The sequence below is a fragment of the Rattus norvegicus genome, chromosome 1 (assembly GCF_036323735.1).
Source record: "Rattus norvegicus strain BN/NHsdMcwi chromosome 1, GRCr8, whole genome shotgun sequence".
Taxonomy (NCBI): domain Eukaryota; kingdom Metazoa; phylum Chordata; class Mammalia; order Rodentia; family Muridae; genus Rattus; species Rattus norvegicus.
In genome coordinates this window covers 5,802,554-5,946,732 of record NC_086019.1, presented here as the reverse complement: position 1 = coordinate 5,946,732, position 144,179 = coordinate 5,802,554, and the positions used below count along the sequence as shown (strand labels likewise).

General features: G+C 42.0%; 1 protein-coding gene, 2 long non-coding RNA genes and 1 pseudogene across 3 annotated transcripts; 2 read left to right on the top strand and 2 right to left on the bottom strand.

Annotated features, from left to right (window-relative positions):
* Positions 1-31,621: 31,621 nt before the first annotated feature.
* On the bottom strand, positions 31,622-34,421 carry LOC120098775 (uncharacterized). The gene is made up of 2 exons (XR_005497180.2): positions 33,100-34,421; positions 31,622-31,888 (listed from the first exon to the last, which is right to left on the bottom strand). It is a non-coding gene; the product is annotated as an uncharacterized LOC120098775 (long non-coding RNA).
* Positions 34,422-35,579: 1,158 nt separating this feature from the next.
* On the top strand, positions 35,580-84,940 carry Samd5 (sterile alpha motif domain containing 5). Its single transcript, NM_001108901.1, has 2 exons — positions 35,580-36,326; positions 83,198-84,940. Exons 1-2 carry the CDS (start codon positions 35,868-35,870, stop codon positions 83,258-83,260), a joined length of 522 nt encoding a protein of 173 aa, NP_001102371.1. The 5' UTR covers positions 35,580-35,867; the 3' UTR covers positions 83,261-84,940.
* A 9,409-nt stretch (positions 84,941-94,349) lies between these two features.
* Positions 94,350-122,505, bottom strand: LOC134482575 (uncharacterized). The gene is made up of 2 exons (XR_010058825.1): positions 113,396-122,505; positions 94,350-95,712 (listed from the first exon to the last, which is right to left on the bottom strand). It is a non-coding gene; the product is annotated as an uncharacterized LOC134482575 (long non-coding RNA).
* A 1,889-nt stretch (positions 122,506-124,394) lies between these two features.
* Cycs-ps7 (cytochrome c, somatic, pseudogene 7) lies at positions 124,395-124,881 on the top strand (annotated as a pseudogene).
* The last annotated feature ends 19,298 nt before the right edge of the window (positions 124,882-144,179 follow it).

Below are 144,179 nucleotides of genomic sequence, written 5' to 3'. Positions count from 1 at the left end.
GGGGTGTAGTGTTTTATTCCAACCGTACGACATTCTGGAAGCAGCAGGGGCTGTCAGAGGATGAGGAAAGCAGAAATGAACGGGAGGAGTGTGGGAAATTCTTCTCATGATACTGAACGGGGGCTACATGCTAGATATTTGTTCAAACTTACAGAATGGGTACAGCCAAGCATGCACCTTAGTGTGAACTGTGGGCTTTGGTGGTAATGGTGTATCAATATCGGTTCATCTGTTGTAACAAATGTTCCACTCTGAGGGTTGTCAGAGCATTGACCCCAGGGGAAGTGATGTGTGTATACCGTGGCGGGGGCAGAGAGAAAATGTTTGGTTTTTGTTTGTTTGTTTGTTTGTTTGTTTGCTTGCTTGTTCGTTTTGATTTTGTTCTGGACCAGTAACTACCCATAAAAAAACGGAGTCTACTGTTAACACAATGGTAATAATCAGATTGCAGGCAGACCAATCCTGTTCAGAGCCTCCCACTGTCCTCCATTTTCTCTCTCACATCTTTAGTTACCTGACTTGTGTCAGGCTCAGTTTGAATGTGTTTCAAGAAGACATGGGTTTGTGTCTGCCAGCACGTTGGGGAAAGTGTTAAACCCATAGCCAGCTAGAACTAAGGTCTTGGGCATGTGTTTGCTCTTTTGTTTTCCTTATTGCTACACATTTCCCTCAATGCCGATTTCTTAGTAGGACACCTGGCAAGGACAATTGTGTTTCTTCTTGCCACTCAGAGCCATATCTTTTTACCCTGAGTCATGGCTTGGCTCCTATAGGCTCATGTGTTTGCATATGCCTTTTCCCATTGATCTGGTTGCCTGGGGAGATCATGGAACCTTTAGGGGATAGGGCTCAGCTTGCAGAAGTAGGTTATCTGGGTCCAGACTTTGAGATTTACACCCAGCCTCTGGCTCTGACCTTTTGGTCTGCTTCCTGATTCACCGTGAGGAGAATAGCTTTACCCTTGCTCCATCCCCATGCTCTGAGCCTCTGTGCCATGTCCCCCCCACCAGGATTCACTGAGACCTTCCAAACTGTGAGCCACAGTGTTTTCTCTGTAATGATTTTCTATCACGTTGAGTGACCACAGGGACACAATAATTACTACATCCCATTTCTGAGGTCATAGTATTTTGTTAGTTTCAGTTTGTGTGAGGGGAAACTTTAAAAAGGTCCATTCTGGTTACGTTTGTTATAGGTAGTCTTTAGATGAAGCTCGATGGATTCCAGAGATTGGCAGAAATCACAGACAACTCCTTCACATCCCCAGGATGTTCCCTTTTGCATTTATAAGACTAATTTTGTCCTCAGCAGTTCAACTATATATCATAACCAACTTCCTATTATCTTAAGCAATTCTTTCTTTTAAATAGCATTACCTGATATGAAATTAAATGAATATCTCTTTACTACCTCACAGTGAAATGAGAAGACTCTGGATTTGATACAGCATGACCTTTGGTGAGTCTGACCTTTGGTGAGTCTTTCGTTCGCTCCCTTCCTTTTTAAACGTTAGCTTTGAAGAATAAGAGGAAACTAGATGATCCCTACAGAGGATGTTTCAGCTACACAGCCTGCTGTGAGGTCAGGGCAGTCTGGTTCTCAGTCTCTCGGACACCCAGACGCTGAGAATGGAGTCGGGGTGGGCAGGCTGCTAGATCTAGCCCAGGGCCTGGGGAGTTGGGGGGAAAGGAGAAGGAGGGAGCTCCAACTGGTCCCTTAGGGAGATTCCTTGGCTTGAAGGCAGCTTGAGCTTGGCTTAGCGGTCATGGCTGGGAGCACAGAGTCCTTCTATGGGAGACTAGAGGGCTCTATAGGTAAAGACCTTCTCCATGACTCCCCACAGTGGATCCTGACAAAAAGAGGCCATCCATGGTTTTAAGGCACTTATTGTCATGATGGAAAGTGGATGTGTAAAGCCATACCCTACTTCTCAGGGTGGGCCTGATATTAAATACTTTTTGCGGGGAGGAATGTCTGGGAAGGACAGATTGTTGGCTAAGCCCTCCAGGCCTTTAGGTTCCTCATTAAGATGGAGACCACAGGCCATGTCTTCTTCCTGTGGAGGGGCTTGGACCATAGCCCTTACATGACTGATCACCACAATCTTTAGGAGACTGCGGCTAGTGACAGGGGCCTGGTGCCCGGGAGCAGGCAAACCTCCTACTGTCCCTTCAGGGTCACTGGATCTTCTAGCCTTAGTTCAACCAGGGACCATGCTACCTTTTCTGGTTCTACAGGTGCAGGGATTCCTAACTGCTGGATCCTCAACTGGAATGGATCGTTTCCTAAGATGTTATTTTAACATTTTCCTACCTCGTGCTGTCACTCTGTGAACACCCGCAGACATCTCTAAACCTTCTAAGTGCAAGGATGAAACGATTCTACTCCAAAACATAGGTTTTCTCTGACCTGCATGGCTTGTTCATTTTCCCTGAGAAAGTAAGAGTTCTGATACCTGGGTGGGGTGTGCATTTGATTGTTGACCATTTAAATTCTACTGTAAAATACCGTAAAAGTAAAAACACCTATATAAGTGAGATAAGGTACATAACTCTGCTTATATAAGCAGCTATTGCTATAAAACTGAGAATTTTTGTAGGGTTTGGTGGTGTTGTTCTCCTTGTTCTGATTCTAACAGAGTCCAGAGGTAAAACAACAGTTTTGGATTTAAAAGTACTTTATACTTTTTGTTCATTTGTCTTAAGACACCATTTGGATTTCTTCAAAAGGATAGTTTTGTAGATCATAGACCATAGAACGCTATCTAAAACTCTGATGTGTGTGTGCTGTGTGTGTGCGTGTGTTGTGTGTTGTGTGTGCTGTGTGTGTGTTTTGTGTGTGTGTGTTGTGTGTGTGTTGTGTGTGTGTGTTGTGTGTGTTGTGTGTGTTGTGTGTGTGTTGTGTGTGTGTTGTGTGTGTGTGTCTTGTGTGTGTGTATGTTGTGTGTGTGTGTTGTGTGTGTGTGTTGTGTGTGTTGTGTGTGTGTTGTGTGTGTTGTGTGTGTGTTGTGTGTGTTGTGTGTGTTGTGTGTGTTTTGTGTGTGTGTGGTGTGTGGTGTGTGTGTGTGTGTGTGTGTGTGTGTGTGTGTGTGTGTGTGTGTGTATTAGCATATTCAACACTTTTAAAGCCCTTCAAAATCAAACCATAAGCCAGTCTGGAGCATCAGAAGGGGAAAACTTTCCTGAAGGAAATGCTGTTTATTGCTGAGAAGCTTGAAGTGAGAAAAACTGTAACCCAAGTGTTTCTCTTCTGCTGATTGAAGACGCAGGAGCAAGACGTAGCCTTGAAGTAATAGAACACACAGAGATGAGAATGCAGGAAATACATTATTCAGTTTCTTTGCTACTAATGTGATTTAAATTGTTTTCATTCCATTATCCTGGGCTACTGGGCACTTAAGATGAGGCAGATTTATGAGCATTTCCTAATTAACAAGCAGTTCCTCCTCTCTGACAAAGGAAGTAGCTCGACTGGGGGGCAGCCCTTTTGTTCTCAGTCCTCGCTGTCTTTCTCCTTGGCACCTTCCTTTCCACCAGTCTATGGCTCCATTAACTTTAAAAAACAAATTAGACTCTACCCCTTTTAACTGTTCTCACTCTGCTAAAATCAAAAAGGCACTTAATTAGCCTGCCTCTAGGATATATTACTGCAACTACAGGATCTTTATAAACAATATAAAATGATGGTCTAAGACTGTCTGAATATTAAAAAAAAAAATTTTATTACCTGAGTTGTGCTCAATACCTAAAGGACATTCTGGAAAAGTCTGCGAATTCATCCAACAGACTCTCCTGAAAATAGAACCCTAAAAGACCTACTTTGCTTTGCCAGGAGATCTTGAGTATTCTGAGAAAAATAAAAGTTTGCTTTTTCATTCCAAGGTTGTGCTAAAACCTTAGCAGAACACGTTCATTATATATATATATATATATATATATATATATATATATATATATATATATATATATATGAGAGAGGCTATGGGAGGAAAGATGCTGAGGACCTCTTGCTGGCAGGGCTCTGCATAGACATCTCTTGATAATGTTAGATGTATTGGATCAATGCAAAGAGGAGTGCTGCCTACAGATAAGTATACAGTACAGACAGAAGACACATATGTGAGTAAAAAGTCCCTTTTTCTGTATCTACCATTTTCTACCATTTCTGTATCTACCATTTCAAGACAAAGATACTCATTTCAGAACCTAGGTTTTTCACTCTGGACATAGAAAATGGATCCACAGGCCATCTTCATTATGCTTGTAAGAGATTTTCTTGTATTACTAGCAGATATACAAACATTTTATGTGAATGGATAATGTACTCAAATGACATATAAACATTTACAGACATTATGTTAGGCCTATAAATTAATATGAATTAAAATACCTTGCTGTGATGATCTAAGCCCAAGGACAAAATATTTAAGAAAACAATTCTTTAAACAGTTTAGGTATTACATTTTCTAGATTGTTTAGCTTAAAACTCGTAATTAAAATCTAATCAGGTTGTTATAAAAAAAAAACCAGATGCTTAGAATACAAATGAGTAATTTATCCTTGGGTGTAATCGATTTATGTGGCTCTACTTTGAAACACTGGAAATAAACTCTGTTCTCCTTCCATATGTATTCTAAGACTTCATTCCTATTACAAATGGTTTCACAGCACAATATTAAATTTAATTTAATTTTCATGACTATCTTCTAGAACAGTTTGTCCACTGAAATATTAAAAGAGTGAACTGCTTTCTTGTGGTATATGACTTAACCACCACAGTAGGATATGCTTATTTATTTTTTATAAGATATTAATTTTCTTGTACTTTTAAAAATTCACAAGATGTTTATTCATGAAATATGTCTCCATCATATAAGAACTATCTTCGTTTTTAAAATTTTTGCTTGTGTCTGAATTTATAATTGGGGGTCCAATATTTCCCCGAGCATTGACCTTCGGTAGGGTAGCCAAAAAGCAATCAAATACCTTTTTAATGTAAAACAAATTCTGAAATATTTTTGCCAGACTGCTATAAAGAAACAGTGTGGTGGGTGGTGATGTTACCAGGAGAGTTTGAAAATGGAATACCAGGAGGGTCCCCTTTCATTTTAAACTTCTTGTACCTTTTACAACAAGACTATCCCTTTTGTCTAGGCAAAGTTCTTCAACCCAGTAGAAGTCCGTCGTCCACCATGGCTTCATGGATACACCAACAGCACTTGGAGAGTTTCCTCTGCTTTTACAATCTCTCCATTCTTCCTTTATGTTGACCTGAATTCACTAATGGGGCTGGCAAGATGGTGTAGCAGGTTAACAGAGCTTGCTACCAAATCTTAATACTTGAGTTCCACCAGGACCCGCATGGTGGAAGGAAAGAACAGACTCCTTCAAGCTGTCCTCTGATTTCTACATGGGTGTTTCTCGACACTCACACCCTCCCCAATAATTAAATATATAGATATAATTTTAAAAGACATAGCTAACATTTGTTAATTTATTTTGACAATGGTCTTTGGCTTTTCTTTCTGCTTCTCATCCGTTTCCTTTGCTCAAAAGCATTATGGGAGGGCTTCTGTTAGCATTTTGTTTAAGCTCTGCCCTACAGTTACCTGGCATCAGCAGTAGTGCCTGACTCACTATAAAAGGGGCTGCTTGCCCCCTTCTCTCTCTCTCTCTTGCTCTCTTCTCTTGACTTCTTGCTCTCCCTCTGTCCTTTTGTCCCTTCCCCCTCTCTCTCTATCCCCTTCTTCCCCCTCTCTCCACTTGCTCAAGGCCAATCTCTACTTCTCTGTTCTCTCTCTCTCTCTCTCTCTCTCTCTCTCTCTCTCTCTCTCTCTCTCTCTCTCTCTCTCTCTCTCTCTCACCATCCCTCTCTCTACACCCCTCTCTACTCCCCTGCCCATGCCCTTAACAAACCCTATTGGGATGCCTCAGCGTGGGCCAATGGAGGGACCGTCTTCCCCCATACCCGACTACTTTATATTCCTTCTCTCCTTATCTTTTTATAAAAACACAGCAACTCCCATTTAGAGGCATTTGTTGTCCTTTCCTATATACCTAAGCCCTTGGAATGTTTTACAAACTCCGTTTGTTTCAAGTGGACTAATAGTTTTTGATCAAGAACCAATTAGCGTGTTAACTCAACACGGCTGGAACAGTACTGAATTTAGAGCCATGGAAAACAGGCTGCTCCATTGCACGTTATGAGTACACGGCCACAGGTGATTGGCAGCTCTTCTGAGCCGTGGTTTCCATGTCTTGAAAGGGAGAGGAAAAAAAATGCTTATTTCAGAGCGTCGAGTGAATGAGGCTCACGAAAGATAAAGTTCTCTCTAAAGCGCTTTGTACTGTGAAATACTCATACTCTTATTATTTTAAGACTTAATGTTTCTTTGTCTTCCTTTCCTCCCGCTGTCTCGGAGGGCTTCCCCATCTATAATTGAATCTGCTATTTTGTCTTTGTTAATATTCTAAGTTTATGCCGAAGCTTTAATATAACCATCCTCGGGAGCCCACACGGCAGCGCCTCATTCTTCGCCAGTTTATCTAGAGGGCCCAGGCGCGGTGCTAGGCAGAAGAGTGTGAAATGTGGGATGCTAAACCGGGGATGAAGAAATGACAGAGATAAATTAGAATAACGAGACAAAGAGTTAGGAAGAACGACACCACTTCTCATGGTGTCGCGCAGTTCTCTGAGGCTTGCTGGAATCGTTCCGTTGTAAATCTGTAAACATGAGAGGCACTGAGTGTTGAAAATAAAAGCAAAATAAATCTGTAGCACAGACCAAGAGGACAGAATAGCTCAAATAAAGCCCTGTGAAAATTCTAGTAAGTGTTTTTTTAAAGTTATGTTTATATGGATTTCGAAATAATTGACTTATGTTGCTATTCGTACACTTAACAGAGTCTTTCCTTTACAAAAAAAAAAAATGCCAAAGTTGTGCAAACTCTTTAGCGTAAACTTGGTACACCTAGAAATATTTTGAAATCTCTCTGCCAAACATGTCACTACGGCTCATTAAAAACAAAAGCAATAGACAAAGTGAAATGAGCAAAAAAGTACTGATAAGTGTGGTATGGACATACCTAAAATCCTGGCACTTGCCTGGCTGAGGCAAGATTAGGAGTTCAAAGCCACCTTGTTCTCTATAACAAGACTATCTCTCAAACTGACAAAACACTCCAAAATAAATCCATTATTGCTTGTTATACCTTCATTTGCTCCCAAACTATCCATGAAACGCTGATCAAGTCTCAGTGTTCAAGGCTACATTTATACAATAGCACACAAAATAGCCATTTTCTCACCGTAGCGCCCCCCAAATCTCCACTTACTTCCAGAAAGTGTTAAGTCCAGTGACGATAAGTTCTAGGGAGAAAAATTAACGTCGAGAAGCAAATACAATTTACATATTTTTATTTGTTTAACAAAGTAATTAGGTTGGCAAGGGGGAAAAAATGAAGAAAAGGTTTGAAGGCAGAAATCTCCAGGGATAGCTGAGGGAAGAACATTCTAGAAAAGGGGGTAGCAAGTGCAATGGCTGGGAGGAGTGTGTGCATGCCTCTGGTCGTCGAACATCTGCCGGGAGATGCTCCATGAGTCCTTCAGGGGAGTAGGGAAGCTGGAAAGCTGCTGGGCTCGTGGACTCAATGAAATCCAGTCAGATCCAAAAGTTCACACTGGTTTCTACAAAGGTGAGGGAAAAACCAGAGGATACTGAACAGAGGGGAGACGGGCTTACGCGTGGCAACAAAATCACCCCTGTTAGGGGACACGGATCAATATGGAAGTAACAAGGCAGTTAGTTTGGTCATTGGATGGAAGATCCACCCAGCATTGTGGCATTGATATCACTAGAAAGTCTGAGAAGCAGCGTTGGGGGTGCCGGTCTCAGGACCACTCAAGGAGACAGACAGAGATGAGGTAAGAGGCATGGGATTGCAGCTCAGAATTGCCTGTGGGTCTAAGATAGAAGGAGAAGGAGAAATCTGCAAAGAGACTGAACTGTTCCAAAGATACAGGGAAGCCAGGTCTCTGGCTGACCTCCCGCAGCAGGCAGAAAAGATGGCTGCTCTCCCCACTCACATTTAACCGTATACTGACTGGGTGGAGATTCTGTCCCTGAACAATCACGCCAGAAAAGGGAATTCAGAGATTTTTAAAGTCTTGTTCAGTTGTAGACAGCAAAAGCACCCACATAAAAGTTCTGGGAAACCCATATAAAAATATGTAAACTTCTTGAACTATTAAGTGAGTTTAGCAGGGTCACAGCCTAGCAAGTTAATTTATTTTATTATTATTATTATTATTATTATTATTATTATTAGTAGTAGTAGTAGTAGTAGTAGTAGTAGTAGTAATTTTACTTATTCACTTTATGCTCCACTCACTGCCCCTCCTGCTCACCCCCTCCCAAAATTCTTTCCCCATCCTCCTCCCCTTTGCTGCTGAGTGGTGAGGCCCCCTAGTTATCCCCCGACCCTGGCACATCAAGTCTCTGTGAGGCTAGGTGCATTCTCCACCACTGAGGAGGCCAGACATGGTAGCCCAGTTAGAACAGCTTTTGGTATAGCCCCGGTTCCAGTTGTTCACGACCCACGTGAAGACCAAACTGCGCATCTATTACATATGTATGGGAAGGCTTAGGTCCAGCCCTGTATGTTCTTAGCTAGTTAACTTTGATAATGATTCTCTTCTTTAAATTATAAAAAAAAAAAAAAGATTGTGAACTAGAAACAAAACACTATAACAACACTAACATGAAACATTTAGAAATAAGTTTATAAGAGATTTTAAAACGTGCGCGTCAAAAACTGTAAACATGTTTGTTAGTATTCTGTCTAAGCTCCACCCCCACAGCTACCTGGGAACAATCAGGTAAGCTCCGCCCCACAGTTGCCTGGCAACAGCCAGCTGTGCCTCAGTATAAAGGGGGCTGCTTGCCCACTCCTCTCCCTCTTGGTCTCTCTTTGCTCTTTGTTCTTCCCTGCTCTTCCCCTCTCCTCTGTCCCTTCTCTCTGTGCCCACCCACTTCCTCCACATGCCCACGGCCGGCCTCCTTTCCTCTCCTCTCCTCTTCTTCGCTCATTAAACCTCTCCACGTGGTACTGGGTTGGCTTGGTGTGCTTTGTCCCACACCAGCCAAGAGATAAACCCTAACAAGGTTGACAACGAAAATTCAAGAAAATCCAAATAAATGGCGATGTTTATCTTTACAAGGACATGTATTCGGCATTTGTAGGTATCTGTGTGCATGTAAAAGTAGCTTAATTAAACGAGATGGCCAAAAAGTCAGCGTTTTACCAAATAGATTCAAGCACAGGAAAATACAGGCAATATCATTAAAAATACACTAGGGAGATACAGTGAGTTATTAGCACGTCTAGCTTTAAACACATTCAGCTAAACGTAAAGGGACTGTGACAAATACTATGGAGGAGACAGCTGTGTGGGATAGCATTGCATTGCTGTGTCCAGTTCCAAGGGGAAGCTAAGGAAACAGAATTTATTCTGGACCTAAGCTATAGAGCTTTCAGTCTACAGGTAGTTACCTGGCTTCATTTTTTGAGGCAGAACATCAGGGTAGGGAACATAAAGCGGAATAAACTGGATCTCTGTATGGCATACGTAGTCAGAGAGTAAGAGGGGGAGAGCCCTGGAATGAGATATAACCTTCACAGGCATGCCCCTGTAGTGGTTTAAATGCGAATGTTCCCAGAGGCTAGTGTTTTTGAACACTTAGTCCCCATTTGGTGGCAATGCTTCAGGAAGTGAAAGAAGGAATGGCTGACCAAGCCATCTCAGTCAGTCAACAGGTTCTCCAGGGCAGGAAAGAGGATCAAGAAGAAAAAAAGACAGTTAGACAAAAGTATAACATGACTCCAGCCAGTTCTTTTCCAATCTGCTTTTATACCACTTTAATGACTCGCAGAATAATAAGATCGGTTCTGGGTCAAGGAACAAGCAGGGCTCCGGTAAACACCTTTCTAGGGTGTAGTCAGGATGGCCAAGACACGTGCTTCCTGAGCCTGCCCTGAGTGTTGCATTAACTCAAAAGTCAATGTTCTTAATCAGGGACCATTTCCTGAGCCCGAGCCCAAAGCCAGATTCCTGCATTGGGCTTATTTCTTTTGTCCTGATAATGTCAGATTCCTGCCAAGTGTCTAGAAGCAAGTGGCCCCAAAAGGCGCTCTAAAGAGAGCAGAGTTGGAGGAGGTATTTCAGAGTGGTAGGCTTTGACAGTTTAAAGAGCCTCGACATTTCAAGGTTTTTCTCTCTGCTTTATGCTTGCAACTCAAGATAATGAGCTGTCAGCTTTCTTCTGCTCTAGGTGCGGTGCCTGCCCCTGCTGCCTAACTCTCTCCACCACCATGGATTCTAACCCCTTAGAACCAGGAGCCAAATATACTCATTCTTCTATAAATTGCCTTGGTCATGGTGTTTTATCAAAGGGATAGTGTATTAGTCAGAGTTCTCTGGAGTCACAGAACTTATGGAATGTCTCGATATAATAAGGGAATTTGTTGTGATGACTTACAGTCCGTAGTCCAACTACCCCAACAATGGACAGCTGTGAATGGGAAGTCGAAGAATCAGTCCCATGAGGCTAGTTGTTTCAGCTGGTCTTCTGTAGAAGTAGACTCCAACAGATGTGCTGGCAAGTAAGTGCAAGCAGGTGAAGAGGAGAGAATCTTCCTTCTTCCAATGTCCTTTTGTATGTCTCTAGCACAAGGTGTGGCCCAGATTAAAGATGTATACCACCTGGACTGAATCTGGGACTTGTTTTGTCCCAGGCTGACCTTGAACTCAGAGATCTCTTTGCCTAAGTCTCCTGTGATTAAAGGCATGTACTACCTTGCCTGGGCCTAAGCATTTCATGGCCACTATACTTTAAGAACTTCATGCCAAGATCCAGGTCAGAAACTTGTGTCTTCTAGCCTCGTGATCTGGATTACAGGTGAGCCCTCCAATTCTGGATTGTAGTTCATTCCAGATATAGTCAAGGAATATAACCAGACAACCAGACCAGCCATTACAGACAGAAAGCTGCTGTTAGCTTCAGCAGTCAATTTGGCACTAGACGAATCACTTGGGAAGAGGGAGCCACAGTAATGAATTTTCTAGTTCAGATTGGCCTGCGGCCATGTCTATAAGACATTTTCTTAATTCATAATTGATGTATGAGGACACACTCCTCTGTGGCTAGTTCTATCTGTGGGTACATGGGCCTAGGGTATCTAAAAAGAGGTAGCTAAGCAAGTCAGAGGGAATAAGCTGGTAGGTAGCATTGCTTCATGTTTTGACTCTGGTTCCTGCTCCAGGTTACTGCCTTGGCTTCCTTTGGTGACGAACTATAACCTATAAACTAAAATACTCCCCTTTTTTTCCCACATTGCTCTGTAGTTTTTTCCCCTCCAAGTTGCTTTCTCCGAGTGGTTTTGGAAGTGATATTTATTATAGCAATAGAAAGCAAACCTGAAACTACCCCACCCCCACCCCGACCTCCTTCTTCCAAGTAGGTTCTTTCACCTAATTGTCCATTCACCTTTGAATGTATCCATTGTTGAATTTAGAACTTTTTTTTTGCTATACTTACCTCTCAGTAGCATTACCAGCTCAGGACCAAGCCTTTCATACACGGGCTTGTATTTCATTCAGCATAGAGTATTAAACTCTTCTACTCACTGACCAAATGCAAATTATTAGATCCCCTTAAACTTATTTCAGGGGTTTATTATGGAGGTCCTATACACATCATCCCACTCCTAGGAGTTACCTTAAAAAATAAAAATGTAAAACATAGCATAAGACTGCAGAGATTCGAATTCAGATGTTCATTAAGGCCAAGAATAAAAGACCCAAATTTCCATTAGCTCTTGACCAATAGTCATAGTGTAGTCTTACAGTTAAATACCCCCACCCAATTCATAGATATTCATTGCAAATCCCTATAACATGAATGAATTGTCAATGGATTTCACTCTAGGTAGCAAGGCATAACAGGCTCCATATTTTAGGATAGATAGATAGATAGATAGATAGATAGATAGATAGATAATAGATAGATAGATAATAGATAGATAGATGATAGATAGATAGATAATAGATAGATAATAGATAGATAGATGATAGATAGATAGATAGATAGATAGATAGATAGATAGATAGATAGATAGATAGATTGATTGATTTAGGTCCTCTGATCACCACCTATATATTTTAAGACAGTCTCAGGTTAGACCAGTTTGGTCTTGAACTCATCCCATTGACGAGTCTAGCTTTGGGCTTCAGATCCTCCTCTTTTACCTTCCAAGTGCTAGAGTTGAAGACACTCACCTGACTCAGCATGTTAGTCAGCATTTTTTCCTGATAGAGAAAAGAACAGGAGCCAGAAATGACCGATGCTAGCTGAGTCAGCTCAAACCAGCTTCTGTGACTTCCTGGCTAAGGAGCATGTACACAGTATTGTTACCTTTTCCCCTACTGAACTCTTCAGCATCAGGGGGTACTCAAGTCCCTCAGCATAGTCTATCTTCTCTTGTATTTCTGTATCAAGCATTGACTTTTGAGTAACTTGGGCTTCCAGAAGCACACCCCTTCCCTGGAATGCCCATACTTGGGAAGAAAGAAAACAAGAGAATACAGAGAGAAGAAATGGAAGCCCCTTGGAATGCATAGCTCATAGCTCCTACCTAAAGAATTCATTCTGGCTTCTTTACTTATTCCAGTTAAACTCTTTACAGTTTTTTTATTTTATGTACATGAGTCTTTTGTTTGCACGTGTGTCTGTGAGCCATGCACATGCACTGTGCTGATGGAGGAGGCTAGGAGATTATTCGAAGTGGAGTTAGAGACATGTTGTGGGAATCGAACCTGGAGGTGGAATGAGAGAGGTAGAATGTCCTCACAAGGTTGAGTGGACACCCACCACACACACATGCATACACATACACACACATGCACACACACACTTTTAAACACACACACACTTGCACACACATACACACACATGTGCACACACACACACATGCATACACATATACACGCACACTAAGAGACAGAGAGAGACAGTGACAGAGACAGAAACAGAGAGACAGAGAGACAGGCAGAGGGGGTGACAGAAGAAGAGAGGGGGTCCTATTCCAGGCACACACACATGCACTCAAATAAATAAATACATTTTCAAATAATCACATAAAACGTCAAGAGTAGGAATACTTCACTGACTCCTCCATCTCGGCAGTCCCTTTGCTAGCTCACCACAGCGTCCCAGGTGGGTTATCCTTGGGGAACATGAGGACCGAGTCTGCTGCTGAGGATGAGACAGGAGAAAACAAGAGCCAATAACCAGAGGAAACCTCCCTGGAAGACATCATACCAGAGAGCATGAACATTGAGCATCTGTTTACGGGGTTGTTTATGGCAGCAGGCACAGATATGGTCATTGTAAACAAGAAATTAAAATTCACTCATTAGCTTGCCATCCAAAGTGAATGCTGTTAACATTTTTGTTACCGTCTCTCTAGGTGAGTTTGATCATCAGGGAAAAAAATATCAAAAAAAATAACAACACAGATTTATTTTCTGCAACTTTGGTATATATACTTTTCAATGAAATAGTGGCCTGTTGTCATTTTATCCTCTTATTTTAAAACATCTATATTTATTTGTATGCATATGTATTCCTGATGTGTGAGTGTGTGTGTGTGTGTGTGTGTGTGTGTGTGTGTGTGTGAACTTTGTGGGGACAGTTGCCTTGTTCTACCTTTATGTAGGTTCTGGGGATTGCACCATGGTTACCAGGCTTTCTGGCAAATCCCCTTTACCCCCTGAGCCATCTTGCTATCCCTCGTTGTTATTTTAAAACTTTAAACATGAAAAGCCAACATTTTGAGCCAAAATTTCTTCCCGGTTTTAGTGCTGGTTCCAAAATATTCTGTAGTTTGAAACGTGGTGTTGGGGTTTGACTATGAGGAGCTCCATAGGCTCATATATTTGAACACTTAGTCACCAAGGAGTAGCACTACTTGAAAGGATAAGAAGGATTAAGAGGTATAGCCTCCTTGAAGAGAGTGAGTCACTGGGGGAAGGGCTTTAAGACTTCAAAAGTCTATGCCAAACCCTGAGTCTCTCTTTGCCAGGAGATCAGTAGCTCTGAGCTGCTTCTCTAACACCATTCCTGCCAGTGTGTCACCCATACTCCCTACCATAACAATAATGGATTAAACTCTGAACTCTGAAGAAAGAAGACTCCAATTAAATGCTTTCTAAGAGTTGCCTTGATCATGATGTCTCTTCACATCAATAGGACATTGAGTAAGACATGGCACATCATAGAAACTGTCCTTGTTAGGGTTTTTTTGTTTTGTTTTGTTTTGTTTTTTGTTTTTTGCTCCTTTTTTGTGTGTATGTTTGTTTATTTTTTGTTTTGTTTTGTAATTGTGACACAGGCTAGAGCCCTTTGAGAAGAGGATCCTCAACTAAAAAAAAACTACCCCCATCAGATTGCCTGTAGGAGAGTCTCTAGAGCATGTCCTTGGTAAATAGTTGGTATGGAAGGGCCCAACCCACTGGGGTGGTACTGACTCCAGACAAGTGATTTGAGCTGGAATATATATATATATATATATATATATATATATATATATATATATATATATATATATATATATATATATATATTGCAAGCAAAGGAGAGCAAGCCCATAAGCAGCATTCCTCCATGAGTTCTGCCCAGTTCCTCCATCATCTAGGTTCCTGCTATGCTCCAGTTCCTGTTGGCTTTCCTCAAGGATAGACTCTCACTGGGACACATAGGCCTACTTGTTCTATGGCCTTCCTATGTTCACCAAGCTGCTTTTGGCTATGGGGATGAATTATCATAGCAATAGAAAGCAGACTAAGAAACCAATGCGCCTTTAAGAAATTTGCCATTCTGCATTCTTTACTAGAGCGGTGTTCTTTTTGCCACACCCACTTTCATAAAGACAGTGCTGTACTGTAAACTTGGCTGCTCATGGACTCTAGAAGAGCTGAATCACAGAAAGGACAACAGCAGTCACTGTACCCAGAAAACAGTCTTCATGGAAATTGCGTTCCCTTACGACTTTTCTCTTTCAAGGACTTGAAGAACCAGTCATGTTCAAAGGGAGGATCACGTGTGAAAAGTCTTAAGGCTTGTCAGCGATGCCTCTAAAGACAGACAGAGTGCCCTCTGCTTAAGCCTCTGGTTCTCATCTTTTTAAATCCGTTACTAGTTTACCTCAATTTATTTTATGAACACCACTTAACAGCAAAGAGGAAAACAAATCCTGTCTCCCGCCTTGTTTGCCCCTAGTCTCTTTCACCCACCACAGTTTCACTACATTCCATTTGGGGGTTACTAACCCTCACACCAAAGAAGTCAGTTATAAAATGAAAGGAATCAGCGTTCTCATAAAGCAAAGTGGCTATTGTTGTGTGTAGCTTTGCTAGCCCACCTACGCTCCAGAACGGCAGCGCTACCCACTCCCACCCAGGTTCCCTTGAATCCATGGATAAAAGACACAGACACACACAGTTGTTCAATTTCAACTTGCCTTTTGATACAATTGTTGAGCGCTACTTATCTCCCACTGGAGAAGCGTGCCCTTATCAAAACTCTTAGCTCCACACCTCTCCACCCGCCCTCAACTTTAGTTGCTCGATTACATCTAGTCCCAGCTAAACATCCCGGACTGCCTGCCTGCCTGTAGGAGCCACTCTGTTCAAAATCCCACATGGCTGGTCACCTTTTTCCCTCAGAAACATGGTAAACTCTGTTTCTCCTCCCCCTGTCTGCTTGCCTCGAGGGGCCTAGAAGTCCTGCCTATCCCTTCTGCCCAGCAATTGGCTCATGGCTTCTTTACTGACAGATTGGGGAACCAATTGGGGAACAAGACCACCCGGACGGGAGATCACCCTGGGTTTTCGGAAGGAAATTCTCAAATATACAATGATCACGAAAGACTCTGATTCTCATCATGGTCCCCAGTAAATTTTATTCTATCTTATCCCAAGAAGACTGGCTTTGGATTTTTAAACATCAGACATGCTTCACTATATTTGCATAAAGACTTTTAGGTGCGGCTCACAATATATGTGAGCTGAGCACGTCAATATGTTTCTATAGAACACAGAGCCTGAAACATTTACTATTTGACTGTTTCCAAAAAAATCACCTACTTTCTTTTTTTTTTTTTTTTTTTTTTTTGTTGGTTTTTTTTTTTTTTTTTTTTTTTTATTAACTTGAGTATTTCTTATATACATTTCGAGTGTTATTCCCTTTCCCGGTTTCCGGGCAAACATCCCCCTCCCCCCTCCCCTTCCTTATGGGTGTTCCCCTCCCAACCCTCCCCCCATTGCCGCCCTCCCCCCATAGACTAGTTCACTGTGGGTTCAGTCTTAGCAGGACCCAGGGCTTCCCCTTCCACTGGTGCTCTTACTAGGATATTCATTGCTACCTATGGGGTCAGAGTCCAGGGTCAGTCCATGTATAGTCTTTAGGTAGTGGCTTAGTCCCTGGAAGCTCTGGTTGCTTGGCATTGTTGTACTTTTGGGGTCTCGAGCCCCTTCAAGCTCTTCCAGTTCTTTCTCTGATTCCTTCAATAGGGGACCTATTCTCAGTTCAGTGGTTTGCTGCTGGCATTCGCCTCTATATTTGCTGTATTCTGGCTGTGTCTCTCAGGAGCGATCTACATCCGGCTCCTGTCGGTCTGCACTTCTTTGCTTCATCCATCTTGTCTAATTGGGTGGCTGTATATGTATGGGCCACATGTGGGGCAGGCTCTGAATGGGTGTTCCTTCAGTCTCTGTTTTAATCTTTGCCTCTCCCTTCCCTGCCAAGGGTATTCTTTTTCCTCATTTAAAGAAGGAGTGAAGCATTCACATTTTGATCATCCGTCTTGAGTTTCGTTTGTTCTAGGGATCTAGGGTAATTCAAGCATTTGGGCTAATAGCTACTTATCAATGAGTGCATACCATGTATGTCTTTCTGTGATTGGGTTAGCTCACTCAGGATGATATTTTCCAGTTCCAACCATTTGCCTACGAATTTCATAAACTCGTTGTTTTTGATAGCTGAGTAATATTCCATTGTGTAGATGTACCACATTTTCTGTATCCATTCCTCTGTTGAAGGGCATCTGGGTTCTTTCCAGCTTCTGGCTATTATAAATAAGGCTGCGATGAACATAGTGGAGCACGTGTCTCTTTTATATGTTGAGGCATCTTTTGGGTATATGCCCAAGAGAGGTATAGCTGGATCATCAGGCAGTTCAATGTCCAATTTTCTGAGGAACCTCCAGACTGATTTCCAGAATGGTTTTACCAGTCTGCAATCCCACCAACAATGGAGGAGTGTTCCTCTTTCTCCACATCCTCGCCAGCATCTGCTGTCACCTGAGTTTTTGATCTTAGCCAATCGCACTGGTGTGAGGTGAAATCTCAGGGTTGTTTTGATTTGCATTTCCCTTATGACTAAAGATGTTGAACATTTCTTTAGGTGTAAAAAATCACCTACTTTCAATCTATATCTTTATATTGGTTCTATTTGTGTGCAATAGTTATATGTATAGAGTATTTTGTGATATTTAAGTATATTATAAAATAGAAAAATCCAAACATAGTTATATCATAATCTATTAAAATTTCTATTTGTAAAGAAATAATAAATATTTGAGATAATGGACATACCTATAATTTTGCCCTAATCATTATATATCCATCTTATATACACACATTAAAATATCACGCTGTATCCTACAAATATATATTTATGGTGTGTCAATTAAATATTTTAAATTGATGATTAACATGGTAGTATAGGCATTGGAATTAATTTTTAAAATTATTGTATTCCTGACTTTTAAAGTGATCAAGTTATACCCATTGCTTAAAACATTAGAGAGTAGAGATAACATAAGGGTTAGTGCATGGGCCAAAAAGTTAATGATTATAAAATGGCATATGATCCATAATATGACTTTTTATTAAGGCTTCATTTGTTCTACAACTGATCTACAGTGTGTGTGTGTGTGTGTGTGTGTGTGTGTGTGTGTGTGTGTGTGTGTGTGTTTGTGTAGTGGGGGAAAGCACCATCCACAAAAACATGTTATCTTTATCAGCAGATGCTAGGTGGTCTTGCCTTATTACTTGAAGTAAAAGCAATACAAGTCTAGTTCATGTCACAAGATGCTTAATAACAAATATTCATTGATATTTATGAAGCTGTGGGTTTTAATCTAACTATCTGTCATTCTGCTAACAGGCATGCGAAGCGCCCTACTACAGGCATCGACTCACTTTAGAGAGCAAATCCCCTGGCTTGGAAGATTCAATAACTTGCCCTGGGCCATACAACTACAGAGATTCAGAGTAATCAAGCTAGAGAGTGTCACTAAGAAATCCAATACTCAGAGCATTTTGAACATCTCCCCAAGCCTCCGATTCTGTATGGTGGGTGCACGGTTAGGCTGACGGATACATACTGATACATTGTGAGCAAGGTAGATACTAGACAGGTCTTCTCCAAGAACTGAGTTTATAGTGATAAACAGGAATTTCATGGTCATAGTGAGATGAGACATGACCACCTGTCCAAGTGATTTTCAGCTGCAGATAGAGATCTTTGATCTGAAGCCTTGCCTTGCTCTGGTTTCTTAACAACTCTTCAAGATAAAGGGTAAATTGGAAGCATAACAGTTTCTATCTCTCCGCTCATTTGTCTTAAGCACAAACTAGCATGACTAGAGATGCCAAGCTAACTCATTCTTCTCTTTCTCCTGCACCATCGACTCTGGAAAGGAGGGACCAAGCTCCCAATTCCTTGTTTTGTATGCTCTGAGCGCACTGTTAACAACTGTATACTGTTTCATACTATGCCCCTGCCATGATTTTAATTGTCTGTTCTTCCAAGTCTGAAGGATGGGTGCTTTCCAAGGTCCCATCATTGTAAGTGACATGACAGTGAGCATCTTTACACCCTTTCGGATGAATTTTGAAAGGATGTATATGCTGTGGTAGAATTGTTAAACCCGTTTAGCAAGTCTTGATGTCATATCCATCACTAGTGATTCATGCGGTCTTCTCTTTACTGATGTACATACGTATATACTTAACACCAATATATAGCACATGTATTATACTCGGAATATCATTATACTTGTTAAAGTAAGTTTACAACATTTTCTTCAACTCATTAATATATCTAGGCTAAAACCACAAGTCAGAACATTCATCACTACATCCAGACTGCAGACTAAACTACTGAGCATGCATTGGCTGGGCACCCATCATCCGTTATTCCTTAGTCACTCATCATCAATCCTTCATTATTATTTTTGTTTGTTTTTGTTTTTTGTTTTTAAGGCAGGGTATCACCGTGTAGTCCTGGTTAGCCAAGAACTCACTATGCACACCAAGCTGGTCTATAATTCATAGAAATGCATCTGTCTTTTCCTCCCAAGTGGTAACATTGAAGGTGTGTGCCATTGTACCCAGTGAATTCTTTATTCTCAATACTAGCTAGGCACATCTGCATTGTGCCAACTTTGGTATTTAGATGTTTGGATTTGCGACTCCTGTCAGGTCACAAGTGATCAGGAGAAGCAAGTGAGCATCTTCACCTTTTCATATTGAGAGAGCAGCTCTCCCTGCACAGCGCAGAAACATTTGGCTCGTGGCTGTTCACTTGAATACATAGAAAACAGAAGACCTAGTTTGGGAGAGAAGCGGATCATAATTTTGGTAGTTGGAGTCAATTGATAGTGAGATGTTCATATTTATTTGCTCCTTAGGAAATCTAGGACTTTGTATTTGAAAACAAAAGAGATATTCTGGGGATAGTGTAGCACTCGAAGCCTTCTCAGAGTCTGTGGGTTGCAAGGGGAAGAAGCATAATGAGAGAACTATGGAAATGGGGAAGATGTTCTACCAGAGAGCACCAAAGGAAGAGGCTCAGGGTAGTAAGGCTCATGTTTGCTGGGGTAGAGAAATCAGTGACTTGTCATCACAGACACTGAGGTGCATAGCAGGAGAAACCAGTGTCCAGTACCACAAGGCAATAGGTCAGAATGAAACCAAACAGCTGGTTGCAGAGTCTGACATCTTTTTACAATGTAGCCTATGCTTGTTATTTACTTTTTACAATGTAGCCTATGTATGTTATTATTGCAAATGTATAAAGTTTTATCTTTTAAATATTGAAAACATCCCATGCTTACCATTTAACATAATTGTATCAAAATACTGGTAGAAGGAGAAAAAATTTACAATACAATAGTTTTAAGAAAAGTAGAATTTATCTGAATCAAATTATATTAAAATATTTGTTTATAGATCCCTCTGTACTGATGAATTTTTAAAAGCCCTGTGTGTGTGGGGGGGGCAGTATACACATGAGTGTGTATGCCCACAGAGAACAGGGAAGTCAGAATCCCCAGAATTGAAGGGAACAGATGGTTGTGATTTGCAATGTGGGTGCAGGAAACCAAACCTTGGTCCCTGAAAAAAAAAATCAGTGGTGGCTGTTAACCACTGCGTCATCTCTCCAGTCCTCTACTGCCCCCCCCCCCCCCCGCCCAGGCTTGCTTTTATTAGCTAATTCCTTTGGCTCACCATGGTTTCTCTGAATAGAGGAGGGCTGTGTGTTTTCTATTTAGAAGCTGCACATATTTTAAAGAGAGGCACAGAATTTCCACCACACACATGCACAGGCACATCATTTGTTTCAAAGAGTCCACCTCCCCCATCTCACAATTCCACAAGGAACCGCAAGACGGATGAACATAAATGCATTCAGGGTTACACAATCTATCACTGAGCTCTTACTTATCATTGAGTGTCCTCCTTCTTGGATTCCCATTTTAATGTACACTCTAAGTTTTCTTTGTCAATAATAATAATAATAATAATAATAATAATAATAATAATAATAATAACCCCTGTCTCCATTAATCTAGTGGTGCCTCTGGTGAGCATGGGTTTTTACAAAGATTCTAAATTTCTCCCTCTTCAGGAAAAGTTCCCCTTTATACGTTTTATATTTTATAAATTCCTCATGGTGATTCTCACACCTTCCTTTTACCAATCAAAAGCACAATCACTTGGATTTTTCTGGAAAGGACAAAAAGAAATTGCCTTAGAGTCATTTTCTATTATTCCCAGGAATAGAATTAAATTAATGCAATAAAGTTTAAGGAAGCCTCCCTTTCAGATTTAGCCTCTGTGCTCGTTTCTCTTCTGTTTCTTTTATACTTGGAAGTTATATCTCTGTGCCCAGCCGGTGACTCATAAAATGTCTTTGCTCATAGACATCACTGATCTTAGACTTGGGGAAAGACTTCTAAGACCTGTAACTTTCACTTTTGCAGCTTTTGTAGGATAGGGGTGGAGGTGCTACCTTTAAGGTAGTTTTTAACTAGATTCTCTAGAATTCCGTCAGGTGTGCTTAACCTGTTCTTGTTTCAGGGTTGGCACTTCCTCCGATATACGGTAACCAGTGTACACAATGCCAAGTGACAAGTTGCCTTCCGCACTACCAAGGTTACCAGTAGGGCTCACTATGTGATTTATCTAAATTAGTCCTATCAAGGGTTAGCGCAGTATATCCTACTTAGGTTTTCGTTGCTGTCATAAAAGACCCATAATAACCAAGGAAATTTGGAAAGAAAAGAGTTTATTTCAGTTTGCAGGTTTCAGTTCCTCACGGAGGGCAGTGAAGGCAGGAATTCAGGACAGGAACCTAGAAGCAGGAACTGAAGCAGAGGCAGTGGAGGAATTCTACTTACCAGCCTGCTCTCCATGATTTGCTCAGCCTGCTCTTCTCCTTATGCAACCTGGAACCGTCGCCCAGGGGAAAGAAACCTGTAGAATTTGCGATGCACTTGTGCTAAAAGGGGGCTGTTAGACTGTTTTTACACGTAAGAGGTCGAGAACCTAGAAAGCCAGTGGTTCTCAGCCTTCCTAAGGGCTGCAATCTTCATTGTTGCAAAATGAGTTTCTTGCTATTTTCTGGCAGTAGCTTTCGCTACTGTCGTGAATCGTGACCTAATAGAAGTATCCGACACCCAGGTTATCTATTATGCGACCTTTGTCGGGGTCGCGACCCACAGGTTGAGAACCACGACAACGCTCAGTACTTAAGTCATTGGCTGCATTAGCGATCTTAACCTGGTGTTGTCAGGCCGGCAAGATTCTCGGAGAGCCACTGGTCTTCAGCTCATTTTGGAAACTCAAAGAAGCTGGGTTCTGATACCAGCTAAGGAACACAGCGGTAGGTTTGGGAGGTGTGGTGGTTGTAAGAGGGTAGGTGCAAACAGTATGGATGAGCATACTAACGGGGTGAATGAATTCACCATTGAGATGTGCAGGAAAGTGGGGGGAGAAGCAATACACCAGAAGGTGTACCATCCATATTTAGGGTGGCTCTTCCCAAGTCGAGTATCTTGATTCAAAAAAACAAAAACAAAAACAAAAACAAAAACCCATATATGCGTTCCCATCAGCTTATCTCTTAGTTGGGTTCAGAGCCAGTGAAATTGACAACCAAGGTTAACCAAGCCGGGATGTAACAACCCATTCGCTGAACTACCCATGCTGAGGATTCCAGAGTCACTCTTGAGTCTTTTCTTTCTCCTTCCAGCAAGTCCTATAAACACACCACAAATTCCATGGGTTTCTTGTTATCTTTACAACTACCGTGTCTGAGTCTAAGTGCCCCTTTTCTTTTCTGGGACTATGAACTCAATTCCTAACTGATCTTACTTCTTTAACTCCTGACCACTGGGTTTCTACTGCTAATGTTGGGTCAGCTCTGATTGCCCCTGTGGCGTGATCTCTAGGAGCTCCAACAACACGTACGTAACAATCTCTAGTACCTTCAGGGACTTGGCCCTATGTCCCCTTCTATTCCAGTCATTGTCCCCTCCCCAGGCTTACCCTGCTCCAGCTCATAGGCTTTCCAAATACACAAAGCTTGGTGATAGTCACTCTGTCTCCCTTCAGCTATTTTGTGAAACATTTTATTACTTTCTCTACTTTGTTTGTTTCATAGTTTTAAAAACTTTACTTACAACGATACATTTATATGCGATACAAAGAGATTCACTTTTCTCTTACATCCCTACCCATAGAGTAGTAACTTGAATAAGGTCAGGCATCAGCATGGAAAGAGTAAGTTAGTCAGTGGCATAAGGTACTTTTTATATTTAATTCTGTTCCTGCCCCACTGGTGTAATAGGCACTGATCTGTTGTTTGGTATAGAGATCTCACATGGTCTACAGGGGCTGATGGGATAACAGATGGGGGGCAGGGCTTAAATATAGATATTTATCTCTTATACTTTGGAGACTGGCAAGTTCATGATCAAGACACCAATGCATTTGGTTCCTGATAAAGGTGGGTCTTCTTCCTACTGTGCTCATGGCTGCCTTCTTGCTGCGTCCTTACATGGTGGAATGGGAAAGTAGGGGGTAGATGGGTAGGTGGAAATGAGATGGATAATGGCTAGACAGACTGACAGATTCTATTTGCTTCTCCTGGTAATGATAATCCTATTGTCCATGCTCCATGACCTCGTCTAAACCTAAGTCCCAAAGGCTCTACCGTTCTTCCTTCAAGGGGAAGGAATACAGCATCTGTGTTAACTCACTTCCCACAAACCCACATCCAAACTTCAAGCAACGTCTCACAAGATGGGGTGAAAATGATGGAAGAGCCACAGGATGGGAAGTGTGTGTAACAACCGCTGTCTTCTGGTCTTGTACCTATACAAAAGGAGAGGACAATTGGATAGAATCTAAGTTTGATTGTCGGCAAGCAGAGGAGGGACATACTCAATACACTGTTCAGAGTGGGGTGGCACATGCAGGCAGGGGCCCTAGACTGCTAACAGGATGCTAGGACCATTGTTCAGGGAAGAGTGGGCATATATAGCATGTGCTGTCATGTGCATTATTAAGAGGAATCAAAGCTGTCAAGTGCATTATTGAAAGAGGGGTTTGTGCATGGCTCAAGCCAAGAGGCGTCCACACTTACTAAATCATCCCCTCTCTTGAAAGAGTGATTATTTTGGATAGCCAGACATGGACCCTTTCCTTCATTGTTTCCTAGTTATAAAACTGTCTGGGTCTGACGTGAAGAATTGTCTTAATATGAACAATTTTCTCTTGCCTAATTGAAGTACTATTAAAGCAACACATGATCTCCTGTTTGATGGATTTTGCTCCATCTCACTCATCTCTCCTTGTTGGTAATCCTTAAATCACATCACTTTGCTGGGTGGGGGCTCATTCAGCTCAGCACCTAGAATTGAGGGTCTCTTTTCACATTCTATATTTAGATGGTGCCTTACTAAGTGGTTCACATTGGTCTAAGACTCTCTGTTGCCCAGGTTGGCCTTGGACTCTTTGTAGATCAGGCTGTCCTTGGACTTTTGATCTACCTTCCTTGGCATCCCCAGTAGCTGGGTTTGGAGTCTTAGGGCAGCAGGCCACACTCACCTTCCTTTGCTTAAACCCTTTGTTATGGGAGCACCTGCATCTCTTCACTTTGCCAAAGAGTTTGTTGCTAAACTTCAGAAAATTTTTATAATTGTTAGGTAACAACCAGTTTGCCTGAACAGGTTGAGTGTGTACTTCTCTATTTTATTGTATTTTAAATTTTATTATATTTATTATTTATCTATTTATTTGAGGGAGTGGGTGTGTACTTATCATGGCTTGTATGTAGAGGTCAGAAATCCCCCTCCCCCATTAGTCAAATTGGTCTATCTGTGACAGGTAGCTGAGGCAAGTTTGTTAGGGATGTCAGGGCAGGCTCTGACCTTAATACTTCTGGTAATACCAACAGGGTAATCAGTCAACCATTCTCAACACACCAGTTAAAGAGATAAGAAATACTGAAATGATCAACGGACTCAATTTGCTAATAAAAAGACATAGACTAGCAGACTGGATATGAAAAGAGGACCCAGCATTTTGCTGCATGCAGGAAACACACCTCAGAGACAAAGACAGACATTACCTCAGAGTGAAAGGCTGGAAAACAACTTTCCAAGAAAATGGTCCGAAGAAACAAGCTGGAGTTGCCATTCTAATATCAAATAAAATTGACTTTCAACCAAAAGTCATCAAAAAGATAAGGAAGGACACTTCATATTCATCAAAGGAAAAATCCACCAAGATGAACTCTCAATGTTAAATATTTATGCTCCAAATGCAAGGACACGTACATTCATAAAAGAAATCTTACTAAAGCTCAAATCACACATTGCACCTCACACAATAATAGTAGGAGATTTCAATACCCCACTCTCATCAATGGACAGATCATGGAAACAGAAATTAAGCAGAGAAATAGAGAAACTACCAGAAGTTATGAACTAAATGGGTTTAACAGATATTTATAGAACATTCCATCCTAAAACAAAAGGATATAATTTCTTCTCAGCACCTCATAGTACCTTCTCCAAAATTGACCACATAATTGGTCACAAAACAGGCCTCAACAGATACAGGAAGTTAGAAATAATCATATGCATCCTATCAGATCACCACGGACTAAGGCTGGTCTTCAATAACAATAATAATAATAATTTCAATAATATCAACAGAAAACCCACATACACTTGGAAATTGAACAAAGCTCTACTTAATAACAACTTTGTCAAGGAAAATATAAAGAAAAAAATTAAAGACTTCTTAGAATTTAAGGAAAATGAAGATACAACATACCCAAACTTATGGGACACAATGAAAGCTGTGCTAAGAGGAAAACTCGTAGCTCTGAGTGCCTGCAAAAAGTAACAGGAGAGAGCATATGTCACCAGCTTGACAACACACCTAAAAGCTCTAGAACAAAAAGAAGCAAATACACCCAAGAGGAGTAGAAGGCAGGACATAACCAAACTCAGGGTTGAAATCAACCAAGTATTAATGAAAAGGACTATACAAAGAATCAACAAAACCAGGAGCTGGTTCTTTGAGAAAATCAACAAGATAAGTAAACCTTTAGCCAGATTAACCAGAGGTCACAGAGAGTGTATCCAAATTAGCAAAATTAGAAATGAAAAGGGAGACATAACAACAGAATCTGAGGAAATTCAAAAAACTCATCAGATCCTACTACAAAAGCCTATATTCAACAAAACTGGAAAATCTGGAGGAAATGGACAATTTTCTAGACAGATACCAGTTACCAAAGTTAAATCAGGAACAAATAAGGCATCTAAACAACCCCATAACTCCTAAAGAGATAGAAGCAGTTATTAAAGTTCTCCCAACCAAAAAGAGCCCAGGTCCAGATGGGTTCAGTGCAGAATTCTATCAGACCTTCATAGAAGACCTCATACCAATACTGTCCAAACTATTCCACAAAATTGAAACAGATGGATCACTACCGAATTCCTTCTATGAAGCCACAATTACTCATACCTAAACCACACAAAGACCCAACAAAGAAAGAGAACTTCAGACCAATTTCCCTTATGAATACCAACACAAAAATACTCCATAAAATTCTTGCAAACCGAATCCATGAACACATCAAAACGATCATCGATCATGATCAAGTAGACTTCATCCCAAGGATGCAGGGATGGTTTAATATATGAAAATCCATCAATGCAATCCACTATATAAACAAACTCAAAGATAAGAACCACACATGATCATTTTCTTGATGCTGAGAGAGCATCTGACAAAATTCAACACCCCTTCATGATAAAAGTCCTAGAAAGATCAGGAATTCAAGGCCCATACCTAAACATAGTAAAAGCCATATACAGCAAACCAGTAGCTAACATCAAAATAAATGGAAGGACACTTGAAGGAATCCCACTAAACCCAGGGACTAGACAAGGCTGCCCACTCTCTCCCTACTTATTCAATATAGTACTCAAAGTCCTAGCCAGAACAATCAGACAATGAAAGGAAGTCAAAGGGATACAAATTGGAAGGGAAGAAGTCAATATATCATTATTTGCAGATGATATGTTAGTATACTTATGTGACACCAAAAGTTCCACCAAAGAACTGCTAAACCTGATAAACAACTTCAGCAAAGTATCTGGGTATAAAATTAACTCTAAAAAATCAGTAGCCTTCCTCTACTTAAAGGATAAACAAGCTGAGAAAGAAATTAGGGAAATGATACCCTTCACAGTAGTCCCAAATAATATAAAATATCTTGGTTTGACTTTAACCAAGGAAGTGAAAGATCTGTATGACAAGAACTTCAAGTCTCTGAAGATAAAAATTGAAGAAGATCTCAGAAGATGGAAAGATTTCCTATGCTCATGGATTGGCAGGATTAATATATTAAAAATGGCCATTTTGCCAAAAGCGATCTATAGATTCAATGCAATCCCCATCAAAATTCTTACTCAATTCTGTATAGAGGTAAGAAGAGCAATTTGCAAATTCATTTGGAATGACAAAAAACCCAGGATAGCGAAAACTATACTCAACAATGAAAGAACTTCTGTGGAATCACCATCCCTGACCGCAAGCAGTATTTCAGAGCAATAGTGATAAAAACTGTATGGTATTGGTACAGAGACAGGCAAGTAGATAATGGAATAGAAGACCAGAAATGAACCCACACACCTATGATCACTTGATCTTTGACAAAGGAGCTAAAACCATCCAATGGAAAAAAGGAGAATTTTCAACAAATGGTGCTGGTTCAACTGGAGGTCAGCTTATAGAAGAATGCAAATCAATCCATTCTTATCACCACGTACAAAACTTAAGTCCAAGTGGATCAAGGACCTTCACATCAAATCAGATACACTCGAACTAATAGAAAAAAAAAGGTGGGGAAGAATCTCAAACACATGGGCATTGGGGAAAATTTCTTGAACAAAACACCAATGGCTTATGCTCTAAGATCAAGAATTGACAAATGGGACCTCATAAAACTGCAAAGCTTCTGTAAGGCAAAGGACACTGTCATTAGGACAAAATGGCAACCAACATATTGGGAAAAGATCTTTACCAATCCTACATCTAATAGAGGGCTAATATCCAAAATATACAAAGACCTCAAGAAGTTAGACTGCAGGAAGACAAAAAACCCTATTAAAAATGGGGTACAGAGCTAAACAAAGAATTCTCAGCTGAGGAATAGTGAATGGCTGAGAAGCACCTAAAGAAATGTTCAACATCCTTAGTCATCAGGGAAATGCAAATCAAAACAACCCTGAGATTTCACCTCACACCAGTGAGAATGGCTAAGATCAAAAACTCAGGTGACAACAGATGCTGGCGAGGATGTGGAGAAAGAGGAACACTCCTCCACTGTTGGTGGGATTGCAGACTGGTACAACCACTGTGGAAATCAGTCTGGAGGTTCCTCAGAAAATTGGACATTGCACTACCTGAGCACCCAGCTACACCACTCCTGGGCATATACCCAAAAGATGCCCCAACATATAACAAAGACACATGCTCCACTATGTTCATAGCAGCCTTATTTATAATAGCCAGAATCTGAAAAGAACCCAGATGCCCTTCAACAGAGGAATGGATTCAAAAAAAGTGGTACATTTACACAATGGAGTACTACTCAGCTATCAAAAACAATGACTTCATGAAATTCATAGGCAAATGGATGGAACTAGACAATATCATCCTGAGTGAGTTACACCAATCACAGAAAAACACGCATGGTATGCACTCATTCATAAGTGGATATTAGCCCAAAAAGCCTAAAAATACCCAAGATGCAATCCACATACCACAGGAAACTGAAGAAGAAGGATGACCGAAATGCAGATGCTTTCACTCCTTCTTAAAAGGGGGAACAAAAATATCCATTGGAGGTGATTGGAAGCAAAGTTTAGAGCAGAGACTGAAGGAACGGCCATTCAGAGCCTGCCCCACATGTGGGGCATGTATATACAGCCATCAAAACTAGATAAGATTGATGAAGCTAAAAAGTGCATCTCCTGAGAGATACAACCAGAGCATGTCAAATACAGAGGTGAATGCTAGCAGCAAACCACTGAACTGAGAAAGGGACCCCGTTTGGGTGAATTAGAGGAAGGATTGAAAGAGCTGAAGGGGCTTGCAACCCCATAAGAACAACAATACCTGTTGTGGTTTGCCCTGAAGTTATCTGTATTTTGATTCCACTGCCCCAAGGACTGCTGCCTAGTCACTTACTCAGAACTCAGGTGACTTCACCAGAACCACCTCCCCATTGAATTTGTAAAGTACAGGTGAGGGGCAGGTACAGGATAGAAGGAGGCCTGTCATTGGAGGAGAAGGAAGGATGGGCGGGAGAGAAGTTTGAAGAAAGAGGAGGAGACTAGAACAGAGAGGAGAGACAGGAGAGAGGAGAGGGGGAGAAGCCATGGCAGGTGATGTTAAGATTCTGCTCTGTGTATCTACAGGTATCAATGTTCCTAAGGGATGGATGGTACTGGGCTTTGTATGTTTAAGTGGGCAATTATATCTTACCAATTGGGTCAAAGATTATTGTGTTGTGTGTTCTTTTATGTGAGGGTTTGAGTGTAGGAAAGTGTGTGGCTGGGATGTGTTTCCGCCAAGATATCTAGCAGGTGTCTTGGGGCACCACGGTGTGGACCCAGCGGGGTAAAAGACAGCTATACTTTTTTTTTATTTTTATATTTTTACAACAACAAATACCAACCAACCAGAGCTTCCAGGGACTAAACCACTACCCAAAGACTATACATGGACTGACCCATGACTCCATCTGCATATGTAGCATAGAATGGCCTTGTTGGGGCACCAGAGGAAGTGAAAGCCCTTGGTCCTGCCAAGGTTGGACCCCTAGTGCAGGGGAATGTGGAGGGGCGTTGGTGGGGAGGGGGAACACCCTCACTGAAGAACAGGAGGGAATGGGATAGGGTGGGCTTATGGCCGGGAAACCGGGAAAGGGAATACCATGTGAAATGTAAATTTAAAAATATCCCCCCACACCCCCCAAAAAATCTGATCCCACTTGTTCTTGTTTCAGGGCTCTCAGTTCAGAGTAGTCTGTCCTGTAGGCTGGCCCAATAGTTGTAAGTAGTTTCTATCTTTTATCGTAAAGATGTTTGTTTATCTGCCCTATTCTTCAAACCCGAGCTGGCTCAAGTGGAAGGTCTAAGGAGTCAAACGCTGAGCCGGAGAAGAAAAGCATGGTGACCAGCGCCCGTGTTCCTCACTCCATACAAGAAGGAATCAAAACATTCTGTCAAATACACAAGATTCCATTGCCTTCAGAAAGAGATCAGCGCACTCCAGTCTTCAGGAACTGAGTATGTTTCGGAAAACAGACGCCCTGGAGTCCGGAAGTCAGGTTTCCTAACCCTGCTTGGAGATAAACCCTCACCTGGGAGCGACTGCTCTGGGCTGAAGTCAAATGGTTTTGTTGCGATTACCTATTTAACCGATTTTCCACTTGCCTCAAAGAGCTTTTACCAGTATCATATTCCTTGGTGGAAGTTACATAACTTTTAAGTGCTAAGTCAACTTTGCTTAGATTGAAAAAGAAAAGAAAAGGAACAAAAAAAAAAAAAAATGAAGAAGGTATTCTCAAGTGTTGCCTGTGCTACCTAACCCCGCACCCGTTATTTTTACCTCGAGAAATTCTGGGTTCATCTTTGGGGTATAGTTCAAATATAGACTGTTTGGAGATAGATAATAGCACAAGAATGTTCTTTCGTGGGTTTCATTTTATTCTCTCTCACAAATATAGCCTCTTGTTCTCCTCTCGGTGACCTCTAAGCCAAAGACTTCCAGAACATTCTTTTCCCCTTTTGTTCCCCTGCTTTAAGAAAGAAAGGCTGTTATAATAGCAAGTCATAATCTAATGGTGTCCCGCTGGTACTCCCCACTGCTCCTTGTCTCTCTCTTCTTCAAATATGTTGTCACACATAAATATAACATCTACCGCCCAGGCCTGTTAACAGAAACCCCCACCCATCCTGCCCCCAATTAAGGTGCCAACACCACACCTCTCTCCCAGCCTCTGAAGAACAGATTGCCTGTTACATCACTCAAGCCCATTATTCCCTTCCTCCCGGTGGCATCCCGCCCTCTTAGATGCTTTCTGCTGGTGGTTTAAGCAGAGGCAAGACATATTTAGCATTTTAAGATTAATATTATATACGCTTGACTTTTACAAGGCTAGATACCCAGGGGACTGACGTTTAATAGATGTTAATGGAATTTAATTTTTACACACATTAGGTATGAACATTTATCTTCTAAGTAAAATAGTATAGAACCTTATGTAACACCAGGAACATTTCAAAACAAATTATTATTATTTTTTTTCATCTGGCAACCTTGAACCTAGTTACTGAGCAGACAAGCTGCTTTTTGGTATTTAGACTTTAAAACCTGAATATAATTATCATTAATTGCACTGAGAATGTCAGTGTTAACTTTGCATGTTCCATAGTTATTATCATTGCTACATAGTTCTGAAATGGTATTTAAATAGAAACTTTCTCCACAACCTATTTTACCAGTAGTGGCTTTCATTTAAAGAGGAGCTGCTGCTGCAAATAAAAACAAAACCAAGTTAAGCCAACGGATCAAACAAAACGAGCCCAATCCTGAATGTATTAAATAATAATCAGCAGAGTTACTTTTTGAATTTCTTTTCTTTAATGAAAAAAAAAAAAACCTCCAAGAAAGCATTATCCATCAAAAATAGCTTGCAAAAGGTAAACATATTTGTCAAGGTTCGTGGGGGTAAATGATCTTGGGGCTTTAAGGCTAAGACTGGGAGTATGACAGTCACTTGAAAAACCAAAGTGTGTGAGAGGCGATCTGAATGTCAAGGTCCAATTTCACACTCTCTGGGTGTGTTTGCTCTTGGAAGCTGATCTGGGTCAGACTCGGTTAGTACCTGGATGGAAAAACACACATACAAAACAACAGGAAACAAAACTTAGCAAAACAAACAAATGTAAAAACCTCCCAGGTAAATTTCTGTATGGTGAGGTCTCTCCAGCTTCCACCAATGAAGAGATCCCCATACGCTTGGCTTGTTGCTTTGGTACTGACTGTCTCCTCAATAAACAGTGATGGATAAATACAATTTTGACAATAGCCACGTCAAAAAAGATAATGCAGTTCAAGCCCCAGAGGAAGAGGTCTGGGCTCTGTCACATATATGAACGTAAGTAAGACACATATGTAAACTTGAGTTTCCTGGATTTCTATTTTCTCTATGCAAATCTGGATGCTGCGGTTGCTATGGAATGGCCTTTTTCGCTCCTGAAGGCTTCCAAATCTTAAAATGACTCATGGTGTGTGTGTGTGTGTGTGTGTGTGTGTGTGTGTGTGTGTGTGTGTACAGGGTGATTGGCTTTGTATACATGTCATATGTGGAGACCGTTAAGTTAGCATCTACAGATCACTTCTAACTTTATTATATGAGAAAGGGTCTCCCAATGAACCTGGACTTTGCTACTTGGCTCTCAAGTATTCCTAGAATCCATCTGTCGATGATACTCCCCATTCCCCCAGCACAAGCATTACAGTCCCTGCACCCAGTCTAACTCCTTTTAGTTAGACGAGGGATATCTGGACTCAGAATCTGAACTCCACACAGCAAATTATACTCTGCCCACCGGACCATGAACTAGCCACCCCTCCCCAACCATTACTTTTGCCTTTTCATTCTGGACTATAGCTGGGTGCCAGCTAGGAAGTAGAGACAGAGACCATAGAAGTTCTGTATTTGTGACTTCAGAAATATATGAAGTCTACTGGGAGCAGCAGTTTTCACACAGAGACTTGATCAAACACGGGAAACGTATGCAAGAGAGGAAAAGGAGAGATCAAAAACAAGGAGATTTTATTTATGACTGATTAACAAATGATTAATTCATAAAAGCTGTCCCCTCCCGGGAGCACAGGATGCTTTGGTTCCTAATTGGATAGTGCCCCGATCATAAATAAGGGAGAATCCCTGTTGCCTACGGCAGAGGAGGGGCATCAACAAGACAGGCTTGTTCTTGTCTCTATCCTGATTTACCATTTGACCTTGGGCAAGCCATTCATCTTCCTCCAATACAGTTTCCCTAATTGTAAAATGGAAATAAAAATACTTACTGGCTTGCTGAAGATTAACGAGACAAAATGAATGTCCTGAAGCTCCTGGAGGGGAAGAGGCTGTGTTTGAGAAAGCAAAGGACTATTAAGTAGCGTGATTGGACTTTTCAAACAAGTTGGGCAAGAATAGCCAGGGCAATAAACTCAAGAGCTCTAAGCCTCCTTTTCTAGAAATCAAACAAACAGCTGAAATAAATAAGAGACTCGGCTTTTATAAGCGGCCCAAGGTTTCCTGCTGGTCCCTCTAGCAACTGCTGGGAAACTAGGACGTCCAGTGGCTGGAAGCCTGGCCCTGGGTTTCTTTCTTCATAGTTATCTGCCCCTTACTCTACAGCGAACTAATGAGGAGGGAATGTTCCACAGATGTATCTTCTTTTTTCTGTAAGATAGAGGATAACACTATCAATAGCCACATATATATTAGACATAAACGGAGATGCCTGGCATACAATATTAAGTTCTGAAGAAGTATTTTCAGAGAACTTCTGTTCCCTTGAAGCGTATTTTTTTTTGAAACTACTGGAAAACCGAAACCCAAAACACCAAAGGTTTTCATGTCAAATCATTGAGATATAAAGCTACACACGAGGACATTGTCTGTACTTTAAGAAGGAGAATAGGAACCACAAAACCCTCTTCCTTCAGCTGAACAAAACAAGTTTGGAACTCGGGCAACGCCTTAAAATTCCAGCACTTGGACACAAGAGGGCACTGTGAGCTTGCTTTGGCCAGGGACGGAGGATTAGTTACCATCTGTCCTAGGTAGGGAAGGTCTGGGGAACCAGAGCATCGCTCCAGGACCAGAACCATAATCTAGGCTCAGGAAATAGACTCCGGCGATCTAGGAATGTGGACATATACAGCTCCACGACGTTGTGTTTGTCCTCTTCCCAAATAGAAGAGATAGCTATTTGCGTTCTTCCTGGTAGCTATTTTTCAATGTGAGACTTTTGGAACCAGGAGCTTGGGACTCAGCACCCGGACCCCAACAACTATAGAAATACAGGAAGCATTTTTGGTGCACCCATATCAGGTATTTTGAGAGAGAGTCCCTGACCTACAACTAAAGATCCTGGAGACAAGGGGGGGACGACTCTAAAACCACTGATGGGTAGTACCATCATCAGTGTCATGACTAGCGAGAGGTATGGCCCCAGGAGGACTCTTTGAGGAAAGGCATGGGCCAAGTCTAGCTCAAAAGTGAAGCTGACTGTTACTTTTGTGAAAGGGGAGAAAATTGTTGCTGCCTGCAAGGTTTCTTAGGGTTCTATCTTCTCCCCCAAAAGATCAGATGCAGGGAAATGCGGCCCAGGAGCTCCGGTTGTCATCCCTCCCCGTCCCCCACCATCCCATCCCCCAAATCCCCAAAGCTGGGCCATGGGCACCAGGGCGGAATCTTAGTTGATTTTGTCACTCCCATCCAGGAGAAAAGTACTAGATGCCCTAGCGTTCTCTTTAACACGAGCTGCAAGGTGGTGTATCGATTAACCCGCGATCCTGGGGCAGAGAGGGGAGAGTCTGCTGTGATCCCTGTCTCAGGAAGAAAACCTCTCTTGTCCCTGGGCATGGAGCCACCCGGGGCAGAAGGGCTATGATGAGAGGTGGAGAGAAAGCAAAAGGCAGGGGAGACTGAAGGGGTCTGACACAAGGCGGTGTGCTTGTGTGGCGGGAAGAAAGGTGGGTGGGCGTGGGAAGGGATGTGGATCAGGTAGGGATGCTCTGACGAAGGAGAAAGTAATAACCCACCCCAAACTTTCGCAGATCAGACTGCCTTGGAAGGAAGGCAGTGGGAGCAGCCGTGCCCCTCCCGACGCCCACCCGGCGTGAGTAGCTGTAGCGAGGGGGAGGGGGCGCTCATCAGGCTGGACGGTCCCCACGTGGCGCCCACCCTGCTGCCAAAACGTAGCTGCTCGGGGCACAGAGCGCAGGACCACAGAGGCAGACACGCCGAGCTGTTGGAGCCTAGCAGCCAGCTCCTTTGAAGGGACATTCTACGTGCATCAGGAAAGGAGAAGGGACACTGGACTCAACAGCTTCGCTCAGCCCAGTGGGGTGACGGGGTCCTACCCTTGCACTCAGGAGAGAGTCACCATTGGCTTGGGAACTGAGCGAAGAGAAATCTAGGGATTTGGAGAAATCGGATTCAAAAGAAATGTCAAAAGATATCCAGGGCAGCCACCGGAGTCCGGAAGCTTAATAGCCACCGGGTCACCGTGACCCCGGGAACGACAGTGACTGACAAGCGCAAAGACCAGGCGCTCGCCATCATCCACGGGTCTGCTGGCTGAAGCCGCCTCCACGGCGTGGGGACCCGGGTGTAGACCTCCACGGAGACGGCCAGAAAGCGACATGCTGCGTGCAGCCTCAGAACTGCCCCAGCTGGGGAACCTTCTGGGCGGCGCGGCGCGACGGTGACCCGCGCGGGTGGGTGCGAGGGGTGTGCCCGGCCCCGCCTGCGCGCCCCTCCCCGCGGTGGCCGCGCATCCAGGGGCGGCGCGGAGCCGAGCCGTTCGCCCAGCCGCCAGTGCCCGCGAGCGCCGCGCCTGCTCGGGGAATCCACTTCGCTGCTAGACGCTCCTCGTTCACGCTCGCTCCCTCCGCGGCTGCTTCCCATGGCTTTGACTCTGCGGCCGGAGCCTAACCACTAACGGAGAAACTTTTCCTGCCGTTTCTTCTCTCCACCCCCTTCCACGAGAGGATTAAAAGTTGCAAGAACTGGTGCGGTCCGTGTCACTTGGGTACTAGCCGGCGAGTTCCGAGTCTCAGCCATGTGCACCAACATAGTTTACGAGTGGCTGAAAGCGTTACAGCTCCCTCAGTACGCGGAGTCCTTCGTGGATAATGGCTACGATGACCTGGAAGTGTGCAAGCAGATCGGAGACCCGGACCTGGACGCCATCGGGGTGCTGGCTCCCGCGCACCGCCGCCGCATCCTGGAGGCTGTGCACCGGCTGCGGGAACAGGACGCTGCCGCTGCCGGCCTCTACTTCACACTCGAACCGCAGCCCGTGTCACCCGCACCGCTGGTGGACGCGGTGCCCCCAAGCCGCCGGGGGGAGCCATGTGGCGGCTCAGCCCAGGGCACTCGCGGGGACCCCCGTGGCCAGCCAAGCGCTCCCCGCAGCAGGGAGCTGGTGAGCTACCCTAAGCTGAAACTGAAGATCATGATCCGGGATAAGCTGGTCCGCGATGGCATTCACCTGAGCAAACCCCCATACTCGCGCAAGGTAAGGAGGCGCGGCCAAGGCGACCTTGGGGACACGGAGGGAGGGGACCAGGCCTGGCGCTTCTGTGGCGGCTCAACAGTCAGCCTAGGTGACATTTGAGAAACCAGAGTGTTTGGGCTGTCTGGTTCTCCAGTTTACTGCGTTTCTATGTATCCCTTCCATCCCGGCGTCACTAATAATAACTGCTCATTCAGATTTTGCAAACTCTTAACTGGGTATACGACACCCTGGCATACATGCTCGACTATCTGGTCCAGGGCAATGGGTGCTTGCTTTTGGTGGCCACCGGGAAATCCAGTGCCTCTAGCAGTGTCTGGCTTGGAAGAACGCCAAAAGGACGGGTCACATCTGTCTTTCAATTTTCAGCCTTCCTCTTTTTCTTTACTTTCCCCCCCACCCTGAGTTTTGAGAAACTTCCAAGAGGAGTGGGAATTCAGGGCCTGCTGGTCTCAATTCCAAGCTATTGAAAAGTGTATCATTAACACGAACCAGAGTGTGTGTGTGTGTGTGTGTGTGTGTGTGTGTGTGTGTGTGTGTGTGTGTGTGTGTGTGTGTGTTGGGGGCAGGGGTGGGAATAAACACAAAACATGTGCCTATTCAAAGGAGAGAGGTTCCTTAAGCTTTAAGTATTCCAGGGTAATGGGGTGCTGATAATTAGGGGTCACTGGTATTACTGGTTCAGTTTACAGATTCAGTTGAAAGGAAGGTGGATTCTTCTCAAAACTCCAAGTAGGTAAGTGTGAGGAAGGACAGGAGGAAATGGCATTTCAGTGCCTAGAAAGGAATTCTCACACTCAAGAGCAGGCTTCAAGTTCTCACAGCTGCCCTGTGAGGCGAGCAGACATGTGGAGTGGGGTTTGAGCAATCAAGTACCAGAAAGTGCGTCTTCACACACCGGAGCACTGTTTCTAGCTTCAAGGGGGTTGCTTTGGCTTAGTGAAGTGAACTGGTCTGGCTTCGTTTCTGGAGCTGTCCTCCTAGAGAGTGCCAATTTGGCAGAGATGCTGACAGCACAGGTAATGTCTGGCATTGCCTGGAACTCACAGGAAAATGAGCATCTCAGCCTGAAAACAAGGGACCTGGAGAAGCCTAGCTGAAAGGCTGTGAGAAGAACTATGCAGCAGGCTAGGAGTGTTAACACAACACCACAGGAGGAAGCGGCTGGTCTAAATGCTGTGTGGGTGGCATTAGCCCCAGAGGTGCTCTATCACCTCAAGTGAAGGTCACAGTGCCTAAAGGAAGCAAATTCAGGGCGAGTGGCGCACAAAGTAGATTTGGTAAAAGGGAATAATGGTTCACTACCATCCTTCTGCTATCTTGCAGGAGGTGTTTGGTGGGGGTGGGCAACAGTGATCACCTGCCTCAGAACGTTTTTCTAAGGAGGCTAGGTTAGAAAGGAGGTTTGCCTCAAGCACGTGTCCCAGCTGCCTGCTACCACAGGACCATGGATGGGTGCTGGGATCAAGACTGGAGGAGCGCAATCCCATGCTGCGCTAGCCTGAAGGAAGTCCAGTGTGGTTAGGAAGGACCACGGTCAGCGGAACAGAAGTTTATTCCAGTACCAAAGGAGCAGGAGGCCAAATGTTTGTTACTAATATACCAGAAAGTAAAGTGAGCCTGCGCCAAGAGGTGTGTAATGGAGGGAGGGCTCCGTTCAAACCCCGAACAAAAAGAAGGCAGCTACTTGTCAGGGCTGGTTTGATCTTCAACTACTGTAGTGCAGCGTCACTAAGAGGATGGGTGAGCGTGTTCGCCCGGCATGAGAGTGGATGGCATTAAAGCCATACATTTTGGTTCCATTCTTACAAGGCAAAACAGGATGAGCCCAAACATCAGATTGACAAGTGGGGAAGCGTCTAAGGGACGAACACAGTGTTTGAGCAGAGGCTTTGGGCTGTGATTCCTGCTTAGATCAATAAGTAACGTGGCAACGCGTTTCCCCGTCTTCCGGTCAGCAGGATCTCTTAAAGCTTAGGAACTCATTGTATAGCTGAGGCTGGACTTGGACTCCAGATTTTTCTGTCTCTGCCTCTTGAGCGCCGGGATCACAGGTGTGACCAGCACACCTAACGGCAACACATTTTTGTAGGTCAGATTTGTATAAAAAAAAATTCAACTTGCATCGACACTGTTTATTTTCCACGTAAAGAGTTACTTCTGTCAACTTTATTTAGTTAATCTGTGCAGCCTAAACTGTCTTCAAACTCTGCCTCTCAAAGTATTAGAACTATAGGCATGTGCCACCAGGCACAGCCTTCCAGTTTACTTTTACCTAAATATCCCATTGCGGTAATGCTTACCAATAAAACTTGTCCACTTTTACTTTGTTGTTATTGTTGCTGCTGATTTTTAAAGACAGGTTCCTTTGTGTAGCACTGGCTATTCCTAGAACTAGCTCTGTATACCAGGTTGGCCTTGAACTCACAGAGATCTGCCTGTATCTACCTCTCTAGTGCTGGGATTAACTGCATATGCCACTACCACCACTGCCCAGTTGATTTTGCTTTCTATGTGGATTTAATTTTCTTTCTTTAACTGATGGAAAAAATCAACTGGGGGCAGTAATAGTCCCATTACCCTCTTCAAGATGCTCCTTCTGAGGAACCAATATATAGATATGGAGAGCTTCATTGTATGAAAGAACACATATTGACGTAGGAATTAAATCATAATTAATGCATATAAAACTGAACACCCAACTATGAAGTAGCAACTCACGTTGTTTCTTTGGAATTTGCTGTTTATATATGATGGCTTCTCAAGTTCTAGATTTCCTATTGCGTGGGATTTTGTTTTCTGATGCAATTATTTCTCCCATGAACAGAGCTGGGACCTTTTCTTTACAATGTAAATTTTCTTCTGTACCTTGGCTCTGTCATGGTCATTATCAGAATGTATACCGCTCATTACATGGAATGAGAATTCAGGTTGGTAGGGTAGACTCACTCTCCCTGGCAGTCACAAGCATGGCCAATCTTTAGGACATTGTACTGCAATGAAAATACTGTGTGGTTTAGAGGTGATCATGCCAAAGGTGTCATGGTGGGGTTGGTGAGCCTTCTGAAGTGAATTGTGAATTGAAGAATTTTTTCAAGAATGACTGGAAAGGACTGTAGGACTTGCATCAGTAAAACACCCCCAGGTTTCCTGGTCAATGAGCTAAACTCTAAGGAAAAGAAAGGTTTTCTTGTTTTTCCTTCACATTGGAAAACCAAGAGTTTGCGGATATCGGGCTTTAAGTCAGAAGACATGGATGAGTCCCTTGGTGCCTCTTTTTAGAGTTTCTCATTACTGTGATCTCTAACTCTACTACGGGTCATGCTTATATGCACAAATATACAAGTATAAATGTATATACTTTTCATGTACACTTTTATACATGTGACTTTTTTTGTGACCAAGCTTCTCTACCCCATACCTTCCTTAGGTTCTAGCTTACTGCGATTGGCAGGATGCAGGCATCCTGTCCTCCAAGATTGTAGGGACTAGCAGGGAAGACATATGATACAATCTACAATAATAATTGTTGCACTGTTTTGGTGGGACGCACAGGATGCCATGAACAGGGCATCAAACTTTTTTACATGAACTAGGAATATGGGGCACGTTAGCAGAGACAAAGGAGGAAGCAGAATTCTGGAAAGCACTAGAAACCATGGTGTTTCAAGGCAGAGAAACTGGAGATTGTAACCAGGTAGGATACTCATGGGGTAGATTTGTAGAGTTCTTTAAAAACTTTTAATTCATTATTGTCATTCTGTATGTGATATGTGTGCATGAGAGAGTGTTGCATATGTCACATTACATGTGTAAAGATCAGAAGACAGCTTTGTGGAATGGATTCACCTCCTCAGCTTTTACTTGGGTTTGAACTTATGTCACCAGGCTTGCTCAGTGAGCTTCCATACCCGCTGAGCCGTCTTCTGGATAGACTTCTACAGCTCTTCCTTAGGAAATGTCTTCTTGTGCCTCCACCAGCGGAAGCAAGTATTTAAATTAGTGTAGCCTTGTTTAATAATGTTGTAGAGATGGTAATCGTCATTCACACATTAGTATAGATTAAATTAACAAGGTAATGGTAAGAAGGCTTCGAGGTGTCCTCAGAGGAGGTAGCCTAAGAGGAAGGAATTTGGAAAGAAAAAGTTGCCACTAAGACTTGTGCGTAGGGCACAGAGTACTAGAAAGGAAGAGATCTTGGCAGAGACATGCTGTGTCCTTTGGAATTTTGCCTGGGGTCTTGGCAGAAGCTGACATGACAATAAATATTGTTCCTCCCAAGAATTCCTTCTGTGTGTGTGACTTTACCAGGACAGACTGGAAGCTGACAAACTTTAGCTTTTCCAGTTCAACTAATATCCCCAAATATCCTCGGTCTAGATCCTTCTAGGCTTTTTCTTTTTCTTTCAGTCCAGTTGGAACACTGTAGAAAGGAGAGATGGGGAGGAAACAAGAGTGGATGTTTTCTTCATGCTCATGACAGTTTATGAGCTGTAGAGTTCGCATATAAGTGGACCCTCTGCTGTCCACTGACATGTGCATTTGTTATATCTTACCCATCTACCCATCCACCCATCCACCCTTCCACCTATCCATCTTTGCCTTCTTTAATCTACCAGCTTGTCTGTTCCTCTATCCATTGACCCATCCACCTATCCATTCTTCTTCCATTTAATCAATATTGAACGTATGACATAGATTGGGCCCTAGCATTAGAATGACAGTTTGCTGCAGACATGATCTTTGCTTGTATTTGCAGTGCTGAGCTCAGTACCTGATACATGGTACTTGGACCCTATCAAAGATCAGTGTTATTTTTATAAACACTAGACATCAGAATATTTGACGCTCGTGTTTATTTCAATGAGAAAAAGAATCAATTGTGGGGGAAAGGAGAGTAAATTAATGATGACATTTAAAAAACAAAAGAGCTTAAGTGATACTGAAGGAGATAAAATGCTGGCCCTGTAGAACACGCAGAGTTATCCAGTGTAGCAAGGATTAGAGGAAATAAGTGGGATTCTCACAGTGTCTGGAAAGGGGGGGGTCCTCCACTAGGATCAAAATCAATTCCTTATGAACTATCAAGTGTAAGTAGACATGCCAAGCATTTGAGCCACCAGGAAGGAGGCTTCTGTCTTCCTTTACATATTATCTGCTCTGAAAGTCATGTGCTGAGAGTAGCATGGACATTCCTCTCCCAAACTTCACCAGTTTTCTGTGAGTTATACGGCTTTTGGAGTTCCCCTGGGGAGAACAGCATTGTACATTTCTATCCCACTGTGGACAATGTAGTGTAATGGTTATGAACTCTGGCTCAGACTAGATGCTCAATGTAAGTCCCAGCTCTCTTCTGCCCTAGGTTACCTGGGCAGCACTGCAGGAGAAGGCAACTCGATTGGCTGCCTCTTGGGGTTGTTAAGTGGGTTTGATGATCTCAGTCTCCTGAACTTATGAGATCAACATCATGTCTGTCTAGAGCTGCTCCAACAAATACCACACACGGGGTATTTGCCGTTTAAGACAATGCAAATGTGTTCTCTGCCAGTTCTGGAGGCTACAAGTTCAAGATTGAGGGAATGGCATGACCTCATTTGAAAAGTCCTAAGGGCTTACAGTGTGATTCACCTAAACAAGGTCTTGCCAAGGGCTCCAAATGGCTTCTCTTTGTCTGCCTTGAGCACTCCAGGCATCATCAGATCTACAGGGTCATATGGCCCAAGTGACTGAGTGACTTAACTCTAGACTGGACCTGCTGGAGACCTTCTGTTGTTTGGGGGCTTCTAACTAGCAGCTTCTCCGGTTTCGTACTAACAGGCTGGAGTAGCCTACCCAAACGTAGCCTCTCAAGTGCAGAGAAGCACTTGGGGCTTTGCATACTGCGCCTCTTTTTCGGTTGTGGGAGGGTGGAAGCTGCTACAACTTAGCCTCCTTGTACTTCACCGTGCACCATCCCAAACTGTAGGACGTCTGAAGATTTCCTGAGGCGGAAGCCTTCTGCATCTTTGTCAGACTTGTCTCATACCTTTCTGATCTGCAAATGTATTACCAGGAGGTTTGGAGTAACTGTTTCCATCTTTCTCGAATTGCCCAAGCCATCAAGGTCCAGGAACACGGTGAGGTAATATGGAGGAGATACGTGACCAAGATCTCTGTTGAATAAAATGTGATATATAGATGGAGGTGGGTGTGTGTGTGTGTGTGTGTGTGTGTGTGTGTGTGTGTATGGTGTGTGTGTGTGGTGTGTGTGTATGGTGTGTGTGTGTGTGTGGTGTGTGTGGTGTGTGTGTATGGTGTGTGTGTGTGTGGTGTGTGTGTGTGTGGTGTGTGTGTATGGTGTGTGTGTGTGTGTGTGGTGTGTGTGTATGGTGTGTGTGTGTGTGTGTGTGGTGTGTGTGTATGGTGTGTGTGTGTGTGTGTGTGGTGTGTGTGTGTATGGTGTGTGTGTGTGGTGTGTGTGTATGGTGTGTGTGTGTGTATGGTGTGTGTGTGTGTGTGGTGTGTGTGTGTATGGTGTGTGTGTGGGGGGGGTATGTGTGTATGGTGTGTGTGTGTTTGAGAGATAGAGGCAGATTTTTAATAAGAGGAATAATAATAATAAAATAATAAACAAACAGACAAACATTAGCTTCTGCATAGAATCCTTGAACAGGAAAGGGAATTCCATGGATGATAAATGCATGTGTCGCTTTACTTAATAAAAACCTTATGTTTGAAAAGTGGTTCCTTTAAATGTCCAATTCACAAATGACTCAAAGGCATCTAAACCTCAGGCCCGTCATGGCTCGGTGCTCCCGATTCCCCTTCAGCAGCAGCTGGTTGTCCTCTTTTCCCATGACTATTCTGATTACCAAATTAAATGAAGTAGGGTGCTGAGTCTGGCTGTGGGACTCTGGCCTTAGGACCCCTGTTCTGATCAAGGTGTAGGTCTATAGTCCCCAGCTAAGCTTACTGCTTGTCTGAGACTTTGGTAGCAAACCACCCGTCAGGTTTCACACTCAAGGCTGTGGTAATTGGGAAGTCCAGGTGACTCAGCGTAGCTGTGGCCTCCTTTTTGTTGTCTGGTAAAGCTTAAAACAAGTGATCTTAGGGCTGGTGCCTCACTTCAGGAACTCAGTGCTCCACGCCTTAATCATGATACACTTTTCCTTTTGAAGAATGGTTTAAGTTCTTTAAAACTTGTTAAACGAACACGCCAAGTGTATACATTGGCATTGCGCAAACAGGAAAATTAAATCATAAAATTTGATCTATTTTTAATTTTTAGTTTTTTTTTTTCTCCAAAAGTGATATTCTGTAGCTCAAGCCAGCATAGAACTCAGAGAATCTGCCTTCCTCCATGTCTTGGGTGCTGGGATTACAGGCATGAACTTCCACATCTGGCTAGAGGAGACTGCCTGCCTAGAGGTCAGGCGGTGAAGGTGCACTGATGTCATTGCTAGCTGATATCAAAATGCTTCTGGTGGGCCGTATTAACAGACTCCAGGAAGAGCATTTGGCAGATGAACAGCGTGGCTTATGGTGAGTGCTTGGCTTAGTCATCCCCAGCTGCTCTTCTTTCAGGGTTCTCTCAGGTACCTCAACTTCTTCTGGCGTGTAATACACACAGAGAGCTCTATGCCACTGAACTCAGAGGCTCTGTGCATGGCATGGCCTCCTGACACCAGAAGTAGGGATTTGGTAATGCCCATGTACTTGGTAGTAAACCCAAGGTAGAAGTTTCATCCTCTACCATTTCTAGTCAGTTCCACCGGTCAGATTGTAGTGGAAGTCATTTCTTAAAAACTAAACTATTCAAAATTAGGTCTTCAAAGTGCCCACTTAGAAGATTATAGTATTGCCGGATATCCGGAGCATTTCTTGAACTCCACAGGCACGGACATGCTTTTGGAGGGTCTTTTATGGCAGTGAGCTCCGACTCTTCTCAGGTAGGACTGACTTGGGGGTAAGCATCTACTGTCATTGGAACCAAACAAGGCAATTAAGAGGGTGGCGTTTGGGGTTGGGGATTTGGCTCAGTGGCAGAGCGCTTGCCTAGGAAGCGCAAGGCCCTGGGTTCGGTCCCCAGCTCCGAAAAAAAGAACCAAAAAAAAAAAAAAAAAAAAAAAGAGGGTGGCGTTTAACCAACTGTGAGATGGAGACAGAACCTGTCAGCGAAACAACGTAATTTTGCTGTAATGTATAGAGGGGCTTTTAGAATGTATGGCATTTATAAACCTTTTTGTATTTTTATGACAAAAACAAAAAAACAACAACAACAAAAAAACAAACCAAGCCCTTAGTGTGAATTCATGTTTGCCAATATGGAAACTTTCCCGGAAGGATTCGTAACCTACAACAAATGGTTCTATGGTATTTTCAAATAAGAAAACCACCAGTACCAATTGCTGCCAAAAGGTAATTATGGTAAAGGTGTCAGTGGTGCACTGGGGTGGACTGAGGCGGAATGCAGAGAAATCCATTTTCTGTGCTGCACTTGATAGATTACTCAGGATTCAGACGGTGCTATGGTTTCCTTAGGGCTTGGCATTTGCTTATTTTTATGTTCTTGCAAATTCCTTCCTGATGCTTCCAAGTCAAGCCATAACAGCATTTCAACTTGCTTTTCCTCCACTTGAGGTGGGGGGGGTGGGGTGGGAAATGATGTTAGAGATAAAGGGTGCCCTGTCACAAGACCAGACTGGTGTCTGCTCTTACATGGAAAGGCGTGCCAGGAAGTGACTTTTTTTCCCTTAAGTTCTGTCACAAGATGAAGACTGAGGCTGGCTCTTAAGATAGCAAGTGGTAGCCAGGGATACTTGGAAGAGCATTTACTGAGGTGAAGGGTGGTGCATTAGGGACTGCTTGTAGCTTCGTGAGCTCATAGTCAGGATAATGGTCAAGGTGACATGTATCCCCTGGCTGAAGCAGACTTCTTATTACCACTCCTGGTATTGGGGTGAATGGATTTTATCAGTTCTTTCCTACATTTTATGAAATGTTGCTATTTAAATTGACCACTGATTCGGGCTTGGGAAGAAATAGGAGAGGAAATAAGACGATATTTGTTTTCAGTCAATATAAAAACTATTAAAGACCAGTGAGTGTGGAACATGCCAAGAGGCATTAAGCATACGATTTGTCTTCCATAAAGACTAAGTGACATCTAATGGTTTAAAGAGATCTTATTACCACTTCTAATTGAAATAAATGGTCTGAGGAGCTCTAAAAATCTTACTGTTAAATTTACATAATGTTACAAACATAAACAAAATGAGATCTACTTCATTCTGAACAGGTCAGAAAGACAAGAAAAACAATTCGTAGGTATTCACTACTAACAGAACCCATAATGAACAGAGAGGACAAGTTCTAAGATTTTTTTTTCCTCTAAGAACACAGACTAAAGATGCACCTACCATACTTGACACAAGTAAATCATAATTCAATATTTTATCTTTATTTGACAAATTATTTTAAGTGAGTCATGCAATAATTCACTATTATGTTATCTATTCCTTGCTGTTAAAACAATTAATAATTAAATGAGATAAAGTGTTCAAACTTCAGGGAAGTGTGCCATCTAATTGAATAGAATTTTCACTCAGCTATTTCTGCTTGCATACTATATTCTGGTTTACTCATTAAAAATTTTAATACATAAACTCCAAGTGGCCACATAGGACTAATAGAGTTGAAGTAACTCACGTGTTATTGTTTTGCTTTTATATATCCTGATACTACTGCTCTTGTTTTGGGTTGATCGGTTTTCTTGGGAATATTTGGTACTACGACGCAGGTGTGACACCCCAAGTTTACTCTCCTTGAAGGACTCTTGGAGCCATTCCGTGGGTGTGGAGTCAACTGTGTAATGGGATGTCTGCACTATCTTAATCCATGTAAACCAGAAAGGCATGGGCTAGGAGCTATGAACTTGATGAGTTTTGCAGACCCCTGAAGCTCCACGTGTGTTCCCTCAGTCTTGCCCAGAAGAAATATCTTATCAATGATACTGATGAGGATTATGGATAGGGCATGTGTTTTTTCATGTAGGGGTATATGTTTGTGGGCGTGGTATAGCTCTGTGATGTAAACATAGATGTGTGTGTCTATGAAAACCAGAGGAGGTAATACGGGTGTCTTGCTTTACCTCTCTCTACTCCCTTTGAGACAGAGCTTTCTACTGACCCCACAGCTAGATTGGAGGCAAACGCTCTCCAGTGATCTTTCTTTTTCTGTCCTCCCCAGGGTGGGGGTATATATGTGTGTGTGGGGGGCATGCTTGGCTTTCCTCATGATTGCTGGAGATCAGGCCCTCATTCTTGTGTAATAAGCTCTGTTATCCATGGAGCCACCTCTTGGTTCCCATTAGGAAGTCATTTTGACACCTACAGGCAGCAATTGGGATACATGTCTCCATGTTAGTGTGAAGTATAAAATCCTGATGGTTTAAAAAAAAAGTATTTCTGCTGAAAATGATGCCCATATCCATCTCATAGACTTGCAGCATTGACTCAACGATATAATATATGTGAGGCTACTCTGTAAATATTGATGAGCCCCGCAGATTTAAGGTGTTCTTATTGGCAGTGTAAATCACAATGCTTATAGGAAATTATTTTTAAATGTTGAAGAGTAGAGACACGGCACTGAGGAAATTTGGAGAACAATGAGGTGGATGGATCAAGAGAAACTGTAAATAGCCTGTATTAACATTTCTAGCATGATACTGCACGAAAATTTAAAATTTCATGTTTAGAACCATGTATGTTTATCTTAGGGTTTCTTTTGCTATGATGAAACATCAGGACCAAAAAGCAAGTTGGGAAAGAAAAGGGTTATTCAGCTCACACTTCCGCAGTGATGATCATCCCAGAAGGAAGTCAGGACAGGACCTCAAACAGGGCTAGAACTTGGAGGCAGGAGTTGATGCGGAGGCCATGGAGGGTGCCGCTTACTGGCTCGCTCCCCTGGGTCAGCCTGCTTTCTAACAGAACCCAGGATCACTGGCCCAGGATTGGCACCACCCACAGTGAGCTGCCCCTCCCCCCAACTGATCACTAATTGAGAAAAATGCCTTACAGCTGAATGTCAGAGGCATTTTCTCAAGTGAGGCTCCTTCCTCTCTGATGATTCTAACTTGTGTCAAGTTGACCCACAAGACCAGCCAATACAATGTGTAAGAATGTCGGGTTTGTATAAAATAGAAAGAACTGGTCAGCAGGTATCATGTGAAAACTAGTTTTATTTAGCATTGTGAAGATACTGTTGATGAAATTGGATGTATTTACAGTGTGCCGTGTGGTATTTTTTATATATGAGCTCATTGTGAAATGATTCTATTAGTCAAGTAAGTTTTCTCATCACCCTCCTTATTTATTATGTCTTTGTGACAAAATACATTGAAGATCTAATCTCCTAGCAATTATGACACTACAAAACATTAATATTAACTCAAATTACTGTACTGCATAGTAGATCTCCACATTTATCCTAATTGAAACTTCATACCTTTTAACCAACATGTTCCCAGTTATGCCCTACTTCAAAAGTGATTTTAATACCAAGATATATTATGCCTCAAGTTGGTCATACTTGACTTTGGCATTGTCTCTCTTATTGTTCTGACACCTGTGGGTATTGCTACTGATTTTTATAATCTTTGTTACTTGGTAATGTCATTTTTCTACTCTCTAAGTTGCGTTTCTTCAATTACAGATTATGTCCCTTTATATTTGTGGATTTTCTCAAATTGCAATTATGTATTTCATATTTAAAACACCCTTTTCCTCTTTTTTTTCCTCTTCTGATTATTTTTCTGGTGCTTTCTATATATTAAGGATGTTATTAATGCTTTAATAGAAGTTGCAAACATTTTTTCCAAATGTAAGAATGTGGAATGTGTTCAGTTTACAATTTTATAGATTTTTCTATATCATAGATTTAAATTTCTTATGCGTTATACTTTATTAGTAATTTTAAGCTATTTTTCTAAACTGGAAGAATACAGGAAGCATATAATCAAATATTTTATTTATTATTTATTCAGAGGTGTTGTTTCATTCTACTGAACCCTATTCATAAAATGGCTATCATCTCACTCACTTATTAAGCTTCTGTAATGAGTGAATGAAATATATTAGGTGAGAAGGGCCTTATAAGATAACCTAGCATAGTGGTCATTCAAAACAACTGGCTAGCATTTTATTGTTATACATAATTTAATGGTTGTAAATTGTTCTTAATCTGAAGGTCATATTTTCAGTTATTTACCTCTTTGCCATTTTGTTGATAAGACATCATTCCTTCATAGTTAAAATTAAATTAATTTTTTAAAATTCTAACAAGAACAACTCGTTGACTATGATGATCAGCGTTCAGGAGTCTTCCATAGGGCGAGTACAGGCTCAAGTTCAGTGTGAGCTGCATAGGTCGTTCCAAGCTGGCCTCAGAATCACAATAAGACCAGTCTCAACTCAAAGTGCCTGCCTGTGGTCCAGTTGGGGAATTGAAAGCAGGAAGGATCAAGAGTTCAAATTCAGTCTATCCACATAGAAGATTTTAGGCCATTATGGGTACATAGACTCTGTCTCAAACAAAAGAAAAGAAAACAAAGAACTCAAAGAAATATTTCCCAAAACCCAACCCAACCCAAACCAAAAATCAAGGCAACCAAACAAGAAGTTTTGAACCTATTGTAACTTTTGAAACTATTGCCTTACTCGATTTTCATTCGCCTTACGTACTTTCCTCTGCATGGGTAAAGAGAACCAACCTTGATTTTTGTGATTGTTTTCATCCTTACAAAACTGGCGCTCAAGTCCATTGTCAGTGAACACACATATAGATTCCGTTTTTGATTTCCTTGAAACCGTCTAATTTGTCTGAATTTTATTTTGGTGCATGATATAATGTAATATGCTAGTGTGATTTATAATTATGCTAGGCACATCATTTTCTCACCTACTTATTGACATTATATTTCTCACTTCTTTTTCTGGTGTTATTGCATTGGCCTCAGTTTATCAAGCATACACACACACACACACACACACACACACACACACACACTAATAAATGTAGAAAATAAATTAAAAAGCTTTCTTTTTAATGGAGCTCCATGTTGAGGAAGTATTCAGCTGACAAACTTCCCCACACAAAAGCACTCTTACATATCTTTATGAGTAATGATGAAGGGTCTTTAAAAGCAACCAGGGTGAGATAAAGAATTAATAAGAATCTTGTTATCCAGTCTTTATCACATTTTTTTCCTATGGTATCTTTCTTTTGTCAGTAATGCTACTCTTTGTCTCCTGTGCTCTGCCCTTTTCTGTTCCCAGCTAACTCCCATGCCTTTTAGTGGAAGATACAGGCTGGGACTTCTTGCCAGATGCTATGTTAAATTGAAAACCCTTATAAGGAAAATGGAAGGGGCATTCATTTTCATTTAAATATTTGGCTTTGCATAGCAGTCAGAGCTCAATGTGTAACAAAGGTAGAACTGGAAAACTCTCCAAGGAATACCAATTTAACACACCTCCATTTCTATTTAAACTTTCACTGAAAGGTCAAATGGATAGATATGTTTTATAGAAAAGAAAAAAAAAAGTCAGTGAAGCATGGACTAAAAAAATGGAGCCTAGAAATAGTATGTTTGTGGAGAAGATGTGTAAATCAGGTGCTGAAGTCAGCTGAGTTTGCAAAAATGGATACGCCCAACACTCCCCACGCTAGCCATCAATCATGTGATAAAGATATAGCCACTTTAAAGGACCCATGTATCAACACGGCGGAATGCAGCCCTGCTGCGTTATGAAGCACTCCTCTGGGAAGCGCTTGATTGACAAAAATAGTACTGCTTTAAGTGGTAGCAATATTTTCATGGCCAGAAAGTAATAAAGCTATACATGAGCTCCGTGAAAAGAAAATATTTGACATAAAACCCCCCAGAGCAGTGCTTGGGACGTGCTTCCTACAGGATTAGGTTAAGGTGTGAAGTAGTTCCAGCTAATGGGGAAGCTGATAATTTGATAAGTCGTTAATTACATCCAAGACCCTGTCATCTGTAGGCATCTGAAGAGAGAATGGGATTAGTCGCCACCTGGGATGACAGACCGCACTGCATCGCTGCTTGCTTAGGTTTGGGCACCAAGGAAACAGGTCAGGAGATGCTTCTGGAATCCATTATACGTTCGAACGGAGCCAGAGGGTATGCAAAGTAATTTACTCTTAGAGACCCACTTCATTACAGAGAGGTGGTGGGGAGTTGCAGTTAGATCGGCCCATGTTCACGCTCGGTTTTATTGCCCTGTCATTTTAAATCAAGAGTTTTTACTGCTGCTTTTGGCATAGCAATTTGGGCCAGAGCTAGATCTCTGTTAATGGGATCCTCGAATGGATACGCTTACCCTGGAAATGCGTTGAATTAAATCTTGTATCTTCTGATGACTTATTAAAGCGTGGTGGCTAGGACACCCCTGAACTGCTGAGTCATGCTAGGCTGGCTTTCTGACAAGAAGGGTTGTCTAACCAGGCTTGGAGACGTAGCTCAGTCGGTTGGTTTGATACCTAACATCTTGTGGTCGTGGGCGCCTATTGTTCAATACTGGGGAGGTAGAGACAGGAGAATCAGGAGTTCACCATTATCCTTAGTTAGGTAAGAGCTTCCGGGCTGGTTTGGGATATAGGAACCCTCCATCCAAAAATCAAGCAGCAACAGTCATAATGTTCTTAGTCACCCCCCCCCCCCCAAGAAAGCTGGTTTGGGAACCATGTGTTAAATTATACTAAAAGAGATTTTAGAAGGAAGGGAGAGGATGATGGTGGTATTTGTAGGCAGGCATACTGAAAAGCAAGAGCTCTCCAGTGACCTGAAGGTGTTCTCTGAAGCTGTTTGCATTGGGCTTTGATATTAATAGTGGTCTTCATCTGACCATGTTAATTGGTTATGAATATATTTGCTTTTCCTCCTTGTATCTAGAGGGAAGGTCTGTAGCCCTTTCCTCTCTTACCTCATGAATTTAGAAGGCCAAAATGCTATTTTCAGGACCCACCTTGATCTTCCTTGTAAGTCAGCCTTGTACAACTGAGACAGTGGACTGGTTTATGCCAGGGCATAACTGTACTGTGATTGTAGCTGGTGTTCTTTAGGGAAGAACTGTAGGGCATTGTTTGACTCAAATATCATGACAAGCCTCTGAGGCAGGAGCTTATTTCGGTTGTTTTTATTGTATGGATGAACAAAACGAAGCTTAAAGAGTTCGAGTGAAATGTGCAAAAGGCATACAATTACCAAAGTTCACCTGAAAGCCATGTACTGACGTCAGAGCCCATGGCTACAACTCTGTCTGAAAACATTGCATTGTGGGATTTGACAGTGCTTTCTGCCTATTGAGGGGTGGGGAAGGAAGTGGATATAGTTTTTAATGTTTTATGAGAGTTTTGTAGTATACTACGGAAAATTCTAGGATACAATAGAATGAGTCCATATTTTATATTTGACATAGCATATAATTCTTTTATTGACTCAAAGTGTGTTTTAAATAGGATAGACAACAGGAAAAACAGTGATGAGTAAGTCAAACCATAGCAACTTGGTAATGAAATTTCCTATTAAACTTGGGTTTTCATAGTCTTGTTCCATGTTCTCTCAGAGCATGAAGAGATTGTCTTCACTACCTATATATGGTTGTGACTGTGTCACATGAAGAGCAAAACATTATCTTCCTTAGCAAAGGTCTAACCATGCCAGAGACTGCTAAAGCCAGGCTTTTATATATTAGTTGATCATTCACCCCTAGGATCGAAGTCTTTCCATCCTTTTGATAATGTATAAAATAATATGGAGGCAGCAGCCATTTAATCAAAGGATGATTTTTGTAGGTCAATCCTAGACATTAATTGGGCTGCGGTTATAACACATGCTACAGTTTTGAGTATCCAGAATGGCTGTTTGGTAACTGGGGTAAAATTTGAAAACCCTTGATAGTCATTATGGTAGAAAAATTAGCTGGTGGGTAGTTTCCTTATAAGATCTAAATCCCAGCAATTAAGTAAACAGTAAAATAAAAGCCAGCTGCAAATGATCTAGTATGGGTTTATGAGGAGTAGACATCTACAAGGGAATTATCCTTCTGTCTTGATCCTGTGAGTAAACTTTACTGTTGACATAAGTAAGGTCTCTAAGCAATAATTACTTTGAAAGAATGCATTTTGGCATATACTTTATTTATCTGCTTTGAAATATACTGAAAAATGTTCCAATAAGCATCTAATTTATACAGTCATGCATTTGAATACTCATGAGAGTAAGCATTTGAAATTCCATTAGCATCTCTTAGGAACTTGGGCTCCCTCCTTGACTCTGTGTAAGGGAGATGTAAGCTGAACCAAACTCCTAGTTGTTATATTAAATAGCTCTGATGAGACTTGGACTGACTTTTATCTGTGAAATCATGTGAAAATAAATTTAGGCTACCATCAACGCTTTGACTGAGGACCCTCTGTTGGGGACTCTTAGTAACCACATTGGTCTCAAACTCTAGTAGATGATTTTCACTATCCTTTCTGTCCTTCATTAGGATCTTGGTACTGTAGAAACCTACTTAAAGTTGTCCCTCCTCCCACCCTACCTCCATTTGTTGGAGGCTCTACCTCTTGGTAAAGATGCAGGGTCCCACTAACCCTTTTATCTCCATTTCTCCAGACATGATTTGCAGCTTATTTTCAGGAGCCCCACCTCCCAATATCCCATTCCCTGGGGTCCTCTCTTTTTAATATGAACCAGATTTCCCTAATTCTTTCCAATAGTCTTATTTCTCTTAGCTTTCTCTAGTGTTCTCTGTCCCATATTGACCTGCAGAAGCACTCTCGATAGCTGTCACACTTGGCTATGATCAGCAACCAAAGAACTGGATACTCACCTAAGAAAGACAAGAGTAGTTGTCAACAGCTAGAAACATGTCCATCGTGTTAACTCCAGATACCTAGACCCCAAGGCAAAAAATACAACCATGAAGAGCCAAGACAATATCCCTACATCAGAACCCAATACTCTAACTCCAGTAAGCCTAGAGAGATACAACACAACCAAAGCACAGGACAAGGACTTCAAAATAGCAATTCTGAGTATTTTCAAAAACCCTGAAGAGAATATGAGCAATTCCAAATTGCCATGACATGTAATAATCACAATAGTAAAGATACAGAAAAAAAGAAAAGATATTAAAAGCTGTAAGGGAGAAAGACCAAATAACATATAAAGGCAGGACTATTAGAATAACATTTAAAATTTATTCTCAGTAGAGACTCTGGAAGTCAGAGGGGCCTGGATGGATATTCTACAAACTCTGAGAGACCACAGTTGTCAGCCCAGATTGCTATACCCAGCAAAACTATCCATCACAATTGATAAAGAAAGAAAAGCTTCTAAAATAAAACCAACCAAGCAATATCTATCTGTTAGTTTATGTGCCAGAGGCTATCCATGGAGACCTCTGGTCCGGCCTGGTAGGAGGGTTCAAGTGAATGGGAAATGTCATGAGCAGGGAGGGGAAGTGCCACTGCTGTTGCTCTGGTGTTGCTGCCCTGGGCATCCATGGTTGTTCTGAGATGCTGCAGTTGCTGAGCTGAGCATAGCTGAGCCGAGCCAGCACTCAGGGGTGAGGGGTGGGAGGTGCTGGTAAGTGATCAGAGTGTAAGGGAATTTCTGGTGGTGAAAGCTTCAGGACAGCATTCTCTTCGCAGGCAGTGTTACAGCTCTTGTGACAGTTGCTCTCAGATGACAGAGTAATTCTCACACACCTTTATTCTTTCTGGATAGGATCTTATGTACAGTTCTGGTGTGGGTTGGGTCTGACAGCAGGTGCTTCCTTATTGGCTTGGCCTGAGATGCCTCATCTACATGAGGAAGGACTTGTAGGTGCTGTCCCACAAGACTGATGGCCACCATTCTCTTTATAGGTGTGCTGTGGCTACATGACAGGGGTCTGGAGTCAGAAGCAGGCAAAGCTCCTACCACCACTTCTGGGTTTCTAGGGCTTCAGGCCCTAGCTTGAACTGGATTTAAGCTAGCACACTGAATTAAAGAATAGCATCCATCTTTCTGCTGTTTCCATGAAATATGTCTCACCACCAAAGACAGGAATCATATCAGGATAAAAGGAAAGGTAGAGAGGGTATTCTGAGCAAATGAACCCAAGAAGAAATAAGGTGTAGCCATTTTAAGATCTGACAAAATAGACTTTAAATATAAAATTAATCAAAAGAGATATGTAAGGATGTTCTATACTTATCAATGAAAAACTCCACAAGAGGATATTAACAATTCTAAACATTTTTACACCAAACACAAACGTATCTAATTTCTTAAAAGAAATATTACTACAGCTAAAAATCACATACTGGCCCTTGCACAGTGAATGTGGGTGATTTCAATACCCAACTCTTGCCAATAGACAGATCACCCAGGCAAAAACTAAACAGATAAATGCTGGAGTTAAATAATATCATAAATCAAATGGACCTAGGAGGTATTTACAGACCACTGTACCCGAATACAAAAGAATTTTCTTTCTTCTTAGCAGCTCATGGAATTTTCCACAAAATCAAAGTAAAGCAAGTCTCAACAGATTTGCCCTATATCCTGTCTGACAACCATGGATTAAACCTGGATATTAACAAAAGAAAGTATGCGAACTCGTAGAGACTCAACAACTCACTACTGAATGTAACGAGGATGATCTTGAATTTCTGCTCCTCCTGCCACATTCCCCCATGTGCTGGGATTGCAGGCAAGCTCCAACAGGCCTCATCTACATGGATCTGCGGATTAGTCCATGGATGTTATGTATGCTAGATAAACGTTCTACTAACATAGATGTATCACGTGCCTTTCCACCACTCTTTGTATGTGATCATTTGGCCACATTCTGAATAAAACACCCCCTACCCCCAATGATAGCCAGCAAAAGAAATAGGCATTTTAAGAAATAGGTGTAGCATATATTAGGCTTGCTTAGCATTTTCATAAAATGTTTTGCATTCAATCAAAAATTGTGATAGAAAACAAGAAGAAAATGGTCAACATAACTAGACATGGAAGTGGTTGAGAAGTTGGGGTTATAGATACAAATTTTAAAATGGCAGCTAAATATAAGAATAGAAGATACTAGTTTAGGATGCCAACCATTTTGGAGGATAACGTGGGGGCTTTCGTACAAAGTTGAGCACAAATTTCTCAAATAACCAAGCATTCTTAGCCATTTACTCTTTCTTCCACTGAAATCCTTCTTTCCAAGTTCACTTCCAACTTTCATATATGTGAGAGAGACTCACAGAGTTTAAGTAGAGTTGCCTGCATGGGCACTTTTACTTAGCCATCAAGACAGAGGCCTTTAGAACCCCATACGTGAATATGTACAACAGCTTTACTTAAAATTCCTACAAAGTGGAAGCCACACCAATGTTCATGTACTTGGAATAAACTCAGTAGTATAAAGAACCATATTGCCTGATGCTTCTGACAACATAGATAAACCCTACAGTCACAGCATCAAATGAAGTAAGCCACACACAAACGATTGCAGATGAAACTGTACTGAACGCAGCTCAGTGACTGCTCTGGACCAGGTTGGAAGGAAGGGGCTGACTACAAAGGGGCCCAAGGCAAATGTCTGAGATGACAGTGATGTATATCTTGACTATTCTGATGGTAATATGACCACATGAATTTGTTCAAATTCACTTTAAAAAAATAAATAATCACACATAGGTTATTTTTTAAAAGTCTGTACAAAGACCTATTAAGCTGTAAAAGAACATAAAGATACCATCATAAAATCCCTAATTAAAATGAAATTTAAAAGCTATTAATAATCTGTTTATAACGATGCTGTGCTGTCTAGTAGCATTGAACATTGAACATTTTCTGAGTACCCTTGCTTTTTTATATATAAAAATACTAATTGGAATGGAGTACCTAAAAATGGCTAGGACACAGCAAGCATTCAATGTATCTGTGATGTTGAAGTTGCTTTAATTTTTCTGTTTGACAGGAGACAGGGTTGTTATATCACTATGTGTTATGGAGGCCCCGTGGAAAGACTTTGGAGAATGTTAAAATTGGATTTTTAAACTGATGTTTATGTCGTTGAGTGGTCTCATTTCTGCCTTCATCCAAAAGTTTTTGTTAACATTCTTTCTAGTTATGTTATGATGTGATAGAGTTACTGTAAAGTTGAAGTTTCAGCCTACACCCTCATAGATTCACTGAGGAAATGGACAACTTCATAGGCACTACATAGGTACTTACTGTGATAAGTCCTATGGTATAGCTACTGTTAATTTGCCCAAGCTTCAGTAAATAACCTCCCATCCATGCCCATGCAAGCAACTCTACTTAAATTCTGTGAGTCTCTCTCACATATATGAAAGTTGGAAGTGAACTTGGAAAGAAGGATTTCAGTGGAAGAAAGAGTAGAGGGTAGATGAGACAGGATAATAGGGAAAAAGTACACACACCACACACACACACACACACACACACACACACAAGCACCTGCATGTGCATGTGTGCATGTGTGTGTTTCAAACTATCAAAGGAAAAAAAAGACAACACTAATACACAGGGGGAAACTTGTATGGAATCAGTATATTGATAGCCAGAGAACACAAAGAGTGTGATTCTGGCTTTTTCCCATTTGTGTCTTGGCATTGCGGAAGGTTGAGTGTAAACCGCAGCCTTCTAAAGAGAGTACTGTAGATTTTAATTAAGGCATAAACCATATGGTTGGTTACTGTGTGATCGATACTGGCAATGTCTATATTACAGTCTAATGAAGAAGCTGGAGGAAAACACTCTTTGTAGCAGTCGTGATATGTTAATCTTCTCTAATCCCCGCTGTGGTGGCTGCATGAGTTCCTCACTGCCCACCCAAATGCTCTGGATACTTGAATGAAAGACACACACACACACACACACACACAGCCTTATATTTAATATGCCTTAGTCAGTTCAACAGCTGGGGCACTACCAAACTTCCGTGTTGCTAACACCTCCCCTCCGATACTCCTGAATAACAATTCTAAAATCGATATTCCATCTTTTCTACCCTAGACCCAATGTTGGAGTTGGGGGAGGGCTGGGGCCACTCTTCCCCGGCTCTCATATGATTTGTAATCTGTCTTTGGCAGCTCTCAAGCCTGCATCCTAGACCTATTCCGGCATGGCCATTCTAAATCCTTCTCCTTCGGTCCCCTTGCCCATGCATCTAAACGTCACGCCTCTGTCTTCCTTCCCAGCCATTGGCTGCCAGCAACTTTGTTTACGGATGAAAAGCAACTGGGAGCAGGGACCCTCAGTGTCTTACAGGCAGATGTGTGGTTCCCTTGTAATTTTGGGAGTCTAATTGACAAAAGTAGTATTAGAACCACTGCACAACAACCGTTCACTGTCCACGAACCCTGACTGTACTTGACAGATTCTCCCTCTTGAGCAGGATTGGTCTGTTGGCCAACGTGAAGGTAGAAAAACACCTCTGAGGAAGCCAACCCGTGTCCTGAAAAGGGAGATGTTTTTATGGTGGTTGGAAGACACCATCTCTAAAGCAGTCTTAAGTTCTCAAAGCAGGGACAGATCCACATGACTGAAAATACCACAGAGACAAAACCTAGCAGCTTCTTGGTACTTCATCAGTGCAACTCACAGACCTTGTTCCAATGGACTGCCGGAAATTAATCCCTCGGACAGAACTTGGGTAGTGAACTTGGTGGCTGTTCAGTTAAATTGCATGGACATGTACAGAGGCTGCGGGAACAAGTGTGATCCGGGGTAGCATTGTGTGAGTCTGGTGTTCTTCAACCACCCTTAAGTAGTTATCTGGTTATTGTTCATATTGATAATTACATTCAGTACACATATGCATATTTATTATTTTCCATTATGCAAAGTACTGTTAGGTGTTTTGTTGGCTGTGGTATAATTCTTCCCTAAGAGAATTTATAATCTGGAGGAAGATATGCTTGCATAGATATGCACATGTATTAAAATCCATCCATATATAAACATACCATTTTACTGTGATGTGAATGCCAAGAAGAAATATAAACAGAGCTCTATGGGAGTGCCAGGACAGACTTGTTCATTTTGGCTGTGATTTGAAGATTCTTTGGATAAACACTGTAAAAGACAGAAGAGGTAACAGATCTCACTAGAGGAGCTGTAGTGTGGCCTAAGCTCTAGAAACTGTAGGTAAGCCTGTGGATTATACACAGATCTTGTCTATTTCATGAGCTCTTATGTGCTGCTCCTTGTGTTTGTTCAGCCCATGGCTGAAGATGTGTGTTGAATGAAAAAGTCTCCAAAAGCAATGGCAAGATTTAGATGAGTGGGTGCCTCCTTTGTGGTGACAGAGAAACATATTAGCTCTATGCCATGAGAAGCAGCACAGATGTGGACTGTGTGCCTGCTGCTTATCACTGGGGCAACATGTTGAGATCAATAATGTAAAGGGAGGGGCAATTGATTTCAGCTCACAGTTTCAGAGATTTCAATCCATGGTTACTTGACCCTGTTGCTTTGGGCATATGGTGAAGTAGATCATCATGGGGGAAGTTCAGAGATCCCTCCTGGGATGAGAAAGGGGGAGCAGAATGAGAAAGGGTTCCAACACACCCACCATGTCTAATTAGTCACATGCCACCAGTGACTAATTCTTCCAGACTATACTTCCTTATGTTTCAATCACCTCCTAATAGCAATGGTTGTTCTAGCTGGAGACCAAACCTTTAACATGAGAATTTGGGAAATACTCTGGGTCCAAAATGTAAGAGAAGTGGGCTGTTGGGAGACTTCTTTGTAGATTTAATGAGTTTAGAATTTATTCTAAGAACTGAGTACCTGTCAGATACACTGATCTGAAAAGTTACCCAAACCTATTTGTTTTATGAAACAAAGTATAACCTATTTGTTTTATGAAACAAAGTATCTCTTTGTCTTGTTCAGACACAGAGCAACTGTATGCCTCTCTTATTTCACTATAGATACCTTTATGGGAAGCCTGGCATAGATTTACCTAAGAGAAGCATATCAGTCGTAGGAAATAGGGAGTGAACTTCTTTAGTTTCTGACTCCGTCTTACTTCAAAGAAAAGGAGGCATTTTACCACTAATGGTTTTCACAGTTACTTTGCTGGTTTAATGCAAGTTTAGGATATTAAAAATCTTCAGGAACAGGGGCAGTGTCTCAGTAAAGAGTATGAGCTGCTCTTAGAGGAGACATGAGTTCAGTTTCTAGCACCCACCTCGGATGGCCCGTAACCAGCAGCTCCTCTAACTCTGATCCCCTTGTCCAGCCTCCAGAAGCACTGGTACATGCGTGTACACACCTACCCACATACCCAGGAATAAAAGCTTCAAAATAGTAAGATGACTTGATGAAATTGGGTTGGGTACTTTGAAATACTTTATAACATACAGCATTTAAAGTGTTAAAATTTCAGACTTTCCTCAAGTTTATACAATGCCATCGAATGTACTTATATAGTACATTGAAAACAGTAAACATAAGTAGCTGGGGAGACGGCTCAGTCCTTACTGCTCTTGTAAAGGACTTGAGTTCAATCTTTAACACTGCTGTCACGAGGTTCACAGTTGCCTGTATGGAACCCCAGCTTTTGGCCCCTACAGGCACCCGTGCCTATGTGCACACGTGTACAAACACATAAATACACCTGAAAAGTGTAAAAGAGTAACGGTAGTAAAAAGGGCTTTTTCTTACTTCAGATCTGGTTTGGGAGAACATTCAAAATATATATACTGTAAATCTTCAGTCACTTTTCTAGAACAAATCATTCTATTTCCTTTGGAATGGCTTGGCCGTTACTGTGTAGCGGGGAATCTAATGTTCCTGGCATCAAGATTATGTTTTCCAGGCTAGCAACAGAACTATCAAATAAATGAATTAGGGTTTTATCTCAGTTAGGAAATTATTGGTATAGGTGATTTCTGCTCAGTAATCATTAACCTTGCATTTCTAACCTTAATTAAAAGCACTATGGACAGGAATCCAAGAAGAAAGGCATTTTGGTGGCTCACGAAAGCACCACCATGCTGTGTTAAGTATGCGTGTATGTCCACAGCACATACCAACACGTGAGCTGCAAGTTCCTGAGCTTATTATTGGAATTTTCCTTGGAGGAGCAAGGTCTGTGCGGAGCCTCCAGGATGCAGGTACAGAGAAGGCTTTTCCCCCTTTAGTGATAGGGCATGTCAGTTCTCATTTCTCCTCAGCTGAGGAGTCAGAAAGAGGCAGCCTGCAGTGCCTTCTGGGGCCAGCCAGCTCCTTCCTTCCCCTGGCATCCCCACTCCCGCTCAACCCCTGCTTCCCTACTCTCAAACAGGCTGCTGTTTTGTTTTGTGTCTTGTAACCCTTATAGAGATCCCTGAAATTAACTTAATAAGCAGAACAGCACTGAAGGGCAGCAAACCTTGCAGATGGGAGAGTTCCTGTAACTGCTAAAAAGACACCAGCTTAAAGGAAGAGAGCAGGCTTGCCAAGCACATGGGAGCATGGGAGTGGAGTTGATGAATTAGTGTGGCCAGGGCAGAGGCTCCCAATGACAGAGCAGGCATATTCTGGGTGCTGAGCCTGAGGCATTTTGCATAATCAGCCTTCTCTGTGGTTCCCATTTGATGTCTTAATGTGTTATTCTGAGAACTGCGAAATCATGAAATGTGGATCCAAGTTAATCCACGTTAACCTCTGAACTTGACCTGGTTTCATTTAGAATTAGCCTTGTTTAAAAACGTAAACTACTGTCTTGACTCCAGCCTATGAAATGATGTCCTGTTTATAAAACTCAGACTGCCTTCTCCCAGATCCCTTCTGGTTTGAGAAGTTTGTATAATAAAGCCAAAATAGCAATGTCATTTATTTCACAACATTTAAACCTTTGAAATAAAAAAATAGTTTCTTTTTCATTTCTGTCAGATTTTAGAGTTAAGAAAAGTTTAGTTAGGCTTCAGAGCGTTGTCAGTTTTTCTTCTGAGTTTTCAGAAGAATGCTGCTTTACGTTTGCTTATGCGAGTCAAGTCCAGTCCACATATGAAATTACACTGAAGCCATAATGATCAGTTGTGATTATGTAAATTGTAGGACAGATCTATCTAGGCATTTAAAATACCCTGCCTGAAATGACAGTGTTTAATTGTAATCTTAGATTATTATCAGGATAATTGTTGTTTTAAGTCTTCTTAGATCCATAAGATGTGAAGGCGGGCTCCTGTGGCTTAGTCATGTTGTCAACTAAATCCAAGCAACAAAGCCTGCTGGGTAACTTGTGTGCGCAGCCTTAAACAAGACGGTCAGTTTTGCTCTTCAAGCTAGTACACACACACACACACACACACACACACACACAAACAAACACCACACACATACAACACACACAACACACATACACACAACACACACAACACACATATACACACAGAACACACACACAGACAAAACACACATACACAAACACCACACACATACAACACACACACAAACACCACACACACAACACACATACACAAACGCCACACACAAACACATATACACACAGAAACACGACACACCCAAACATACATAAACACCCCACACACAAACACACACAACACACACACAAACACCACATATACAACACACATATACAAACACCACACACACAAACACACACAACACATACACACACAAACAACACATACACAGACACATACAAACACATGCACACATGCATGTACACACATACACACAAACCACAGACCACACATACACAAACATCACACACACAAAAAACACACAACACACATACACAAGCACCACACACACACACCACACAACACACATACACAAATGCCATATACTATACACAGACATACACACACAAACACCACAAACACATACATGTACACACACACATATATATACATATATACACATAAACACACATATATATAAATACATGCATCTACACACAGACACATACAAACATATACACATATGCACACATATATATACAAATACATGCATCTACACACAGACACATACAAACATATGCACATGCACACATACAAACACATACACATATACTCACATATACAACACATCACACACATACACAAATACCACATATACACATATACACACACACACACATATATATGTACACATACATACATATACACATACACATATATACACACTACACACATACATACACCAGGACTCATGTTAGGACAGTCATTGTTTTTGACTTCTTAGTTATCAAACTTGAATGAAGGAATGAAACCGAGACCCGGAAGTCAGCACTGCTCTTGGACAAAAAAGGGCCTTGGAGTATGAGAGTTTCAGACATGAAACTTGGACCCAGACTAATCTTGAGTCCATGGAAAACAGGATACTGGGGAGTGACATTTAAAAAACCTTTAGGGAAAAGAAGTAAAGGTTGAATAAAGGTATGGGCAACAGGCCCTGAGCCTTAAACTTCGTGGTGGCTCAGCTTTCTGTCAGTTCAGAAAGCAGGGAGGAAACCAAGCTTAGCGCTTTTCTAGCAGAAAGTTAGATAGCTCTGTATGCTCATGAGTGGTGACAGGAGACAGCTAGAGGAGGGTCCCCACAGCTCTGGCAGGATGACAAACATTGTATTGGATAAACAACCACAGAATGTCTGTGTGCCTCCTCTTAAGCGATTGTGACTGTGATCGAGGGGCCTTGGAGGGTTTTACAGTCTGAAGGATAGACCAGCAGTCTGAGACTCAAGGAAAAGCTGACACAGCAGCGTTGAGTCTGAAGCTGGCCTGGGAGCAGAATCCCCTCTTTCAGGGAGAACTTGAATGTTTTCTCTAAGGCCTTCAATTGATTGGATGAAGCCTGCTTATATTATTATATTCTGCAGGATAATTACTTGACTCAAACGCACTGACTTAGGCTCTCTCTCCTTCCTTCTCGGTGATGGAGATTTAGGACAAAGTCTTATGCATGCTAAGCAAGTATTCTGCCACTGAAAAACTGTTTTGTCAAACTGCAAAAGTGTTAGATTTCCTTCTAGTATTTTTCTGCATTATTAAGGTACTAGAACACATATAGTATGAGGGTAGAAGAGAGAATCCTTCGTCATGAGGGGGTGGAGTGAGGGAGCTGGGAAAGAATAGAGGTGTGGGGGAGTGAGGAGATTATCAGGCAGAGCAACACAGAGAAACAACTAAAATGTACCGTTTGTGTGCTAATCGCACCGACGTTATTTCATAGCGACATGTAGAGGAACAGAATCTACTATTGTGGCCTTGACTGTGCAGAAGTCTTACAGGAGCAAGTCACCTCCTGACATGGTGCGGAGACAGCTTCTGGCATCTGGAATGGAGGGCTGAGTTAGGGCTTGAGATTTCTACTCCGCTTGCTAAGATGTTCTAGTTATCAGTCTGGGGGAGGAGACAGCGTTCTCTCTCAAGCCTGACTTCTCCCACATAAAGTGGGAACATTTTCAGAGACCTAACCTGCCAGAGGCAAATGGACTGATTGTATTGTTATCATTTTCCCTTATGTAACTCCTGTGGGAAAAAATACTGAGAGATCTGACCTTCCCGGACAGTGAGCAGCTGTTTGTTTAAATGTATGTTTGGGATACGCAGCGAAGACAAGCTCCCTTGTGTCGTTGTCTGGTCTGAAAAGATAATGTCCATTTTATACCACACCACTGAACTAATGACTTTCCAAATTACAGAATGATGCAAAACAAGATTGGAAGCAGTGTTCCCCACCTGACTTTATGTATGTATGTATGTATGTATGTATGTATGTATGTATGTATGTATGATGTATGTGTGTATTATGTATGTATGTATGTATTATGTATTATGTATGTATGTATTATGTATGATGTATGTATGTATTATGTATGTATGTATTATGCATGTATGTATTATGTATGTATGTATTATGTATGTATGTATGTATTATGTATGTATGTATGTATTATGTATTATGTATGTATGTATGTATTATGTATGTATGTATTATGTATGTATTATGTATGTATGTATGTATTATGCATGTATGTATGTATGTATGTATTTTATAGAACCTGTAGTTTTGGTCTTGTGTTGGTTTGCTTAAACAGAGATACCCCCCCACCTTCTCACATCTAGAGATATTAATCCAGCTTAAAATGATGTCACGAGGTAATCAAGGCTCCACTTCTGAGGAATACTCTCACGATAGAGAATCAAAATTAGAACTTAGCTGAATTTGTGTTAACGGCGAGACAAGCTTAACGTTCAACGAGTTCACTCTTGAAGTGTCTGGATTGTTCGCATCAGGGCTGGTGCGTCTGAAGTGCAGGAAGGAAAATTGAGCATCATGAGTAGGATTCACAGTATTTAAGTGTAAATAGCTTGAGGAAGGACACACAGTTCTGACATCATACAAGTGACAGAGAAGCATTGAGAATTCTGCACCATTCTCTTCATGACTCCTGACGCCAAGAAGGACCTTTTGGTGAACTAACGGTTGATAAAAACGTAAGGCGGGAATTTGTAGTCTTCAATGCGTGATCTAAGATCGACTTCAGGTGATGAGGTTGAACAGTCTGTGTGATTAGGGACCATCCAAGAAGTGAGAGTAGGGAGGGGGTACACACACTCTGCCAGAGGAGCCATCCTTCCAATGCCTGTTATCATTTTTCTTTTGCTTCATTTGAGTCAGGGTCTCATGTAGTCCAGGGTGGTCATGAACTAAGAATTACTTTGGACATCTAGCCCTTCTGGTTCTGCCTCTCGGGGAGTTAGGATAACAGGTATGCACCACTACGCCTGGCTAGGAAGTTTGAGTCTTTTTTTTTTTTTTTTTTTGGTTCTTTTTTTTTCGGAGCTGGGGACCGAACCCAGGGCCTTGCGCTTCCTAGGTAAGCGCTCTACCACTGAGCTAAATCCCCAGCCCCAGAAGTTTGAGTCTTAATAAGATGAATTGTATTGCGGGATCATCGCATGACAGAAATAATATATGCACATATATTTATGTAAGTACCAGCCCTTAGGGGATATTTATTTATCTGTCTAGAATATATACAAGTAGAACCTCTGCCATCCAAAAGTCAGAAGCCCAAAGCTTCTCCTAAATCTGAAAGATCTTGAGTAACGGCGGAAGCGAAAACTTCCACACGATAAAACTGATTCACGTGAAAAATATTGGGTAAAGTTTCCTTCAGGTGATGTGTGTGAGGTGTGTATATACAAGGCAAATCAACTTCCTGCGTAGTTCAAACTCAGGCACCTGCATCAGGGTATCCATCCTGTATATGCAAATATCCCAAAGCCCCGTCTGAAACCTGGTCCAAAGCAGAAACAGACAGAGTTGTTCAGTTTTGAGGCACCAAGCAGCATTTTCTGCCTGAGCCACCATTCTGCGGAGACAGACTTGTAAAAATTCATCCGCCTCGTGAAACAACTTGGCCCATAGTTATCAAAAATGTTTATCAGAGGGGTATTATGATGCTTTATGAGGCTGTTATTGTTATTAGCCATTAAAATTATATTCGGAGCATGGCTTCCCATCACAATGGCTTCAACATTCACCCTGCGTGCTCATTTATGTGGTTCGCATAAATACGAGAGATGCCATGATGTATCTGTTCCCCTTCTGCAGATTTAGTGCCAAGCCTTCCTTATTTCACAGAGAAGATTAGGATCCTGATATTGCGGGATCTTTCAGAGTTACCTACGATAGGCAAGATGGGTTTGCTGGTAACCTGGGATGCATATAGTATATTCTATTAAACTCTTTAATCCAATTTTATTTTGCACAGAAATATTGGTTTTAGAAATATAAAATCTGGAGTGATTAGGAAGAAGACCTTACGAAGTCCTTTGCTCCAAAATGGACCACCCCCCTCAAATCTTGCAGCCTGAAATGTTCTTACTCATTGCTACAGACCGAGCAAATGCTTTCAAAGTTAATTCTTTAATTTGGCGGAGTTGAAATTCTTTTGGCAACAAAATAATTCTGAATGCTAGTAGGAAATTTATGGATTTCAATTAGAGTTTGTAGTGTATCATAATTCCAGTTTTATATTCCATGCAGTTCAGTGTTTTGGATTCTTAATGGGGCCAGTGCGGTAATAATAAAAATGATTCAAAATGCACCCAGTAATTACAGAGATTTGCTGTTGCCTCTGCATTAAAAATGATGATGATTTATGCCCAGTGAAACCGTGGTCCGTGGCTCTATTTAGGCTATTCTTGCTATTAAGCTCCTTGTTAGCTATGGTCAGTGATTTAAAGCTTAGGAGCTACATTAAAGGGCTGTAAAATTATTTATTTCTTAATAGATAATAGTAAATTTGAAACAGACGTTAGGTTAATTATAGTCTTGTACATTAAGGAATACGTATTAGCCCTTTGTCTCTCCTCAAGTCTTTGGAAACTCATTTCAAGTGAATGGGGAAAGTGGGTGAGAGGACCAGAGAACCTGGTCTGCTGGTTCCTGCCTCCTGCTTTGCGAAGAGTGAATATGTCTTGTGGATGTTCATGACGACAATCTGAACCCTTCACCACAGCTCTTTACCACGCTAAGCAAATGCTTCTTGACACTGTGATATGTTGTACTGCTAGGTTAACAGTCCTTCAAGGAGACTCCTCTGATTGGGGGAGGAAGCAATGGGGATGGAACCATACTTGGGAATAAGTACATTTCTTTGGTTTTTTTCCTGGAGGAAGCTAGTGTCTTTACCCTTAGTAATCATGTGCAGATTTACAGGTTCAAAGCTGTGTTCACAGACATCCACGTGAAAGTGGGATTTATAGGCTTCTCAGAGTTCTGTATAAGAAGTAATTCACTTTAGTTATGAAGATGATACAGAATAGGGGTTTCTGGGACTCACTGTGTTAACAAGGCTGGTATCAAAACTCACAGACATCAATTTGTTTCTGCCTCTTAGTTGTGCTGGAGTTAAAGGTGTGCATCACCATGCTTGGCCTAGAACATACATTTCTTGCAGCGCATTGATGAACTAGATTTGATATATGAGCTCCCGTGTGGTGCTTAAGTATTATACTAAATGAAGAAAGAGATCCAAGGAAGACAGACTCTATCACGCCGTGGAGGACACAGTTGAGGAGATTTATGAGTGCTCAGGATAAGCCAGGCTCCACTTTAATGAGGAAACACCTAGTCCTTCTCCCATCTCTAACTTAAAATGAGAGCATGTCAAATATTCATCTGGGTCTGGACAGAGTCCCAGGCTAGTGTTTGTGAAGGCTTTTTTCCATCTTCTGTCTCTGGAGTCCATGCTCCCTCCCTCTTGTGACTTATCATCTCAACACTGGCTTCTCCAGAAACATTGGACTATGGTGTTTTGTTTTGTTTTGTTTTGTTTTGTTTTGTTTTGTTTTGTTTTAAGAGTAAGGCTGGATGTGACTGGTTATTTCTAACTGCAACCCTTGGACCATAACTCAATTCATGGGTTTCCATCTATGGATAAGTGAGGCTAGAAACTAAAGTAAAGCCTTTCTTTGCAGAGAAAAGGGAGATAAAACACTATCGGATGGACATGGCTTTTTGTGTCTTTCATTATGTAAATGCTTCTTGGAATATCAGCCTATAATCTCATGAATTCACAATGGGGAAAATATCATGCATTTGTGACATCTTTATTTCATGATCTCCCTGCTACTCCCGCCCCACATGCTAATTAATGGAAAGAAAACCAGTTGGATTTACTCCGATTCCTATCACTATAGCCTGGTATATGGTCATTTATCCTGGTCCTTTTTCAAATCTTCCTTTCTCTACAGTCATTGGCTGCATCCCCTAAGTGTACCTTGCTCAGTGGTCTGATGATGTTTCCAATTAGTCTGTCCCACGTTGGGCCCAGCCTCTCCATCACTGACCTCCTTACTCTGTCCCAGGTGAATTCCTTCCTTTCAGGAGAATTAATGGTGCACATTCGAAAGATGGGAAAGAGTCATTATTTAGCTGTTTAACAGAACAGTGAAGTTGATAAATCCAGTTACACGTTGTATTCGTTTTCTATTACTGCATAATTAATTACCACTAACTTAGTGGCTAAAAATAATACCCATTTGTCATCTCATAGCTTTGTAGGTTAAAATACTGAGCAATCCTGAGTTCCCTGCTCAAAGCAAGATTCCAGGGATAGGCTGGATCGGGCTCTCATGGAGACGCTAAAGAGATCTGTTCCTCCAAACTCATTTAGGTCTTCAGGTGAATTCAGTTCCTCATTGCTGTAGATGTGAGCTCTTTATGTTTTGCTGCCTGGTAGCCACAGTCCTCTTTGTATAGAGCAGCTGGCTCCTTTCCTTTCCATGTGGCTCCCACTGTGGTCAAAGTAGCAATGGTAAGCTGACTTTTCGAGCTATCTTTTCATTTTCCAGCAAGAGAAACAATGTTGAAGAATTAACAGGATTAGATTAGGCTAACCCTAGTGATTTTCTTGTTGCCATACACTGTAACCACCTTCTGGGTGAACACCTCCCTGGGCATTCCCAAGTCCTTCTTATACTTAGGAAGGACAGAAGCTCTAAGGGCAAGGTTCAGAGGGTCTGCCTGTAAAGCCTGTCTACCATGCCTTTCCCCAGAACACATTAGGAAGAACAAATGTTTGCTCAGTGGAGCCCTGTGTTTCTGCTCAAGTACAGATTGAAAAGGAAATTCCTCAACACACAGTAGTCATGGGAACATTTCAAGTTGATCAGGAGAAAGGACAAATTTTGGTTTTGGTCCACAGAAAACACCAAAACCGACCCCCACAAAAAAACCACCAAAATCAAGCAAACTAACACTCACCAATTGTTTCTCAAAACAAGAAACAATTAATGGTCATATCAAAAAAAACTTGCGTAGATTTAAAATTACCAACAATATTGACAAAATTTTACTTAATGAGTACAATAAGAAATAGATGTACATATGGAATTTATATATTTGGAAAAATATATACATGCATATATATACATCACACACATATCTGTATATATACATATAACACACACACACACATATGGAATTAAAGGAGGTTGATTTCATGAGGAGCAGAGAGTATAAAAAGAGGCTGAGGGTGATATCACAAGAGTGTAGCAATATCCGCTAGTGTGGAGGATAGTTTCCTAACTAATATTAAAAACCATGTTTAGATTTTACACCCAAGGTTTCATGATTTTCTTCGATGCTGCCATCTCAAAGAAACTGTCTCTTGTGAACTGACACCATCTGTCCCTGTTGCACCACTTCTTAATGATTTTTATAGAACTCGACAAGGGTTCGAAGTGATCTTCGTTGCTAACATGTCTAATTGCTTGTTGTCTACATTTAGACTAGAGTCTAACATGATAAACACTATGTTGGCTGCCACCCGAATCTTGGCAGGGACACAGAGATCCAAGTCCTATCCAGGTTCTGTTTTTTAACTTGCTTCAACATCGTCACTTCATTGGTGACTTCTAAGAGCCCAGCTTGACTAAACAGCTATAGAATATTTAAATTTATACATCGTATTTAAATGAGTTCAGGTACCCCTCTAAGGTATGCCCATGCCTTATTTTCTTATTGGAAACAAAATCTAGAGGGATTTATCTGTTTTCTTTTATAAGGAGTTAATATTTTTAAACATTTGTGTTTTAGAGTCTTTTTTTTTTGTTTTGTTTTTCTTAAACTTCTAAGTTAAAAACAATCCTCTGAGCTCTGTGCTCAAAGAAAACATGATACCAGAAGCAAGCTTCCACGAAGGTCCCAGAATGAATTGTTTTCCTATCCTTTGCTTTCTTCCCCCCAAATGGAGGCACATTTCGTGTGTGTGTGTGTGTGTGTGTGTGTGTGTGTGTGTGTGTGTGTGTGTATGTATGTGTATGTGTGTATGTGTTTGTGTGTATGTATGTGTTTGTTTGTATGTGTTTGTGTGTATTTGTGTGTATATATATGTATATGCATGTGTGCTTGCCCACACATGTCCAGACATCTACATTTTCCTCTAATTTTGCCTGTCTTATATTTTGAGATGGGCCCGGAGATTAAACCTGGTGTTCGGTATTTCAGCTAGATGTGCTTCCAACGAGTCCCCAAGATCTGCCCACCCGCATTGGGTTTACAGACAAGCTCCACATACCCTGCTTTCCATGTAGATGCTGGGCATCCAAACTCAAGCCTTCATGCTTGTCCAGCTAGCTGCTTACCCACTGAGCCTCCTCTCCAATATATACCGTTGTGTTCTACTACTGTGTCCTCAGTATCCCTGAAGGAGGTGGTCAGAGCCCTTGTCTTTTTACCTATGACATGTTTTTGGTCAAAGAAATGATTTGGGTTTATTTTAAGCAGCATCTTCACAAACCTGTGAGAAGGTCACAGTTTCAATCTCTTCCCTTAGTCTCAGTACTGGCTGTACTCCTGATAGAGTTGGTCTGGTCAACTCTGAACCTCAGCAAAGAAAACGGCGCAGAACTGTAGCTGACCCCGAGTAGACTTGGGAGAAATAATAAGAGTGAGAAATAAGCTTTTGTTGCAAACTTTTGAAATGCGGGGTCATTTGTTACTGCAGCATAATTGGACTGCCCTGACTGATACAGATGGCCTGGCTCTGTGTGCATCACTTCAGAAGATCGTGGCCTTAAGTCTTATTCTAGCCACTGCTGAGCAAGCGATTCCACTCCTCCTTCAGCTGACATCACCTAGGTACCAATTGACAGCTCATTGGTTTAGGCCTGTGCTTGCTTGGTGCTTTAGCTCCCACGGAGGCTTCACTCACTCTGTCAAGCACTCCCTACAGGAGCTGACGAAGCACTCACACGGATAAACAGGAAGTGCAAGGAAATTAATACTTAAGAGGATGGCTTTGATAAGAGGGAGATGGGAGCTGGTGGAGACATGGTTCCCTCCTTGCTTTCCTCATGCAGGATTCTGAGACTCAGACTCATTTGCTAATGCTTCTGGGTAATCTCCTGTAATTGGGCAACACAGAGCCAAGTGGCTAATTCCGTCTTGCATCCTGTAGTGGCTTTCTCTTTATTGTTTTGTTCTTTTTTTCCCCTCCTTCCTCCTTTGCTCAGGGATTGTACTTCCAAACTCTTGCCTACAGATCTTTGCCTCAGGCTCTGCTTCCTGGAGGAATAAAACCAGCCGTCTATTAGATTCCACTTCAACGGGACCAACCACCACAGTGATTATTTATGGAGTTCTGTCATGTATGTGATCACACTGTGTGTTTACAGTAGCTTCAAAATAGGACCACTTTGTTAGTCACATTAGAAGTTATTTTTACTCGATTTGTTGGTTCTGGAACAACTCACTCCCCTGCCATAAGCACTTAGTCAGTCATGTGCTTAGTCATGACCCAGCACATTAGTCTTAGTCGGATGGAACCCGTATTTGCTGGTTTGAGATGAGCTTTCTATAATGAACTGGTTGTGTAGCCTAGAATAAATTTGAACTTTAGATTTTCCTTCTTCTGTCTCCCAGATACTGGGGTTACAGTGTGTGTTGCTGTGACCAGTTTTATGCAGTGATGGGGGGGACTGAACCCTGTATTAAGTGCATTCCAGACAAGCATTGTACCGACTCGAATCGATAGATGGAGACTTCTTTTTAACAGAACACTAATAGACAAATCTGAAGTGAAAGCACAATAGGGGTTGTGGTAGCATTGTTATCCTAAAATATTTTATTGTTCTTTACCTCAGAGTTGCCAGTCCACTGTGAGTGCCTTGTAGGACCATGTTTTTCAGGGGATCACAGTAATTACTGTTTTATTTATGGATGGACTTGAGTATATTCCAATAATTCCCTGGCTCTGGCCTTCCTCTGCTTTCTCTTTGATCTGTCCTTGCAAACTTCAAAAATCACAACACAGTAGGACGGAGGATACTTTCAAATCACCCCTTTATTTCATATATCAGAAAATGGGTCCATGGAGGTTAAAAGGATTGGTTGATTTTGTAGGGTAGGAAAGAGAATAAAGAGGGGCATGATCTGAACCATTAGAAGATCCCGTTCCCTTTTTGACATAATTAAATTCTTGATTGTGATGCTCTTAAATGAACCGTGAAATTCTAAGCACTTGCGATGCAAGTGTGATTTCTAACTACAGCTTTTTTTTTTCCTGCCCTCCAATCTGAATGCTAAGGTGGCAGATGCATAACTAATCTTAGCAAAGTCTATATTAAGAAACCTGCAAGGTGTCTTTATTTAACTTGCATGATCTGCGAATGTAACGTAGTGTTAAGTAGCATGATCTCGCACATTAGGTCTGAGAATAAAAGACAGCTTCTTTAATGTGAAAGGTTACTTTATATTTAGTTTCAGCGGGAATGAAAATATAGAAACAAAGCGTTAATACATGTGATCACAGCAGAGGTGTGTGTGTGTGTGTGTGTGTGTGTGTGTGTCCGTGCACACATGCACATTTCTGATAAACAAAAGCCAAAGCTCAGAATTGGGTCCTGTGACCCACAGACAAGGAGATTCTAAAATCCTTTTATCCTACTGTAAATTTTCTGAAATGTATTCACCTTCTGGGCTGTGTTTTTGTGTAGGGATGTTTCCCTGGATCTGCTGTTAGCTCAGGAGATGCGGGTACTTTCTATTTCAGCTCTGGAATCACAGTTTCCAGAGATCAGGGATTACCCGCGGCTCTATTTCATATCTTTGCTGCAGTGGGACAGATTACTGAAGTAGCAAACAATGATATTTCAAGACTCAACTGGGGAAGAATGGGTGGGAGCACGCCAACCACCTTTGCATTAAAAGAAAAAAATGTTAGCGCCTTCAAATCTCGCTGTAGAATATTCCTGTCTGTTATATACTATCCAGTACAAGAATAGAGAGACCACTCATGCCACAATTGAAGTTAAAATTCTGGAACATAGCTTTTACTCATTTAACCATTTTGCCAATTTAAAGAAAAAAAATCTGTATTTCTTTTTTAAGAGTCCACTTTTAGTGGACGGTCATCCATTCAACTAGGAAAGGCGGCAGCGTTAATGCAAGAGATCTCAAACCTGTTTGGTACCAACTTGCTCCATAAATATCATGTTTCACATAAATGTATTCGAAGTTCTTGACTTTCTAGTTACTTGTAAAACAATATTTTTTTCTCAATAAAAAAGACCATAGGGAAGAAATAGACATATGGTTTTGGAATGTGTGTATGTGCGCATGTGCAGGTTTTAGATTGTGTTTATGCGCATGTGTAGGTTTTAGAATGTGTGAATGTGCGCATGTGCAGGTTTTAGAACGTGTGTATATGCGCATGTGCAGGTTTTAGAATGTGTGTATATGTGTGCACATGTGCGTGCGCACACACAGACACATGTACCTGGAGGGGAAGTCTGTGTTTAAAACAATTAAAGAGATCTTTATGCTTCCACAAGCTGAGGACGACGTCTGTGGAAGTTATGTTCTATAGGGCATTGCTTCACGAAGCTAAATGAAGAATTTAAAAGTTAATGGCTAACCCATGCTTAAAGCATGTGCATGACTCACGATCTATTTTAATAACGTTTGCGGGTGACTAACTCAATAATGTTGCTGAATGCTCATTACGGTTCTGTTTGGAAGATGTGCTTGAGAATCAATTATTCCTAGGGTTGGGGATTTAGCTCAGCGGTAGAGCGTTTGCCTGACAAGCTCAAGGCCCTGGGTTCGGTCCCCAGCTCCGGAAAAAAAAAAAAAAAAAAAAGAGAATCAATTATTCCTTAAGGGTGAGTTTACATTCCTAAGTGATTGAACAAAAATGCATAATTTCATGTTTCTGTATAGGGTAGATGCTTAGTTGATGGCTTAAGTTCTGGATAATACTTGCCAAAGCCCTCAGAGATGTGGCACGCCAAGATGTTCGTAGTTGGCAGAGGGAAAGCTGAAGGAGTGGTGAGGCTGGATGGCTGGACACACAGACTTTCATCCAGGAAGTGACAAGCTTGGGGTTGATGACTTCCTCCAGGGGCTTTCAAAGCTGCGCTATAAGGAAAGGATAAGATGGTTCTAGAACTACCTAGAAGCTGACTGGCCACTGAAGCGCACTCTTCCCCCTCCTCTAGCCACTCTGCTTCCACATCCACATTCACTTTGCAGCATCTCGGAATGCTCTGTCTGGAGCTCACTGTGAACACACAGGGACTTGAGCTATCAGGGAAGCTGCCTTTTTCACATTCCGCTCCCACTTCTTCTGGGTACCATCAGAATGTAACCGCAAGTATGCCTGGTTGAGACCTCTGGGGCATGATGAAAGATGGCGCGATTTACGTCTTTGGCTGCCGCAGGTCTCCATTCACGCCTCCTCAGAGTTCATTTAGGTGAGGTCAGCGCTTTGAGGGTGGTTCCGTTGACTTTGTACCTGCTGTTCTTTTACAGGCCCAAGCTTCAAGCCCAAGCTTCGAGTCCATGAGAGTGCGCTACTGTCTAAAGGGTCCCCTTTCCCCTGCCAAAATCAAAGACAAAGGGAGCAGCAGCGGAAAATGCTTCCTTAGGCTGTAGCTAAAAATGCAAATGTGCCCAGGATGGAATTGCTAAAGAGGATTATGATACTTGTCTTGCTTCCCTGCCCATTTCAATTTGGCAGGTGAGGTCAAGGCCTAGCAGAGGTCACGCTTCAGTATTTGGGAGGCTGAGTCTGGATGGTAGGAGAGCATGGGTAATTTTGATAAAGGAGACTGCCTGTGTTCAGAAATACCCATGCCACCTCAAAAGCTCTTGCTATTTTCAAAGCTGGCAGGCTACCCCCCCCCCCCCAGAGAAACATGTGTTTGTGAGTAGACCAGCCATCTTTGCAAATCCTCTCACCAGACAGGAAAGGTCAGCTTACCTTCAAAACAGGAAGGTCCCAGGTCTGTGGGACTAAAGCCGGATGGGAGGCCAGAAGGGTTAGTGTGCAGTGGTTGTACAGGAGGTGCTGTAGTGTGAAAGGCAAATTATAATGTGTTCCAGACTCAGGACTTGGTGTGAGACTTGCTGCGTTTGTGATCCCTCTAGTCTAGGGTGTCTAGAAATGAAATAGAATGGCGGGTCTCAAAGTGTGGTCTGAAGACCCCCCAATGGTTCCCTCCAGGAGACTTTGAGATATAATGTCATGAGATATAATGGCATTATCCACCCTTTCACCACTGTGTCGATGTATATACTGCCAGCAGAGTAATGGTGGGCACAAATGCTGGCACACAAATGCTAGTCTGTCTCTGTACTTTACCCCTAACCTCCACACTGCCACAAACCCTAAGAAACCATTCTCCATCATCAGATCCTCTCTGATGCAAAAGAATTAATAATAACTTCACTTAATCGCAGCTTTGGTGTACTTGTTTTGTTTTCTATTCTGAGTTCTGAGTGACAGAATAGAAGTACATGGTACCCTTTTGTGGGCACTGGAATGAACCTGTGTCCCTGGCAGACATTGATGCTGTCTGTTATTCTGCTTACTGAAGATGCTTTTCCATGGAGCACCATTCTAATTGGTGGGAGCAGCTGTGGTTAAACCATAAGTGTTCACAGTGGGGATATTTAGAAGACTATTTGAAAATAGTATTGAAACTAGTATTTTCCTTTTCTTTTAAAAAATGCTTAAAATTTTTATTTTTGGGGTTGGGGATTTAGCTCAGTGGTAGAGCGCTTGCCTAGGAAGCGCAAGGCCCTGGGTTCGGTCCCCAGCTCCGAAAAAAAGAACCAAAAAAAAAATTTTTTTATTTTTGTGTGTGCATCAGAACTAGCATGTGTATATGTATGTGTGTGTGTGTATGCGAGTGTGTGAGAATGAACACGTGTATGTGAGAATGAGCCTGTGTGTGTATATGTGTCAGGACAAGCATATATGTGTGTGTGCATGTGTACTTGTGTATGTGTATGTATGCAGAATCCTGAAGAGGGTGTCAGATTCCTCGAAGCTGGAGTTACAAGCAATTGTAAGCTGCCATGTGGGTGTAGGTCACTGATGCATCGGCCACAAGAGTAGGAAGTTTTCTTAACTTCTGACTCATCTCTCTAGCTCCGGAACCCATTATTTCAAGAAAGACAACAGATGATATTTATTGTTAATGACAAAGAGCAAATTTTAAGGGGAAAATAGAAATCTAGAAAACTCTGTCTCTTGACAGTTCCTAGTATTTCTTTCTCTTTAATAAGATGTATTTGCATATATATATATGTCGTTGATGTACTCTTATGAATGTGTTCTACATAATTCAAGCAGTTTATATCCTGTATAGAATAGAAAGAGGCCAAAGTTTTCTCTCTATATAATTAGTGTTATAAACTAAATCAAGATAGGCATTTTGTACAATATCTAAATAAACATTTTGAGTAACATTGTATATTCTGAAAATAAAATTCCGGTTCACTAAAAATCACATTTGCACATGCACTTCTAAAAACAACAAAGCAGTTTCAACTATCCCTATCTTCCGTTTACAACTTATGTCTGTTGGTGAGAAAGGTGCTCTAAATTTGTCCCCTAAAGGACGTGGTGACAGCTATCACAGAGCTAGGTGGCTTAAAATGACAGAGCCTCTCCCTCATGCTTCTAGAGGCATGAAGTAAAAGGCCATAGTGTCAGGAGGCATGGATCCCTCTAAAGACTGGGAAGGGAGCATCCTTCCTTGCCTTTCTGGTTTTGCTGGTGGGTCTAGACTCCCTGGATTTAAGGTGGATCTACAGTCCCTGGATTTAAGGTGGATCTACAGTCCCTGGATTTAAGGTGGATCTACAGTCCCTGGATTTAAGGTGGATCTACAGTGTTTCACTCCTATCTCTTCTTCTCCCTTCATGTGGTCCCCTTACTATGTCTCCACTTCCTCTCTCCTTCATATGAGGTCATCAGGCAATGGGATTTCAGGTCCGCCTTAAACCTCCACTGAATTTAACCCAAATCTGTGATAAGTTCCAAATATAAGACACCTGGCTTCCCACTGAGGTTGCACTTTTGGGATGCTTTTCAGCTACTAAGGATGGCAAAGTCGACTGCCCTGAATGCATGCCATTTGCTAAGGTGGAACTTGCCACAGGAAGCTGTTCTGCCCTACATTAGCAGCGTTCCGGAGCAGCACATCTGCATCTCAAAACCTCAGCTTCTTCATTTATTAATTAGGTTCTGGCTCTCTATCAAGCTGGTGTGGGGTGAGGAGGAGAGATTATATGCAAGCACACATTCTTGATGGGAGGCTTCCCTCAGTAAATAGTAATAGTGTATTTCCTATCATGGAGCAGTGGATTATAACCTTCCCAGTATGCATTAGACACCTACAGTAGTGACAGATATATTTGTGATCAGTGGAGTAAGAGAAAACAGACACTAAGGTTAACTGATTTCAAAGATTGTTAATTAATAGTTACAGAGGACATCATTACAAGTAAGAAAATGAGACAGGGGTAGGGAAAGAGGAGTAACAAGGAGAGGGGCCCGGAACACTGTAGAGACCAACGTCACCAGGAGCTTTTTTCATCCACAGAGCACCAAGTAAGGGTGTTTCAAAGAACTTCACTAGAGGGCCAACCACTCTGAACCATGCACCTTGGGATCTCCAGTCTTTGGTATTATACTCCTAGGCTTTGATCATGTTTGGAGATCTGGCATTATAGTGTAGAGAGAAACTCCAAAAGCCCTGGCACAGTGCTGCTTTCTTACGAGAGACCAATGTCCACACTGAAGTGGTCTGGGTGGGTGGACTTCAGTCTTGTTAGCGTCTCCCCACCCCACTACTCATCCTGCAGCCAGCCTTGGCCGGCCACTACTACATAAGGAAGCAGAGCTTCACTCCTGAGCTGCCTCTCCCTGACCCTCAGTTGTGCCAGTATCTGAGCCCTTCTGGTCATTTGTCTCTTGAGTCTTCCTGAGGTGGGGCCCAGCTTCCCTCTAGAATTACTGCCCCACCCCACCCCATGCCCATTATCCCTGTTGACTTCAGCAGTCCTTATCACCTTATTTGCCTGTGTGGACACCATGGGACCCCTCCCCTACCCTGGAACTGTGGCTAAAGCTCGTTGTCTAATCTGAACTCATTTCCGTTTCCCTTCTTCAGCCGTACTATTAAAACTCTGAAAAGAGAGATGACCTAACTAACCTTGGGTTCCTGTTCTGACTGGCTGATAATTATCACAAAACAACAGAAAGCTTCACGCTGAATCCCCCCGCAGTTACATTCCTGAGCCCTTGTTACTGATGGAGGAGCTAGATGAAGCTCTTGACTCCAGGCCTCTAGAAGCTCCTGCAGTACTGACTCTCCCTTAGCTGACCACAGGCCTTCAGGTGGTTCTGTGTGGGGGAAGAGTGCTCAGTGCTGAGGTCTGCAAAGCAGCTTTTGAAGTGGCGAATTTACATAACTGTTCAGTTGGAAAAATTATAACATCAGTTAATGCCCTGAGGATAACATAGACAAAGATGTTTTTGCTTTTTTAACCTCCGAGTGTGTTTCAGAGAGTTTTATGAATAATAAGTGTGTAGGAAAATTCCCAGGCAGCCTCTTTAGGAGAGTTGGCATTTGCTGAAAAGCTGTAGGTAAGTCGGGAAGTGAAGATTAGAAACTCATGTCCAGAGGAGGCATGGAGAGGCAGTTCCTCTAATTCATCTAATTTGCTCCAGAAAGGGAACATTAAGTCAACAAGGTGGGGACAGATTGGATAATCAACAGGACCTGTTCTTCATTTGAAAGAGGACATGTCACATGTTTCTAAAGAAAAAGAAGATGTTCTTTTAGTCCATAGATTCCAAGGAAATCTATTTTGTAAGCTCTCCCTAAAATAGAAGACGGGTGAAGGTGTCATATAATACCAGCTCTTTGTACAGTATGAAGTCACATCTTCTCTCCTGTTGGGACCAGAGGCCTGTCTGAGCATCCCCAAGCAGCAGACTGAAGGGAAAAATCTAAAAATGACCATCAGGACCCATAGGGGCTTAGTGACTCGTGTTACTTCTTCTCTCTGTAAGTGAAGGAAAATAACTTTCTACATTAAAATTCCCCAACAGGAGCTTACTCTGATGAGAATTATATGTAAGAATGATACACTGTAGATAGTTCTGGCGATCTCTACCAATATTATAACCCAAATCTGAGAAATGAGGTGGGGCGGGGGGAAAGAGACACAGTCTAGACCACAAAGAAGCCATGATTTTGTACTTGAAAATCAACATCTTTTGAGATCTTATTTTCCTCCGTTCATTGTTCTGATTTTAAGGCAACTTCAAGTCTGTTGTTCTTTTGAGCTTGTGGTTCTTCTCCTAATTAGAGGCAACCAGAGCTTCATGCAAGCAGACCCATCCTGAGAAGTGAGTTTCTACCTGATAATACTCTAAAGAACAGCGCAGGTGCAAATCTAACAGCCACACAGTCTCCATATTTAGTTTTTCAATTAAAACAAAATGGCCCTCCTGAACGGTTAAGTATCTCTGTACTTTCCTTGTATTTGGGGGTGATATCAGCTGTCTCCCAGAGAAACTTACTAAGGAAAATGCTATTGTCTCCTAGGTGATAAAAGGAGACAACCACAGTTGAAGAACCCTAGGTAGTTGGTGACAGATGTTTTTGTTTTAGCTTCATGACCTACTGAATCTAGGGTTTTTGACATTCAACCATGCCCCATCTCCTGTTATTTTTTTGGACTGAGAAAGGTAGGACTTTGCTTAGGACAGGGGCTCTCAAACTTTAGGTCGTGACCCCCCACGGGATTGCGTACCTGATATCCTGTATATCAGGTATTACATTATGATTCACAACTGTAGCAAAATTACAAAATGATTTTATGGTTGGGGGGCCAGTCTCCACTCTACAGAAATTATTCTGCATTAGCTTCCCAAATACTGAGAATATGGGTGTGTGAAACCACACCCATCAGGAAACTTAGTATTCCTCCTTTGCCCTCTGCCACTCACATTCACCCACTCACCCACTCACTCACTCACTCACTCTCTCACTCTCTCACTCTCTCACTCTCTCACTCTCTCGCTCCTTCCTTCTCTTCTCCCACTCTCTGAGACAAGGTCTCTTGTAGTCTGGCTGATCTCCAACTCACCAGGTAGCTCAGGGTGGCCTTGGGCTTCTGAATGTTCCTTGTCCAATTTCGAGTGCTGGGAGTACAGGCGTTTGCCAAACCCATGTAACTTCATGCCCTTCTTTTAGTCATTCAGCACATCTAGTCCTTAAGCACAGGAAAACTGCAGCTGTTTTAAGGCCTAAGAACAATGCAGCATTCATTCATCCTCGGATTGGATTTGGAGACATTTGAGAGCCCACCAGACACACTGTTACTTTCATGGGTCTTCTTCTCATTTTTCCTCCCTTCCCCGCCGCATCAACCCTTCTTGTGGTACTGAGAACGAAAGGCCAGACCTCTTAAATGTTAGGCGAGCTCTCTACCCACCATGGGGATACATCTTCATCTCACCAAGGAAGAAGACATTAACGACCGTGAATATATTGATACTTTCTTTGTGGAATGGATAGAGACCCATTCTTCTCATATGAGAATGCCATGTAGTTTAGGGGGAAAATGGGCTATTTAAAAAAGAAAAAGTAAGGTGCACGAGCTGTATTGTCAAACGCGTGTTTCACTCTAAGAGGTCTTAATCGTTTGCTTAGCTTGTCAAGATTCTGAGTCTGCTCATTCTTAACTCGCTTGAGTGGGACCTGTGAGGACTAGGCTGTGGGATATCAGTGTGTATCAGCCGTCAGAGCACTGAGAGGATCAGTAACAGGGAGAATTCTTAACATTTCCCAAGTCGTGAGGCAACAACTCAACAGGCTCTTCTAATTACTGCTCTCCCAACTTGAAACTCTTCGTGCCCCAGTTTTGGAAATCCCGTTTGTCTGCCTCCCACCCTCTTCCCTTGGGAATGATAAAAAACAAAAACAAAACAAAAAAACCAAATTGCAAGACTGGGCTTGTTGGATGAATTTGATTTGCTTTTGTGGAACCAAGAACAGGAGAGACTCTGGAGGCTGTTGGATTGTGGCTACGTTTGTGAAGTGAGTTCATGCTTCCAGTCTCCGGATGAGTTTAATGTGAAGGGTGTCAACACTTGAAGCATAATAGACTGTCCAAAGGCATTCATTCTCTCCACATGTCTGTGGAGCATGTGAGGGCATGAAGGCGATTTAGCTGACTTCATTCCGAGTTCTGCCTCACCCAGGAGGGTAGGTGCGTTATGAACATATTCTTTCTCAGCCAAGGTCTTCCTTTTCTCCTCATGACTGCTTACATCCTAACTTGAGGCTCTCTCAACTTGTTTTCTTCCTAATGCTAACAGAAAGTTATCTTATACAACACAGTAAATATGATAGTTGTTGTTAATACCCTTTATCTATTTGTATACTACAGCATTAAAAAAAACGAAGCAACTTTACCTTCTTTGTATTTCAATAATCTCTCCTCTTAGGACTTCACCAAAATCTCCTATCCCCCTCCAGACCATTCCAACAACTCTGCTTGTTAAGGTAGATGAAAGATTGCTTGATCACCGATGGTAACAGGAGGTGATTTTTAACAGAGGCATTGAATTAAGTTAGATTGTTTTAAAGGTGACTTTTGGAATATATTAATTATTAGTGAGGTTTTCTTAAGTGAAAGCCAAATACCAAACCAGAGGACTATAAATAGTTCTCTCTCTGGAAAGGAGAATGATTAAGCTTGGTCAGTAATACTTCCTACCAGCTTAGATTGCCTGATTATGGTGTCTCCCACGCTAAGAGTTAATGGCATATTAGCTATGAGTTGCAGTCAGCAGGCAGCCATTGCAGGAGCAAGGGTGAGAAGGGTGCGTTCTGAGAGGTGTTAGATGAATAAATTAATTCTTTAAAAGAGTCTTTATGGAATCGGCAAAATGCCTTGTGTTTGAGGGGCATTGTTACCTATCAAAGAATAAACCTCAGTATAAGGGTGAACTGAGATAGACTAGGAAACAAAACAAAACCAAAAGCATATTCAACCATTCCCCCAAAGAACCTTTTCTAACAAACAACAGCAAACGCAGAGCAAACACAAACAGACCAAGAACCCCAGACCCCATGTTTAATCCAAGAAACACGGAAGCCAGAGAGAGGCAAGTGTGAGGTGTCTTTGTCTCTTTAACCTCTCCTTTTCCTCCTGCTCCTCTTTGTCTGTCCTGAGCATGTCAGGGGATTCTCTGCATATGGTGGAGTATAACAGACAGCCAGAAAACTATCATCTGTGTCTGTCTTTTAGTTTCAGAGGAGTCAATGTGACAGTAAAGGGGTTAAAGCTGTCAACACCTGTAAGACCTTGGAGATGATCAACGTAACATAAACCCGAGGCTCTGGACACCAATAGCCACACAGCAATGTATTTCTGCTTTCCCAGAAATCCCTATTTGTCTCCTTCCAGCTCACAGTTCTGAAATGCCTGGCAGAAGAAATCATTGTTTATGCATACAAGAGATAATGATTAAAGATGATTGTGAATTGTTTTTATTTTGGAAGATGCATTCCGAATTAGCGCTAGCGGCCACAGTTCCAAGTTGAATACAAAAGTTGCCTTTGCACGTGAGATAGACAGCCATTAACACTTGGGGCTTCTGCAGGATGTCGGCTGTGGCTGGCTCTGCTATTAAAAGCTGCTAACGTGTTATTGAACCATGTGATTGAGAAATCTGAACTGTTGTAAGGTAGATTTGAGGTTTTCGTCTTCTCCTTCTCTAACAAGGGACATACATGAGGGGAGGGAAAAAAAAAGGGAGACCATTTAAAAGTAAACCAAAGGCTTTAGAATATAATGTGTTGTTCTTCATTAGCTTAAACAAGAAAGTGAATCCATAAAAGGCAGAGGCACTGAAAGCCATTTTCAACCGTCATCCGTGATGGACTTGGGGAAGAATGGGCAAAACATAACCTCAGTAACCCAGATATGTTCAAATCCACAGGTCCCCATGGCCGGCATCCTAGAGTACTTAATGAATTGGCCGAAGTCATCACAGAACCGCTAGATATCATTTTTGAAAGCCCGTGTTGGACTGATGAGGTGCCGAAGACTGGAAAGGGGCGTACTTAGAACGTTCTTTCACAAGGGGAACTGGATGGTGACTCTGCAAACACTCATCAGCTTAACTTTTTGCTCGGAAAATTCTGGAATTATCAGCTTAGTCAGCCGAGTAACTCACGTGTAGTAGTCAGGAGAGAGGCAGTGACAGACCACCTATGGAAATATGTTGGATTTGATTTTCAGTGGACACTCCATGTGGAAAGAAGTCTGATACATCTCTTGGAATTTCTCTCCTTTGTTCTTTGAATTTTTTTTCATCATCATAGATGGGGTTGACTAAGACTTGTGGGGAATTACTAATTTTAAGCAAACTACGTAAAATAGGTTTCTTACAATAGCTACTTAATTAGATAGCTTTCAAATTAGCCTCTGTCTCGAGAACAGTAGCCTTCATTTTATTTTTTAGCATACATGTTATTTTACTTCGTACAGGGCCTTGTTTTCGTTAAGTTACAATATTTCATATAATTCTATATAAGCTAGTTTGGGGGAAGGAACTCTTATTTTAGGTACTTTATATAGTGGTTTCACATCTAAGTGTAGCCATAACACTGACAGATTAAGGAAGAAATTATTTTTCTGGGTTTTCAGTTTTAATCTGGTGGAGGGATGACTGTTACATTAGGAGTGCCATAGCCCATACATGTCAGCTCTTCATATTCTTCTTTGTCCTTGCCCACCTTCCCCAGATGCTTTCTCTCAAACTCCCCCATCCCCCTATGCTTCTGATATCAGGTGTTGGGCAGGGAAGTGGGCCTTGGCAGTGGGCAAGAGGAGCCTTGTCCCATCTGTGCACAAGGAGAATAAAGGAAAAGGGAAGGAAACCTGGAGTATTTTTTTTTTACTTCCTCATCATTATTTCCTTTGGGTGTTGCTAGTCCACTTTTCTGCTAAGAAAATACAACCCTGGTGATGGGGTCTAAACCTCGCTGAGGAAGGGCTCCAGGTGATTTGACAATGTTAGCAAGCATCTGACGCTGGCAAGTCTAGAGAGCCCCTCGGATGTACTGTGCTTGTGGAAACATCGTTTCACGACTCAGGAGTAGAGCAAAGATGCAGCTTGTATCACTGCAATTATGGACATGAACAGCAAACTTTCAAAGGCAAGAGACTGACAGTCACTTTGTCTCTAGAAATAGGTAGCCGATTAAGAAGGGATTACATCTCCAGAGGCGTTTCATGCCATAATACTGTTTTTTGTTTTTGTAATCTAAAGTTTAACCACTAGAGCTGCCTTTAGAGATGATTTTAGGCACTGCGCAAAGCCTTTCTTGAGCTTTAAATACAAGTGTAAGGAAATTAAGTTCTAAGAGCACGTGTGTGAGTTGTCCCTTATGAGCCACATACAGTCAATTGCTTGTCACCTTTTCAAATAAGCTGATCTGTAAAATACCTGTTTGATTTTTTTTAAAGAGGTGTGGGTGTCTGCATAGATTACTGATATGATTTATTGTGATAATAAACGGCTTCCTGGTTGAGGCCTCATTTCCAGGTGCCGCATCTGTGGCAGATTTATTTCGCAGATGTACATTTGCATGCATTTGTTGAACTGTGGCTAGCAAGGACCCAATTTCTGAAAAAATCTATTATTTTCCCTGGAGGCAATAGAATAAAATCCTCTACGACCAAAAAAATGGCCCTAGGGTCCTTTCAAGCTTTATTTTCAATTTGAATGATGTCCGACTTCAATTACTTGGCGAAATCTAAATCTTGTCTCCATGCCACTATTGGAATTTGAAATTAACAATAATCTACCTAAGTTATGAGTCACAATTTAGGATGGTGGTATAGCCAGTGGGTCAGAAAGATGTCTAAGGTAAAGCTAGAAGGATAAACTTGGGAAGAGAACCAATGAAAAGAAGCTTGCTAATTCCTTTGTATTGAATCCAGATGAAGTAAGAAGCCATGAAAGGAATTCTGACCTTGAATTGCATCTCTAGGGACTTATCTTCAAGAGTCAATTTCTCATTATGCTTCCCCCCCCCCCCTTTTATCTACATGCTGGTGATTTCCTTAATATCTAACTGTAGAAGATGAAAATATAACAGCAAATCCTGACCGTGGCGATGATTCATAGTTCCCAGAAAATTAAGTCATAAGTGACAGGGTCTTAGTTTATAATATTGAGAGGTTTAGGGAATAATAGCAAAATTTTCTTCATCTTAAATGCAAGTATACGTCACTGATGCTAAATGTTACTTTGCCCAGTATGGTGGCACCCATCCATAATCCCAGCGGAATTCCAAGCTCAAGGCCAGCCTAGGTTACGTAATGAGATTCTATCTCATTAAGCAAATCAGAACAAAACGGAGTAAAATAGGAGGGACTAATGGAGATAGCTTTGTTGGTCAAGTGTGTACCACGCAAGCATTAGGACCAATGTTTTTGAACCCTAGAACCTCCATAAAAAAAGGCCAGGTGTGGTGATATGGGTTATATTGTCAGCACTGGGGAGGAAGAGACAGCAAGTTCCCCATGGCTTGCTGGCTGGCCTCCTAGTCTGTTTGGTGAATTATAAGCAATCAAAACAGAGGAACCACAACAAGGTCTGCCTGCAGAGGAATCTTTGGCCTCCATGTTCTCTCTCTCTCTCTCTCTCTCTCTCTCTCTCTCTCTCTCTCTCACACACACACACACACACACACACACACACACACACACACACACACAATCACACATGCACGCACACAATTACACAATCACATAATCAGGCAGTGATGGTGGAAGGGGGAAGAGAGATGTTTCTAGACACAGAAAATGGCAATTTAAGGGAAGAACAAAGTCAGAAATCTCAGAGAGGGAAAAAAAAAGCCCTGAATTTTTGGCTACAGTGCAGTTTCTCAGTTCAGATCAAGCAGTTTCTTAGATAAGAGAGACCCAACATGGTTGGTAGATGAGCTACAGGATGACAGTGAGCAGTGAGTTTTTCCTTTGAAATTCCACAGATTGTAGTTCAAGTTCTAGAATTACCCCAGGAGTGTTTTCTCGTGGTGACCCTGCTAGGCACCTAAGCTGTACGCAGTACAGCTTGGGGAATCATTGCAAGTAATTCTGAAACTTAAAGCTTCTTTTCTCATGTCCACAAATGGCAAAAATAAGTATCTCCCTCCACTTCTTAAGAGGCTTAAGCGTTCTCCAGTTCACATCTATTCTCAGTCTTTGGCTCAGGCAAGGCATTAGCAGGCGCTCACCGACTCTCCCCAACGCCCTTCCTGAATTTCAGTTATTTCATTCATTTCCTCTTATGTGGAAGAGATTACCTTAAGACTAACTGGAGAACTCAAGCATATATTGACATGTCCTGCTGCTGTCTATTAAATCGGGACTTTTGCTTTCTTTTGAGCTCAAAAAAGCTACCCTTGCGGTCACAATAGGAGTTCCACGAATGATTAGCAGCTGAATGAAGAGAATTTGACTTAACTGTACAATAGGCTGGGGAGGTGGCTCAGTCGGGAAGAGGCTGCCCTTGCAAGCACACAGGGTTGAGTTAGACCCCAGAATCCTCATTTATAAAGGATAACATGGTGGCAAGTACTTGTAATCCAGTGCTAGGGAAGGGGGGATAGTTGGATCCCTGGAGCTAGCCTGGACTACTTTGTTAGCTCCAGATTAGTGAGAGAACCTGTCTTTCTTTCACATACATAAAGTTGATGGCATCTGAAGGACAACATCTGAGGTTGTCCTCTGGCCCACGTGTGTGCGTGCACACACACACACACAAGCACACACACACACACAAGCACACACACATACACACACACAAGCACACACATACACACACACACAAGCACACACACAAGCACACACACATAAACACATACACACACAAGCACACACACATACACACACAAGCACACACACATACACACACAAGCACACACATAACACACACAAGCACACACACATACACACACAAGCACACACACATACACACACACAAGCACACACACATACACACACACACACCACCACCACCACCACCACCCAGCAAAAAGAGTGATCAGGTTCATAAAGCCCAGCATTTTTCTAGTCTGGAGAAATTGTCATATGGGCACACATATAGATATTTTGTTAGTGTTCCTGCTTTTATAACAACATCAGGTATACATTCAGGGAGTGGGTGTGGCAGATGAGTGCAGTCCTGTGTTGCACAAGCTAAGCCAGGGAGTGGCTTCCCTCATCGCTGCATCTACGTCTGTGAGGCATCCTGCCAAGCAAAGGTGAGGGATCAGCTCGCTCTTTTCTAAGCTGTGGAAAGAAACCACTCAGACCAGTGAGCAGGGGCAGAACTGACACCATCGAGTCTGAATATTTTTATCACTGAGTGTCGTAAACCGGTTCTCTTGAGTTGGAGAACAGCAGAAAGAGACATTGAAGAAAATAAAATGTGTGGGAGATGCTTCACTCACATCTACTATGAGTAATGTCTAAGTTGGTGTGAAAGTAACTCGTCCAGGCTGATGAATTATCCCACACTTTCAAAGGATCCAAGGGAATAAAATAGAGTATTAGAGCCAGGGCCACAAAAATGAGAAGAAGACCCAGTCTCCAATGGCCAAAACTTAGTTCCAACCAAGTGGCAGGAATTGGGGAATTTGTACATGAGATAAGCTAGTAACAGAATAAAATCATAGGGGTGTGTGCATAGACGATTTACTAAGCAACAACAGGTTGCTCAGAGCAAACCACATTAGGCTTTGGTTTCTAGAATATTCCGATTCCACTCTCATAATGAGTCTTACCATTATTTACATATTCCTACATCAGATATTCTACAGTGTCAGATTCTCGATTTTAAAATCCTCTAGTGCTATGTATTATTATGTTCTAATGAGATAAAAATCCAGTAACTTCCTGGCACGACCAATCATTACTAGTTTAGATATTTCTATCACATGTAAATGGGGAGGAAAAGGCAGTAAACTGATCAACCTTCTTTCCTCTCTTTACTTATCAAAATAGATATTTTCTTTTTTAAATTGTCTAAGTTCTGAAAATAAAGTTTTGTTTTATTGCTTCTATTAAAGATACTTTTAAGGGAAGGTGAGTGGTTAAATTTCATAATAAGAGCTGTGTGATGTTTTCTTCTTTTTCTCTCCTTTATCTAAAAAGAAAACAAACAAACAAACAAACAAAGGGTGTTTTGTTTTTGTTTTTGTTTTTTTAAAATAGTTTTTCTTAAATTTCTTCCACTGGGCCAAAATCCAATTAGTGAACTTCTGAACATTTAAACCGGACATTTGTAATAGATATATACTGTGTAATATCTTTTATTAGGTGAATTTTTCTTATCCCAAAGATAAAATACTATATACAAAGTCTCAAAAACAAGGTGGAATGTTAAATGAGGCATATGTTAGACAGTCTACCATTCATTATGCTGCCCCGTTGGTTGAGCATGTTATGAGATACAGGTTGGGTTATTAAAGTCATCCATTGAAAAGTTGTGCTTATATAGAGGTTTGTGGGCAGGGCTAAGACGTCAACATGTTCTTTTAAATCAGTGTTTCTGGACCTTCCTAATGCTGCAACCCTTTAATGCAGGTTTTTGTTTTTTTAACATTGTGATGACCCCCAACCATAAAATTATGTTACTTGCTACTTTTCAACCTTAATTTTACTACTGCATAATATAACTCTCTGATATGCCAGGTATCTTATATGCAACTGCTATGAAATGGTCAATCGACACGCAAAGAGGTTGTGACCCACAAGTTGAGATAAGGGGTCAAGCACAGATTTTCTGATTGGAAAAACTACCATCTGGGTTTGTAAACACAATGACAAAGTAACCTTTTCCCCGCTTGGAGGTGCTTCCTCATGAAGGGACTTATATGTGGCTAGTCTGCGAAGAGCCTAACTGAAACATTTAGGCTGTGAACCATATCGTGTATGCATCATTGTGATTTTCAAACCTATGTTTCCCCTTCAATAAATGTCACGATTTTCACAGTGGCTCCATCTTGGCCTCTTTTGTAGTCTTTTCCCATTCTGACGAAGGCAACAATTTGCACATTGTTTAAGCTGGTAATCTGTGAATGTTTATGCTATGATAGCAACATGGTCAGCACAGAGAGCCAGCGTTCCAGCTGCAAAGGGAGTCACCCACAATGCACGTAAAACTACACGTAAGTCCATCACAGGAGCTCGGGTAGATTTGTGGGAAGGTTACATGCGAACAAAGCGACCTTTCTTTATGGGATGCCGAGTGGAGGGGTGTGTTGATTGATAGGAAGGGCCCTGCATCAGTTCCTCTGCGTGTGCATCTGCTGGGGCTCCCGGAACACTGCATCCACTTGAGGACTGTTGCAATTCAACTGTAGATAAGCCATGTCTTACAGACAGCATTAGACTGTGACTCCTGAATCCAAAGCCAAACATAATTGCTTTAGGATTTGAGGATCTTAGAAAAAGCAGGATAATCATTTTATTTGCTTGTCACAGCCCCCCAAACATTAGATTGGATGACAATGCTTTGGGTTATATGTGCCTTGATAATTTCTAGTGATTGTTTTTATCTACATTGAATATGAGATAAAAGTAAATTTAATATAAAGATGTAGTTTGTTTTTTTCCCAAGTGCCCTACTCTTGGTTTTTTTTTGTCCAGTGTAAGGTCTAGTACATATACTTACAGAATGTTATGACGTCCTTTAAAAAGACTCATTTTTCTAGAGCTCACAGAGGTTGATCTTAGACCATTGGTTCATGACTTAGCCTTGGCACTTGTTCATGTAGGCCCAGGCCCCTCCAGGAACCAGGACTAGGCTATAAAACCCAATATTTCACCTCCAAGTTTTCCTTGATTTCATAAGCATATTTAGAAAAGTTCATGATCATGAAACACTTTTTTTTTTCGAGTTAGAAAGCTGTGTGTATGCAGCAACGCTCACCGATGAGAGTTTTATAGAGAATAAATGGTTTATGTCATTAGCAAAAATCAGCTCACATCAGGCAGCTTCTAAAAAGTCTTTCATCTGAATCTGGATAATGAGTGCCCCTAGTTTGATTCCAGGCCATCTGGTGCCCCGCAGAGAATTTTTGTTAATTTAAAAGAGAAATCTTAAACATTTTTAAATGAAGAAGTTACTTGTTGCTCCCTCCTAGACTCACCCCCACCCCCGAAGACAGTAGATTCGTATGATTATGGACACGTTTTTGGCTAGCATCTTCCACTTTAAAATACATTCTTGCACAAAAACAGGATGTCTGTGGAATCTCATCTGCCTCTTGGTTGAGTAATGAACATTGATTGTGAACTCTGTGTTCAGTGAGCGATCTTTCATATCCCTATCAGTTCAATCAATTTAACTCTAACTTCTGCCTGAAAGTTCAGCAATCTCCCCAGGAACATTCACAAAATAACCCCTCGGGAAGAAGAACGAACGTTTAATTTTGTCCTAAATCTTTGTCTGCAACTCAGAGACTCTGAATCCATTCTTGGCTTTCCTGGTGAGTAGAATTGTCTAGGCCACTTCTCCTTCCACCTTCCTCCTCCCGTCTATGAAAGCATTCTGGGAAGAAAAGAGCCAAACACACCCTGGGTAAGGTTTGAGAAACAGATGGTAAGTGAGTAATAGGAGGTCTCTAGGAGGAAATAATGAAGTGACATTGCCTGAGGTCTTTGGTGGCCTTCACCAAGCCAGCAGCATGTCCTTTTAGCCCCAACTAAGCTTGCTCAAATGTGGTGCTTCCTTTCCATTTTGGTACTATGTTGGCTCTTGGAAACGTTACTGAGTGAACTGAAGAATGACTGAATGAATGCTCATGCTGAAAGTAAATGAACTCCGGGGTCAATGAGTTGGTTCTACTAGGATTTTCAAAACCCTGGCAGAACACCGTGTCTTCTGTATTTGCAGGCCATCTTGCCCTTTGTCTTCAGACTGAGTCAACCACATTTCCCATTGTTAGACATTTGCAAGCATGGCTCCACTGTTATTCAGGTTTTCTAGATTTCCAGTTTTCTTTTATATAAAAATCCTAAGTTTCAGTAGTTTACCAATTAAAATTTTATGTTCTCTACCAATTAATAAAATGACACCTGATTGAAATGAAGATTTTATTTTCTTAAATTGTCAGAGGAAGTGTCTTCGACTCCTACAACTTAAACTGAGGATCAGTCTACTCCTGAAATGAAAACTGGTCTCACTGGGGTTGTCGCCTGTTACATGTTAATATATGGTTTCTGTCAGACAAAATAAAGAGATGTGGGTGTTCAAAATAGTATGGTCTCATAGACTAATGTATCTGAATGCTTGACCCATATGAAATAGCACTATTAAGAGATACTGCCTTGTTGGAGTAGGCGTGACCTTGTTGGAGTAAATGTTTCACTGTGTGGGGCAGGCTTTGAGGTCTCATAAGCTCAAGCTATACCCAGTGTAGCTCACAGTCTCCTGCTGCTGCCTGTGGATCAACATGTAGAACTCTTAGCTGCCCCTCCGGCACAAAGTCTGCCTATATGCTGCCATTGTTTCCCTCCATGACAAAAATGGACTAAGCCTCTGAACTGTTAAATTCAACTCCAATTAAACGTTTTCCTTTATAAAGGTTGCTAAGGGCATGGCGTCTCTTTGCAGCAATAGAAACTGTAACTAAGACAAAAGATGTTTTGAAGGATAAGCATTCTCTTAGCATTTTGTACACTCTCTGTTTTAGGTATGATTAATGTTAGTTTGTGTTTCGTAAGTTTGTCCCTTTAAAAGGTTGTTGTCCCCCTAAGGTTACTTACCTCTGCTTCCTACCAGTAGAAAGGTGAGTACTTAGGAATAGTTGTTCAGACCTGACCTTGAACCCTTTAGAGCTTCTGAGAATTATAATGGCTTGACTTCAAAGGGATCGTGGCACTCAGCAGTGATTATATACTAGTTTTCTTTCATCCTTCTTGTAGGCACGGATTACATGCAAGAAAGGGGAAGGCCTCAAGCGTTTAGAATCCCAAATCCCAGGGACCTTATATAAGTCACTAAGTCTGTTCTATCACATGACAGTCAAGTTATGCCCTTAAAACAATGTATAAACCTATTAGCTGAAGATCTTATATTTAGGGAAGATGCAAATAACAGGTAGGCATTGTTGACAGATGGGAGGACGGGGTAGGGATCTAAAAAGGAAAGTCTGTGACTTATGAATTAAAAACTGTTACAAGATATATTAGAGAAGACGCTTGTATTCATAAATCAGTTACAGAACATTAAAAGGACACTTAATATATACCAAGCAACTAAACCCTTGACATAATCTCCACAACAACTATGCAAAGTTTTTTTTCTCTTGTATGAATTATTCCCGTTCTCTAGTTGAAGAAACTTAGATCAATATGAGTTTTTGGTAACTTAATCCAAAGTCACGTATCTAATAACCAAGAATTTGAAATTTAAGTTCCAATAGGGTTACTTTAAGCCTGCCTTCTTAACCTTTTTGTGTCCATGGAACTGAAAATTATTGCCAGAGTCAAATATAAACACTCTTCTATCAAGAAACTAGAGAGCACAGATTGGCAAGAATTACCCGGGAGTGGTGGAGTGGGGTGGGAGAGGGGAGGGGGTTTGTTTCAGGTGTGAGAAGAGCTGAAGATGTTGTTGAGCCCATTTGTGCTGTAAAAGAAAACCCAAGCCTAGGTCATTTATTTTTGCAAGGCTCTGGCAGCTGGGAAGGTTTAATTGCTAGTGAGGGCTGTAACCTCTGTGGGGAAGCTGACGCCATGCTGAGCCATGACCTCACATGGCTGAAGGCAGAATGGAAAGAGAATGAATGAGATGCAGCACCTCTTTTGTGATGGTCTTAATCTCATTTGTAAGAGCTGAGCCCCCTCAGACAGTTTCTTCCAGAAGCTCTCACCTCTTAATACAGTTATGTTGGAAACTGAGAGTTTTGGAGGGACTACATCCAAAGCACTGCTTTCTACTTGTGACTTCTCCAAATCCACTTCAAAGGATATGTAATATATATTCCACCTCAGGAGCTCTCCTAGTCTTAACTCATCCCAAGTCAAAGGCCTAAGTCTGGAGTCCCTTTCATCATTTTAATCAAAGATGAGAGTCAAAGATGGATTTTGTCCTGAAGCTAGTTGCTCCCCAACTGTAAACTTGATGTGAAACATGCGTTTCCAAAATTCAGTGGTAAGACAGGCATAGCAGAGCGTCTCAGTCACTGTTCTTTTGCTTTGAAGAGACACCATGACCAAGGCAACTTATACACCAAAACATTTAATTGAAGACTTGCCTAGAGCCTCAGAGCATTTGCCCATCAACATCGCGATGGGGAACATGGTGGTAGACAGGCATAGCATTGAAGCAGTAACTGAGAGCTCATATCTTGCCTACAAGATAGATAGATAGATAGATAGATAGATAGATAGATAGATAGATAGATAGATAGATAGATACCGACTGACTGACTGCATCTGGCCCATTCCTAGTGACACACCTCTTCCAACAAGGGCGCACTTCTAATCTTTCCTGAACAGTTCAATTGGGAGGCAAACATCTAATTACACGAGGCCATTCGGTCATTTTCATTCGAAGCATTGCAGAATAACATTCCCATTCCTAAAGGAAACAGTCTGAAAGAAAAAAATGAGCCATGGGTTCCCAATAAGGCCAAAACACAGCAAGGTAAGCATTAACTCTTTTTTTTTTTTTTTCTCGGAGCTGAGGACCGAACCCAGGGCCTTGTGCTTGCTAGGCAAGCGCTCTACCGCTGAGCTAAATCCCCAGCCCCAAGCATTAACTCTTAAGGTGATAGAATCATTGCTTTAGACTGTATGTTCTACTGTTTGTACATGCTGGTTCAGGGAACCCAACCCTCATGGAGTCTGTAGTGTAGGTCTGACTTGGAGGTGCTTGTTTCTCTCCTTGACTTATCTCTTTGCATAAATCACTCATAAAAATAAAACTAAGTAAATACACAGTGATTATCCCAATATTTTTGGTAGACAGACACATGTGCATCACTACTGACTCATGCTCATCTGTGACCCTGTTGGCCTCAGAAGTTCTCTGACCCAAAAGTATGCTACCATAGAACACTTACGGGAGTCTGTGCCTCTCGATTTTAGATCCCAACTCTTCTGAGTTTAGATGTCGGAACATTCTTGAGGCTATTCCATGGCTGACTACTGAAGGTTTTCCAACCCATTCTTTCCTCAAATGGCTTTTATATGGCTTGTTTACTGGAGTGGCTTGTGGCTCTGCAGTTGGACTACCAGACATGACAACCACATTATGACATTGTGGACATGCATATGGTAAAGCCATCTTCAAACCAGACTGTGTTGTGCTGCAGACGCAGACTGCCTATGTGAGATTCACAAGACCCTGCCCTTAATCCCCAGAATATTTTAAAAGAAAAGAAAAATGAAATGGACTGAAGTTCTCTATTGTACTTCCTGCATTTAAAAATGTAGAAAATATGTGCATTTGAAGCAATGAGTGATCTATCTGCTAAGTTACAAGGAATTTTGACCAGCTGCTTGAGTTTTTATCTGCTTGACCTTGTCTATGCCAATGGAAATGTATTCATAAGTTTTCCTGGAGCTTAAAATAATAGTTTTTGATTCTGTTTGTAGTTGAGCCTGTGCTAACGATCTCTCCTGTGTTTCAGACATGAATTACCCCATAGAGGTATAATTCGTATTGGTAAAGTTTGGCTTACTGCCATGCTTCTGTGTTTTATGGAGACCCCTGGCTTATAGAGAGTCCTTAAACAATGACTTAAATATCACTTTATAGAACTTAACACCCCCCCCCCATGAAACAATAATAATTTCTTACTTGAATGTTTTTGTTTTTAGTAACAATGCCCAGGGACAGCTGAGCCCTCCAATGCCTGCCCTCTCCAGAGCAGGGATTTGTTCTCACTACTTATTCAGAGTTAGGAACTGTACACATACAGGCACACATTTATATCTGTGTGTGTGTGTGTGTGTGTGTGTGTGTGTGTGTGATTTATGTATGTGTAATAATACACATTATCTCAAGGAGCAACTTCAACTTTACCCGTTGACTTTAAGTATTAGAGCTCTGTTAAAAAATAAATTGTAAAGATTTAAAATGCCGTCAGAGACATCTACTTTTCTGTCTGTGACAGTCAGAATGTGTGGCGGGTAGCAGAGAAGGGGGGAAGGGCCATGAGGCGAGGGAGATGGGCCTTGAATTCTGCATTTGAAGGGGAAGGGAGTCATGCTTTTGTTATTAAGGATGGATTCCACTTAACCCTCTAACAACCCAGGGAAGTATCAGTTCCTGGGCAGGTGAGGCAACGATAGCACAGAGTTTAAGTCGTAATGGGAAGTGACGTCACTCACCTCTTGGTCTTGATAGTCTTTGCATTGATAAGAAACAGCCCAACTGGATTAGCTGAATTCTAGATGAAACACACCAACTCCGACTGGCGACTGAAATGGAATTTTAGTTAATGATGTTGTTCTTAACTGCTCTTCTCCATTCTCTAAGGAATGTTGTTAAAATCTCCGTTTGAAATGGTGCCTTCTTAATTCCAAGAGAAAACTAATTTTTCTTGGAAATTGTAACTTCAGAAAGTAATTTTCTATTATACAAATTAATAAAACACACACACACACACACACACACACACACACACACACAAATGATGAGAAGGGAAGAAGGGAGAGGGAGGGAGGGAAGATCTCATCTCACTGTGTAGCCCTGGGTGGCCTTGAACACCCAGAGGTCTGTATGCCTCTTCTTCCCCAGTGCTGGCATTAAAGCTCTGTACCACCACGTCTGGTAGTAATATTTTGAAGGATGACAAAGCCAACAGAGAGTTTCATCTCATGCTCAAGGTTTTCTACTCTTACAATATGCTCTGTGTAGCCCATGCTGAAGGAAAGTGTGGTTACAGTGACCTGGTGTTTCCAGGGGAGCCATGAATGAGGCAGCTAAGGTCCTGATACTTTTGTGAACCATTAGCCATTCAGCTAGTTCCATAACAAAATGTGACTTCCCATGGTTCTTAACCTCTTCCACCTCAATGCTCATGTTAAAGTACTACTTGAGAGCCATTTATTTCATTGTGCACATCACATTCAGAGCACAGCACCATTACACTTTAGATGTTAATGCACTAATTTAATAAAGTATAATTAAGGCTTAGATTTGTGGAACTTTGAAATTATTGCCTCAAGTTTTTCGCATTCATGCTTGATGTCTTTTTTCCTTCCTTCCTTCCTTCCTCCCTCCCTCCTTCCTTTCTTGTTCTCTTTTTAAACTTTCTTGGAACTAAAGGCGAAATGAATAGAATATATCTCATTTGCCCTATAAACGTTGTTCATCTGCTTTTCTTTGCCATTCTTTAATCTCCTTCCAAGAACAGTTGAAGAATAAGCAAGCCTATAAACACTGGCACATTTCCTGGTGTGGGAGGTATAAAGAAGGGGTTAGCCAAAAAGTAATTCTGAATGAAAAAATTAAGTCTATATTTACATTTAAAATCCACAGAGGGGAAAAAAAAACCGATGTGAACCAAAGTAACCATTTTCAGGACAGGAAGCAGCTGAGCTGTATGTAATTTCGGTCATTGTGTTTTCTGAAAAGCACATAGCAACTGACTGTATATGTAACTTTAATGTATAGCACATTCATAATACAAGCCAGAGTGTAATCTTAACCAATAATTGAAAAAGAGTAAGTTGATGAAAACTATAATCTAGCATCAAGTATGCCATTACAAAGGTCCACTCTATCAAAAATATAGATGTGCTGTTGCAATTTTAGAGCAAAGGGAATTTTCTGATTCTGCCAAACAGGGAGAGTTTGAAATGCATTTCCAAAGCTCACTTGAGAGAGGTATGGATAGATACAGAGGACCTATGCACTTAATGCACTGTTTCTCAGAAGAGAGCGTTCTCTTGTTTTTATAATGTCTTGAAGGTTCTGCCTTTGAATTTGCTTTACCTATATTATTAATTGCTTAATCTTTTATTTGATAGGAAGCCTACCTACTTTTATTGCTATTAGAACAACTCATGCCTCTTCATTGAAAACCTCAATGAAAACCAAAATAGGTTTTTATATTTCTGCATATGCATATGCTTGTATGCATTTGTGACGTATGTGCTCATATCCATTCCTATTTCCTCAAGGAAACAATGCTTGGGCCGCCATAGCAGTTCGTGCTGCGTGATGCTCCTGACTTTACCTTTATAGATCACAATGGGGCTTTGAAGACGGTTTCGATAAGCTTCATTAGAGTATGTCTTTTTAATAAAGGATGTGTGCATATGTGTTTGTGCATGGGTGTGCTCATGTGGAAGTTGATGTCTTCAGCTTGTTAGCATATATATATATATATGTATATATGTGTGTGTATGTGTGTGTGTGTTCTTTAAATTTATTTAATGAGCTGAGGTATCTAAGAAACAAAAAACAAAGTACAACGTTTCATTTAAACCTGACACTTACATGCGTGCAATGCCTTTAACCACTTTGCCGTGCACAATGTTAAAGTAAAATTTAAAATCATAGAAAGTTGAGCACAGCTGCATTTAATCAGATTTTGTAAATCACACACACAAAAAAAACTATTGGGGGAGCTGTTTATATTCAGCGCAGAGTTAGAATAATTGTTTTACTTGCATATGACTTTATTACTTTTTAATTAAGTTTTGTCTTTGGCAATTCGTGCACATATAAAGTGCATCCTGACTCATCTGTCCCCCGGACTTTCTCCTTGCCCTCCCAACCCAATCGACCCCCACTGCTGCTGCTCCCCTTCCCAGATTCTTGACATTTGATTTTGTTTTGTGACCCGTTTATTGTAACAAGGACATTCTGTAGAATGATTAGATTGAAAGTATTCAATGAAGCCCAGTGGGGTCACTAATGTATACAGTACTGAACACAGAGGCCCTGTCCTTCTTTCTGATTCTATTAAAACTAAATAGCTGAACAGTGAAGTGTGGGGCCTCTGGGACTCCCCTCTATCCATGCTTGCTTGACCACCAATGGACCTGTTCTCACACAGGCCCAGTAGAAGCCCTTCACCTTAGTTTTTATGTGTTTGTTTGTTTGTTTGTTATCTATTTACATTTAAAATGTTATCCCCCTTCCCAGGTTCCCCTGCGCAATCCCCCATCCCATCCCTCTTCACCCTACCCCCTGCTTCTATGAGGGTGCTCCACTACCCACCCACCACCATCTCATTGTCCTAGCATTTCCCTATGCTGGGGCTTGGAGCCTTCAGAGAACCAAGGACCTCCCCTCCCATTGATGACAGATAAGGCCGTCCTCTGCTACGTATGCAGTTGGAGCCTAAGTATACCACAATAACATTCATTTCCACATTTATAATCATGCTACTGAGACTGCTTGATGATTAAAAAATAGGACCCGGGAATCAAAAAGGAGACTGGGAAGGACGACCCAGATCCCGTGGTTCCTATCTTACCTTATCTAGGTGGGCGGTTTATGTCCTTATCAATGGTTGTAAGTTTATTGCGTGGGTGTATTGTTCATTGATTATTTAACATATAAACCTGTTGTTGGGTTACAGTTTGTTGATAACCCGGGAGCTGGGATCAGAGCTCCCGTCTGGCCAGGGCTGGCTAAGGCTGGCCAGGGTGACTAGCAATGGGATCTGAGAGTCCGGCTGGGGCTAGAAGATAGCTAGGCTAACCTGACGTGGTGCCTCACTGAAGCCAGTCACCGCTGAGATAAATTAAGGTTAGTTCTATATGGCCCTACGATGCCAGAACTAAAGCCAGGGAGAGACCGCCTGGGTCCAGAGTACCAGGGGTCCAGCATGGAGCGGTGACGCACAGGAACCGGGAACCGGTCAAGCCCTTTTTAAATTGTACTGCAACAAAAAAGTATGTGACCGTGCCTCACTCAGCCTTTAAATTTTTGTGGGATTTCCTTGGGTTTGTTTGTTTGAGGCAGAGTAGACTCTTAGTATGTAACTCTGGCTGTCCTGGAACTTACTACATAGACTAGGCTGGTCTCGAACAGACAGAAATCCACCTAGCTCTGCCTCCCAAGGGCTGGGATTAAATGTATGTGCCAGCGCTGCCCTGCTCAGCTTTGCACTACATTTTATTATTTTATTTTATTTATATGGAAGTCACACTGTGGTACCCACGACAGCACCAAGTTCCTGGGCTCCTCCAACACATTCAAGTTATAGGCACAGAGTTTTAATCATTCCGGCCCATCATATTTCTGTTAGTATACCGTTTTTTAGCTAAGGTGCTTGCTACTAAGCTTTACAGCTCGCATTCAGTTCCTCAGACCCATGTACCAGAAGAACACTGTATTGACTGGTTTTGTGCGTCAACTTGACACACAAGCTGAAGTTATCACAGAAGAAGGAGCCTCAGTTGTGGAAATGCCTCCATGAGACTCAGTTGTAAGGCATTTTCTCAATTAGTGATCAAGGGTGGGAGGACCCAGCCCATTGTGGGTGGTGCTGTCCCTGGACTGGTGGTCTTGGGTTCTATAAAAGAGCAAGCTGAGCAAGCCAGGGGAAGCAAGCCAGTAAGTAACATCCCTCCATGGCCTCTGCATCAGCTCCTGCTTCCTGACCTGCTTGAGCTCCTGTCCTGACTTCCTATGGTGGTGTAAGCTGGATAAACTCTTTCCTCCCCCTGCACCCCCCGCCGATAGGAGCCAAATTCATGCCTAACCCACAGCCATAGAGAAGAACTTTTGAACTGTGCACACTGGAGGGATTATAGTTTAGTCCAAGGAAACAGCAGGGGAATGAAACCTTGAGTGCTATGTATAGGAGATATAACGAGAAGGAGGCGATCTCCATCGGAATGAAATGGTGTTCTTGTCAAAGTTGTGTGTGCTGTGGAAGTAAAGTGGCATATCTTCTAGCTAAAACACTCTCAAATAACAGGGAGAATTTTGATGACCTCAGGTGGGAGTGGTGGGAAGTAAGGAGGGATTCCTCCCAGATGAGGCCCTTTGCCCTTGGTCAGGGGTACACAGTGTTTTGTGTCTGATGGCTCTGAACCAAGGAGGTCTCCGAGAAGATTCAGATTCATAAATACATAGAAAAAGGAAAACTCGAATTTCCAAACTGCCTACTTCCCAACTGCCTACTTCCAAACTGTCGTTAGGTATTATTTGGGAGTTTCTACTCTGCCTTACATCATTTAGTTCCCAAATAAAAGATACGAATCCTTTATATTTGTAATAAGCCATAAAAGCACTGGACAGATATCCACCCTCTGTGCTATTTTGTCTATTTTCCTGTCAATAACCCTCAGATGTGACTTGCCATATTCCTTCTGGCCTGCTCCTTCTCCAACAGGCCAGCCCTCATGACCGTGTGCTCACAGCGCACCTACCCCATGGTGACATGACTTTGTCCTTCTGCCTCTGTCTTCTTCTCTCCTCATGATCCCTTGCTGAGAACCCAAGTCCAGAAGCTTGGCTCCACCCCGTCGCTTCTACCCCGCCCAGGCTGTAGGCATCTTTATTGACCAATCACAGGTAACTTGAGGAGCAAGTTTACACAACAAAAGCTGGTATGTGGGAGGAGCTCCTCATCAACCAGATCTTCGGGTACAGAATTTAGCATTTGGATATAGAGCAATACCAGGCCAACTCACTACACTTATGTTTACAACTGATGACATTTATGGAACCAGTATATTTTTATGCCATAAGTATACTAGGCACCGCCATGCATTAAGAAAAACGATATCTTGCCAGCTTATGGTTGTGGCAGTTTGGTGATGGTTACTACTTTCTCTTCTCCTCTTGACGAGATCTTAGAATGCAAGTTCGAGGTCATCCGGTTATGACAGGGAGATCCTACTGCACAAAAGGGTAAATCATTAACAAACTACCTCCTTAAATATTCTTGGGTGATAACTCTTCTGATTGTGTCATTGCCAGCACTGGGGAGGAATGCAGTATAATTTAGGCATGCAGGAGTGGGTGCTAGCAAAAAGGGTACACTGACTCAATTGAACTCTATGGTGATACTGGCCAGTGGTTGGCTACATTTGCTGAGACCTTCTTTAACTTTGTTGTGAGCTCATCAATTACACCTTAAAGTCCCTAAGTCACCTGCTTCTCTGAAAACTCACCACTGGCTTCCCCTTCTCTCATTGTAACCTGCTTCTCATTTGTTCTAATTGTTCTTCTGATTTCTGTATTGATCCTTGTCTTGACCAGCATTGCCAAGTAGGACTTGGTGCAATGGTCAGAGTGCTGTCCTCTGAACTGTCCATTGGGATTGCCATGTGTGACCACTAAGCACTTTGTGGCTCATCCAGCCTTTAATTTTAGTTGAGTCAAATAGTCCTGTGTTCCATGTATGAGATAACACAGGTCTAGATGTTCATAGAAAGTATGCAATTCAGTGCATATTCTATTTGCTTGACAACCATATGCCTGGTGAATTCTTATATCCAATTATTCTAGTACCTAAAATGCATGAACTTCTTTTCTGCATTGAGCTATGTTTTTTTTTTTTCCCAACAGGGTCTCCCCATGTAATCTGGAAGTTCCTATGTGCACTACCACATCTGGCCTTAAACTGATTTATTTCAAATTCTGTAGTAGATCTAGGAGTGAGATGTGGCTGTACCATGTGCTCTTTGTGAGTTGTAGAGGAGGTTAGGAAGGAGATGCTCTCTTGAGGCTAAATCCCTGCTGTGGGTTTTGGTTATTCTTATTCTCTAACCAAGAGAGATAATAGTTTTCTACTTTTGTTTTCTTCTCCAAATGAACTTCCTGGGCTAAGAACTTCAGAGGGGAGAGGCTCTGGATTTAGATGAACAGACTTGATAAGTGGTGTATTTCTTCCTCACAAGCTCTTGTTTGACCATGATTGTTTAGGTAAGGAAAGAGAAAATAAATACATGACCTGGCACAGGGCACTTCAAGGCAGTGCTCCTTGGTCATAAATTTTGCATGTGAGAACATAGGGGTCATGAACTCATTCTTTTTTAACATGTTGAGTTTTCTGCTTTTTGGAGAGATATGTCTTAAATACCTATATTTCTAGAAAAAGATTCACTGGAGGTACACACTTGTGTCCATGCAAGTGTGTGTGCATGTGTGTTGTGTGTGTTTATAGTGTGTGTGTGCATGTGCGTAGTGGGGAATCCATAGACACAACATTAATTTAAATGACAGGAATGAATAGGCCCTAACGATAGTACTTCTGTGTTGGAGACAGACCAAAAGCAAAATATGGCAGTCATGAAAAATAAAGGGAGATCCAAGACCAAAATAAAGGACAGCCAGCAGTATCACAGGTCCCAGAAGGTCAAGAAACAGGAAGGCAGTAAAGCACTCATTCCATGGAGTTCCATATTATGAAAACTAGAGGCCCTGGGGAGAGCAATTTCAGTGGCTACAGGTGACAGCCTTTCCTGGATGAATGGATCATGAAGAAAGAAAGACCACAGCTGAGAACATCCTGGGATATGCAGGGCAGAGAGCTGGAATGGCCACAGCAGGAAAAACAGTTCCGGGTAATGTGTAGAAATTTGTAGAAGGTTGACTATAGAGTTGAATGTAAGTGATGGTGTCAAGGAGGGGGGCTGAAAGACCAAGGTCGAAGATGCAGGAGTGAGTAGATCAGTAAGGGGTCAACCACTAAAAAAAGAAAGAGCATCCGATTCTGGGTGTCAGATCCCAGATTTAGGCAGAGGGGGCGTGGTCATACAGTTTAAGGTAAAAAAAGCAGCATGACTGCTGCTGTCCATAGCAGTTGAGAAAGATACTATGTGTGCTGGCCTTTATTCAAACTAGCTCTACAACCAGGACTCTCCACCTGACTTTGATATGAATGAATACAAGCATCCTTGTAAAGGGATTTTCCATTCAAGTCATTTGTGCATCTGGTTGGTGGATCCCTACAGCCACCTGTCCAGCATTAGTCTGAAAAGTCTTGGCAACAGTTTGAAGACTCTGCAATAGAACAGAACTTTAGGATTCTTCTTTAACTGAGGCAGAAAGCCAGCACAGCGATTATTTTGTTTTATTTTCAGTTTGGATCACAGGTACACAGCTCCAATTATAGACAAACCTTGTGAAAACATGTCCTTGGGTGTCTAAGGTACTTAGCCCTGGGCACTGAGTGACACTTGTGATTGGCCCAGAACTGTGCTCATAGGCCCAGCCTTCTGCAGTTAAACATCTGCTCTCGTGGAGCTTGCTGTGTGTGACGCTTGCTTGCCATCCTGTGCAGCTGATAGATGACCTTCGCAGGTGCTAGAAAAGACACATTGGCCTCAGGCATGCTCTGTGTGATAGAATGTGTGTGGTAGCAATGTCTGAAGGAGTCTCGTTATGCAAAATGAAAACGTAACTAAACGCTGGAATACTTAATGATTTCTTAAAGTTCCATGCCCTTTCATTAAGCGACAATAGGATGTGCAATATTCATATCTAGCTTTAAAGATACACATTTCATTGCATGAATATTTCTCTAATAGGAAGCCAAGCAGCTGTCTCTCCAGATGCCACATCAGGCTCTGAAGGGAATTGTGGCTAAATCCTAAACCACAGTTAGCTGGATACGGAAGGAAATACTACGACACAATGTATCGGATCTAATCAGTAAGTCTCAGTGAGCTAAAATTTAAACACCCAGCATGGAATTAATGTGGGAACTTGGATTACATTCTAAACAAGGGAAACGTAATTGCTGTGCTTCTGAGCTTGCCACATTGTGATTTTTATTATTTAAAACCTATTAAAGACCCATCACACACACAGAAAGAAAGCCCTCTTTGTTTTTGCTATAATCAGTTGTCATTGTGGCAGCCAATTGTTCGGGGAGTCAAAGTACAACATTATCCTTTATAGAGAAGAGCTGACACACGTGATACATATTCTGAGCTGCCTCCAATGTGCCTGGGCCAGCATATTCAAGTAGAAGTATCCTGTCTGCATGAAGGGCCCTGCAAGTTTCAGGTAGTTCTATTCAGGAGCCTCCTATGCTGAAATGAAAACCAGCTCACCAACCATATCAGAGCAATTTGCCCTTCTGCCCTTCAGCGGCAAAAGGATGGATGGTAGAATGTCTAGGATTCCATTGGTTTAGGATGATACACTTGGAAATCATGCTAAGAATTGAATTTAAAAAATGCATGCATATGCAAAACTGCTTGTCGATTTACCTTAATGGTTTATTGATGAGGATAGAGAGGTGGCTCGTTTGGTAAAGTGCTGGCTGCTCAAAGCATGAGAACCTGGGTTCAGTTGACCAGCACCTAAAATGCAGTTTGTATCTCTACTCTCAGCTCTGGGGAGACAGAGATGGAGGAATCCCTGGCTAAAGTAATGAGCCCCAAACTCAATGAGAGCGCATGCTACAAGGAGAAAGCTGGAAAGCAATCCAGGAAGAGGTTTAGCACTCACTTCCTGCCCTACATGGGTGCACAGGTATACACACACACACACACACACACACACACACACACACACACACACAAGTACAATGCACACACAAATTTTTAGGGAAAAGAGAGCTTGATTTTTGATACACAGCGTAATTCTAGTGACTGTTCCTCTACCTCTAAAATATCCTAAAAAATAATCATTTATATTCCTATGTTTTAGAAAGGCTGAAAGTACTCTTATTTTTAGAGAGTGTTGATTTTATTGTAGAGATCCACAGTTAGAAAATACTGGGAAGTTAAACGTGGCATGTTAGCAATTCTTTTTTTTTTTTTCTGACTGGTACCCTGCAATTTTCTTTTATCATTTTTCCTCCTTTATTATGGAGGGCTGGCATTCCTCAGGTACTCCACGATTACGAAAACAATGCTTCCGTGTTGGATTCATGCGCATTCCTCAACTGTTAAGCTGACTTTTGCTTTCACATGATACTATATTGATAAGGTAAGAAGGGAACTCCTGGACCACTTCCCTGTGGTTCTATCTAGTCTCTAACTCTTCTCCATACATACTCCCTCTCAAGATTCCCTAGCTCTGGAGCCCTGGGCAGTGTCATTTCTGATGTCATCCACCCTCTCCTTCTCCACTTCTACACGTCTTTCCCTTGCCTTGTCTTGAGCCAGCACTCCCTTGATACTACACAATCTTTCATTACTGTGACTTAATTGTTCCATTAAAATTGCGTCCACATTTTGTTGGCCTGGAAAAACTGAATGGGGAGCCTGCATTTCTTTGTAACATGTTTCAAGGAAATAATCGGTATAGCAAGATGTACCCATGTATCATTCTTAGCAGATGTGACACCAGCCATAAAAGCATTATTAGAAACTGTGACTGGGAAGAAGGAAACCATGAAAGGGAAATCATCATGATGTAGCAAAAGCAGTCACTGCTAAAAATAGATGTAACCAACCAATGGTTCTTAATACTTGAGAGTATGTGGATTCTATCGGCTTGGAATGATGTACTTGGAAATCACGCTAAAAGCAGAATTTAAAAATGCATACATATGCAAAAAAAGCTTGGCAATTTACCTTAATGGTTTATTGATGAGGATACTGAGGTGGTGCATTTGGCAAAGCATTGGCTGCTCAAAGTTTGAGAACCTAGGATCAGTTGACTAGCACCTAAAATGCAGTTTGTACCTCTAATCCCACAAGATGGGTTTGAAAGGAGGGAGTGCGTCTAAGACGTGTACCCAGCCCTGTTTGTTATGCTTCTTCTCAATCCCCAAGGTTCCAGGAACTTGAGTAAGACCGTCTGATTCATGAGATGTGTGTGTTGAGGTAGATAACAGTCACAGCTGTGCCTGGATGGAAATGGAGAGGGTGGGGACCAGTGGAGGGGTTTTAAGCTTTGACAGGTCTAAACGTGGAGCTATGGAGATAACCCTGAACGGTCCTGTAAGAATTAGCAGAGGAATCAGAGGTGAGGAATGGTATGGCCAGCAGATGTAGCCTTCAAGCTCTTTCCTGGTGACTGCTAAGTCAGAATATATGCCCCTAATGTCAATAATGAATCTCGCCGAAGAGAGTAATACTTGATCTTCAAAGATGGGCTTCTGGTGAACTTTATGTAACATGCAGGAGCTCATAATGAGTAGCAACCAAGTGTTCTTGCTCAGTAGCTGCACCACTTGCCTCATGCCTCTAGGAATTCACTTAATAAATTGCAACTGTAGCCTAAGAAATCCAATCACTCCTAAAAGGCTCCAAAATATGTTCCCAAGGAGCAGCAATTTATTCTCTTCTTAGCTAGACCAGAGACTTCGTAACATTAAAATTACCATTTCTTCATCAACTATACATGCATTCTCAGTTTGGTTCTTAATTATCTGGGCACTAATAACATTATTTGAGTTTCTAGAGACCCTGGGTTTTCTCAAGTCCTAATGCTATCTGGCCACGAGGCTGAGAAGGTATGTATCCAAATGTATCTGTTCATATAGTGAAGGCTAAACACCACCAGGGAACCAGTAACCATGTAATCAAACGGACTGCAGGAGAAATGAGTTGTGAGTGAAGTCGAAACTTCTTTGTGTCTCCATTCTCAGGAACGTGGTCATGACCGAAAGAGGTGGGTCATAGTAAAGAACGGTAAGGCGAGAGCGAGGGAGAGCTCAGATCTGGGTTAGCTGTTATCCTTAAGTCTGGACATCATATGGCGCCATGATTAATTAAGGCATCTGCCAATCATGTGGCCTGGAATCATTGCTTTGAAAGGGCAGAGAGCCTGGATATTTACAGAGGGATCATCTTCTCATATTCAGCGCGCAGAGTGGCTTCCCCTGGCAGCCTGTGGCTTGTTGGCAAAATGTCTCCAATTATGGGCAAACTGCCTAGTCTCATATCATAACTAACCAATTTGTCAAGAGTGTGTATTTGGAAAGCTGTGGGGGCAGAAATATTTTACTTATTTCAAGTGGGTGTGGAGAAAAATCTATTGTGTGCACACTCAAAAATGCCAAATCTTATGAAACTTCTCCTTTAGGTAAATATTTAATAGAAATGTCAATGCCTTATACAAAGAAAAATTGAAGGAGAAATGGCTGTGCTGTTGTTAATACAAATGAGATATACAGGTTTTAACACAGAATTTCTAAATGGCGAATATAAAATCTACCTACACTCCACATTTAACCCAGAACATAACCATGGGTTCTATTTTATTATTTTATTTTATTTTATTTTATTTTATTCTAATTAAGGTCTCATTCTATAGATCAACCTGGCCCGAAAGATCAGAATCCTCCTGCCTCACCTTCTTGGATTCTAGGATTACAGGCACTTATCACCAAACCCAGCTAAAGCACGATCTTTCTTTAAGTCCAAGTTGCCAAGGATTTTTTTTTTTTCAAAATTATAATCCCTTTCACATTCTGTCATGATCATGGGGTTCAAGCACTGGTGATTAGAATTTATTTATAGATTATATAGAGATGTATAGATTATACAGGAGAGCCTACAAGATGAAAGATAATACTCAGCAAATGCCAGTTAGTGCAGTGAAAGTGAGACTGAAAGACATACGTTAGCATTCGTCCGCTTTTCTAGCTCCTTGTCTGCCTTTCAAGAACAGAACTCAGAACAAGGGGCTACCAAACATTTATTAGCAGATAACTATAGTAACACAGATTCTGTCCCTCTTCCTCTGCAACGGGTATCACTTTGAGCTTTGAAAAGATACCCACTTTCCCACAAAGTCAGTTGTAAAGTCTCTAGCTAAAAGCTGATGCCATTTTCTGTTCAGTTCCACTATGGAGGTTTAGTGTATGCGTTCGTTTCTGTGATCATTTGTTTAACCCGTGTCTTCCTCACTTTATTAAAGACTTTAAGAGACTAAAGTCTATGCCGTCAACATGGCTCTCAGCAAATGTAATCTAAAGGTTGTTAATGACATAGAGTATATAAAATATCTAGTACAGCAAATCTAAAATCTCACAAAATAAGGAGTATAAGATTCCCTGCTCTCATGCACTAATTAGTAGGTCAGAACGTGAATAAGAATGTGATCTCTAGAACGAAGCGGGCTACAGAGTCTGTTTGCCTTTTTCTCCTGCACTATTTTCAAGATCTGAGTCTCAGTCCATTTTGTAACACTGTAACAGAATAGCGGAGGCTGATGACCTAGAGACGGCAGGCTTGCTCAGCTCACGGTTCTGCAAATCTGTCAGCCAACACTGGCATAGCATCTCCTTCTCTTTGGGTGAGACTCTCTCAAGAAAGACCAAGAGGTGATGGTGGGATCTGCTCTCAGGTGCAATGAACCCAGACCTGTTGTATCCGATTCACTCCCAGGAGAACCATTCCAGTCTCAAGAGGCCTGACAGAGTTTCTCCCGTTCGTCTGTCAATGCAGTGCCAGACACAGTGGCACTGAGAATCAAACTTCAGCATGAGTTCTGGTACCACAGGAGCCGATAGAACTCTTATTCTTCTGGGCTTCAGCACTCTCTGATTCAGTGAGTCCTCTGTCCACAGGAGCAATTGCTTATATCTCCCAGGTTTTAACTTAGCCTCTCTCCTCAACTGCACACTGAACTTTGTAAGTGACAGAGCAGGCCTATGAGGACATGTTTATCTGAAGGGTGCACTGTGGTCTCTGGATATTTTTGATGCTAAGTAGCTTTGCAGTTTTCCAACTGAACCAAGGACCTCCTAAGTTAGAACTTAGAGAAAAGACTACTTAGAACGAAAGTTACTTTTTTCCCTCCATGAAATTTACACAACAGGAGGAAAGAAATTAAGAGGAAATTAGCAATAATGGAAGATTATCGAAGACCAGGGGACGAAGTCTAAAACATAAAGAGGTTCTGTGTCTTCTGTGTTCATTCTCAGCAGTAGTCAAATGATAGTAAACGGGGTTGGGGATTTAGCTCAGCGGTAGAGCGCTTGCCTAGGGAGCACAAGGCCCTGGGTTCGGTCCCCAGCTCCGGGAAAAAAAAAAAAAAAGATAATAAACACTCTTGGTGAGAACACAGATATGCATCTAATTTACTTTCAGATAGTTTTATACATGCACACTACGAATCACAGCGCCCACTTTCAGTGACTCATTTCCATTTCCTGAATGAATTTCTTTTCCTATTTCATGATGCCGCATAGAAATAGTGTATGGAAGTCCTAGTACTCCAACAGCCTGGGCATCGATGTAACATTTGAATGATTTAAATGTGGAGAAGCTTGGGTGGGATTGGGCACTCAGTTTCCACACTTTAAGTACTTTGATTCACTCAAGTGTTGGCATGATGTTAGGCTAGAGCTCCCTGACTTAATTCTGCCTTTTTAGTTTGTTTTTTGCCTTGGGGGACTGCTTTCATTCACGAAAGTTTGTATACTCATTTCCACGGTCAGTCTACCCACGGTGTTCAGCTCCCTTCATGGTCCACATAGTTTGAATATCTCTTGACTTATTTCTCTCACACAGCCACAGTGAGACACAAAGGACTGGGAGTCGAGCCAGTCACTTGGGTCCAAATACCAGCTTGGGCATTTGCTGGCTGTGTGACCATGTCTGAGCTATCCACCCTCTCCTATCCCTGTGTCCTCATCTGTCCCTGGCATGGCTGGTGGTTCTTGGAAAGTCAGTGAAGCGAGCCTACACGCCACCGTCCAACTGCGTGAGTAAGAATCCCAGACCCACTCCAACCTCGGGCACTGGAAAATGTCACGTGACTTGGCGAATAGAAAAATTCTTAGACTAAAGCTCAGCACATGGAAATTGCTCAGTAAATGTTAGCTAGTGTTACTGGAACTCCACGGGGATGGGGCAAAATATAGTATAAATACCAGAGCTTATCCTGTTGTTAGCACTCTACAAAAGAGAGCTGAATGTTTACCTGACACATCTCCGAAGGTGTCCCTTCCAAATACTAGCAACGATGTGTACATCAGGAACGTTCTAAGCCAGTGTATGCCTATGTATGTCCATGTGGGATCAGGAATAGAAACTCGGAGCCAACGCTGCTTTCTGTTGTCAGATAGAGTGTTCAGGCTGCCAGACTCCAGCAAAAGATCTAGCAAAGTGCCAGCACATTTCAAATAAGATGAAAATATGAATTTCACTTGTTCTTACAGGGTGTGTATAAAGGCTTTGCTAGATTAGAAACACGGGCAAGGCATGGTTTACTTTTCCAGTTTATTTGAAGTGAGAACCATAATTATGATGGTTTAATGGTGGCGAATATTGTGGACTTTTCAGGAGGAGGGGTATTTATCTTCCAAAGGGCCATTCTGTTTCTCTGGATGACTTGGGATTTACTTTACTAGCAAGAAAAAGGCATATCAAGAAGGTGTAACTACTGTATAGAATGAACTCTTACAGTGGATAGCTGTCTGACTGTCCCAACATTCCTCATGTGTTTCTTGTGAGCTGAACTGAGAGTCTGACCCATACAGGAGAGGTAAACCCAGGCTTGAATTCAGATTTCTGTCTGTCTGTCTGTGTCTCTGACTCTTTCCTTCCCTCCCTCCTTTCTTCCCTCCTTCCTTCCTCCCTTCCCTCCTTTCTGCTGCTTGTTTATTAGAAAGTTTTAGTAATAATCAGCCTCCTTGACAGGTTGTGCGTAACTGTGAACATTTCTTGATCAGCTTGCATTTGAGTACTTGTGCTGTACTCAAAGTACAAGATGGACTTTCAGCCCAGCCGAATATCTGTATAATGTGCCACTCAGTTTTCCACTGAAATGGAAATCGTATTCATTTAAAACTGGGACATTCTCAATAATTTGACTTTTGCTTCGAACAAGAATAGAAGGGTTGCTGTGACAGTTTTGGAAAGTGACTTAAGCTGCAATAAGAAGGTGACTGCCTATGAAGAGATCTCTCCGGTCTTCAGCCAGCACCCGTTCCAGGAGTGTGAAGTTCAGGATCTCTGGACCACCTCTGATTAGGTCTATCGTTTCCTCAAGCAGCAGTTCTGTTGCTAAAAACCGTTATATCAGTCAGAACCAGAACTCCGTGTCTCTCTCTGTCTCTGTCTCTCTGTCTCTCTGTCTCTGTCTCTCTGTCTCTCTGTCTCTGTCTCTCTGTCTCTCTGTCTCTGTCTCTGTCTCTCTGTCTCTGTCTCTCTGTCTCTCTGTCTCTCTGTCTCTGTCTCTGTCTCTCTGTCTCTGTCTCTCTGTCTCTGTCTCTGTCTCTCTCTCTGTCTCTGTCTCTCTCTCTGTCTCTGTCTCTGTCTCTGTCTCTGTCTCTGTCTCTGTCTCTGTCTCTCTGTCTCTGTCTCTGTCTCTCTGTCTCTGTCTCTCTGTCTCTGTCTCTGTCTCTCTGTCTCTGTCTCTCTGTCTCTGTCTCTCTGTCTCTCTGTCTCTCTGTCTCTGTCTCTGTCTCTCTGTCTCTCTGTCTCTCTGTCTCTGTCTCTGTCTCTCTCTCTGTCTCTGTCTCTCTCTCTGTCTCTCTGTCTCTCTGTCTCTCTCTCTCTCTCTCTCTCTCTCTCTCTCTCTCTCTCTCTCTCTCCCCACCCCCTCGGAATGTCTCTCCATTTATATTTACATCACCAAGACTTGCTCTTTTCCCCTGGTTTCTCTTAGGTCTTGGATAAAAAGAGGTCTGTGTTTTCCTTTTGCATATCATAAAGATATATATCTAAGAGGGAGGGAGAAAGGTAGTAAGAATCTACTGTGGGGCCTTGGGAGAAGCAGCTGGCCTCTGATTTGTCTGCAGAATTTAGGAGATGTTCCTCAAGGATGAGGCATAGGAGATAAGTTGCAAGCACGGCCCCAAACAGGGTAATTACTCTGATAGTTTGAAAACTGTAGTCCAGGTAATGAACTCAACCTCTATATTTGTTTCTTACTTGAATCCCGCCCAGCCTCCTACATCTCAGGTCCTCTTGATGTCTGCCTTCCCCTACTTTCTGACTCATAAACGTCTTATGCCCAGTCAGGTCCCTGCCTGCAGCCCTGCACTCTTCTCACAATAAATGGGGGCACACAAATATTCCCTTTTGTTCTCTAAGCTGCCAAAGCTCGGATTGTGAACTAGTGGTGCCCAGTAATAAGATAACAGTGACAATAACTACATTAGCTCTTCTGTGTACCTGCCTGTGTGGCTGCAAGGCAGCCAGTACCAACCATCCTGAAGGGTTGCTTGAAAAATAGGAGAGAATATGAATAAAGTTTCCAGCCTTAGAAGGCATGAAATGGGTCATCATGGATGCTGAAATAGGACAGATGCTGTAATAGATGTTACCTCAGACTGTACCCAGGGTCCATCAGGTCTGTTTACTGCTGAGACCTTGATCTGCCTTCAACCAGGGTTGATTTAAAAGAACAAACTATTTGCTAGAATCCTCAGGTACGGTGGAGGTAACTAAAACTGTGTGCTATTGGGCTTCAGTCTGTGCAGCAAAGGCAGAAATGTTGTATAGGACAATGACTTCAATAGGTCACAACAGAAGTTAGCATCTGGGCCTGAACTCCAGTACTATGCGCTTGTCTGTCTGTCTGTCTATATTATTATTATTATTACTATTACTACTATTATTATTATTATTACTTCAATAGGTCACAACAGAAGTTAGCATCTGGACCTGGACTCCAGTACTATGTGCTCGTCTGTCTGTCTATATTATTATTATTACTATTATTATTATTATTATTATTATTATTATTACTTCAATAGGTCACAACAGAAGTTAGCATCTGGGCCTAAGTACTATGTGCTCATCTGTCTGTCTGTCTATATTATTATTATTATTATTATTATTATTATTATTATTATTCTCTGTCATCTATCAACTGTCATTCTCTCATCAATTCATTCATTTTATTGAACATGTAAAAGCAACATTTACTCCACATCATGCTCTAGGAAAACACTTGGATTTATAGTGCCAAACAAATCAGACTTGGCTTCTAATCTCAACAAAACTGCCAGCTCAGCAGAGAGGCAGAAAACGTACCAAGAAGTCCTCAAATGACTATGTGATCCATATATTAAAGCCAAAGGAGGTGATTAAGCAAGAGGGGTAGGGAATCTACCTTAATTCCAGAGACTAAGAAAAGCTCCTTGCTATTAAAATGATTAATTCAGCAGATCTTCATCTATGCTACGAAACGCTCACTTGATACATTTGGTATGTTCTTTACAACAAATGTGTTCAAAATACCAAGCAGTGCCCTCGAGCTGTGTAAGAGCACCAGCTACCCATCATTTGCGGTTGGTTGAGTATAGCATTTTTCAGGCTGTCTTACCTGAAGGTCTTTCAGAGGCTGACAAAACTCAGACGTGGGTTTCGTAAGAATTAAACCCACAAAAGCGTGCATTCGCATTCCGTATTTGACCACATTCTGCTCTTTTCATCAAGATCTCTGGCGCTCACATTCCACATGTGTCTGTAGGTCGGGGCAAGCATCCATTGCAGGAGGCCTGCTAACTTTCTCCACAAACTCACCCCACGACTATAAAACAAAAAGCAGTAGGAGCGAAGGAGGGAAGTGCCACAAGGAGCACTTTCATTATAACTTAATTAGACTGTGTGTGAATTATCTGCGCTCTCGGGGCCTGTCCCCCTCCCTCCCTCGGCTCTCGTTCATTTCTTTGCTTGTTAGGACTCGATTGGAGGTCAGGAAAGAGCAGAAAGGAGGATGCAGTCGTCCCCCACTCTCTTTATTAGCATGGCTTGCCGTAGGTTTTGGAGGAATATGATATTGAAAGCAAACCGAGATTATAATGAAGTTTACAGATGTCACTTATTTTAATTATGCCGGGTTCTGAGTTCCGAAGCTGAATGGGGTAGAGCTTGTACGACGAGTCCTCATCGAACTGGTTCTGCCACAAAGGTGTACGCTGGCAATATCTGTTTCCACTTTAAGGAGAATTATTGAGCAGACAGTAGATTTATGAAAATACATGAATCTTTCCAGCATTGAGCAGCAGGACTGGGGGATGTAGCTCTCTGGTAGGACACTTGCTGTCTGCTGTGAAGGTCTGGGTTCTGTCCTCAGAACTGCAAACAAAAGAGAAAGAGGAGAATCAGGAAGCAGGGAACAGTGCAGGATCCATCCAAACAACTGGCTTTGGGGAAAGAAAAGTTGGAAGAGTCTTCACTGAGAATTGGCGAAAGTGATCACCAAGTAGCATCTCTACAAACGTTGGTCATATGAAGAAAATCGGGGTCCATTCTGCTAGTTCTTTGGAGACTCCTGAGAGAAGCTGAAGCCATTTCGGTATTGGGTCTTACTCTGTTAAGTATTTTATGCTTATTTTCTTCTGAAGGTGGTGGTTTTCTATAACACTGAGCCTGGACTTGCTTTTCCAGTCCCAGCTCTGAATGTGAAGCTCAGGGAAGCTGTTAATTCTATATGGTAGAATAACTTTCGTAAACCACCTGACACATAGCTGCTGTGCTGGTGAGGACAGCTGTGGACCAGGTCTCCATGGGAACTGAACTAGCAGTGAGACTTGCTCCACCAAGCTGCCCTTTAAAACATTGAAAAATGCTTGCCCCATCTAGGGAATCTATTTTTCAAAGGATGACAGGAACGGGCATTGTAGATTTTAATATTGTCTGGGGGGAAAAAAATCAAATGCCCTTTGCTTCCTCCCTGTAGCAGTCCGAACCTTAAAGTGACTTCCCCAAGAATTAGCAACATTCAGGTTTTAACTTGGGTCACAATCTAGTCTTCATCAACTTGATCTTCTGCCTCCCTCAGAGTTAAGATGTTCAAGACTGGGTTCCCCCACTCACCCATCCACCAGGAGGAGTGACTCAAGTACAAAGTTTTACTCACAGGCAAGCCATCTATGTTCCCTGACCTTCAGTATTTTTACCTGGAAAACAATAATATGCCCTCTCTGTATAGTTTAGAGTTATCTTTAGATGTGTTTGCTTGTTTTTGTAGTGACAGGAATCAAACCCATGGTCTTCTACATGCTAGCCAAGCACCTTACCATTGGGCTGTCCCACCAGCCGCTAGGATCTTGGTATCAAGACACAGGTGTCTTTTAGCAGAGTGTATTATATGATTGCCAAGCTTAGCAAAGAAATCTTATTTGTGTTTATAACCTGCCCAAAAAATGTTGAGGCTCATTCATAGTTAAGTATGCTACTTGCCACCACAGAAAAGTAATTGAAAATTGTCTAGAAAACAAGATTATTTTACCATTTCTTTTATCCTCCTGAACTTTTTGCTCTTGGCAGGGATTCTGATTTTGTTTATATGGTTTTCCCAAATGGGGTTTCTTTTCTTATTTTCATTAACAGTCTCTATAACTTTTATCATGCAATATATCATAGTGTGGACAGATGTGTGGGTGCATCTGTGTCCTTATTCACTGCATATTTACCAGAGTAGCTCTTGTTCAATAGTTAAAAGTCTCAACCTAGTATTATTCAACAATGGATTAGATGTTTGTCTCCAGTTTCAGATGAACTAAACCCATGGTCTGTGATTAGGGTCCTAGCTGATACTCTGGCAAAATTTTCACTTGCATGTTTTATCTGGATCACTGACTCCTGTGTGTTAACTGATTATCAAGAACTAATGTTCACTCTATAAAATGATATTTTCTACCAAAATAGGATTACCTATTTGTTCTGAGTGTCCTTTTCAAAAAATGATTTGAATATTGAGTTACTAAATAAGCTCTCCCTTTCCCTGATCACTAATAAGCTATTATTCAACGCTTTGTGAAGGTTTAAGAATGTTTTGTGTTTTATAAACAGTGTTCTCTATTTTTATTTTAATTTATTACCAGGCGCTCGTGGTCTCTCTCTGTCTCTCTGTCTCTCTGTCTCTCTGTCTCTCTGTCTCTGTCTCTCTGTCTCTCTCTGTCTCTCTCTCTCTCTGTCTCTCTCTGTCTCTCTCTCTCTCTCTCTCTCTCTCTGTGTGTGGGGGGGTGGGGGGCATAGGTGGGATGTGGAGGTCAAATGTTGTGTGCCTTCCTTGATTGGACTCCACCTTATATACTGAAAGCAGGGTCTCTCACTGAGACCCGGAGCTTGAAGATTTAGCTAGCCTAGTTAGCCAGCTACCCTAACATGCTATAACAAGAGACCCCAATGCCACCTGACATTAAAACAAATTCTATGGCTCTGAACGCCATTCCTCCCTCGTGCTCACATGACAGACACTTACCCTCTTGTAAGCACAGAGCCTCGTCCCCAGCAGCATTTCCCATTAAAATAATTTTATATGCTTGACAGTCATGCTCCTTACTTATGTTTGTTTATATCTTTACCACCTGCTAAGCCAGTGCTAGAGAAGAGGCTCTGTGTGTGCTCTGCCTCTGTGTGAGAGGGCCTTGTGGACCCATTGTACAAGCAAAGGGTAACACATCGTTTAACTTGCTTAGAGACTTTATTCAAGGATTCAGTTTTTGGAGTCTCGAACTCTAGATGAATAACATTTGAGAACTCTGTGCTGGGTGTTCATGATGCTGCTTGTCATAATGGGAGGTTAGGGGTCAATGTGAAGGTTCTAGGTCATCATGGCCAGCTAGAACATCCCCTGAGTCATGGCAGCCCCAGTATCCTGGGTTACAAGTGCTGAGTCACAGAGAGTGTTCTAGAAGAACATTCATTTAACAGATGCTGCTTTACAAAAATTGGCATGACTGGTGATTTTTAGGTTGAATTACTAGGATTCTTTATCCAAACAATGAAATTCTCTCCTAAGAGTACAGCTATCTGGTTAATTAACTTATTCATTAATCAGGGGCTTCTCCAGATGTCTTGTGGGATACTGTCCTTTGAGCCCTGCTAAGATCTGCTTTCAGATCATGAGTTAATCCCTTTCACTAAGTCAACTCTGGAGTAAAAAGAGACTATTTATTAAGAGAGCCCTGTTGTGAGTTTGCTGTGAGCAAAAATCTATTTGTAATTATTTCAAGTAATCCTTCCCCTTCACATGTGTGACACACTCCATCATGAATTGATAATGTTTGGTAAGATCTTAATAGCTTCCCAGATGTATCACCTCACTATGCAAGGGTGTGTATGTATAAAATTAAACATTGTAGCTGAAAAGGGAAGAGTCATCCTGTGATAAAATGGGATTTGTTTACTGCAGAAAAACAAAAACATTATAGCAACAGTTTCATTAATACTAAAGTATTAATGAAACGTTAATAGTAAAGTTAACAGCTTCATTAACTTTACAACTTCTCTGTGAGTCATTACTTTCCAGGACAAAACTTTCAGGGGCAGCAGGTTCGGTGGTACATGCTTGTAATCCTAGCATTTAGGAGGCAGAGGCAGGAGGATTACCAGCAGTTGGAGGCCATCCTGGTCCACACGGGAAATTCCAGAGCTACCTGGGGGACTCTGTCTTAGAACACATCAAGAGAAAGCCTACCTTTTTCTGACTCAGGCTCCAAACCTACAGGAGCTGTGGGTCCCCTTGACAGTCCTTCTGTGAATCTCTGGGAATTCCCCAAGGGGTCACTGTCTAGTACCTTCTAGGGTGACTTCCTCTTCTAGACATGACTAAGTTGCCCTGTCCTTTGGTCATTCAGATGCTGCTGATGCTCTTTCCTTTGGACCACTGGTCCTGCTGCCTCCTAGACACCGTTTTGCTTTACCTGGATTGTACCATATGTCTTTCCTTTCCCCTAGATGCAGTCTTACCCTACCACTGCATGTGCTAGCAACCCGCAGGTAATCAAAATTTCTTTTCTAAAGTAAAAGAGAATAATTCTCTCTACAACACTGTGTGTGTGTGTGTGTGTGTGTGTGTGTGTGTGTGTGTACGTGTGCTTGCACACCCATGCCGCACATGTGTGGATATGTTTGTTTATTCACTTGTGCTTGTGAATGTAAGGAGCCTCTTTTGCTCTGTGTTTTGTTTTTCTTAAGATTTATTTATTTATATTAATATATCCAACGTTAAATACCTTACAAGGATGAGGAGACTGACTTTGATGAACAGGTGTGTGGTACTGCATTTGAGGGACTTAATCACAATCCACTCATTTCATTCTACCCTGGAGCCCGTTCACTGAAGAGTTCCCAATACGCTCTTCTGCACATTTGACTGGAGCACCTGTTCCTTTCCTGGTTACTAGACCTACTGTGTCTCTCAAAACTATTTTGATTTATATACCAACAATGTGTCCCAGCTATATCGCCTGAGGGAAAAGGACCAGAAGAGAAAAGATGTCTGTGTGGTAAGTCAAGGAGAGGGATTCTGAATGAATCAGCTCCCAGAATGAATGAGGGAGAGTGAGGAGAATGCCTAAGAACAGTCTATAAGGTTCAAGGCAGTTCAAAGGAGGGAAGAGTACTATCAATCAAGTGCACAGTAAAGGAGATGTGGTCAGCCGAGAAGGTCATCCAGTCATGGGACAGAACCACAGACAGCTATGTGGAAGGGACATGGATGAATTCCAAGGGGATTTTGTCAAATCAAAGTGTCTCTTTGATTGGGCAAGGCCAGGACATTGGTGGTTTTGACAATGTTGTGGCAAGGGATGCCCTGTTGCTATAGATTGAAATGTAAATAAGAGGGAATTATAGGACTTCTTGAAGGAAGCTTGATTCTGAAGAGAAGCTGCTGAAAGTCACATCAGTGGTAACAAAGCTCTTATTTTCAGATGAAGACGGGCGGATATCTTGTAAGTTCCAGACAGTTTTGCTTGTCATGGGAGTTAAGAGCATGTAGCACAATAGGTATCTGAAATTATATAAACTGTTGATTGATTATCTTGGCTTTAATTACTAAAGAAGATATGTTTAATCTGGTGTAAATACATAGCTCATCAGAGTTGAGGGGGAAATTCATTTTTATCTACTTTTCTAGATTGAACCTGGTGTTTTTATGAGGGAAACACGAGCAAGCAGGAAGTACAACTCCAAACACTTTGCTCTGAACGTCTTTGAGGCCTCAGTTTTCCATTTAGAGACTTTTCTCCTGCGTTGGGCCTAGCAGTAAGGAGAGTCTATTGTGGGCTTGCATTTCAATTAGACTTCTGGTCTCTAACATTGAAATAATGAACCCAGCTTTGCCTTCATTTCAGGCAAAGCTCAAGACTCCATTGTACACCCCAAACTGGGTTTCCATGTTTCATTTGTTCCCTTAAAGGCTTACCTAGGACTTTCCCTCAAGACACCCCTACCTCCTGTAGGATGGGTGCTCATGACCTTCTCGTGATATCTTTCTCCCTCTCTCCTAAAGCATATGCTCAGATATATAACAAGACATTTTTTTAATAAACTCAAATTGTAGTTCGTTAAGTGAAAGCTTGATTAAACCAGCCATGCCTGAGCATTGCTTGTTCTCTGAGTGATAATCAGACCAGGAGTTCTGTGCCCTCTTCAGGGCTTCCGCTCTATGTCTGCTACTACCTAGTTTTTCTGGAACCTACCTACAGTCAACCCAGGAAAGCTGTAGTCAGCAGAGAACAAAAGTCAGGTCAGCAGGCATGTTAGATATTCTTTGCAGTTGTGTCTTTTGTTCTGGGTTGTGGAGAGGTTCCTGTGGGTGGGGCCAATGCTGAAGATGCTTCCTTCCGAGTGTGAATGTGCTCTTGCATGATGGCTTCTAATGGCTCCCATAGTGTTCTCCTTCATCCCTCCTTTGCCACCTATCTCTGCTTTCACCTCTGCTCAGTTCTAGAGAGTTCACTGAGAGGCAGTAGGTTTGTGGATAGAGACTGGCCAGGCATCCAGGATTTGGGATGCTGTATCTGCTTTGTTGGTGTAGAGGTGACCATAACAGCTGTGTAAACTGTAATATGCCAGACATTATTGTTGTTGTTGTTGTTGTTGTTATTATTATTATTATATTTTGAGTTTCAGACAAGTTCTCTGTCTTACCATATAGACAGGTCAAAAAGCAGAACTGGGAAATAATGAGTATCCCATTTAATTTCTTCTTAGCATGGTCTTTCCCTCTCCTATCTGAGCCCTCTTTGCCCTCAGCTTGCCTTTCTTTCTCTTTAATTTCAAAACGAGGCAAAAGAAACATTATCTATTCTCAGAGCGTGCCACTTTCTTCCCACCTTCCCTCTCCTCATTTAGAATCCCGTGTTTTGACATAATTTATCATGGGTTGTCACCCTTGATGATTAAAAAAGGCACTAATGAGATGAAACTTGTCAGAGCTTGATCGCAGGTCTCTATATTCTGTCGGGTAGTGATAGGACATCTTTTCGAGACGTGGAAGAATCAAGATGTGTGAAAACAAAGCACAGCTTCTTGGGGATGAGGGCAGAGGTGAGAGGAGCCCACCCAGAAGGAGAATTCCATAGGGAAATCAGATACCACCAAGGCAATTCTACCCTGGACTGTGTGTTTGAATGGTGCCCTGGGCAGACAGGTTATATGCTCCAGGTTAGAATGAGAGGGCAGCAGGTTAGAATGTTCCAGGCAGGAATGAGACATCAGCAGTGGTGTGCGTTCAAAAAGTGAACCTGAGTTTTTCTTGTGAGTGAGATGGAACTAAGACTGTTTTGAGCGGCAGAACGTGAGAGTCTGCTGACACCTATTTCAGTCTTCCATGGCTTTCATGTGGGAGGTACAACCCGACTCCAGGCAGATGTGGCTGTTTATCTACTCTTCCAAAGGAGATTTTTCCTCGGGAGTTGTCTCTTATTTAAGACCACCGTGTATAGCAGGCATGTTGGTAGCCTGTTCACTAGAAAATGAGAATCTAAGACTAAATAAATCACAGCATCCTTCCCATGCCTGCCATATAAACTTACAGGTTATAAATTTCCATTATTGTGTGTACCCTAAACACCATAAATCATATTCTTTTTGGTTGGGGACTGGCAAGTATTTCATCCTGGTTTTAAACCATCATGTTTCTTTATGGTCAGCACACTGTTTTAATTTTATTTATTTGTTTAGTGGCTTTGGGACAAGATCGTATGGCTTAGACCAGAACTCACTGTGAAGACTAAGCTGCCCTTGAACTCATAAAAGCCACTGTCTTCTGCCTCTTAATTGCTAGGACTAAGAGCAAACACTTAACAACTCTTTAACTCATATTAAACTTAATTCATTTTAGTGGAAGATTAGTAGTTCACCAACTTGTGACGTAAGTTTTTCATCATATAGGCATCCTTTTACTATTGCCATAGAACAGTGAACTTTAACAGATCTTGAGGGTTCTCGCTTCGAGAACCATATGCTCATGTTATTTGAAGACAATCATACTCTAGACTCTAATCCTCAACTGTGGTACTGTTACCAAAGGCAACAATATGAAGAAAAATGAAGACAATAAGCAAGCAGTGGCATATTTTTTCTCTCTAAGATCACTGTTTCTCTTGTCTCAAGTGGTACAAAGGAGTTAATCATGGCTTGCTGTTGGCCAATGAGTACCCTTGACGCAGTGTGAATGTGATTATGAGTTGCAGGGCTGTCTCGAAGAAGCAGCTGCCGGAAGGAATGTGTGCTTGAGAACATTCATATTTTATGAAACCCGTGTTGGTCCATTGCCTCATCCACTTGAATTAGCACTCAATTATCCTCAAGGAAGGGTTGTAGATTGAGCAGAATGGAGGGGGTGCACCATCTCCATGGACCCGGAGCAGCTGTCCATGTCATTGACTGTCATAGCAGCCCACTTCCCTCTCTTTGCTACTTTTGCTCTTGTATTTTGTCAAAGGCAGTATATTCTGCATTTTACAAATGTCTCAGTGCAGATTGAGAATTGTGTAACAGCTTGAAAACTGGGAAAAACTCTCACCTTAAATACCATCCAGTCTCATTTAAGATTGGACAGGCTAAAGATTGCAGAATCTTTTCTAAAAAAAAAAAAATCCTCTTTTTTTTTCCCCTCATGAGACTACATCATTTTTGACAAAATAGTTTCAATTCTGAGTAGAATATCTAGACTGGAAAAGTTTATGGTTACAGATAGAGCTGTTAATTCTTTTCTTTTAAACTTCTTGGGGAGGAGGCTGAGGAGATGGCTCAGTGGGTAAAGTGGTCACCTCATAAGCATGAGGACCTGAGTTTGGGTCCCCAGCACCCATGAGAAAGCCTGGCATAGCAGTGACCATTTATATTTCCAATACTGTAGGAGTGGAGACAGGTGGATTCTGGGAGGTTGCTGGCCAGCAGTCTAGCTGAAACATCAAGGTCCAAGTTTACTGAGAGACCCTGTCTCAAAATTAAGATATGATGGCTAGAGAGAAGACCCCGAGGGATAAGAATACTCGCTACTCTTGCAGAGGACCAGGTTCAATTCCCATCACCCACATGGTAGATCACAACCATCTGTTCCTATAGTTTCAGGAGAACTGATACCCACCTCTGGTATCCTTAGGTGCCAGATATACACATAATATATCTACATACGTGCAGACACTTACACATACACATAGAATATAAATAAATAAGTCTTAATAAAACATAAAATACAGAGCAAAAGAGGAAAATCACTGTCTCCTTACATTCACAAGCATAGGTGAATACCCAAACACACATATTCACACTTGTGCACACATGGGTGTGCAAGCACACACACAGACACCAAAAAGTCACACTATTTTTTTAAAAATCATACTATATTGTATCTTACTTTGGAAAGGTCAAAAATCCTGCTTTGGAAGTGAAAACAGTTACAGAATCTAGTCATTCAATAGAATAGGGGTTAGATAGCTAAAAATGGAAACAGAAGAAATATTTAGGGCTAAAATACAACGTGTCAGTTAGGAAGAGGGGGTACAGTGAATGAATAGAACTCATGAAGTGGGGAGGTGTTTGAAGCAGAGTAGCTTTAATGAGGATGAGTGGAATGAGAATGCACATCTAGACTCCACCAATCACTGCTAATTTCAAAGCTCAGTGAAAATAGAGATGGCACCAATGTGATGAGAGTTCCTTTAAAAGTGGAACCAATCATATGCTTTGTCCCTCTTTGGAATGACATCATAAAGAGCCACTGAAGTTAGCACTGGGTGATTACAGCAGAAATTAAGTTGACTTTTGATGGTTGATTAATTAAATGAAGTCTGCTGTTGGTAATTAATTTAATATTTCAGGGCCTTGGATGTGTTATCTGGGTGAGTGTAATATTTTTAACATGGTAGTTTTTGTGAACTTGAAGGTGTCCATAGATCTTAATCTCAGTATCTATTGACAAATGGATCTTTTTTCATTGGATTTCTCATTTTGACCTGATATCGTTTTAGAGCCATCCATTCTCCCAAGAGGACCCTTAGGGTAAGCTGAAGGGTTAGTGTTTAAATTCACCCTCACTAGAGCCTGGCGGTAACAGGCTGAGGTGAAGCAAGGGCGGGATAACAGGAGGCATGCTTTGTCCCATTGACTGCATCTCCCAGGGCCAGGGCTAGGAGCCCCGTCAGGGAATGCCATTCACTCAATAGCACATCACTCATTACTGGTGAATCTGGGTCTCGAACCTGAGTTTTCCAACTCCTTGAGTAACACCTTTCCATTAAGTGTCACTGTGAGTTCCAGTAGATTGATAGTTAATATATTTATGAGTGAAACACTCATTGGTTACAAACCTCCCTCACTTGGAGGTGAAAGGCTGGTGAAGGAACTGACATACTGACTGGGTGCATATGTGCATTTCTAAGTTTGGTAGTTACTGGTGTCTAGTAATTGTTTACCAATGAGGACACACAAGCAGTTTTCAGGTGTGTTTGTGTGTGTGTTATATATGCATGGGGACATCTTTGCATGCACTTATTCATGTATATGTAGAGGTCAGAGATCAGAAGTGGGCATCCTCTTCTATTTTTGCCCACTTTCTTTTTGAGACAGAGTTTCTCACCAAACCAGAAGCTCAGGAGTTGATGAGGCTAGCCAGTCACCAAGTCAGCAGAACCAGCCAGAACCGGAGTGTCAGGTGTGCACCACAACACTAGTTGCTTGCATGGGTGCTCAGGATCCAGACTCAGGTCCCCATGCTTGCACAGCATGGGCTTTGCCTACTCAGTCACCTCCCTAGCTTTTAGTTTTGCTTCTGCATTGGCTGTAGTATGTCGGTTTGAAATACTTTATTTTAAACCTTGGTTTTTAAATCTAAAATATAGACTTAGTATTATTAGAAAATATTGTTTATGTGTCTCCTCCTATCCCTCCCACTCCCTGCTTGGTGGTAATTTGAGTAAAACTGACTCCCATAGGTCCATATATTTGAATGCTTAGTTTTCAGGGAGTAGAACTACTTGAGAAGGTTCAGGAGGTGTGGTCTTGATGGAGTAGGTGTGGCTTTGTTGGAAGAAGTGTGTAGGGATGTCTGTCTTTGGGTTGAACACATGCAATGTTGATTAGCCAGGAGTGAATTAAAAGTGGGTGATGCTGAAAAAGGCAAGAAGAGTTTCGTTCAGAAGTATCCCCAGTGCTACACTGTGGAAAAGGCAGGCAGGCATAAGACTGGACCAAACCTCCTTGGTCTGTTTGGGTGGAAGACAGGTCAGGTTCCTTGATTATACTACATAGATGCCAACAAGAACAAATGCATCCCCCGGGGAGAGGATGTCCTGATGGAGTATTTGGAGAATTGCAAAAAGTACATCTCTGGAACAAAATTGATCTTCACTAGAATTAAAAAGGGAGAAAGATCAGACCTAATAGCTTATCTTAAAAAGGCTATTAATGAGTAATTCCATTGCTTTATTTATTGTAAAACAAATGTCTCATGGCTTTTAATGTATACCATAATTTGATTCATATGCCAAATTCAGATCATGAATGGCTAACAATGTTTTTGTTGGACAATCCTGATTTAAGTAAAACTGACTTGTAGCAAAGTGGATATGATCCTTTTAAAGTAAGGGTTCTGAATGTATATATGGTAACACTGCTCTTCCTTTCTCAAGATAGGATTGGACTTAATTAGTAATGTTTTACTTTCCATAAATATGGGGGGTGTCCCCTCAAACCTATTAAATGGTTTTATGCTTAGATTTATATGACGGGCTATGTGAAAATGTTTAAACATTGGGAAAATCCTATCACCGTCTCAGAAACAAGAATCACCTATGTTTCAGTTTGTGTTCGCTGGACCGTTTTAGGCAATGGATAAACACCAGGAAGCAACTCTCCACTCTTGGCGATGCTGTTTTAATTAGAATTCCCTATGTCAAGGATGCTGCCTTTTACCACTGAAAAGCACGTACTGTGATTTATGTATAATATCAAATAAAGAGTATTTAACACTTATTTTTTTTTCTAAAAGCGCAAGCCAGACCCAGTATCTCTTTTCTTGTTGCCTGAGGAACCAGATGTAAAATTCTCAGTTACTTCTTTCTGAGTTCCGCCATGCTCCTCACCATGATGATAATGAACTAAATCTCCTCTGAAACTATAAGCAAGCCCCAGTTAAATGCTTCCTTTTATAAGAAAAGCTATGGTCATGGTGTCTCTTCACAGCAATAGAGCATTGACTGAGACATCCTTCTTTTAAATAATGCTTACACATCAGGACTTATGGCTTGAGTCAGTGTTTAGATCACTGAAGATTCATTTTTAGTGCTGCCTGTTATTTTTCCTAGTTAGAGATCCAGTGATCCTGAAGAATATGACTGAAGAGGATAGCAAACGTGTTCTGCTGTTGCTAAGGGACCCAGAGGGGACTGTGTCCATCCCTCCACCCACCGTGTGAGCCCCAGCCAGGAGACAGTTTCCCTCCTAGGTTAAATGCTATGCCATCACAAAATTACTTTCAGGAGGTGGGTGATTTCAGTTGGCAGTTTTGGAGAGTTCTCGACGCTCTGGTCTGTGCCAGCAGCATTAGATGGAGATCCAATTTCAACTCCTGGTTTCAAGTGGGGAAGCTAGCTTTGACTCATCTTTTCCTTGAAATGCCAATGAACTTCTCAGCATAGTTGGAAGAATTCTTCTGATTCGCTTAATGCATGGACTTGATGAAGCTCCAGCTTCATGGAATTGGCAAGGGTGGGTTGGCAAATTCACCAAATGCATACACCTCCTCCTAGGAACACTGACTGTAGAGACAGCGCCCCATGGAGGTCTCCTAGAACCCCTGCACTGATGTTAGCAGAAACCTGGGTGTGCCTTGTTGGGCAACTGGACATGGAGGGCAGAATGGCTTCCTTTCTTAATGAAATTTCAAAAGAGAGTAGGGAACATAAAATACTTGCCAGTAAGAACTTCCAAAACTCTGAGGAGTGGTCACTGACTGGTGTCCTCCTGGGACAATGGAGACCTGTGTGGTGACATTTCTCCAAGCTGTCTCTGTTTTCTCTTTCATGCTCAGTACTACGTCAATGTCATGTTCACATTGCTGATTTTTTTTTAGCAGCATTTTCACCTTATAAAACGTAATGGCAAGAAAGGTGGTGAAGAATCTGTTAGTAATGTTTGCTGTCTTAAAGGTATCGTGCAATTTGCTTGGAAAATATGTATCTTAAGGCTTTCACATAAGCAATGGGATGGACAGAAAATGAGGTGGAGGGAAAGAATCTCTCCTTAAATATTCATTTTTATTTTTATTCTTGTATTTCTGTATGTGCATGTATTGTGTTCATGTGTATGGATGCTATTTGTGTGTGGGTGCATGCCTGAGAGAGAGAGAGAGAGAGAGAGAGAGAGAGAGAGAGAGAGAGAGAGAATGCCCATGTATTTGTATTTGTGAGTGGATGAATGCGTGTGAATGTGTATGTCTGTATGTGCATTTATATGTGTGTATTTATGTGCATGTGTATATGTATGTCCATGCATGTGTGTATATGTATGAATGTGCATGTGTGTGTATTTGTGTACATATGTGTTTGTGTGCATGTTGTTCCTCAGGTGACTTCCACTTTGTGTTTGAGATAGAGTTGCTCATTAGCCTAAAATTTTAGGGGAAGTTTGAGGGGTCCACTGTCTCACCCTCTTTTTTCTGGCACTGGGTTATAGTCGGACACTGCAATGCTTAACTTCCTACAAGAATTCTGTAAATGTGAACTTAGGTCTTAATCTTGTGAGCCAAGAGCTTTATTGACTGAGCCATCTCCCCAGCTCTGTCTTTAACAACATTAATCCACTTCTTAAAACTCTATTGGATTTCAGGCCCACTCCAGAGAGGAAATGCAAGCCTGGTACTTTACACTTGGGAACCTATGAGAACCAAGAACCCATGGTGGAGGAGATTATAGGTCCCAGGGGTGAAGCTGTTCCTATTATGTTGCTGAATGGGCATAGTATCAAACTCTCGTTCATAGATCATGGCAGCTCTGAGGCTGCATTAGAGCAGTGTCTTTGTGTAATGGATACCAGTCAACATGGAAAGGTACAACTAATCAGAGTGCAAAGTAAGTTCTGTGGAGCACTCAATAACAAATGGGACATCGGAATCATACCCTTCCTTCCAGGGACAGTCCTAGAAGAGGGAGCACTCAGAAAGACTCTAAGAGGCAGTAGGTGGGGGGCTGTTTTCTGAACTTGATGGGACTTGGGCATTTATAACAGCATTTGCCACCGCAACTGTGTTACCCGCACAAGACTTGCACAAGACCAAGCCAGTCAAAATTCTAGTATCTGGGATGTGCCTTAAGAGCTCCCAATCTTAGGTACAGAAAGCGGATGGCTTCCAGGAGAGGGACAGTCTGTTTTCTTTTAATGGAAATGGACCATAGTAGGTTGAGCACACCCTTGTATGTATGAGCCCCACAAATTGGGCTTTTAAAAACAGAGACACAAGGTTGGGAAGGGATCAGGAGTCAGAGATAAATTTGGGAGGAATTATGGGGAGGAGTTGGGTAAATATGATCAAACCATATTGAATGCATGTACGGAATTCTTAAGATAAAGTATAATTCAAAGGTGCTAATCCACTCTTTAAAAAGAAATCTGTTGAAGTGACACCAAAGCTAACCATTTGTAATTTAATGTCTTCCTAAATTCAATGGAATGTACACCGTTGGACTGTAGCATTTTATAGTACTATCAGTAACCTAAGCTAGAAAGATGAATTGAAACTTCCAAATAAGGAAAAGCGACCATGAAAGTTGTTGGTAGCCCTAGGCAATGCACCTCAAAGTTGAGGAATTTACACTTGTAAGGAGTAGAGCTCATAAGACACAGGAAGAATTTGTTCCCAAGAGAGATGTATGTATAGTGAATGGTGGCGAGGGGAAGACATGGGGTATGTGGGCCAGAGAGAGAAGACCTAGCCCACCTAGGGCGGTATTGTCCACAGGCGTAGGCATGAGTAATCAGCTGAGTTTGAAAATGGGAGGATACGCATTTGAAAGAGAAATCAGGTGGGTTCTGTTTGGTCCCATAGACAGCACTGTGCAGGAAAAGGAAGAAGCTGTCTCTAGGCTGATGTGCCTCTACAAAAAGGGTTTTGCTGAGGCACACAGATAGGATGGCCCTGTGGCAGTGTGTACAGAAAATCAGGCCAGGTGACATTTCGTGCTCTTTTGTTCTGACTGGATTTATCTAGATCCCTCCTGGATTTCCCTTTTCTGTTCCATAAAGCTAGAGGCTATAGGGGTTCCCTTGGTCCCAAAACAAAATGAAGCATATCTGGGTATGATTTTACCAGAGCCCTGATGGTTCCAGAGAAACATGTGATCACAATATTTACTGTGTAGGGGTGGCCCGAGACATGCGTGTCTTCATACCATTTTAGTGCTGTGATATATTTTATTTTTTTAAGTGCCCAGATGACTTTGTAATAGATTAATTTACTATTTTCAAAGACCTAGTTAGGAGATGATTGGGAAGAATTGGGACATAGATACAGTAGGTAAAAGATACAAAGCACTCCCTAAGCCGGACACTGCCATAAAAAAAATACACAATGGTGTATGGATTTATGCAAATATATTCACTCAGTCCTTACGTCACATTTGTTTGTCACATTTTGCAGATGGGAAAACTGAGGAACAATGACATTAGCCATTTGCCAAGAAGAACTTTTACCCTCTTGAGATAGGTTCTTACTTTATATATAGCTCTGCTAGTCCAGAACTTACTATGTAGACCAGGATGGCCTGGAACTCACACATATCCACTCACTTCTGCCTCCCAGAGTACTATGACAAAAGCTGTGTATCCCCGTGCTTCTTCTAAACCACCAAATTGCTGCTTCTAAAAGCTATTATGTTTTAAACTTCCTGGTAGGCTTCATCTGCGCATTTATAGGTTGAACTCTGAACCCCAGCACCTCAGATTACAACCTTATTTCAAGCTAGTCTTCATGAAGTTATCAATTTCAAATGAGCTCATTTTAATCAACATGACTTGGGTCCACATAAATCAAGGAAGTTTATAGATAAATATGCTTGCAGAGAGACCACTGAACTTGAAAATGCCTGCTCACGGTCTAACAATGGAAAGGGGTATGGGAAATACCCTCTCTCACAGCCCCCAAAGGAGCCAGGCCTGCTAGCCTTGGTCTTGGACTTGGCTTCCTTACAGTGAACCATCCATTTCTGTTGTTGGAGCTATCCTGAGTGTGGTTGATATCCTGTCACAACAGCCCAAACAAATTCTGAAGACAGAGCTCCGTATGTGTGCTAGACTGCATAGAGAACATGTTGACTGCATCACTGTAATGAAGAACTTGTTTCATATAAAACAGTTATTTTCCTTAGATATCTTTTTTTCCTATTTTTCTTTTTCTTTTTTTAAATCTTTATTAACTTGAGTATTTCTTATTTACATTTCGATTGTTATTCCCCTTCCCGGTTTCTGGGCCAACATCCCCCTAACCCCTCCACCTCCCCTCTATATGGGTGTTCCCCTCCCCATCCTCCCCCCATTGCTGCCCTCCCCCCAACAGTCTAGTTCACTGGGGGTTCAGTCTTGGCAGGACCAAGGGCTTCCCCTTCCACTGGTGCTCTTACTAGGCTATTCATTGCTACCTATGAGGTTGGAGCCCAAGGTCAGTCCATGTATAGTCTTTGGATAGTGGCTTAGTCCCTGGAAGCTCTGGTTGCTTGGCATTGTTGTTCATAAGGGGTCTCGAGCCCCTTCAAGCTCTTCCAGTTCTTTCCTAATTCCTCCAACGGGGGTCCTATTCTCAGTTCAGTGGTTTGCTGCTGGCATTCACCTATGTATTTGCTGTATTCTGGCTGTGTCTCTCAGGAGAGATCTACATCCGGCTCCTGTCAGCCTGCACTTCTTTGCTTCATCCATCTTATCTAGTTTGGTGGCTGTATATGTATGGGCCACATGTGGGGCTTCCTTAGATATCTTAAGATTTAGTTTTCCCGAGAGTCCAGTCTGAATGAACACAACTGTAACTGCATTTGCCTTAAAGGCTTGGAAAGGCACTCCCACCAAGCAGGATACAGACGGCACTGCGTGCTACACTCTGCAAACTAAACGAGGGACATCATCTTCTCACTTATGATATAGTTACCATGCTCAGCATAAATCTCTTGTTACACATTGTGCATTGTGTATGTGCGTGTTCAATTTCCATATGTATGTGCCTGGCTGATAAACACATAGAAAGAAAAAGGGGATGGCGTACCTGAAGCTCCTCGTCCATTGCAATTTCTGTGACTCTTAGGTAATTACTCTTTTGGAGGAAATAATAAAAAACAATCCTCTCAATGGAAACTGTGTTCAAAGATATGACAGGCTTTGGTGTAGTAACTAGGCTCTTGGGAGCATTTGTCATACTGGACAGTGCTGAATGTGACCTATGCCCATGGATGTAATTCTATAGCAACTTCTACATGGCTATCGGTTACATACTATGTTTCCTGTAAAATTGGTGTTGAAATTTGTATCCTTACCAATTTTTTTTGAGCCTTTACTAGCTAGATATGCCAACATTCCAATAGAACTTGTTGGCAATTCAAATAGACTGTTGTTTTAAACCAGACTCCGGGCTCTCCTGGATAGCTTCAGTCCCAAGAGACAGACCAAATTCTGGAGTTTACATGTTAGCAGAGTCTGCCTTCCATTCTCTTGCGGCTCTAGAAATGCTGGTCAGGTTTGCGGGAGATCTCAGAGGATGCCCTGAGAGGAGAGCCACTGGAAAGAATTGGATGAAGAAGAGAATGTCTGGGGCCGCCAGACATCATGGCATTTACTCAGAAGCAAAGGGGTCTAGTTCTGGAGTGATGGATAAAAACTGTCAGGGATACGATGTAAGACAGGGATCTGAAAGAAGACTGAGAATCAAAGTCGAGGGAATACTGGTCAGAGGCCACAAAGGAATCCGAGGAGCAACTGTGTTACAACCTCCAGCTTCTCTCTCTCTCTCTCTCTCTCTCTCTCTCTCTCTCTCTCTCTCTCTCTCTCTCTCTGTGTGTGGGGGGGGGGGGGCAATGAGAAACTCCAGCTTTGCCGAATTTTGAATTTGTCAGTTAATAGGAGCATATTCCCTGGAGATCATGAAGAACTGCAGCTTGGTCATTAAAATCTATGGCTAGAATCTCATTCGTGTACATAGTCTTGAGACCTGGGGACCAAGTGCTCAGACACATGAGCCTCTGGAAACATTCCACATTCAAGCCATAGAACATAGGTCCATCTACCCCTGTCCCCAGCAGCCCCGCCTCTTCTTCTCTACTGGCTGTGGAGCCTACCTGGAATCCCATTAAGCACATGTCAAGTGGATTAACTAATACAAGAAGAGAAAAATAGGAACATCCCAGGAAAAGAGAGCAAAGTATGAGGCTAAGGGATGTTCAGGATGAGAGGAGGAAATGGTGAAAGGAAGATGGTGGCAGAGTAGAAGAAAAACAGGGGTGAAGAAGTAGAACCGAGGAGGAGAAGAGCATTGTGAGAATGAATGTCTTTGTCTCCATCATCTTTTTGTTTCCTAGCTCCATCTCCCATGGCTGCTTCCTGGTTTGTACTCACCCATCCTCCAACTAGCTGTCTGTCTTCTGTGCTTCCTCTGTCCTGGCAGCCAATGGCTGTGCAGGATGGAGGTGTCAATGCTTGGAGGTCCCTCCCTAAAACTAGCAACTCATGCAGGAGACGAAGTGCAAACTGATTTAAACATTTTGGTCTGGGGAGACTCAGGAATGCTCGAAGAACGAGATGGTGATGGGGATGCTTGGGGATTTGTGAGATGAGGAAGATGGCCTTGGGACAGGGAAGACACCTTTTATAAGTCTAAGAAGGTAAGAATTAAATCAGTGACCATTAGCACATGAAGTAACACAGAAGAATCTGAGCAGCCAAAGGAACAGAGGGCCATTCTTATGTTCCCGTGACTGCGAAGACAGAATATAGGTGAGACTAGTCTAGGATGTTAACAGTCCAGATGGAGTAGTATTGCCTAGAGAGAGGTCAAAGAGAATTTTATGGAATATTATATCTTTTCTATGTATCCACTTGAATATTAAATGCATAGGTATGTATGTATAGCATATACAGTAATTTACCAAACTCTATATTTAAGATTTTACACTTTAATATTTATATATTTTTTTTAAAAAGCTAAGCGGGTTGAAAATATACTTGTAAATTAGTACGTTAAAATGCAGTTAAATAAAGCAGAGCGGGCTCTGCTTCTGATTTTATAATTTATATTTCTGGATTTTAAATGCTGGGTGAGATTTAAAATTAGGTTTCACCCACACCATGGGAATACATTAGAGCTCTGATTTTTAAGATTAGATTCAACCAATGTGTGCCTTTAAATATTTATTAACTTAAAAATAGATCAATGATGAGGTTTATCCCGTACCTTTGGCTGCCTGTTTTCTAGGACTTGTGGGAAAGTGTTCATTTTTTTTTCCTAACATGAAAATAAAGTTGAGGAAAGAACAATCAGGATGTGAGGTAGTTACTCAGTATTCTATCCATGACTGTGAACTTGTTTATTAAAGCCTTCCAAAGAAAGACGAAGGAAGCCGTTGCACATATATTATGCTGTTGAAACCCAAATATTGATAAATGTTTAGTTCTCCCAAATGTGCCAGAAATGTGTGTCAGTAGAATGACATGAAAACATTGGCTACGACTGGTGTAGGCTGAATGTGCCTGCAGTTGGATGTCTCTTAAATAGATAACAATTAACCGTGAAGAGGCATCGGCTGCAGTACTCAGTTCCATCACTGGAACTCCACGACTGCAGATGGGAGGGTACACTTATAATCTTTGGTTAATGTTAAGAAAAAAAACGCTACAAAGGCTGGTGCTTGAGGAGTTTTTGAGTTCAAGCCTTGCACCCCTGTAGGCTGTGTAATTTGCTGGACTTTCGCCTTAACCTTTCTGAGTTTAGTCTTTTTCTTTTTTTTCCCCTGTGTTCTCATTTATTTTTATTTTTATTTTTTTATTAACTTGAGTATTTCTTATTTACATTTCAATTGTTATTCCCTTTCCTGGTTTCCAGGCCAACATCCCCCTAACCCCACCCTCCCCTTCTATATGGGTGTTCCCCTCCCCATCCTCCCCCCATTGCTGCCCTCCCACCAACAGTCTAGTTCACTGGGGGTTCAGTCTTAGCAGGACCCAGGGCTTCCCCTTCCACTGGTGCTCTTACTAGGATATTCATTGCTACCTATGAGGTCAGAGTCCAGGGTCAGTCCATGTATAGTCTTTGGGTAGTGGCTTAGTCCCTGGAAGCTCTGGTTGCTTGGCATTGTTGTACATATGGGGTCTCGAGCCCCTTCAAGCTCTTTCAGTTCTTTCTCTGATTCCTTCAACGGGGGTCCTGTTCTCAGTTCAGTGGTTTGCTGCTGGCATTCGCCTCTGTATTTGCTGTATTCTGGCTGTGTCTCTCAGAAGAGATCTACATCCGGCTCCTGTTGGTCTGCACTTCTTTGCTTCATTCATCTTGTCTAATTGGGTGGCTGTATATGTATGGGCCACATGTGGGACAGGTCCTGAAAATGGGTGTTCCTTCTGCCTCTGTTTTAATCTTTGCTTCCCTATTCCCTGCCAAGGGTATTCTTGTTCCCCTATTAAAGAAGGAGTGAAGCATTCGCATTTTGATCATCCGTCTTGAGTTTCATGTGTTCTGTGCATCTAGGGCAAGTCAAGCATTTGGGCTGATAGCCACTTATCAATGAGTGCATACCATGTGTGTTCTTCTGTGATTCTGTGATCACTCAGGATGATATTTTCCAGATCCAACCATTTGCTTATGAATTTCATAAAGCCATTGTTTTTGATAGCTGAGTAATATTCCATTGTGTAGATGTACCACATTTTCTGTATCCATTCCTCTGTTGAAGGGCATCTGGGTTCTTTCCATTTTCTGGCTATTATAAATAAGGCTGCGATGAACATAGTGGAGCACGTGTCTTTTTTATATGTTGGGGCATCTTTTGGGTATATGCCCAAGAGAGGTATAGCTGGGTCCTCAGGCAGTTCAATGTCCAATTTTCTGAGGAACCTCCAGACTGATTTCCAGAATGGTTGTATCAGTCTGCAATCCCACCAACAATGGAGGAGTGTTCCTCTTTCTACACATCCTCACCAGCATTTGCTGTCACCTGAGTTTTTTTTTTAATTTAGAGAATACTTTATTAGTTTTTGTAGTCAAACCCACGTAGATAAGACCTTACATATTTAATACAGTGTGTTACCCCTGTACAAATGGAAAAAACTTAAGTTCAACATTTCTAGACCAATGTGGCTGTTAATTTCTGTACCGTGCCAACTCAACACAGTAAACGGGGATACTTTTTTCCAAAGTTGACAGCACAGCTAAAGTTTCAAAAAATTCAAATTATATATCTGTATATATATTTATATTTATATAAAAAGACCAATAATAGCAGTGTGTTATGCATCAACAGCAGCAACAGCTTTTCCAGGTTCTGCAGTCATCTGAACAAAACTGTAGAGACATCCAGCACACTCCATTAAAAAAAAAAAAAAAGTAAAAAAACAAAACCCGAGAAAACAGCACAGTTCTGTTACTCTTGTGGTACCTGGCACCATTTTTTTTTTAAATTAGCTTCTCAATCATCATCTGGAAAGAAAACATTCTGAGCAACATCATTAAAAACAGTTCTGATAAAGCATGGTCACTACTACGTATCATAAAGCAGGTACAAGCTATTTTACATCCACAGAGGTATGATACAGTACTGTCCTACATCTATAATACTAGAGGATACAATTTAAAAGGCATTATTTGAGACTTGATTCTACTTTTCCAGCAGAGGGCCCAAAGGATGGTGTGACACAGCTTTGTAAAGAAACATACTCTAGACAGGATTTCCTTTCACTAGTGGCACAGTTCTAAGGATTCATTCTCTCCATGAATGTCAGCTAAAACCGTTATTAAAAAAATGAAATATCCCTAGAACAAAACCGTATAACCACCGGATTCACATGAAGATGACCTAGTGGAGACAAGCTGGACCTCACCTTACCAACAAGCTATCAAATCTGTTATGTTTAAACAGTGAGACCTCCAAGGAAGGAGATGCCAAGTAGTGCTTCAAAGCTTCGGACCACAATCAAACACAGCATCCTTTTCAACAGAAGCAGAAGCTCATCTGAATATGCTCAAGGATGCTGACATCAACATTTAATCATCTCCTCACTCATCCAGGAAGAAGGGGAGATCAGTTACTACTGTACTTTATTGTGTTCAACCAAATCACCATGTTACAAAAATAGCAAGCTGCCATAATAAAAAATAAGGCTCCTCTATCCAGCACCAGATAGCATCATTTTACTTTCAAGCCTAGAAATTGCACACTTGTATATAAACCAACCGAAGATGAGGATTGAGAGTTCATCTTGGTGGATTTTTCCTTTGATGAATATGAAGTGTCCTTCCTTATCTTTTTTGATGACTTTTAATTGAAAATTGATTTTATTTGATATTAGAATGGCTACTCCAGCTTGCTTCATCTGACCATTTGCTTGGAAAGTTGTTTTCCAGCCTTTCACTCTGATGTAATGTCTGTCTTTGTCTCTGAGGTGTGTTTCCTGTAGGCAGCAGAATGCAGGGTCCTCATTGCGTATCCAGTTTGTTAATCTATGTCTTTTTATTGGGGAGTTGAGGCCATTGATGTTGAGAGATATTAAGGAATAGTGATTATTGCTTCCTGTTATATTCATATTTAGATGTGAGGTTATGTTTGTGTGCTTTTCTTCTCTTTGTTTTGTTGCCAAGATGATTAGTTTCTTGCTTCTTCTAGGGTATAGCTTGCCTCCTTATGTTGGGCTTTACCCTTTATTATCCTTTGTAGTGCTGGATTTGTAGAAAGATATTGTGTAAATTTGGTTTTGTCATGGAATATCTTGGTTTCTCCATCTATGTTAATTGAGAGTTTTGCAGGATACAGTAACCTGGGCTGGCATTTGTGTTCTCTTAGGGTCTGTATGACATCTGTCCAGGATCTTCTGGCCTTCATAGTTTCTGGCGAAAAGTCTGGTGTGATTCTGATAGGTCTGCCTTTATATGTTACTTGACCTTTTTCCCTTACTGCTTTTAATATTCTTTCTTTATTTTGTGCATTTGGTGTTTTGACAATTATGTGACGGGAGGTGTTTCTTTTCTGGTCCAATCTATTTGGAGTTCTGTAGGCTTCTTGTATGCCTATGGGTATCTCTTTTTTTAGGTTAGGGAAGTTTTCTTCTATGATTTTGTTGAAGATATTTACTGGTCCTTTGAGCTGGGAGTCTTCACTCTCTTCCATACCTATTATCCTTAGGTTTGATCTTCTCATTGAGTCCTGGATTTCCAGTATGTTTTGGACCAGTAGCTTTTTCTGCTTTACATTATCTTTGACAGTTGTCAATGATTTCTATGGAATCTTCTGCTCCCGAGATTCTCTCTTCCATCTCTTGTATTCTGTTGGTGAAGCTTGTATCTACAGCTCCTTGTCTTTTCTTTTGATTTTCTATGTCCAGGGTTGTTTCCATGTGTTCTTTCTTGATTGCTTCTATTTCCATTTTTAATTCCTTCAACTGTTTGATTGTGTTTTCCTGGAATTCTTTCAGGGATTTTTGCGATTCCTCTCTGTAGGCTTCTACTTGTTCTCTAAGGGAGTTCTTTATGTCTTTCTTGAAGTCCTCCAGCATCATGATCAAATATGATTTTGAAACTAGATCTTGCTTTTCTGGTGTGTTTGGATATTCCGTGTTTGCTTTGGTGGGAGAATTGGGCTCAGATGATGCCATGTAGTCTTGGTTTCTGTTGCTTGTGTTCCTGCGCTTGCCTCTCGCCATCAGATTATCTCTAGTGTTACTTTGTTCTGCTATTTCTGACCGTGGCTAGACTGTCCTATAAGCCTGTGTGTCAGGAGTGCTGTAGACCTGTTTTCCTGTTTTCTTTCAGCCAGTTATGGGGACAGAGTGTTCTGCTTTCGGGCGTGTAGTTTTTCCTCTCTACAGGTCTTCAGCTGTTCCTCTGGGCCTGTGTCTTGAGTTCACCAGGCAGGTTTCTTGCAGGGGAAAAGTTGGTCCTACCTGTGGTTCCAAGGCTCAAGTTTGCTCATGGGGTACTGCCTAAGTCCTCTCCGCGGCGGCAGCAACCGGGAAGATCTGCGCCGCTCTTTCCGGGAGCCTCCGGCACCAGGGTTCCAGATGATGTTTGGTGTTTTCCTCTGGCGTCTGGATGTGCACAGAGTGCAGTCTCTTCTGGTTTCCCAGGCGTGTCCGCCTCTCTGAAGGTTTAGCTCTCCCTCCCACGGGATTTGGGTGCAGAGAACTGTTTATCCAGTCTGTTTCCTTCAGGTTCCGGCGGTGTCTCAGGCGCAGGGGTCCTGCCGCTCCTGGGCCCTCCCCTAGGGGAACCCAGAGGCCTTATACAGTTGCCTCTTGGGCCAGGGATGTGGGCAGGGGTGGGCAGTGTTGGTGGTCTCCTCCGCTCTGCAGCCTCAGGAGTGCCCACCTGATCAGGCAGTGAGGTCTCTCTCCCACGGGGTTTGGGAGCAGAGAGCTGCTGCAGTCACCTGAGTTTTTGATCTTAGCCATTCTCACTGGTGTGAGGTGAAATCTCAGGGTTGTTTTGATTTGCATTTCCCTTATGACTAAAGATGTTGAACATTTCTTTAGGTGTTTCTCAGCCATTCGACATTCCTCAGCTGTGAATTCTTTGTTTAGCTCTGAACTCCATTTTTTAATAGGGTTATTTGTCTCCCTGCGGTCTAACTTCTTGAGTTCTTTGTATATTTTGGATATAAGCCCTCTATCTGTTGTAGGATTGGTAAAGATCTTTTCCCAATCTGTTGGTTGCCATTTTGTCCTAACCACAGTGTCCTTTGCTTTACAAAAGCTTTGCAGTTTTATGAGATCCCATTTGTCGATTCTTGATCTTAGAGCATAAGCCATTTGTGTTTTGTTCAGGAAATTTTCTCCAGTGCCCATGTGTTCGAGATGCTGCCCTAGTTTTTCTTCTATTAGTTTGAGTGTATCTGGTTTGATGTGGAGGTCCTTGATCCACTTGGACTTAAGCTTTGTACAGGGTGATAAGCATGGATCGATCTGCATTCTTCTACATGTTGCCCTCCAGTTGAACCAGCACCATTTGCTGAAAATGCTATCTTTTTTCCATTGGATGGTTTTGGCTCCTTTTTCTGAGCTTAGTCTTCTTAGTGGAACTGTTGGAGACTATGGTGGTGTAAAGCCCACAAGGACCAAATGATCAAAGCTAGGAGTATGGGTCTAGCGTTGTGGCAGGTGCTAAGGCATGGCTCTCCTCCCTCCGTCCTTTCCAGGGTTCTCCGCTGCAGAAGCAATAGCAACATACACCCACATATGGCATGCCCGCACATACACGCACACACACACACATATACACACACTGCTGCTCTCCAACCTGATCAATTCTGCCTCACATGCTACCATATTGAGATAGACAGATTTGCTCTCTTGTTTTTACTGTTAACAAGTAAATGCCTACTAGGTAGACCTAGTTAAAATTATCAGAGGAATCTATACTTTTTAGCCCGAGGATTTCTTTCAATTTTTCCTTTTCTCTTTTGTAGATCTAGGGATGGAACCTAGAGCTTCAACTATGCTAGACCAACACTAAAGCTTTGAGCCATACGCCCAGCAAGTTTCTTCCTCTCGGCTTGGGTATGTCTCAGTGACGTGAGGTGGCATCTTATAGACAGCCATTTAGCTGGAGAATCCTACTCTTTGTCAGAAAGGATTCCATCTTCCACATAGGAGGTTTGCATAGTTATTGGATACTAGGAAGGGTTATTTTTCCCACAATGTTGTCCATCTTGACATGCTGGTGGGAAGTGCTCAGAAGCCTCAGTGGAAGTAGGGCCTCTTGTCTGGTTCTATTTTTGGCATTGGCTGTCATAAACAGGCCCCAAATAACTCCAAGAGTCAGACTGGGGGAGGGGGGGGGGCTTTTCTGATCCGTTGGCCATTAGAATTGGTTTGTAACTTATAGACTCTCTTTAGAACGTAATGATAGCATTTCCATCTTCACAAATGTGTACTCTCCAATCTAAGCAGCCAGCATGGCTTTATGAAACAAAATCGCCTCCTCATGCTTTAAATGGCAAGTGCAGCATCAGTTCCATGGTGATATCTGCTCTGGAAGCTAATTGAAATTGCTCTGGCGGATGCTGGAAACAGATGCTTGGTTACATCTGTATATGAGGTCACTTTCTCCATGTCACTTACTAAACTCCCTGTGCTGCTTTGGTTTCTAGGAGTGAGTCTAGGGCGAGTGAGAAGGGAATTTGGGCCTTGCCCTTCCATACATGACGTAAGTCTAGTGACATCATAGGTCTGTCTGTGACTGGTATGGTGCCTTGTGCATTAACAATCTGTATAACTTGACACCCTGGCTTGCTGATGTGGATTGAATGCAAAATTATTTAAAAGAGAAAAGAAACTTCACTAGGTAAGTGAAGAATTTAATTTTTAATGTCGACTCTATCATTACTCCAATACTCATTTAGCCTATCAACCAGCTTAAATTATATCAAGTGTTTAGAACAGGGGGAGCATTCTGTTCGTTACATTTTTATTCAATGAATCATCCCAGTAGCCTTATATTTCTCAGTTTTCTAGGTGAGTTGCTGATGTAGCTAAGGCTAAAGGTGAAACAACAGTAACAACAACTTTCTAGACATTTGTCCAGTGCTGGGAACATTCTAGGCACTAGGCTGCAGGATGAAAGCACACAGATCCCTCAGATACATCCCGGTGCTAAGACATCAGAGTTCAGTAGACAGACAGAGCAAACAGAGCTGTCAACAGGCCTTTGTTTAAACCCACAGATGAAGAAGTGACTCATTGCTGGGGTTGTCCCATGAAGGGACATGGGTAACCATTAAGGAAGAGTGGTAGTAGCCAGATGAGATTCCCAGGGACTAGCAGGAGGCAAGTGGAACTATTGGGGTCTGAGGCATTCCCGGGATGCTGGCTGGAGATGCAGAAGCATTTGGAGCTGTGGTCCAGGTTACAGAATGTCAAAAGAGAACCAAAAATAAAGAGCTGGGCTTCCAGCATGAGGGGAGCGCAGATACTCAGGGGGACTGTGCCCTCCAGGTAGCCCTTTTGTGAAGAGTTGTGGGGTGGTTGGTTGGGGTTGTTGACATGAAGGAATTTCGAATCACCTGGATCAACCTCCCTGTGTGTATGAGGGTGTTCAAAGAGAGCTTTAAGAAGAGCTTCAACTGGAAAAGGCACCATCTCTCATGCTGGGCTGTGATGGGCTAAGACAGAATGAAAGGGAAAGTGAACGGAGGACCAGAGTCATCTCCAGGACTCCTGGCTGGAGATGGAAAACAGTCAGTTGCCATGTCTTCCCTGCCTCGATGGAAGGGAGCCAAAGTGGACAGCACCATTGACACCCCTATCAGCTGAAGCAGCTACTGGGTCTTGGGACCCATTTCTGATCTACCCAGTATGACGTCACCCCGTCAGGGCCAGTGTCACCCATGAGCACAGTAAATAAAGATAGTTAAAGAAACTGTCCAAGCTCCTTCTCATGAGCATCCTGTCTGCTGCGACACCACTTGGGCAATATGCTTGCACCTGTGCTGTTATCGCTTCAAAGAACTGGACGCCTTTGGTACAGTTGATTGGATTAGTCACTTCTTAACATTACTTCTTATCTTTCAAGGAGAAGGTATCTCTGGGAAGGTGACGGGCAGCAGTGAGATGAGATATATTTGAAAGAAGCATTTCCGAAGGACAATGAGGTAGGATTAGAGAGGGTATTAGAGAGCAAAAATGATTAAAATTCATTATGTACATGTATCTGTTAGAAATAAAAATAAGCTCAAAACTACATAGTTTCAAATGGTTCAAAGATGAAGTCTTCCTTGTTGTATCTTTTTTTTAAAACATAAAATACAAACTCCCCAATGAGACAATTAGAAAGTTACTATAAACTTGGAATGAATTAAGTACTTAAAGAACATTGCACCCGGTTCTATTTTCTTAGTAGCTAAGATAAAAAGGTAAATACAGGGTGGTTTGGTGTTCATACCCTGAGGGAAATGAAATACTCCATGAGCCGGAGTGATGATAAGTTCAGAACCTGGGAGGATAAGCCATCTGTAAGACACATTCAGGGAAGATGCACCCAGGCATTGCTGAAGTGGTAGATGATTACAAGAAAAATCTCCCACTTTCTGTCCTTAATGTTACCAGCGTGAGATGGTCCACTTTCTGCCCTCAGTAGTTTCCAAGAACCATCTTCAGAACGATTTACCAAACAGGGCATCCTGGGAGCCTGCAGCAAAAAGATTGGGGTACTCCCTTTGTCCCACTCAGCTGCCTGAGACCTAGTGGAAACACCTTTCTTTCCTGGTGTCTAGAGAGGCTGGCAAAAAAAGTCAGAGGTTTAACAAATAATGGACTGCGCCACCTAGTGGTGATTACCCTGATGGCCTCATTTCAAGTACTCTGCGTTCTTTAGTCCCTCTCCCTGAGCCTGGGTCTTATATACACCTTCTGTGGAATCCTGATAAACAGTGGGATTCTAGGTTTCTAGTTCAATGGCGTAATTTCCTAATTTTATGGTCAGGAGACACATTATTACCGCTCGAATTGCTACATTTTCTACAGGAAGTTTAATGTATTGAGTCAAAAATGTATTGAACATTGGTGTTTGGCCTTGGCAACCACGGGGAGAAAGAGCAGTCACACTGTTCTTTCTCAGTACTGCGGTGCTCAACCTCTGCTGAGGGAAGCCCCGTGCTATGGATCCCTTCCCTTCCATGATCTAACCCTACCTATACTACCATAACTTTGCTCAGCTTTTGCTGAGGGACCGATGCCTTGCAAACCCCTTTTCTCATTCGCTTCTGCCTCACCTCCCTCATGTCTCATCTGCTCAGTCCAGTGTCCGTCTTATTCCTGAAGAACTCCTCAGGGGGCCGGCCATGACCCCTCCCCTGAACTCTGTTGTCTGTACTGTACTCCGTTGCTGGTTTGCAGTCTCGTTCCTACAAGTCCCATTTACTTCGTGTACAAAGCCTGGGCAGAGGTTGCTTTCAAGTATTATATATAGAGAGGGATAAGAGCCAGATACAGCTAGCTCTGCTTCAAGGCCACAATAGTAAATGCATGAGATAAATTACAGAGGGAGGGCCATACACGGGACTGTGGGGAGACTGCATGAAGGAGACTGTTCTGAGAGCAGATTTCCCACCAGTGTGTAGATTCTGGAGAATTTGATGACTATGCCTTTGGCAAGCAGCTTGTTGGAGGGACTTGGCTGGCCTTGAACTTTATCTGGTTCGTTGTGCTAAGACTATCACAACAGAGGGAACTTTGTGGATGGGCCTGCTGTGAAGACAGTGAGAAAACTTTCTTTTAAGTGGATAAGATGAGGCATTGTGAGTAAGTGCATATGCGTGTGCATGTGTGTGTGCATGTGCAAAGTTAGAAGGGACACACGAGAAGTGAGGTGTGGCAGTTTTATGATTATAGTCCCAGCACTTAGGAGTCAGAGGCAGGAGTATTGTTTTCAGTTCAAGATCAACCTTAAGTTGAGGAGTAAGATTCTGTCTTAAAAACAAAACAAAACAACAACAAAACTCTAAAGAAGTAGAAGATAAAAAGGATGGCAAGGTAAAATAAAGACTCATGCCTCTCCCTCCCTCCTCCTGTCTTCCTCTCCCCCTCCCCCACATATGTGGAGAGCAATAGGAAATGAGCCTACTCGCCACTAGGCACTGGGAAATGTTTGTCATCACATATGGTCTCTGATTTCAGGCTAAATGAGTGTGAATTTTACTCTCAAGTTGGAGGAATCAGTGCGAGTGTCAGAAGCAAAACAGAATGATGTCACTTCAGCAGAGCTTTACAGACCCACCTACTTACTTCTCAGGCTACAAGAAAAGAGGGGACTGGCAGTGAGAAGACCTGGGGGAGCATTTTAGAAGTTTCACAAGAAACGTACACTCTATAAGACAGCAGCAGTGGGAGCCCAAGGTTGGAAAGATGCCAGAGGGACTTAATACAAGAGGCAGGAAGCAATGTGCCAATCAGGAGGATGGAGGTGGAAACAGAAGGAGTGAAGTTGGGGACATTAGCACTGGAGCTTGAGCCCGAGGGCTGAGAGAATGTTTATAAGGGTCAAGTGACATCCTTCCTTTGATTGGCCAAGTCAAAGCTATTTCCTGGCTCCATTGAATGACTTAGGATTGCTTAGCTTGACCCCTTCAGTCACAATCTGAGAACAGGAAGGAACTAGTCCCCTTGATGAACTCAATAGAAGCCAGCTATAGGCATGAGTTATGCAAGGGCCTGAGTTTGATTCCTAGAAGCCATGTTTTGAGAGAGCCAGATGAGGTAGAGCACTCTTGCAACATCATTGCTTAGAAGGCAGAGACAAGTAGATCTTTGTAGCTTGCTGGCCAACTAGACTAGGCTACTTGGTGAGTTCTAGACCAGTGAGAGACTCTGCCTCAAAAAGCAAGGTGGGTGGCACTTGAAGAATAACACCCAAAACAGTCTTCTGGTCTCTACAGGTATGCATAACTCTGAACCCACCACACATATACAAGACAAGGAAGGGCTCTTGAATAAAAGAAAGTAGCCAAGAGGTAGCTCTGATGGCTGCTATTCTCCTTCCCAGGGAGACCACAAAGAGGATATCAAGGGTATCGTGAAGAGACCAATCTGTAATGTAGACATTGTAGGTTTGGAATGCAGTGTGGAACCTCGAGTCTACCAACCGTCTTGCAAAGAGAACCATATGCGTGTTTACTGTTGGTGGGTGGCTGTTTCCAGTC

What these genes read in the sequence shown, in the direction of transcription:
- Samd5 (NM_001108901.1), top strand. Translation starts at nt 35,868, where the DNA reads ATGTGCACCAACATAGTTTACGAGTGGCTGAAAGCGTTACAGCTCCCT. An exon ending in AACCCCCATACTCGCGCAAG is followed by an intron (nt 36,327 to 83,197) that starts GTAAGGAGGCGC and finishes TCAAATCCACAG; the next exon opens with GTCCCCATGGCCGGCATCCT.